Source organism: Misgurnus anguillicaudatus, chromosome 2, assembly GCF_027580225.2.
Source record: "Misgurnus anguillicaudatus chromosome 2, ASM2758022v2, whole genome shotgun sequence".
In the NCBI taxonomy this organism is placed as follows: Eukaryota; Metazoa; Chordata; class Actinopteri; order Cypriniformes; family Cobitidae; genus Misgurnus; species Misgurnus anguillicaudatus.
The window spans coordinates 25,948,453-26,070,443 of NC_073338.2; the positions used below are offsets into that span (position 1 = coordinate 25,948,453).

The 121,991-nt window shown below is 37.8% G+C and overlaps 3 protein-coding genes across 6 annotated transcripts; 1 reads left to right on the forward strand and 2 right to left on the reverse strand.

The window, feature by feature from the left end:
* Window positions 1-1,988: 1,988 nt before the first annotated feature.
* rabggtb (Rab geranylgeranyltransferase subunit beta) lies at window positions 1,989-6,247 on the forward strand. Its single transcript, XM_055202140.2, has 9 exons — window positions 1,989-2,115; window positions 2,439-2,546; window positions 2,638-2,835; window positions 2,930-3,035; window positions 3,135-3,187; window positions 3,264-3,374; window positions 3,612-3,737; window positions 4,026-4,175; window positions 4,850-6,247. The coding sequence occupies exons 1-9, from the start codon at window positions 2,113-2,115 to the stop codon at window positions 4,988-4,990; spliced, it is 996 nt and encodes a 331-aa protein (XP_055058115.1). The 5' UTR covers window positions 1,989-2,112; the 3' UTR covers window positions 4,991-6,247.
* A 6,780-nt stretch (window positions 6,248-13,027) lies between these two features.
* On the reverse strand, window positions 13,028-107,757 carry efna2a (ephrin-A2a). 2 transcript variants are annotated; one of them, XM_055202141.2, is made up of 4 exons: window positions 106,852-107,757; window positions 23,759-24,051; window positions 18,926-18,991; window positions 13,028-14,747 (listed from the first exon to the last, which is right to left on the reverse strand). In XM_055202141.2, exons 1-4 carry the CDS (start codon window positions 106,959-106,961, stop codon window positions 14,623-14,625), a joined length of 594 nt encoding a protein of 197 aa, XP_055058116.1. In that variant the 5' UTR covers window positions 106,962-107,757; the 3' UTR covers window positions 13,028-14,622. The 2 variants fall into 2 exon arrangements, with proteins under 2 accessions (XP_055058116.1, XP_055058117.1); XM_055202142.2 differs by having other exon boundaries at window positions 13,031-14,742; window positions 18,924-18,991; window positions 106,852-107,756.
* Window positions 107,758-108,982: 1,225 nt separating this feature from the next.
* ptbp1a (polypyrimidine tract binding protein 1a) lies at window positions 108,983-119,941 on the reverse strand. 3 transcript variants are annotated; one of them, XM_055202144.2, is made up of 16 exons: window positions 119,822-119,929; window positions 118,971-119,024; window positions 118,507-118,534; window positions 116,049-116,115; window positions 115,793-115,965; window positions 114,426-114,572; window positions 114,170-114,325; window positions 113,980-114,090; window positions 113,721-113,898; window positions 113,565-113,642; window positions 113,330-113,484; window positions 112,136-112,169; window positions 111,408-111,500; window positions 111,105-111,321; window positions 110,942-111,019; window positions 108,983-110,861 (listed from the first exon to the last, which is right to left on the reverse strand). In XM_055202144.2, the coding sequence occupies exons 1-16, from the start codon at window positions 119,827-119,829 to the stop codon at window positions 110,729-110,731; spliced, it is 1,710 nt and encodes a 569-aa protein (XP_055058119.1). In that variant the 5' UTR covers window positions 119,830-119,929; the 3' UTR covers window positions 108,983-110,728. The 3 variants fall into 3 exon arrangements, with proteins under 3 accessions (XP_055058119.1, XP_055058118.1, XP_055058120.1); XM_055202143.2 differs by having other exon boundaries at window positions 118,507-118,537; window positions 119,822-119,927; XM_055202145.2 differs by lacking the exons at window positions 108,983-110,861; window positions 110,942-111,019; window positions 111,105-111,321; window positions 111,408-111,500; window positions 112,136-112,169 and adding an exon at window positions 112,180-112,671 and having other exon boundaries at window positions 118,507-118,537; window positions 119,822-119,941.
* Between the last annotated feature and the right edge of the window lie 2,050 nt (window positions 119,942-121,991).

Here is a 121,991-nt window from a genome sequence, read left to right on the forward strand (position 1 = left end):
AGGCTACGGTGTAGATCCTACACTGAACTATGAGGGCTTAATAAGATGAATAAAATCTCAGGATTAATAAGTATTGCAGATTGTTGGTTCTACACAGAGCTCCAGTTGCCTTGTCATATCAGCATGCCTTGTATTATTGTTTGTAGCATTGAACAATTAATGTGGAAAAATGTTAAATTAATCAAAGTGACATTAGTTACACAGCACTTCCTCATTTTTCTAAATGAACATGCGTCCAAAATAAAATGACTTTTTTGAAAAAAAATACAGGCTTGTTATTTTTGGCTTTGTGTAGTAGTTTTATTTGATTCGATCCCTAATATTGATGGTTGCTTGCAAATGAACAGAAAATGGTGTAAATTGCGCAATTTAGATTACTAGCAAAAATCAATGTCTAAAAAATGTCCATGTAAACTTTATGCATTTAATAAAATGATTCACAGGACAAGACGGGTAAATGGTGAAGCATTTCAGATCAACTTGCACAAAATGTTTTCAAGCGATCACTTTTTCTCTGCTTTGAGATGCTTTAGCTGAATTGACATAGCAAGAATAAATGCTAACATGCATGCATGGGTTAACTCTCTCGAATGCACCATAGGGAGATCGTAGAGTGTGCTGGGTGACAACTCTGAAGTCAGACACACGAGTATTTGGTGCTTTGAGATCAGTCAGGTTTATTTTGAATACAAGGAAAATGCACTACTTTAATGGAGCAGAGATGACTATATAATTCAGAGGTCCAAGGTTTCTATAAATATGACTCTGAAACTGCATTGATTGAAATCTTTTCTAACAGCAACAATGAATATTTCATATATGGAAATTTCTGCCTTAAATATGACTGTGGTCGAAACAAATTCAATATTACCCAATATATAAATTCTTCTATAGCAGTGGTAGCCAACCCTGTTCCTGGAGATCTACTTTCATCTCCAGCCCCACTCAACAAATCTGAACCTGCTAATTAAGCTTTTCACAGCTACCTAAATATTAGAGGCAGGTGTGCTGAAACAGGGTTGGACCTAAGGTATGCAGGATAGTAGATGTCCAGGAAATGGGTTGGTGACCACCGTATTCTTTTATTATAGAAGTCAACAGGGCCTCTGATTAGTTTGGTCACAAACATTTCTTAAAATATCTTTGTGTTCCTCAGAACAAAGACATTTATACAGGTTTGTAACAACATGAAGGTAAGTAAATGATGACAGAATATTGTTTTTGGGTGAACACAATCCCTATTAACTGCAGAGTTTCACGTTTGTGCTTGGGGGACACCTACCGGCTGACAGGGTACTGCAGAAATTTGAAATAAGTGAGAGAGTGAGGCTTCTTGGTTGGTTTAAATTAATAAAAGCTATTTTAGCCTAAAGTTACTCAGTCTGGCTACTAAAATTATAAGAAAACACACATTAAATTAAAAAAAAATTCTATTCGCAAAGCTAAATACTTAAACTAAAAGCAACGTTCTGTGCATTTTAAAATGAGTTTATTTCTTATAAAGCCCTCAATATAATGGAAAATGCATTAAAACGTAAACCATAATAAAATATTGATTTACAACAACAACACACCATTTAAAAATGAAAATATTTGACTTCGCTGTAAAGCCAAGATTGTTGTTGCAATGTTGTTTGTAAATTGTACGTGATAAAAAATATTTATTTTTCATTTTAAAATGTATTTTTATTGCAACTTTGTCAACATACAAACACAATGCCGGGGTAAACAGAGTTTAATTTTACAGCATTTAAGTAATGTCATACTCATACATGACACAATGATACAATTTTAGGGGTTTGTAGTTGCTGGAGTCCTTACAAAAAACTGACAAATATGGCTTGAACCTTGAAATTTACATTTATGTAGAAAACATTTGCTAAGTAAGATAAATACATTTACAAAAAAATACTGATCCTTTAGTTTACATAACTGTCAAAATTATGACAATCAAATAAAATATCCTTGTATGACAAAGACAACGTTTGTAAAATCATAAAAATAGTCCTTCATGAGCGCCAGTAGAAATGACGAGCAATGTAATGACGTAATATGTGCGCGACAGGCAGCTGAGAAGCGTCCTGTAGTCCACCCAGTCGTTTCATCGCCAAAATGGTAAAGTAAAATATACTTATTTATAATCGTTTATAATATTTGCATTCCCGTTGGCAGTTAAATTAAGCGAGTAATTACGATGACTAACAAGACAACAACGCGCACTTAAAGTGGATGACAAAACAACATAAACATGCTTGTCATCCTCTTAGCAATTCAGCACAGCTTACAGTCTCAGATTTAAACTAACGTTAAGGCAAAAATGTTTACTGGCAATCAAACTTTGGCGTCTGCTCAAGCTTTAATCATTACATTAATATGTCAGTCTGGTGTATTTATGTCAACTGACATGAAGTACTCAGAAATCGTGTATTGTCTTGTAGGGGACACAGGTAAAAGACGTGATTATTAAACCTGATGCTCCAAGCACTGTCCTTCTGGACAAGCATGCGGACTATATTGCAGCTTATGGCTCCAAGAAGGACGACTATGTAAGTTTAATGGTTACAAAAATGCAAAATGTCACGTTTCTGGTTGTGTTGATGCTCAAATGGTATACATGTAAATACATATATTCTGAAGGAGTACACACTATCTGAGTACTTAAGAATGAGTGGCATCTACTGGGGCCTGACAGTAATGGACCTGATGGGTCAGCTCTCCCGAATGAATCGTGAGGAGATCATAGAGTTTATCAAGTCATGCCAGCATGACTGTGGAGGCATCAGTGCCAGCATTGGCCATGACCCACATCTCCTCTACACCCTCAGTGCTGTACAGGTCAGTGGGAATTTGCTAAATCTATAATGTAAGCATCCTATGTAAAATTGTGCACAAAATTGGGATTTATAGAAAAACCTACATGATTTTTCAGATCCTCTGCTTGTATGATAGCATTAATGCCATTGATGTCGGCAAAGTGGTGGATTATGTTAAAGGACTGCAGCAAGAGGATGGCTCATTCGCAGGAGATAAATGGGGTACATTTATATTTACAATTATTGAATATTTGAGATAAAGGTCAACCAAATAACGACGTTAGAGTGGTTTAACAGTGTGAATGCTTATTTCTTTTTCAGGAGAAATAGATACACGGTTTTCCTTTTGTGCCGTTGCAACGTTGGCACTACTGGTATGGATTTTTTTTAATGTATATAATGTTTTTCATGATTGTTCCTGCAAGGTTTTAAGTTTATATTTCTCGGCAGGGAAAGTTGGATGCTATCAACGTAGATAAGGCAGTGGAGTTTGTGCTGTCCTGTATGAACTTTGATGGTGGATTTGGTTGTAGGCCTGGCTCAGAGTCACATGCTGGTCAGGTGAGGTTATATATGCAAATAATTGAATAATGCAGAATTGTCTTTAGGGTTGTAACTGAGACGTTATATCCATAGTACTATTAAGCAGATCAGATTTTTAGTAAGTTGTATATTAACAATACTAACTGTAAAAATTGTACACACACTCTCATCTTTAAATGCTTTTATTGTATTTGTAAGTAATACCCTTATATGTTTTTCTGAGCCTGCATGTGCTCCTTTATATTTTTGGTCCAGATTTACTGTTGCACAGGCTTCTTGTCCGTCACTGGACAGCTGCATCAGGTTAATGCAGATCTGTTGGGTTGGTGGCTCTGTGAAAGACAGTTGCCATCAGGAGGCCTAAATGGGAGACCAGAGAAGGTAAGCAGTCCTGTAGTTCAATGTCCTTTACATCCTTATTATTGTTGACCAAAAAGTATCACAGCCTACTCAATAAGAGGAATAAAAACACATAAAAATGCAAAAATAATTATCAAATATGTTCATGCACCATGAAAACTTAAATGAATAATTGGCAAACAGAAATTAAAAGAAAGAAATATAGTTAAGTTCAAATGAAATCTAGTAAGATTGTCAAAACCAAAATAAGGCTGCTGTAGAGAAAACACAACTGTGGTGATAACAGGTTTCTGAATTCTCTGTTTTCAGCTGCCTGATGTCTGCTATTCCTGGTGGGTGCTTGCCTCTCTTAAGATCATTGGCAGAATCCACTGGATTGACAAAACCAAACTGCGCAATTTTATTCTTGCCTGCCAGGATGAAGAGACTGGAGGGTTTGCTGATAGGCCTGGAGACATGGTGAGCTCAAGACTGGATGTTGCTGGATGTTGATTTGAGCATCAAAATGTGGATTACATGCATGCAAATGTTATTTTTTGTGCAAATTCTTTAATTCTGTAATTTGGTTCATGCTCACCTTTACAACTGGCGCATGTTTGTGAAGATGGTCTGTTTGGGTAGAATAAATGTTCAAACCCCGATAAATTGCTTAACTAGTGTTGTTAATATACACTCACCTAAAGGATTATTAGGAACACCTGTTTAATTTCTCATTAATGCAATGGGATAATGGTGTGGGGGATGTTTTCTTGGCACACTTTAGTGCCAATTGGGCATCATTTAAATGCCACGGCCTACCTGAGCATTGTTTCTGACCATATCCATACCTTAATGACCACCATGTACACATCCTCTGATGGCTACATCCAGCAGGATAATGCACCATGTCACAAAGCTCGAATGCAAAACAAGTACTCAACATTTATCAGGCAGATCATACTGTATGTGACCCTGTCTAGAATCCAGGCTATAACCTTATTATGAGATTAGGAGTATCACATTTTTTACATATCCTTCCTTAGATATTTTCACAGAATGTTCTTTACATTATGTAAGATGATTTTATGTAGAAAACAGCAATGACTTATGTCTCAGCTTTTGCCAAATACATTTATTTTTCATCTTCTATCCAGGTGGATCCGTTCCACACTTTGTTTGGTGTGGCTGGACTGTCTTTGCTGGGAGATGAGCAGATCAAACCAGTAAACCCTGTGTTTTGCATGCCTGAAGATGTGCTTCAGAGGATCGGCCTTCAACCAGACTTGCTGAGTTGAAATACGTGGCCGTTTCATTTCCCTCCTACCCGTGTGCAGCCAGCCCTGTTCTGAAATGGGGAAACCAGCAAACCGTTGAGAGCGCCGCATATTGCTGTCATCTTCAACTAATAATAGGTGTACCCTTCAGAAGGACTTGAGAAACTTGGCTGTAAAAAGACTTAACTGTGTCCTTTTGTTTTAAGTATTGTTCTTGTCATTATGTATGCGCAGTATGTGTGATGACCTTTATGTCTGAGATTTGTGGCTTTCACTGTGCGTGTTCAAATATAAGTTTACTTATATTAATAATTCAAGAGGTCATTTTTGTATTAAGCTACATTTAATGAGCGTTTAATATATAAGAAAAGTGTGTTATATGTGATAACTTTTTCAAAATAAGTATGCAAGACCGCACTACTGTAGCATAAAAGCGCAGTATAATCAAAATGTGGATTACATGCATGCAAATGTTATTTTTTTGTGCAAAATCTTTAATTTGGTTCACACTCACCTTTACAACTGGCGCATGTTTGTGAAGATGGTCTGTTTGGGTAGAATAAATGTTCAAACCCTGATAAATTGCTTAACTAGTGTTGTTAATATACACTCACCTAAAGGATTATTAGGAACACCTGTTCAATTTCTCATAAATGCAATGGTGTGATGTTGTTGGGGATGTTTTCTTGGCACACTTTAGGCCCCTTAGTGCCAATTGGGCATCGTTTAAATGCCACGGCCTACCTGAGCATTGTTTCTGACCATGTCCATACCTTAATGATCACCATGTAACCATCCTCTGATGGCTACTTCCAGCAGGATAATGCACCATGTCACAAAGCTCGAATCATTTCAAATTGGTTTCTTGAGTTCACTGTACTAAAATTGTCCCCACAGTCACCAGATTTCAACCCAATAGAGCATCTTTGGGAAGTGGTGGAACGGGAGCTTCGTGCCCTGGATGTGCATCCCACAAATCTCCATCAACTGCAAGATGCTTTCCTATCAATATGGGCCAACATTTCTAAAGAATGCTTTCAGCACCTTGTTGAATCAATGCCATGTAGAATTAAGGCAGTTCTGAAGGTGAAAGGGGGTCAAACACAGTATTAGTATGGTGTTCCTAATAATCCTTTAGGTAAGTGTATTAATGCTTTGAGGCACACTTAAATTAGTTTTTTATTAACATCACTGGCACAAAGTTTTAGTAGTTTGTGTACAAGGTACAAAAATGTCACATTTATATTATGAACAAATTATAGCTGGCTTCTTATGTCAGGTGTGACTTCGTCTTCATTATTGTTGATGTTACCCTTTACGAATTACGTACTTATCACCCTTGAAGCTTCTGACACAGATTGTGATGAGATTCTGATGGCCTGCTGTTTTACACTGTTTCTCAATAGTGCTAAAAGATTTAATTAGCATTAGTTAGAAATGTTGGTGTTAAAATGATTACCATTTAAGGCTTATTTTTAGTCAGTCAGTCTGGCTGTGGTCAACTGAGCATTTCACATGACTTGTCTGAAATTATGCTTGAAAAGGAATTGCATTAAAATTGTAAAAAAAATTGCATTCGTACAAGCTAATAGTGAAAAGATCAACTGTAAAACTAATATGTGTAAAAAAAAGTAATTAATTCAGGGTTTGTGAAGTTCATCAGATCCCTGTCAGATTAGCAGAGATAAACAAGAGGGTTGTTAGGCTACAGTGAAATCCCACTGGCTCTCATTAGTTGTTCAGAGCGTGAGATATGTGACACATGTCACCACAGTCTCCTGGCACTTGTTATTTTGTTGTTAGATCCCACCACACAAACCTATGCAAACCATCTACAACCTTTTAATGAAGACCACAACCGCCATCAAGAAATCTCAATTTAATTATTTTATTTCTTCTTGTTAGTTGCTACTGGTGTTGTACGAGTGTAAAACTTCCACCTAATACTTCGATATTTTTAAATCAAAAACTTTAGCTTGGTGGGGATACCAGGATCCCCTGATGGGGCACAGTAGTGCTGGAGAGCCAATCCCTGACCTTTCAATGATGAAAAATCCTCTCTGAAATGTCAAACAACAAAATGCGCAATGCTCACCTTTATGAAAACAGTCATACTACAAATGTTCTAAATGTATAAAAACTATTAATAATTGGAATAATTGGTATCAGCAGATGAAAGCATTTTATTCCAACTATATCGGACATCAGCCGATTGTTTAAAAACAGATGCAGGCAATTAAAAGGTGGAAAAATGTATGAGAACTTATATTGTGTGATTAATTTGAATTAGGTCACAATGACAACAGAATTGCAAATCAAACCTATCAGTATCTGTATAAGCAGATATCAATCGAATATCGGTGTCACCACAGACATTGTGCATCCATAACATAACATAACATTCAATTATATGATAATTGTAGATATAAATATAATAACTAAATACAATACATTACCCTGCTAAGTAGCAGCATTTGGTTCATGTTGAATTATGGCGAATGTTGCATGCCATTTCAGCACTAGGAGAAACAAACTAGAATGATAAAGCTATTTTCTTCATGAAAACTTTAAAAGTTTAAAGTACAATACAAGAGCATAAAAGGCAATGAGGACAATAAATATTTTTTAAATAACATTATATAAGAGATGGTTAACTATATCACAACAACAAACCATCTAAGTGCTTATTTCTCCAGTTACAAATCAACTATTGCATAATTAGGTCACTTGCTAAAGCACCTACATTATTGAACGTATCGATCCTTTTAATGTTTTAGGGTAAAGTGGTTGCAGTGATGTATATTTAAACTTAAGATGAATACTTAAGAGGTCTAGATAAATATTTAGTAATGGCCTAGAGTACTTAAAGGGGACTGTAATGGTCTTAAAAGGAAAGAAATTCAACAAACAACAACAAAGATTTGTCAAAACGGTGGAAGCTCATAAATGTCTTTTCCATAAGCATCCTAATAGTGTCTGCGCTTTTTCTGTGTGCCGGGAAACATTTCAAAATGGTTTTGATGCTTATATTGAGCAAGTAAATGTAGGATAATAGCCATGCCTTGACAGTATTTGCCAACTGAAATCTAATGGAAAGCAAATTGAATCCCTCAGTGGATGCTGAGTTTCAAATAATGCACAAAGGTTTGCTAATAAATTGCTTATTAAGTTCAAAACCCCATGGTACATTAAAAAGACTCTGTGAGTTTTCATTAAACTCACTATTTGTTGTAATATGATGTCTGCGACCTGATGAAGTGTAACTGATCATTTAATTTTTGATGCAGGTGTTTATCCGACATGTGAATCATCCTCAAAACTGATAAGATTAATATTACAGATCAAGACTTTACTCAGTGTAGTCACATTTAATCTCTAAAAGCTCTGATATAAAATCAGACACCTTGTTATGCAAAACACTCTGTTTCCCACTGTCAGGATTTTGGGAATAATTATATTCTTTGATGAGTAGATCAAGGCCATGCTTTATGGATGCCTTTGATATTTGGCTTCTTGCGATGGCGTCGTTATCTTGGATGTATCTTGACAACGTCTTGCTGCTTTGGTGTGACAGCAGAACATCCCGCTCCCTCGAGGGCTTTACACTTTTCAGCATGGGACGTTTGTGAAGATCCAATTTTTTATGGACTGGTGGTGCTCTGATTTGTTTGGGAAACAAGGAGCTGTTTTTCAAATCTGTCTTTTTGTTACATGACACTTGGAAAGTCTTCTGGGGATGTCCATCCATTTTATCATTTCTGTTGAATTCAATTGAGAATAATTCCAAGTCATCGACATGAGATGATGAGGCTTTGAAATAATCACCCTTTATGTTATTACACAAACCATTTTTTATATTCTTTACGCACATTTTTTTACATGCATTCGTCTCTGGAGTCAGTGTACGCTGGTCGACTTTGGACAAATTGTTCTTGCAGTTACCAATGTCTTCATCAAACAAACATTGTTTCATGCTGTCATGCCTCCGGCCAAACACGAGTTCTGACTTCTCTAAGTCTCCTCTTTCAAGTTTCAAGTCAATATTACCAAGTTTTTTTGCTCTCTTACAATCTTTGAAAGGTGGAAATGCACTACTTACTGATCTCAGATGAGCAGTATAGGATTGATGACAATATCCACTTATCAATTTTATGTCCACCAATGCCTTTTGAACCTCTTGTATATTTTTGTTGATAAGAAACATCGATCTCCTGTTATCTTTGCCAAGAATTTTCTGCGTATTCCCAAATCTTTTCATTTCATAAAGGTTTTTGATGTCAGCTTTCTGTAGGTGTTGTTTAACTCTTGATGTGTTGGCTTTTCTCTCATTCAGACAGCTCATGTCTCAGACAGCATAACACACACTGACTGCTCAGGAGCTTTGAGACGTGTGTTTGTGCTTCTCTACCTTAGGGAGAGAACTGTAGTGGAGGGCAACGTATATACAACAGGCAGGTGCAGGCCGGGAAGAAACTATGGGTTAAATATATAAAATATAAAGTTAAACTTATGTAAGCTGTTGTCTTAAGTAAATGAGCTTGGCAGAATTACCAATATAGGTTTTCAGCTGACTGTCAAATGGCACTTAAAAGCTTCATTCACAAGGGGGCAGCAGAGCTCTATTTTTTTTATCAAACTCAAGAGTTTTAAACATATGGTGTTGCTTACAACAATATAATTTTGTAAGTACAGATTTTCAGATATAATGTATTTAATATAGTATTTAATAAAACTATAAGATAAGGTGTGTGATCTGATACAAAGTCAAGATGTAACCGAAATGGTTTGCATATCATACAGACATTTTATTATCTGTGATAACATTTCTTGTAGATAGCAGATTAGGCACCATTGATCTTTAACTTTTGCAGCTACATGTTTGAATTTCATCCAGCGCTTCAAGTCTGCAGATCTTGCACTGATGCTTTTCCAGCCCATGTATTTTTTATCATTGTCTACATTGCATAAAATATTCAGATAGGACATTCAGTTTTCTGAGCCTTGCCAGGCCACCGATCCCTCACCTAATAGCTGATTGAGCATCCAGGCCAAATTCCAGAGCTGATCTCAGCACAGCCCTGCCAGAACGTCAACACATGTACTGTATGATGACCGTGACATCTGAACACATTGTCAATAGCAATCATATGGTAAATGCCTGTGTACAAATAAGCTAAACAGATGCTGTTTAACCATGAAAGATTTACTGAAAGCTGGGGATATCCTGTGGATGGTACAAAATAATCCAAATTGTGTGCAAGCTACCCCTTTTATTGTTTTAGAGTATGTTTAGTGAAAGCCATTAACATTATAACAACAACGATAAAAATATAGTTTTAAAAATCATTTTATATTTAAAGAGAATGGCGGAGTTCATGCCACTATAACGATAAAGATAAAATGAACGATATCGTTGGGAGCACTTTCGGATCGAGCCAATCAAATCTATTTGAACTTCAAGTGCACGCGCATTTGAAATGACAGAAGCTAATTGCTGAGGTCCATAACGTAAAATTACCTCAGGTATCCAGCGCTGATGCAGTTGCTGTTAAATTGACTACGCTTTTTCCCTACCACATTGACTAAAGGTAAGATATTAACGTTAGATTACACAAACTAGATTCACTGTTTAGAGTTACGCGAAACGCAGCGTTTTGAGGACATCTGTTAGGCCGGTGACACACTGGCTGCGTGGCGTGAGCGTGGCGTTTCTGTTGCGTGGCGGCTGCGTCACGTTTTCTGTGACTTTACACACCAGGGGTCTTATGTATAAAATTGTGCGTAGGATTCTTACTAAAAGTCTGCGTACGCACAAAAGCCAAAAATGGCATACACCAAAAATTATGAAGACTTATAAAACAAAGCAATGTTCCCTTTATAAATCATAGATCACCTGCAAGTGTGCCTACATGAATCATCCTAATATCCCACCCTGCAAGCCCATTCTCCCATCAAGTTTTTTTTTTTTTTATAAATCACAACCTTTGCGTGGGAACTGGCGTATGCACGTTTCCAGCCCTGTTTTGTGCGTACCCATGCGATAAAAATATAGTTTTAAAAATCATTTTATATTTAAAGAGAATGGCGGAGTTCATGCCACTATAACAGTGTGTCACCGGCCTAAATTGCACGTGCGTCGAACTTTTTCCGCCGCGCGGGACTTTTACAGTGCGTCTCATTCAATATCCACTCGTCGCCGCATGGTTGTTGTATGTTTTTACTAAATACGACAATAAATACGTCAACTCTGACCACTGGAAGCGTTTGATATTTTAAGCTTTCAACCCGTGGGTGTTTTTAGTTCACACACTGAAAAAAATGATTCATTGAATTTAATCAATTTTTTAAGGTAAGTGGCTGCAATCAATTCATTTAAGCTACATTCAAACAAAAGTCCCGTATTTTATTTTACGTTACGCAACTTTTTGTTTAAATGTAGCCCAAACAAATTGACTGCAACCACCTACCTCAAAAAACTGATTAAATTCAATGAATATTTTTTTTCAATGCAGCAACTGTTTAAAAATTTGTGTCACTTTCAACTGGTCGGTGTGGGTCCACTAAACTCTGGACACTAATGAAAGGTATAGGTGGACACAAATATTTATCTTTTTTATCTTGGTACTCTAAATCTATGGAGGAGAGGGTATTTAAATAAGTTTGGTAGTCACATTTCTGGTAATAGACTACAGTGAACGTCCTGTCATAATGTCCACTGCATGCATCATTTTAAAAATTATGGTAACCATGGGTCTGAGGCCCATTGGTGCCCAACTAAAACAGTGAGGGGCGGTTTCCCGGACAGGGATTAGACTAGTCCTAGACTAAAATAAATTTAAGAGCTGTCCAAACTGAAAACAACTTGCACAGACATATCTTAAAGTACATCAGTGCCCTTTGTTTTGCCTTAAAATGCATGTAATGTATACTATTTACCAAGGCATGTTTGATAAAACTAGTTATATTTCCTAATCAAACTGAGGCCTAGTCCTGGTTTAAGATAATCTCTGTTTGGGAAACCACCCCTAAATGTTCATGATTTAATGAATAACAAACAGTTCAACCTGGCGCTCAGGTAAAGTATAAAGTTTGTGAAAGGTGCTCTGGGGTAGGGAAAAATCCAAATACAAAAAGCAGGTCCCCGGCACTCAAAGGAGAAGGAATTAATAAAAAGCCTTTATTAAATATGACTTAAGCCATATTTAATAAAGACTTTTTATTAATTCCTTCTCCTTTTTTGTTTGACTGAGTGCCGGGGACCTGCTCTTTTTTTGTTCACGATTTAATTTAAAAGAACTTACAAAATTCTACATTCTGTTCAATTTTCATGCAAATATTAAAAATAAATATATATAAATTGAGCTTTGGGGTTTTTGAAAATTTTGTCATCATACCCGTAAATGCATCAAGAACACATTCAGTGACATGTAAACAGCTGCAAAAGTTTTTAGTACAAGAAATTATTTGCGCAAGTTATCGTTATCGTCTCGTTGAGGATGCATTACAGTTATCGTTATAGTTAACGTTATTGTTATAATGTGAACGGCCATTAATTCTGTACATTTCAAATGTGATTGTAAGAGCTCCAGTATTATTTTGCATTAGGAGTTTTGGTGTACATCTCACCTTATAATGGAGCTATACTTGCAGTATAGCCATATTCACATGCAATTTGGTCTTTACACTCTTTACTTTTTACTTTCAACACAGCTTTAGGTCAAAAAGGGAAGAGCCCAGCCATTGGGGTTAAATTAATCCAGATTATGTTTATATTTAACCAAACAATGTTAAAACAACCCAGCATTTGGAGTTAATACAACCCAGCATAGGTTAAGTTACAACACAAGGGGCTGGGCTGGTCCATTCTTGAACCAATGCTGGGATGAGATTTTTTTAAAGTGTACTTCCTTTAACAAGAGGGCATAAACTAAAATACTATAATTTTACTTAACTGTTATTGAAAATGGTTGCTGACTTATTTACTTTGGGAACATTTATTTTGTTTTAAACCATGCAATAATTTTAGGGATATTCCATAACACTGTTGGCTCAAATAACTTCCTTTATACACTGCACATGACGACCTTACGGATAAGGAAAGGTTTACAGGGCAAAGTGATAAACAGTAAAAAGAAAGGTTGTTTATGTTGGCATTTAGTGTTTTTGGGATATACAAATCCGGGTTTTGGGCTTCACCTTTAATGTAACCTATATGTCAGCAAAGATCCTCACATTACACAATGCTTAATGCGCTCACATGACTCAATATATGCTATTGGTGAAACACACAAATGCCATTAGAAATGTACAAAACCTTCAACTCCAGAAAGCCAAGCTGAGCCAAGATGTCACTTGTCAAGTTCAAACAATGAATTCCCATTTCCATTTTTCCTCATAGCATTGTCTTTGCGTCTTATAGACAAAAGCTCTTTATTTTTTTGTTCTTAGCATGTTTCTTCAGTTTGACAAAACATGTCGTCTGTACAAAACGTCACATGAAAAAGAGGACACAATCAAATCGGATGGAAACAAATGCTTTCTGTCGTTTTAAATACTGAATACAGTTTGACATGATCACAATAACAACAGTAAGAGTGAACGAGTGGGCCCATCTGAACACGTCCCGAGTGCTGACTCACACGCTGTATCGCCACTCAAGACGCTAAAACCATTCCTCATATCACATGAATAATTAATGTCGCTTTTAAATGCTACAAAAATAACATGAAATAGAATACAAAAAAATCCATTTCCTTTTTGTCCGACCCTTTAGTGCTGTCGTATTACACTGGTGATTTAAAAGTGGCTGATCACTGATCATCGGAGATCAGTTTTGAAACAATCATTGCTTGTTCATCCCACAGAGCTGAAAAGAAAACCGATGCTTGTTAAGCGGCATTTGGGTTTCGCACCAAAGCAAATAATCTAATCTAAGAGATTGAGAGTCCTTGTTCCTCTAGTCGACCACACTGCACAGATACACAGTTTTTAGGCCAGCGGTGAACACTGACAGCTGATCCGATCCGCACCATTTGAGAGCCTGTACACCAGAAGAATGTCTGTGAGCCTATTTTCATTTTGTCGCTAATAAAAATATATCATCACTATTGTAACAAGAGATCGGTTTCACAGTGTTTCACATGCATGTGAATGTCTACCACTAATTCCCTAACTGCTGGCTACAACGAAACACGGTTTATCTTTCTCTTCACTCTGAAGAGAGTCCTTTGGTGTTGCTTGTTATTGGGATAAACCCCTTTATTTCTGGGTATTTCTACATTGGGGCTTAAACAATGTAAACAGAAAGATGATACAGGGGTGCATTATAGCTATCCAAATTATTTGATTGAAACCCTAAACGGTGAAAAAATGGCACATTAAGCCTTGATTACATAATCAGCTTATATAAAAGGTCACATTCCACATCCAGGTGTTCAAGTCTCATCAGATGCTAATTTGTACCATAAGCATAAAGCCCCAGAGTCGGCCGAATGTCTCTCTGCTCAGATTAGCCGCGAGGAGCACCGGGCTCAATCGGTAAGGGAGATGCATGACTCAGACTGCGCGTTAGCCCGTGGGCCGGATGAGAGGGCTTCCCTGAGGGAGTACGGATGGAGGGAGAACGGTGGGCAGTCCGGGTTGCCGTGGAGCTTTTAGACGCGGGCCAGCAGTAAGGCTAGCAGCAGGGACAGCAGCACGGTTAGGCACGGGCCGTCTGCCCTGCAGCGATGGCTCCGATCAGTAAGGAAAGGCTCTGGAGATTCATAGCCCGAACCATCTGAAACACATAAACGGAGAGAGACAGCAAACGGGGATGGAAGCTCTAGGAAATGCATACCTGTACTCAAAGCAGCAGGGGTTCACAGCTTGACCTAATTACAGTTTAATTACTGGGATTCAGAGGATCTGTTTTGGGGTTTGTTGTTGCATGCAATCATTTTCATAGATAACAAGAAATTGACATATTTGTGCCAGTGATTGCACCGGATTTGCATTTAGAGGAGCCAAACGGTTCACTGAAAAAAATGATTCATTGAATTTAATCAACTTTTCAAGGCAAGTGGTTGCAATCAATTTATTTAAGCTACATTTAAACAAAAGTTGTATATTTTATTTTACTTTACTAATCTTTTTTGTTTAAATGTAGCTTAAATAAATTCATTGCAACCACTTACCTTAAAAAAATTGAGTAAATTCAATGAATAATTTTTTTTCCAGTGTTGTTGGTTTTCCAAGTGCATTCACAAAACAGTTTGTCAATAAGTTTGCTGGTGTTGTAAGCTAATCATCCTACACTGTCACTGGGGCTGTACGCTTTAAAAAGGTCTTAATATGTACTATTTAGTAGGTTTGTGTAAATCGGACAGTTCATTATGATTCGATACAACAACAAAAAAAGATTTTCTCCACCAGCGATGCGATTTTTGCCAATACATCAAACACATCTTTGATGCGATTATGATTTGATTCGATTCGATCAATTTATTGATATTTTAATATTACATGCCTAGTTAAGCAGTTACAATTTTACTTACAAAGGCAATCAAAATATATAACATGAACATTTAATTAAACTCTTTGAAAATTGCCCAATCTCTGTCCAAATTAGAACATTTACAACAACAAACTAACAAAAATACACTTTTTTAAATAAAGAAAAATAAATAATGAGTCACATTAAAATGTCACATAAAATCAAGCTTATGATGGCAACAGTCAAAGTCTTTCAGTATTTTGTGCCAAAAGTAGTTTTAGAAAAAAAAATATTAAATTGAAAAATAATTTTATATAAAAAAGAAAGCTGTTAAAGGGGTGGTTCAATGGTATTTCAAGCATACTGACTTACTAACACAGTTATAGAGTTGTTTCCTCATGCTAAACGTAGGCAAAGTGTTAAAAAAGCAGTTGTATGTGTTACAGAGTATTTCTGTGCCGAATGCACTTCGCCAGGGTTCGTACAATTTTCGGAAAGTTTTTTTCTATTACGTGTCCAACTGACGTTTCAGGGGTTGTCTATACGTATCACTTCTTTATATGGGCACTTCCCCCGGAAAACCCCGCCCACTCGTCAATCAGCGGGAGACGCTAGAACTTACAAACATTCACATCACGCGACAGCTTTGTTTAATTTCAAAGCTCAACAATGGCATAAATGAAGAAGTGTGTTTTTGGATGTAAGGAGAAGAAAGCCAGCCTTATGAAAACAATGCATATAGTTTGTTTATCCGGGGTAGCAGCGGAGTTTTGCGTGTGTGTTTGATGCACTGGATTTTCCCAACCGGGTCATGAGTTGCATGCGGCTAGTAAGACTTCTGTCTTATGTTGGAAATAGGCGCGTGCATATTATAAATGACACGAACATGTAGTGAATCATAAGTTAAACAGTGTTGTATAGTGTTGCATGACTCGTACTCGCTCCACCCGCGGTAGTAACTCCTCCTTCTTCATTTTTTCGTACGTTATCGGAAAGATTCGGTAAAGCTTCGGAGATATAAAGGATGTCATACTACTCTATAGGGCTTATTCGCAAACACCGGAAGTCGCTAGCCGCGGCCATCTTGTTGACATAACATCTGTCCTGCCCCTAGCCGCACGTAGATTTGAGTCGAGGGGAGCAGTAGCCTAATGGCTTCATCTCGTCTGTATTAAGAGAAGATGAGCTTGATTATTGTGGAACAATATCAAATAGACCCAATAGCCTTAAGTAAAGATCCTTCCTTATTGACAGCCGTAACTTATCCGGATATGTATGTATAACTATATCGTTCATACAGTATCCGCATTCATCATACAAGCACTGAAGGGCCGTTCAATTTATAACGATAACTATAACGATAACTATATCATCGTCCACATCACCAAACAATACGTTTATGCTAATTCGCTCACGGCACTCGCGCAAATCACTTGCCTTTAATATTGCTTGTAATAAAAACTTTTGCAGATGTCCTCAACACGCTGCGTTTCGCGTAACTCTAAACAGTGAATCTAATAGTTTGTGTAATCTCTTACCTTTTGGCATAACAGTTAGTTAATGTAATAGATTAAAAAGCATTACGTAGTCAATTTTCACAGCAACTGGAGGTAATCTAATGTTATAGACCTCAGCAATGAGCTTCACTGTCATTTTAAGTGGCCGTGCACTTGAAGTTCAAATAGATTTTAATGCTATCAATGGTTTATCCTTAATAAGGTGGGAAAAATCGCTCAGAAACTGATCCCAATGATGTCGTTCATTGTATCTGTATCGTTATAGTTTTGGTGTGTGCTCCGCTATTCTGTTTAATATAAAACGATTTTCAAAACTATGTGAACGGCCCTTAATTCCCTATCAATGCCAGACCTATTATTATGTTCATATAGTTATTAATACTAATTTAATATTTATGGCAGCTTATTTGAAAGAGCAGTTTCAGCCACTGCTTACAGCTAACCATATGTGATCAAATTATGGGGACAGACTTTTCTGTGAGCATATATCCCTAACGTTACCTGGGGTAAAATGATGGGGACAGACTTTGCTGTTGGGAGTCTCTCCTTCGCTGGTTCAACTCCTCTGTCTCCTTCCTTTCATGTTTTCTGACAGTCGTTATCGCATAAAAACTAATTCCGGGGTTAATTTTTGGTTTAATTACACAGAATTCATGATAAATTTATGTGTTTTATGAAATGTCATAAAACTGGGGCCCCCCTGGCACCATCTCGCGGCCCCCAGTTTGAGAACCACTGCTTTAAGTGAATGTTATCTTCTGGCAAAAGTCAATATTAAGGGGGACCTCTCTTGGCACTAAGCACATTTTTAAACTCTTTTAAGAAAACTGAAGTCCTTAGATTAGAATTAGAAAGTAGGCTTTCATTTCATTTAGGTTTAAGAGAGCCTGCAGCTGCCTGCTATTGCTCAAGTGTAAGGGGAGGTCACACTAAATACTTGGCACTTTAGCTTATAATTGTATTCTGTTTTTAACACTGCATACAAATTTCCTGCATTTATCTAGTTGTATTTTAATAAAGAGACAGACAAATAATTATATATAGTCACAAACAGAGAGATATTCTTATGACTTTTTATAATTTTTTTGTGGAAAGTATTTTCTCCTTTTCCTTTATCTGTAGGTAAAGGATAGGAATCGCTTGCAAGGTATTGTAAATTTGCAAAAAAATGTAGGTGTTCCTTTGCGAAGTCTCTCATTTTATTATGAACAGCAAATGATGAGGATGGCACACAATATTATTGGTTTAAGATCAATGAGATGTTCCACAAACGAGTACAAATTTACTTTTGTGCCTGAAGCAATATGTAACAAATTTAGTTGATTTAGATGAACATTATTATTTTTTTTTTTATTAATGGATTTTATTTTATTTTAATTTGTTTTTCCATTTAATGTTTATTGTATGTGTGTTTAGAGATGCAAATATTTTTTGGACATTAATGCGAATATGAGGGGGAGAGCTTCGTCAATTTAAGTTCTTTGGCTTCATCCACCTTTTTCATCTTTTTCATTAGAGACAAAGGTCACTTTTCTACTAGTCACATGTCTCCACATGATACGAATTTGCATGTCAGAGTTAACCAGACTTGATCTTTGGTGCGCAGCAAAATGCTAAATATCTTCACACGAGCTTGCGTTTTTGGTCTGCCGCATTCGCGTCCATATGAAGTCAATGGAACAAATAGTGTAGTGTGACCGCCCCTTCAGACTTTTGCACGTACTGTATTTCACAATAATCACTCCCATTAATTCAGCTGTTACTGTGATGGATGCAGATCTCATCTGAACACAATTTCTGCGGCTTAAAATAAATAGGACATCTCATTAACAAAATGTTTCTGGAAGATGTGACTAACACAAATTATTTGCATGCCTGTTATGTCCAACAGCCGGCTGGTGAGCAGACACGACTGGATATAATTTTGGATGGTGGTCAATGCGAGAAACATAAAGCATGACTTACTTGTGGGTTTAACATACACCTTCAACTTTAAACAAGGCTTGCCGGCGTGGTTGGGATGAGGAGAAGCTGTTGACAGGAAATTGGAGAAAAAATAATGAGGTCCACACAATGCAGGAAGTTGACTTCAATCGTGCAAAATGTGCTTAGAGTAAACAGAAACATTTGAATGTTGAATAAATATGTGGCCTATTAATCTGTTTAAGATTCGGTCGTTGTTCTGAGATGACACTAAAACTTTGACCCCACGACAAGCAAATAAAGAACAAAGTCCCATATTTTCTCCATTCAGAGGAGATTGCTCTGACCTTCTCCAGCTTGGTGTCGTCACATACAATAGCCTGTCACACAGAGTGTCTCCATAGCGAATTATACCACAGTGCAGTCTGTGACCTGTGAGTCAGTATTGAGTGAGCCGGCATCACATCTCCAGCACAGTTCATCTCGCCTGTCCAGACGTAATCCGTCTGACAGATGACTTTATTCATCTCTGCTCTGCAGACCCAACAAACATCTCGATTATTTCCTTATAAGGTCCCGACTGTAAGTGAAATATGATTTGAACTTCCAAACATCCAAAAAGTGAAGTCAAAAGGAATGCGCTTGATCGTCCAGCACATCCACTTATTTTGAGCGTCCTGGTCAAGCTGTTGTAGTACGAGTCGCAGGCCGAGTTGTCGAGAGTTTGTCATCTTCAGGCTCGGCATCCCTTCCCCCATCGCGCTTCCCAGGTCATTGTGTATTCCTGTTGCATGTCCACTACACCGGATCTTAGGTTTATTGGAGAGCGCCCAACCTCAACCACCAGCAGCTGTGTAAAAGACGCCTGTCAAGATGTCATCACGGCGATCAATACGGGCGGAGAGATGGAAGTCTGGGGTTAAGTCTGACTAGACCTGATGGACGTGTTCTTTTACCAGCAGACAATCAAGATCGACCCCCACTTCCCCTGATAACCTCCCAAATCTATCTATCATCAGTGACCTTCTCGACCCCGCCTCAAAGCATCAATTCCCAAGGGCCCGGGATGGCCATAGAGATGCCGGTATCCAAACAATCCTCCCTGGGAGTGTCTCTAAAGTTGACTTGGGTGGAGGTGGGGGTGTCCGAAGGCCTTTTCCAGCCCTGCCCCACGGTCGAAAACAAAAGTCTTCACAATGCAGGGCCTGGCTGGGAGCTGGAAGGACGGTGCATTAAAAATCAGTTTGGGGGGATAGGGCTGAAACAGCAGAGTTGAAGGGTATCTTTGAACTCTTCTCTCTCCGTGAAGAGACAACACTGCGGCGTGTATGATAAGCAGCGCTATGCCCCGCTGATTTATGGGGGTTGGTGTGGAGGGGATGTCGACTCACAACACCCCCAATTCAAGCTTCTCGCACTTTCAGTCTGAGCTGTCAATCAGGGAATAATCAACAGTTAAATGGGAGAGACAGAAAGAGAGAGAGGCACGTCTGGCTGTGGTGCGGATGTCTCCTGATGGACAGGGACAAAAAGCTTGCAGAAGCTCAAAGTCATCAGGCTCCATACTGTACACAGTACACATGTGGCTCCTGACCGCACCAAAGCCTCTCATGTTTGGCATTGTAATCACTGTGTACATTACTGATTCGTTCGCTTTGTTTTTCCCGGCAATTTCCTGATAAGTTTACTAAACTTATCTTAATAAAACAGTTAGACGATAAACTAAATAAAGACAAACCATGTCTATTTTTTATCTTGTCCAGCCACAGCGAGCTGTCTTCGGCAGAGGACAGTAAAACAAATAATGAAAGGAGAAATTTCCTGTTTGAACCGAACTGTTTAATGCTTTGGGAGGTTAATGGGAATGAGCTGTTGGATGTTTCTCATTTAGAAAACTCTTAAGCTATTAAGATTAAAGCTTCTCTATTTCTCCATTTCAATTCCTCTCTTAATCTATCCGTGCCTCTCCATATGTGCTGTAACTCAGGGACGTTCTGTCCCAAGATGCAATGAAGCCGGAATCTCATCAAAAAACATTTGTATAAGAAAATAATTGATAGTATAGAAACAAAACAAAACAGATGTGATGAGTTATGAGATCAAACAGCGTGCAAACCACAAGCTGATACGGTTTAAGTGAAGAGTCTTTTGTTTTCCTTCCGGCTTACTGCATTTCTAAAGCGTAGGTTTAATGAGAGTATTAATAAAGTAATAAATAATACAAGGGGTTAGTGGTGATCTGAAGTGAGAAGTCATGTCAGAAGAGACACATTGTTTTTATGCTAATGTTAATCTCTGATAATGTCTGTCTTTCGAATTTCACTCACAACACATTTGTAGTGAACTCGGAAATGATTTTTGGACTCTCTTAAAAACAAATCAGTCTGTTCACGTAAAAATATATTTCACCACAGCTCCCAATCAAAATGTTTGTTTGTATAAATATAATGTTGGAACTTTTTACAAAGTCCCTTACTCGACTTCTCTTCCGTGGGGCGCAAATTTAAAATATGTGTTTGGAGTTTACTCTGTGTTGCTCGTCATTTCAAAACATGTGTTCGTCGCGTCATGCGAACCACGTGCATCATGCGTCCCGTCAAAATCCAGACGCATTGAAAGGGTTCAAGATAAAAGAGATGCTCAATTTCACAAAATACTCGCAAGACACTAAGGGGGCGTGCACACCAAAGCTTTTACGCCCGCGGCCGGCGCATGTTTTCAATTGATTCCAATGGAAACTCTGCGTTTTTTTTTTCAAATAAGCCAACAGCTAGCGTTTTTTCCGGGCTGAAAACCGGCGCTCGGAGTTGAAAGAGATTAAACTTTGAGTGAAAAGCTCCGCTCGTCAATGTGAGTTCTCACACGGCCATCCAATCACAATGGAGGAGGGGCGGGACATTACCACAGCAACCAACCGGCTCACAGCTCAAGTATCAGAGCTACCAAAGCGCTCGGCTGAAAAACGTCTGGCATCGGCGTCCTCAACGCGTTTAAAAGCTTTGGTATGTTTAGCCCCTAACTTAACAATAAACTCTACACATGAGATTAAGCAAGTATCTAGCAAATGCGAGCATCTCTTTTATCATAAACCCTTTAGACGCGTCTGCAGCAGGCACTTATTTTGACAAGATGCATGATGCACATGGTTCACATGACGCGCCGAACACACACTTTGACATGACAAGCCACACATGACGGGCTAAATACATGTTGCGACGATCTTCGCATCGTGCACCCTCGAAAAAGAAGCTACTGGCCGCCAGTGCTGAAATATAAACATTTTACCCATTAAACAGATTTAGGGCCATATTTACTAACAGCTTGCCCCAGCGCAAACCATAATTTTGTTGTTAAATATTGACCGTCATTATTTACTAAAGACGCACAGTGGATCAGTAGCGCTGAACAGATTTGGTCTAGTTATTTTTTGCAACTGCAAAATTTTGGGGAGGAGAATATTAAAATGATTCACGCGTGTACTAATGATGGCAGGTGTGATATTACTGGTAATTGCACTGGACAAAACAAAGCTCGTCTTAAATTAATTGGCGCTTAAAATCCCTGCAATTGTTGCTGATAAGAGAGGCATTGCAGAGATCAGAGACCGTGTAGTTAAAGTCAGACGATTGTTTTAACACGTAACAGTTTATTTGGAATGCCAGAGGAACATATTATTCAAAAATATTGTTTGCCAAGCCATGTTATTTTTTATTTTTGCTGGAGAGTCACTAGGAGAAGGCACACAATACCAGATACACCTTCATTTTTTGTCATCCAGTTCTTTTCAGTGTAGTACTATGGCTTCGTTAGCTGGGATTTCACACCCCAAATTTTCAGCTGAGATGTCGATGGTGCCGAACTCAAGCGCATCAGGCGTTAGTATAAATCACTCGCATCTGAGGACCATCAGCTCTGCTTATTTGTGACCCTGAACTAAGGCCTTGTCCACACGAACATTGTTATTTTTATAACCTTTTTTTTTCGTGGTTCGGCCGTTCGTCACACAAAAACGGAGTATGACGTCATGACGTCACCGGTTGCGGTGTTCTCGTGTATACAGTACAACCGGGGTTTTTGCTTCTGATAAAGGCTTCTGATTGGCCAACGCGACTTTACATTTATGGTTATATCACCGCCTGCTGGTGTGGCATGCTCTTGACAGCATGTGATCGTGTGTTTTTGCGTGTTCATGTATGCAGAGATTTATTTTAAACCAAGCATGTGTGGAGGGGATTTTTTATACCGCAGTAGGAAAAACTCCGGTTATAAAAATACCTGTGTCCGTGTGGACAAGGCCTAATTTGCGCTGCTCTTGGTAGACTGGGTAAGTCATTATGGAAATCAGCTGTTGCGTCTGTGTTATTTAATTTGTGCCTTTTGAGTAAATAACCCACCTATATTACCACTCCCATCTGTGCTTTTTTGTTGGAATTGCCCTTGGGGCTGTTAAAAGATTAATAATGATTAATTGCATAAAAACTGCTGGCTTATTTCAACCTATGGATGGGTAACAAAAAAACAATCCGCCATTGTCATGGTGTGTCGTATGGGTTTAAGAATATGTTGAAATTTTGCTTTAGTCAGTTTTGAGCTCCAATTAATTACACATGCGGCTCTGTGTCTGAACGCATAATTACACCTGCACTGTATACAAAGGATCTGATGACAAATGAACTAAAACCAGGGGAATATGAATAGTAAACAAACCACAGCTGTAGCTGTAACAAATAAACAAATAAATGCAACTGTAAATGTTTAAAAATGCATAAAGAGCTTGTGACATGGTTTTCGATGATTATAATAGATTTTATATGACTATTATAATACTTGTTGCTCGGAAATGGAATTAGTTGTATTGGAAATGCGCACACTTACATATGTAATAGTATTCGTGTCCGGGTCGAAACTCAAAACCAAGTGAGAAAGGGGTGAAGAGCTGAAACTTCTCCGAAAACCGTAGGGGTCCCTCTGGGCTCTGGGGCCGGTTACACTCCCATCGTTTGAAGCCTCTCATGCGGTGCTCACAGGTGAGGTAACCATCATGGTTAACCATGAAAAGGATGTAGCGCTCCATACGACTGTGAGGCTGTGGGGTCTCGTAATACGGACAGTAGACGTCCAGGTAGTCATTGATGCTCACGGCTACCGTATATTCCCCCTGCCAAAACCTGCAACACAGAGTCAGAAAATGAGCTCAATTTACTGTGTCTGAGCAGACAGTATGAGTGACATTACTCCTCACATCACTTCAATATCCTTCAGTTCATATATATTTTTCATTTTGGCTCCATTTAAGCTATACAGCATTACAGACAGGTACACACAAAGGCTAAATCTGTTGGGCAGAAAACCACAGGAAATGCAACAGAATAGGCTGTAATGAAAAGCCACAATGCACGTTTTTATCTAGGTCAACATTATGCAAAGAGAGAGAGAATAGCAAAGCAGAGCATAGGAAAATCTAACACACAAAACTACCAAACTCTCTCTATAATGAGGATGTTTATAATGAAAATAGGGACTAAAATAAAGCCTTTCAAAACAACTCTGAAGGTCAGAAATGACATGTATAAATGAACATGTTGATTATATTCACATAAACCACTGGCAAATTTAGTTAGTGAGTCGATTCCAGTTAGCTTGTCATGTAAATCACAAACTTCATTTAGAAGTAGCACACGTAATCCAAGCTTTGAATTTTACAGGCTCTGTAAAAGTATTTTTTATGCTTCGCATTCGATTTTCTCTATATCATCTGTTTCTTAAGAATGCAGCTTTAGAGCAAGAGAAAGAGAAGAGAGAGAAAGAGAGAGAGGGACAGAGAGAGAAGAGGTGGAGGGGCAAAAGACAGCATTAGTGAATCAGTTTGAAAGTCAGTGTGACCTACAGATGCTGCAAAATGTGTGCGACTGCTGTGTGATGTCCTGTGTATATGTTTCTCACTGTAAAAAAATGCCTACTGACGGAATAAGAAATAGAGGTTTATTCTTAAAACGTGACAAATCTGCCAACCGAAATATATATTTATATATATATATTGCTGAGGAAAAAATATGAATGGCCCCATTCAGTTTTTCTAGATTAACTATTTATAGGTATGTGTTTTAGTAAAATAATCATTTTTGTTTCATTCTGTCAACTACCGACAATATTTCTGCCAAATTCTTTGTAAAAATTGTGTTTTTATTGCATTTATTTAAAATAAATTGAAATGGGGAAAACATAATAAAAAGATGTAGTGTTTTCCGATCTTCAATACTGCAGAGAAAATAAGTTCAAATTCATTTCTCAACAACAAAATACTAATGTTTTAGGACTTTTTTTTGAAGAACCCAGATTTTTAGTTACATCTTTCAACGGTTTTGTCATGCTCTCAGTTTTTTTACATTTGCTGTTGGGTGACTTTGTCACTCCCAATGTTTGCTTTTGTTGAAATTCAACAGACACATATGCTCTAAAAATGCTGGGTTATTTTCAACCCAGCATTGGGTCAAAAATGGATGAGCCCAACCTTCTGGGTTGTAATTAACCCATGCTAGGTTAAATTAAACACTTTCTGGGTTAACTTCAACCCAGCTGCTGGGCTTGTCCCTTTTTGACCCAACGTTCCCAGGTGAAAAAGTAGTAGTGTACTTAAAGTGCTTTATTTTCGCACACTAATTTTGTACTTAAAGGAATATTCCAAAGAAAAATCCAGATAATTTACGTACCACCATGTCATCCAAAATGTTGATGTCTTTCTTTGTTCAGTCGAGAAGAAATTATGTTTTTTGAGGAAAACATTCCAGGATTTTTCTCAGTTTAATGGACTTTAATAGAGCCCAACATTTAATACTTAACTCAACACTTAACAGTTTTTTTCAACGAAGTTTCAAAGGACTATAAACAATCCCAAACGAGGCATAAGGGCCTTATCTAGCGAAACAATTGTCATTTTTGACAAGAAAAATAAAAAATATGCTCTTTTAAACCACAACTGCAGTTTCCTGCTATTGCTCAAGTGGAAGGGGAGTTTACCCTAAACAATCAGTTTATATTTTTATACAGTTTTTAATACTATACACATTTCCTGTATTTTCTGGATGTAAAGAGACTGAGAAACAATTATATATGATCACTATAACATTGCAAAAACAGCAAATCTAATTCTGCATGGTGTCCTAAGACGTTTGCACAGTACTGTACACTGTTAACCCTGATATTGTCTTTACTTAAACAATCAAATAAACATCACTTAATATTATAGCCAAAGCTTAAAAAAGTTTAGTTGATTTAACTTTTAAGCTTACAAAATCCATTAAACTGAAACATTCAAGTAGAATGAATTTAATTAATTTTATTAGTCCATGTTGTGAGGAATACCCATAATCCTTTGCGCCTGAATACTTTGACTATTTTCTGCTTTTTCACAGAATAAAAACTGATAAGAACTTTCACTACTTAAATATTTGTTAATAAAATGTCATATAGGTTTAAGCTCTTATATTATTGATGTTGTTTTTTTGTAAATTATAATTTTGTAAAGTCACCGTTCAGGTGATCAGTGTTTCTGTACATGAACACTGTTCAGAACACTTTATTGTATTTCTCTCCACAGTACTGACAATGCATGTCAAAAACACACACTGTAAAAAAAAACTTTGCTGCCTTAAAATATTTTGTTGAATCAACTCAGATTTACAAGTCATGTCAACAGAAATTAGTTGTCACAACTTATAAAATATAGTTGAGAAAAGTCAACTTAAATTTATAATTTATAACAACTCACCTGTAGTTATAACAACTCATCTCTAGTCAATATAAATAATAGTAAGTTGAAATGACTTGTAAATCCGAGTTGATTCAACAAAAAATTTTAAGGCAGCAAAGTATTTTTTAAAGTGCAGTTTTGTGTGTGTTTCTGTGGAGAATCACGTTTATTCAATGACTGACTTAAAATCAGTCAACAATTCTGTGTTATAATACCATTTATAACATCAAAAGTAATATAAAGTGATAAAAACTAAAGTTATATGCAAGGGGTTTCCTCACAAATTTCTAGTAATGTCAACTAATCTGGGTTAAGAGTGCAGGAATATTGGAAGAAGTCTATTCAACTTAAAATTGTTGTTAGAACAGTTTATATGTTTAAGTAATCATTACTTAAAGTTTTTAGGGCAACAAGTTTGCTTCATTTTTTTTTAAGTATATTCAACTTATCTGGGTTTACAGTGTAGATATTTTCTCTGAGAACAACCATTTAAACACCTCACAGAAATTGTGTAAGGTACATTTGTACAAGGAACATCTAAAACACTTTCGCAATGCATAAAAAACGTTCTTGTTTTGAAGGGGGTTAAAAATGACCCATGCTTCTGGGGGATCCACCCTTCACTAGACAAATAACAAGAAAATAATTTGGAAAACCAAACCAAAATAAATGTCCAAACCAAGCGCACAATACTTTCCAAATACAGTTAAGTCACTCTGCTTGAACTCTATAAACCTGACGTTTTTATAAACCAACATGTATCTAAGCGAGAACAGCAGAAAGCACTCACACATGTGTAAGTGAAGAAGAACTGTCAGGTATTGGTCCATTTCCCTTTATTGCTCAGTATGAGGTCTTGTCCTCTTATCTAGTGGAGATGCCCTCTCCAGCACCCTCTGTCTGTCCTTTAACTAGACAAACTACTGGCAGGGTGATTTCCTCACAGAGCAGCACTTACAGTCCACATCAAGTCCCTTTTAAAGGCTTCTTGTTGTGCCCTCAACTTAATGGCCGTTTCAGATGTAAGCCCACACATGCACACAAATACTTAAAGACTAGTGGTTCCCTCAGATCGGCCCACCATAATTTGTCTTAATTACACCCATATGTAAGCAAAAACAGGGATGAGATCTCTCGCATTGCTATTGTTTTGCCTAGACAGCAATGTGATTGAAAAGCAAATTGTAATTGAAAGCAAATTAATACTTTCGTTTAAGTCTACTTTCTGTGTCTTGTATATTTCTCCTGTGATCTCACGGGAATTCGTATTTTACGGGTTGGCCAATTCGTACAAAGTAATCATACAAATATGTATGACTATTTAAAGGTGCAGTGTGTAATTTTTAAAAGGATCTATTGACAGAAATGCAAAATAATATACAAAACTATATTATCAGGGGTGTATAAAGACCTTTTTTATAATAATGACTAGTTATGTTTTTATTACCTTAGAATGAGAGGTTTTTATCTACATACACAGAGGGTCCCCTTACGTGGAAGTTGCCATTTTGTGCCACCATGTTTTTACAGAAGCTCTTAACGGACAAACGCTTTTTGCTAAGTTGTCTCCGTCAATGACACGTTTTTCCGGTGGCGGCTACCGTAGCTTCTCTATGCATTTCAAAAGCGAGGGGTGAGCAGTGGACTGAGCTGTTGGTTGCAATTCGCAACCTCACCACTAGATGACACTAAAATTGACATACTGCACCTTTAAAAAAACATTATAATAATGCCCATACCCCAACATCACAGGGGCAAAAGTATATCGCAGAAAAAAATGATTTTTTTTGCAGTCAACTTTTTTTATTAATTGAATTTACTCATGACCAAGGTAAAATAAAACAAAAATACAATAAACAGTAAACATAAATAAAGCACAAAGTTGCTTTCTTATTACTTGAGAAAAAATTGTCTTCATATTCATTTTAATTTTAATTTCTTTTTCAAGAACCAAAAACAAAGGTTTATCTTTACAATATTTGCATTTATGAACATACAATTTTGCATAAATTAAAATAAGGTTTATAATAAAATATTCTTTCCTCTTATTGGAGGGAATTTTTTTAAAATCAAATAAAACATTTTCTAAATATAAAGAAACGGTGGGGTCAATATGTACAATTAAAAATCTAGATAAATCTTTCCATAGATTTCTTACATGAGAGCAATGCCAAAATAAATGAAACAAAGTTTCTAATACAAAAAGAACAGTTTAGATCAATATCTTTTTTTTGGTCATTCGAATTAATACGAAGTAGCCGCCTCGCAAAACACGCAAAAATGACATGAGATTGCGTTGTAAAGACCTAGAAATCCCACAAATGTCACTATTTTTGATAAGTTTAAGAAGAGACCTTAACAATGTCAAAATTTGAGTTTAGATTTGCCAAGTATGCAATGAAAAGGCAATATTTTAAAAGATTTTATATTAAAAAAATCGAAACGGTATTATCTGAACTATTAAATCTACATTAATTTAATAGTTACATATATTATTACCTCTAAACAATCACAACTTTCCTCTGGGCAACAAGAAATTTTAATATTTTAATAAGCCTTTGGATGGATGGACGGACGGACGGACGGACGGACAGACAGACATACAGACAGATAGATGTGGCTACCTAATTCAGCAAAGGTCAGTGCTGCCTCTGCACATGCAGGATGCACTGTAAAGTTTTATTGCCATTGCAGTAGCAATATATTAATTTAGAGTTGTAAAATGTATGTAATAAAATATGTTGTAACGCACAGTGTTTTCTCTTATCACACTGAATTCATGCAAGCTCACATCTCTGGAAAAATATAATTTATTTTGCTACGGTACAGTAGACATAGCAGCTCTTGTGAACAGCCGCAGAGTAGCGTTGCATGAAACGCTGACCTATACCATAAAACCTGCGGCAAATGACTTTCCTGCAGCGGAACATCTCTGGATATGTTACTGTAAATCAGCTCTCAAAGTCTTAATCGAGTCCACCTGTTGGAGATTGGCCACATTTCTAAACTGTTACCTCAATACCATCTCTCCACAGTCAAGTTTACATTCAGCTGACAAATGCATTTTAGGTCCTTTCAAACAAGCCCAAGTGACTTGTTTGTCTAATCACTTGTTTATACTATCAGAAGGAATAAATCTCCCAAAAGTTTGGAGCTCCTGACCGTCAATGTAAACGGCGCGAAGATGTATTTTTTAATCATGCATGAACAGATTACAGAGCGGACATATATCAAGGCGAGCCGAACATCCCAGCATATGTTGAGGGATCCCATCCGCGTGTACGTGCGTGCGTGAAGCACATCCTTCCAAGAACACACTGACCCTCTTGAACTCTCCCTGAGGAACGTGTTTATGGTTCATGGTGAAATATTGATTTGGGAATTTACAGTGGCTTCCATAACCTCATTATCTATAACCGCTGATTGGTTCCATCAACCGATTCAATAAATGACTTTTCGCAAAAACAACCTCATATCAGGCTGCGGCTCAGGGCGGTGGGGGTTGCGTTAACAGATGTGATACGGTGACAGTTAAATCATAAAGATGCTTAGAAAAATATCAAAAACATCTCTATTTTTTGTATACATACGCACGCACACACATACCTTGCTGCTTTTACACATAGGTGAAGCATCGTAAACAAACACACTTCAGTTTCTCACAGCATGAGGCTGTTCATTCATCTGCTGTCGGCTCGCTTTTTCTTTTTGCGGTGTCTCTTAAACTTTGATATTTGATAGATCTTCACGCTCAGGCATCAGAAATCTCTTTTAGACAGAGAAGACGCTCATAGGATGAGAACACACTTTGCACTCTCATAACTGGAGAAAATATGAAATGTATCACATTTATTTAAGAGGAGAGTTTGTTCGAAAATGGAAATTAGGTCATCGTTTCTTGTATCCTCATGTTATTCCAAACCTGTGCGAATGTCTTTCTTCCGTTGAACTAATTAGATGTTTTACTTTTAGAAAAATGTTCATGTTTTTCTTTCACGTAATTAAAGTGAATGGGGACCACCAGCTGTGAAGCTGCAAAAAAGACCATCAAATTTGTCTCTTTGACTCGAGCATTACACTCCAAAGGCACATGATAAATTTGTGTGAGGAACAGAGTGAAGTTTAAAGATAATATTCAGTGAAAGTCTTGACAGCTGTGGTCATCATTCACTTGATAAATAACTCCTTTTGTGCTCCAAAGACAAAAGAAAGTCATATGGGGTTTGAAAGACATGAGGGTGAGAAAAGATGACAGATTTGTCATTGTTGGGTGAACTACCCCTTTAAGACATTGTGAAGGACATACTGTAACATGTGCTGGTGGAGAAACTAGCTCTTTTATTGTATAGTTGTAATACACTTTTGATGACTTTTTTAAAATAAACTTTTGCTAAATGTGTTTACTAAAAATAACTCCAAAATTCATAAAAGTTGTGTTTATCTGTGAGGATTTACTTGTTGGACAAAACATGCAAGTGTCATAAACTTTTGTTAAACACAGAGCTTATTTTTTGCCATATCCAAAAGTCTACGGGAAAAATGAAATGGGGTTTTTAACGATGGAAACCAGTGTCTTGCTAACGTACGGGGTTGACCTACAAAAATACGTCATTCCTGCAGTCCTCTATTAACCCTAATAAGACTCTTGGGGTCAATCCTACCCCCAAGCCACTTTTCTTTAGTTTGAAAACATGGTTCCCTTCATCTCAGTGGAATAAGATTTATTGACTTTTCCAGATTATCTGTCAAGATTCATATAAAAAACTGTGCTTGATTCGGTCATTGAAATGAATGGGAAATGCAAAAAAAGTTTTCTTTTTATTTGTTAAACAAAAATCAATGCATCCATAATAAATCTGAACATTTTAACACAGAAAGGTAGGCCTGGTACTAGAGCACAAATGCAACATAGAAAAGACATGCTCAATCACACACGCACGCGCGCGCGTGCACACACACACAAACAAAATAACAAAGGTATGACTGCCACAGAGAGCATTTTTTACAGAATTTGGCAAAAAACAGCCACAGACCCAGGTAAAAAAGTAGTATAGTTTAGTGTATTAGAAATATGATTGAAGTACATGAAGTATAAAACAAGTATGCTTCTACTTGTTGTGCTTTATTTAAAGAGTATTTAATATGTACTTAAAAGTATACTTTTAGTGTACACTGTCAGAAATAAAGGTACAAATCTGTACCCTTTCTGTCACTGAGGCTGTACCCTATGTTTCCGTTTGGTACCTTTACATGACTAAAAAACAGAATACAATTTTGGGTAGATTACCGTACCTTTAGGACCTATATTGTTAGAAAAAAGTCAAAATATGTACACTAGCTGTCAGTGGGTCAGCACCCTTTAAGAAGGTAATTGTATGGACCATTAGGTACAGATATGTAAATATTTAGCACCAATATGTACCTTTGAAATACTAATATGTATTTTTGAAGTACTAATAAACTCTCTTTGGTCCCAGTATGTACCTCAGAGGTACTAAAATGAAATCCTGTACTTTTTGAAAGGGTACAGCCCCAGTGACAGAAAAGGTACAGTTTTGTACAAAATTTTGCACAAAATTGCGCTGCAATGCCTTTTTAAGTGTATTTCCATTAAAATGGCGATACAATGCAATTATACTGTAAGGGTGCTAAATTGCTAATGAATTTTGATTTTCAGTAGTGCATTTTAGTGCACTTAAAGTTTAAAAATAGTTGTTCCATTTTAGTATATCATTTACAATTGAAGTGTAGTCAAATAGATAATTGAAGTTAATACATAATTGAATACACTTGGATTTGACGAAAATAGTACAACATGTAGAAAATATAGTACACTTTTAAAAGTATATTTTTAATAGAATTATTTTTCACCTGGGAAAGATGTAAAATGCTCACACAGGTGTACAAACACACGGACACACACACTTACATTCAGTCAAATTTTTGTGGCATTTTGTAAAAACAGACATTTCAAAATACATCAAAAACTATAAAAAATTCTACTATTTGAAATAATATTTATTTTTAATGTCCTTCACATAAATTCACAAAATGTATCACTAAAGTAGTGATGTTGAGCAGTTGGCCACATCCAGTGAAATGAATGGGTCTCTATGGGCATCTGCTGGTCGAATTTATTCATTTTAGGATAGCCCCTTGAGATGCATCATCTCTTTTTCAAGGGGGTCCTAAAATGATTCATTTCCTAAACTGTAATTTTTTATGTGTTTTTTTTCTAAACACCAAATGGCCAAATTCAACACATAACATCTAGATCAATATCTAAAAACGATTTAAACCAAATTTAGATCATAATTTATTCCGAATTTTTCATAAAAATATTGATATTTTACAGGCAAGCTAATAGTGTAGTTGAGGAATTGAGTGGTAAACAGCTACAAAAGTACTTCATATCTCCAAAAACACAGCATTAATGTATAGATGGGAAGTAAACAAAAAAAATGCTATATTATTTGTATCATTAAAAATGTATATCTTTTTGTAATCACTCTTTTAATTTCTGGGGTAATTTTTACCCCCGCGGAACTATAATGTATACAGGAAAATAGGGGCTTATGAGGGTTAAATGAGAATTTGATTGGTAAAAAATAATACATCATTACCTACTCACACAAACGCATGCACACACATAGACAAACAGACAACAAGGTCAGTCTGTAACTACATTTCTCCTGTGGCAGAGTTCACTGAATTTGCTATTAATAGTAGCTACAGCATAAGTGCATTATCCCCCTAGGAAGTCTTGCTCTCTTACATTTTTCCCAGTCTTTGCATCAAAGGATAACTTTAGGCACAAAATCACACACAAACACACACACATGTACAGCTATCTTTGTGAGGACACTAATACATAATTACGTAATGCAATCCCTAAAACCTTACCCTAACTCCAACCATCACAACAAGTGCATATCCCTAATTTAAACCCAAGTCCTAACCCTCAAACAGCTCTTTAAGGGGTGCCAGAAAGTGAGTAGTGGTCAACACGTTCTCACTTTATTCTCTTTGTCCTCACTCCGATGGAAACTGAAATGTTTCTCATAAAAATTGCTAAAAAGCAAGTACATACACACACAAACTCACCACGGTATAGTACATCTACAATCTACTAACAAAAGGTAGTTAATTACATTGAAACTATTATCCCATAATACAATTGCATTCAATCAGATTTCTATTTTCCTGCACAAAACAATGAAAAAAATGAACAATCATGTTAACAGTATTAGGTGCCAAAATGACAAACTAAACTAATCACAACCAAAAAACTATAATGTAGATAAATCTCAAACATAATCGTTGGAAATATATCTACATTCTGCACTTACAAAAAAGAAGACATAAAGGGCCCTATTTTAACGATCTGAAACGCAAGTGCGACGCGCAAAGCGCAAGTGACTTTGTGGGCGGATCTTGGGCGCTGTTGCTATTTTCCCGGCGGGAGAAATAACTCTTGCGCCAGGCGCAAATCAATAAGGGGTTGGTCTGAAGTAGGTTCATTATTCATAGGTGTGGTTTGGGCGTAACGTCAAATAAACCAATCAGAACGTCATCCAACATTCCCTTTATACGCAAGTGCACAAGTTCCAAGGCGGGTTGCTATTATTATGACGGATTTACCAGGCGCACGCCAGGAGTGGTTCACAGCCGAGACCGACGTTCTTGTAACAGCAGTCAAAGACAGAGACGTTGTTTTGTATGGGGATGGGAGAAACCCGCCCAAATCAGCGTAGGTTAAACAGGCGTGAGAGGAAATAGCCACAATTGTCTCATCAGCTAGCATCCCCAGGACGTTGCGCCGCAAGCGCTACAATGATGTCAGGAGACGGGGGAATCCCAAGCTTGCCAGCATCGGGCACTCCGTGTAACGGGAGGTGGATCTGCCTCTACACATGACCTGACGCCAGCAGAGGACATCGCTGCGTCCACCCTCACCGCTGAAAGGGTTTGGGGGCTTTGAAATCGGACCCAAGAAACGCAAGCAAGGTCCAACTCCGAAGTACACTTACAAATCAAGTTCATATACATTACGGTTTCTTATGAAAACATTTTAATTATTATTTACATAAAATAAACGTAATACAGCCAATCAACAAACTTATGAAAATATTTTAATCGTTATTTGCATGAGAATTTTTTAACGCAGCCACACAATAAATAAAAACTATCACCACAATGCTCACAACAATGATTTCACTTATCTCATGTGTTAATATTTTTTATCGAAACAATTTATGATTTGCAAAAATAACTGTTGCATCTGTGTAGATTAGATAAGCAAAGTGTGTGCGCGTTGTGCACGCTATACATTATGGTCAAGCATGCGCCCTTAAAATAGCATAATGAACCAGGGGCAATTGTTTTTTGAAACTGCAAAAAAGCATCAGGGATAGTTTGCGTCGAAACGCGCCTTCCTTTTTGCGCTGAACTGCCCAGGGAGCACAAGTTCATTCCCTAGTTTGCCGACGTGCGTCTGTGGAGGGAAAAACCCGCTGTGCGCCTGTGCAAAATACGAATGATACATGCGTCACTGACAAAGTCAATTGCGCTGGCTGCAAGATAGGGCCTATTATGTCCTTCAGGGAAAGACACACACACATGCACGCACATACACACACACACACACACACACACACACACACACACACACACACACACACACACACACACACACACACACACACACACATTTTTAGAATAATGATTCATGCACATTTTATATTGGAACAGCAAAATAATACGCTATTTTTATATAGAGCTAATTGTGTAGTATAGCCAAACAAGCAAAAAATATTTTATGAATAAAAAACATTGACTTTATTTATATATAATTCATTTCCAAAAAATAAATCTCCAAAGAAAAATTATGTCAGATTTAGCTCACTTCCCAGGACGATTTTGTTCTCAAACTGTACTGTATTTTTGCACACGCACACACTCTGTTAAGGTAGTAGAAGCAAAACAAACACTTGCGTTACACATTATGGCAAACTGCAGCCGCAGCGGTGTGATTCTGGAGGCTTTCCAGTGCTTCTCATTGTGTTCTTGCCACCAGCAGGCCTTTTGCCATCATGCCAGCCCTTTTAGACACTAAGGGCTTTTAATGATATGGAAAAGCAAAGGGCTGACACAATGTTGTGAATGCAAAGCTCCAAGGCAAAGCTCTTCCATGCAAGATAAAAGAAAGGAGAAAAGCCACTTATCGCTGGGGCTATCTACTGCCCGCATCTGATGCAGGGGCTTGGGAACCGGACCTTGTTATGTCAAGAGGAGCGAGGATGGACCGACAATGCCAAAAGAGAAAGAGAGAGAGAGTGCTGTCACTCGAAACAAGTGTTCCCAAACGACTGCCATGGTGGGCAAATCTAGTCTTGATGATGTCACCAGTGCTGTTGCTTAAAGGGTGCTACATAAAACTGACACACAAGATTAAATGTGATCATCAAATCTGCAGAATTGAAATTCAACCGCGCGTATAATTATTGAAATTATTGGGTCTCATAATGAGCGTGTTTACATGCACACCAAAATGCTGATAACTGTCAAAACAGCTTCTTATACAAACACGTTTACATGATATTTTAAACTCGCCAGTTTTAAAAAAAACAGACGCAGAATGAATAATCCACCACAGTGCTTGTTATTAAAAAGTAAAATCTTTTATATTGGATAATGGTCTTAATCGGTCTTTTACTCAAGGATTATAACTCTATTTGTTTTTGGGTGTAAGATTGCGCATGTAAACACACACATTTTCAAAGTGGTTTGGCTGAATTGAAGCATTCGACAAATCTAATCTATTATGTGAAATTGATGGCGGGTGAAAAAATAAATAAAGCTCTAATATCCACAAGCCTCAATCGCTCCTCCTATAGCAATGCTCGGCTGAGGTGATTAATCAGGCCCATTGACTGCTATAGCAGCCTGCTGTATGATAGATGGCGTCTGAATCGCAACTCTGCCTCGGGTCACAATGGCTGAGAGCTGCTGCCAGGCTCCTGGGCTTTGGTGGAAGCAACCGATCCTATTGATGAAAGATGTCCAAAGCCTCCTCACAGCACACAGCCAGCTTCATTATTTCCCTCTGCCCAAACAAAAAAACAGCAGGAATATCATGGCATCTCCATGGGAAGAAAGAAGACTTTTGGATACGATTACCGGATCGGGAGTGTGGCATCTTACCACAGGCCCTCGTATTTGACTCATTGTCGCAGCTAGCTATAACATTGAAAAGGGAGCGTTGCGCCTTTAGGGAGCCTCTGTGGCCGCGCAGGGGCCGTAATCTTTTTAAAACGTGAAATTATGAGCTTTCACGTACGGGAGATTTCTAAGCTCTTCTGCATGATACTGCAGGCAGGACTGGAGGCTTTGGGTCCTGTGTGACTTATTACAAAGGGCGCAGTGAGCAGGACTAGAAAAATGCTTTATTTTCTAATTCATTTCACGTAAAATGAATTTAGGATCTTTGTGTCACATAGAAGCGGTCGGGAAGTGCCTTATTGTTAGAGTACAATATGGATTACGATATGAAGGGTGACAATTATAGTACTTTTTGTCTGTAAATTGTCAAGAGTCTTGTGAGTTGTTGGTGAGCTATAGCCTATAAATAGATAAGAACATTACAGCTGTTAGTGCAAATTTAATAAAGCCACAAGAGACTGCGCATTACAGTGATTTTATCATGGGTAAAGTATGTAAGGGACAATGCAAATTTAAGCCTCTAGAGATTATACAAGTCTAGTACATGTGGAATAAATTACTGTATGTAGAGTTTCAACTGGCTTTTTACTTTTATAAAACAGAGACAAGAGGGTTATGATTAAAGACAGAAATGTTTAATAAAACATTACATTTATTATTCATATGGGAAAAAAAGATCATTCCTATATTGAGCAATATAGATTTAACTAATAGTAAAACGCAGGCAAATCAACTTGGTGTACTAATAATACAGAACGTTATTATAAAGTGGTTTTAAACAAATCTCATTCAATTCTTGTTTTAAATAATGTATATGTGACCCTGTCTAAGAAATTCAGGCTAAAGTCTCATAGCTGGGTTTCCATCACACTGATTTTATGCGCATTCAGAAGTATCACATAAGAAACGAGTGATGAAAACACCAAATTTCGAATAAAGGGCACCTATTTCATTGCTAAAAACGTTTTTCGTGTATTTGGTATAATACAATGTGTCCACATGGTTTATGGTTAAAAAACACATTATTTTCCACATACTGTATATTTTTCTCTTCCTGAAACACACGGATTTGAAAAGCACTGTGTCCCTGATTGGGCAGCTAATCTGTATGTTGTGATTGGCCTGAATACCTCTGAGGTCAGCCGGAAACGTGACGCTCCTTACCATGTTTGAAAGATTCACTCACAATGGAATGCTAAGAGGAGTTAAATTACAGGCTGTGAATCTGAAATGGGAGGAATTATGATAATGTCGGTCTTGTCTATATCACCAAACCCAGGAAGTAAACTGTTGCAATCTGCGTGTTTGTTGTAGTCCAAGAAAAGAGAAGTACGTTTGAGACGATAACTTGCGTCATCGTTTACATTAGCAGGGCTCAACATATAGGACTGCCTAGTGGCCCGGGGCAAGCGTGAAAGACATTCGAGCCAGTAAAAAGTATTGTCGCTTGCCCGATCGGACCAGTGCTTCACCCTCAGTCACTAAAATATATTTTCATCAATGTATATTATTTAACATTTTGGAAGCATACATTTACTTGGGTAAAACACAACGAAAGAAACAATGCTAAATTTTGCACAATTTGCTGTCAGTTCACAGGTAAAGCAGAAAAGTTGGGAGCCTTCATGTCTGTTGTATATATATACAATTATATTTGACTTTTGAATTATTATTTTTAAATATGTAATAGACACTGAATTTTTTTTATGGGGGCCAGTGAAAATTTTGGAAGGGAAACTGAAAACCTGAACCACTGGCCCCAACGGGCCAGTATAACAAATCATTTGCGTTGAGCCCTGCTTTAGGGTTTGTACCTTTTGCATATCGTTAACATGTACTAATACACACCTACACACCAAAAGAAATGTAACATCGTGAATCGGATAATTGGTGCTCTTTAATTCATAAATAAAGGTTTTACGCTTGCTTGAGGTGGTTTTTGACTTGAAAAAGAGTAAATGCGAATAATGGGAGATGGAAACACATTTGCCGAATAAATTCTGACGTAGCGAACATTATGGGGTTTAATGTTGTCAAAATGTCCTTGCTGCTATGCCTGCATCAATTCTGCATTTCTTCTTCTGTGCACAGCATTCAGTTTCAATTACAAGCTGCACTGCTAGTAATTTATAACTTGCTCAATTGTAACTAAATGCAGTCCTGTCTCTGTTTTCTTAGCATGTCTTGTTTTATTTACTGTTGGTTACTAGGTTATCAATACCGCCGTTATTTGCTCAGACAACTTGATGGAAATGCAACTAATTTGCAATTGTTTTTTTTTGTGAATTCGAAAAGATTCGCTTCACGTTTTGATGGAAACCCCACTATTGATTTCAATCTTTGACATGACCTTACTCAATATAAAAAATGTAAATGAAACACACACACACACACACACACACACACAAATGACTAGCTGGGTTTTCAGAGACTGGGTCACATTTGTTTTAAAATATAGACTTGGGGAACCACTGTCCAGAAGAAAAATATTATTTCCCAAAGGTTCTTTTTCAATGCTAAGACATAAAAACAAAAACAAGTGTTGACATAAGAGCTATACATGTATTGTAGCTCAGAGAATATGGTCACTAAAGATTTTGATGAGACAAATGTAGAAGAGACACAATGGGGTCTCATTACTGGGGTCTTTTTCCCATGAGAAGCTGGATGCCCAAACAAAAGTCTATATTTAATCTCAAGCAACAATTATGATATTAAAAAGATAGTTTTTCTTTATTCTCTGTTGCAAAAAATCTGAAGAAAAATCAAGTCTTTATCAGAGAATGATATTGAGAGGTGTGGAGTCTCATCTGGCTTCACCTGCAGAGGTGAGACACAATAGTCTCGACGCATGTCTCTCTGATCTAGAAAGTCTAATGATGCTGGACAGCTGTCCACAGAGGAGACGCTCAGCTTCTGCGTGATGGTCCTACAGATGAAACCGCCCAAGAAACAGGGCTCAGAGCTGTCGTGCAGTGGATTTTACACAAAAGTAGACAAGAGTCTTTAATTCCCACAGTCTGAAAACTGAGTGAAAGGGTCTCTTCTCTACGCTGACAGGACTCCAATGAGGCCACGGCCCCATATGCAACTCACCCGACAGCCATCATCACCCACTTTACAAGACATGATTGTGACTTTGTGCAGAAGGGGAGAATGAGAATGGACAGAGTATGACTATTCTGATTGCCTCCAGACTCAGAGGACTCACACAGTGAAGGTGAAGCACAGGGTTGAAGCCCTACGTGTACAGTAAATGAGGCCCAGTGATCCCACACAAAATTTTAAGACCAAAACTCTCAACTTTCTTCTCTGAGTGGGGTAGATCGCTGTTTATAGGATATTTTGATTCTAATTCCTAACACCATACACTGTCAAAAATAAAGGTACAAAAGCTGTCACTGGTGCATTACCCTTTAAAAAAGGTCCTAATATGTACCATTTAGGTACAATTATGTATCTTTGAAATTCCAATATGTATATCTAGCAATTATGTTATGTAACAGTATAAGTAATCGAAAAAACCTTTCCGAAACTTGTATGAAAATCCCAGACGAAGTGCATTCGGCACAAAAATACTCAGTTGTATGTCCAAATGGTTTTACGTTCGGCATGAAGAATCCAACTCTTTAACAGTGTTAACTCTTTCCCCATCATTGACGAGTTAAAGGTATAGCGGAAGATTTTCCCGAATTTTTGAAAAGAACCGCCCCTCCACTTTTTTAAAAAAAATGCACATGCGCAACACTCTACCTGCTCCCGAGAGAAAATGCCTATTAAACGTGTGCACTAGAGCATGCACGAGCCTAGTTCTGCTCTTCGCTCTGTTTCCAAGTTGCTGTCGGCTCGGCATGGCTCATACACTGAGATGTTTACCATGTCTGCGCGGTTCGTGACTTGTGCCAGGACTAGCATCGCTAATCATAGCTTACATCAACTTTTACTAGCAGTGATTTAAAAGGATTTCTCCAAATAGTATGCCCAAACTTTACCTGTTGAGTAGAAACTTTGCAACTGAAGCATCAGTGGGAAGCCCAACCTGTGCTTTTAGCACATGCCAGCGTGTGAAATATTCTCCCAAAAATATGTTCTGGTCTTGTTTCTTTCTTTAGAGGCTTTCTCTTCTTGTCATGCAATTCGTAGACACTTTTTCTCTTGCGACCCTCAGACATTTTGAAAAACACTGTGAGAACACAAGCTTCAATGAATGGCTAAAACCGTAGCCCACCACACATATACACCTGAAAGTGAGCATGTACAGAAAGCGAACCTAGGGACGAGCAGCAACAACGGTTTTATGTAAACATATCACCAGAATGATTGACAACTGGGATGACCAATAGTTTTAAATAATCTTAGATAATCCACTCGGAATCTTTTGCTATACCTTTAACTCGTCAATTATGAGAAAATGCTTCCCTGCCGATGACGACTATTCCCGGCTTTCCGCAATATCGCTATTATCCACCAGGTGGTGCTCACTTCCGCAACTAATCCAACCCGGAAGTAACGCCTCACGTGAAAGAGTAAGAACTCTGTGTATGTTTTGAGGATCGCTCTGAACGGGATCTCTATCAAAAGTCCGTCACAAAAATGTAATTATCTCAGCTTTTTGTTCAAAATTTGGTGTTTTTGAAAAAACCTACCCATATTTGAGGGGTGATTACAAGAGAACCAATGAAGGTAGGATGGAACGTTTTTTTGTTTGTTTGTTCGAAAGCAGAGGGTCTGTTATTTTATTTGATATATTGTATGTTTATATATTTAAAGAAGAACATTTTCTGGAAGGCATTCAACTTTTGTAAAAATCATGAAAAATGCTGGCGCTGGCTGGCAACTTTTTTTTTAAACGCTGGTGGGGAAAGAGTTAATAAGTCAAACTGTTGTGAAATAATTAAATATTTTTAGATCCTAAAAAAGTAATAACTGGAAAGAAATAAACTGTAGACAATGGCATGCAAAAAAGCACATCACAGGAAAGCTATGACAAAAACATTTATACGACATAGGAAAGCTTTTGCCATAGAAAAGCATTTTATAAGTGGCTTCTGCTAAATGCATAAATGCAAATGTGAAAGTATAAAAAGATGATTTTACACTGATTTTTAAAATTGTTGTAAACAATTAATTATACATTCAAATGTTGATTGCTTATTCACATGCACAGCTGATAGAAAAAAAAGAAACATGCTGATTTTTGCTAGCTTCAATGCTCATTATATGTCTTAAAAATCTCTATTTTTTATCAGAACCCATTTCCAACTTTATTCACAGTAGTTCTCAGCTTGGTAGGTTAAAAGGAGTGTTTGTTCATGATGCCAGTTTAAATTAAAACATTAACTTTTATATTTAATTTGTGAAATCATTACAAACTGACACACTGAATATATAATGAAAAACATTCTGAATTCAACCCAAATGCTTGAGTTAGGAGTAGACAGAAAGAGCAAGTTTATGTGACTGTATAAACCAAAAAAACACGATTTAGTAAGTTACTTGCACATTAAGTGAAAAACATGAAAATGTATATGGGCAGAAAACCATTTTATAGGCGAGATAATGTAAGACATAAACCAAACTGTGGCTACATTTGCTCCACAACAGACCTTTATCACTCCCATAAAATATTTCTATAAACGAAACAAACTTTAATACGTAGCCCATATGTCACAGATGATAAGTTAATTAACAATATTCGAAGTGAAGGTCGGGCGAAGTTGATCGATTGTATAATTGCACTGACAGCTGGAAAGCGTAACCATCTGTTGCCTTTTTTAAAGAATTAATCAACAAATACACCATGTGTACAGACGCACTGACAGTTAGACACAATTTGCCGCTTTTTTCCACATTTCTCTTTTGTGTTTCATAAACACCAGTGAAAAATCGCTTTCCGATTCTGGCAGACTGACCCGGCCAGCCAGCCCACCCGCCTGCTACGAACGTAAGCGTGCCGAACGCGTCCCAGCTGAGCGAGGAAAAGGGCGACCACATGCCGCGGTCCGAACCGCCTCCGAATATTCCGCATGGCTCCGTGTAGGCTGTAAATAGTCGTGCGCCCTGCTTTCACCCTCCATCGACTCTCCTTTGACTGGATTTAATCAGGGGAGCTCCTGTGGTAAGCTCGCTTCACTGTTGAAATGCATGAGTGCTCTGAGACAGAACGCTCAATTTAACACAGAGGCACATGGCTACAAACTTGAACGCTGGTATAGAAAGTGATTAGAATACTGAGCGCCTAAAGCACCTAAAAACCTAAACTAAACCTATAGACAGATGGACTCGTTCAACAGCTTGGCCAAAAATGAGAAATAAAAAAAAATCTACATGCAGAAACTGTTGTGTTGACAAATGACATATGGTTGTAACTAAAATCAACATTTTAAGGAAAAAAATGTATATTTGTAGATGCTGTTACAGGTTATCATGTATTTGAGGTTGGGAATACGTGCAATGTTGTGAACCTTGTGATAACATTTAAACTTTTTTCTCTGTTTGGTTCACAAACTACACCTATAAACAGTACTGTGGTGTAACACATCTTTAAAAGTACAAATATTCCATGTACTCTGACGTTTAATATGACTCCATAAAACTGCCTAATGACCTATTAATTCAAACAGAATTATAAAAATACAGCACAAAATAGTTTTCGATGAAGTAAAGCACGTCACACTGCAGGATGCCGCAGTAACGTCACATCAACGACCCTATTAAAATGTGAATAATGTGTTTGTTAGCTCTGTTTATTGGAACAGGCCACACTCACCGGCTCTGTGTCTGAAGCGTGAATGCTTTAACTACAACAGTTTGTGGGAGGTTCGGCTAATCTCTCAACTGCAGTACGGTGCTCTAAAGTGGCAGTCGTTCTTGTTTAAAAGAGGACGATGGTTTTCTCCTCCACTGACCAAACCTTGACCCTTGTCGAGCTCTTGAAATAGGGACACACTCGAGGGAAAAACAGGCTTCTGCTGCAGCCTAATTTTAAAGCAAATGAACAAATCTCTGCCTGGAGGCTCCACTTCTAGTTGGTATTTTTCCCCTTTCTACTCTTTATACAATACAGGAAGACGTCACAAAGACAGAATACAAAAACTAGACCAAAGAAATGCTCATCCCACCCCCACCCGCCCCTTAAAAATAGAGTCAACTGAATGGAAATAATCACGGATACCTAACTTTATTTCTTCATCCATGAGATGGCTATTTTATATGCAGACAAATGCTTTGGTGATGAATGTTTCGTTGGCATAATATCAGTTGGCACAAACTCAAAGGGGTTCAATTGGGATAATCTTCACTCCATTGCTTACAATCTGCTTCCTTAACAGAATACATTTTCATTCATTTTTTTTGACTATCACCAACAGATGTTAGATTTGCGTTGGGCCAATTGCTAAGTACAGGTTTAAAAAGGTCATAAATGCTTTTTTGTGATTGGATCACACAAACCATATTCAGCAATAGTTTGAAAACAAGCGTACACCTTTTTTTTTAAGGTATGTGGTTGCAATCAATTTATTCAAGCTACATTTAAACAAAAAACTTGAAAAACAAAACAAAAAACTTTTGTTTAAATGTAGCTTAAATAAATTGATTGCAATCACTTAACTTAAAAAATTGAGTAAATTGAACAAATAATTTTTTTTCAGTGTATTAAGTGTTTAATGTATTTGTGTAAACTTAGTAAAAAAATTCGGCCGAACAAATGAAAAGACCGAATACATTTTACCGAACAATGAGGCCTTTGATGATACAATCGAAAAGCAACCAGCGCAGAGTGAGACCCACGCAAATGCAGCACACATGTTGCTTAGCATTTTAACTCTTTTGCTGCCATTGACGAGATATCTCGTCAATTAAGAGAAAACGCCAATGACGAGATTTTCCGTCTTTCCGCAATACCGCTATTATCCACCACTTCCGCAACTTATACAACCCGGAAGTAGCGCCTCGCGTGAAAGAGAAAGAACTCCGTGTATGTTTTAAAGATCACTCTGCATCTGATCTCTATCAAAAGTCCTTCGCAAAAATTGAATTATCTCAGCTTTTTGCTCAAAATTGGGTGTTTTTGAAGAAACCTACCCATGTTTAAGGGGTGATTACAAGAGAACTAGTGAAGGTAGGATGAAACGTTTTGTTTTTGTTTGAAAGCAGAGGGTCTGTTCTTTCATCTATTATATTGTTTGTTTATATATTTAAAGAAGAACATTTTCTGGAAGGCATTCAACTTTTGTGAAAATAATGAAAAATGCTGGCGCTGGCTGGCAACTTTTTTTAAAAACGCTGGCGGGAAAGAGTTAAAGTGTCCGAGAAAAACGCGAAAACATACAGAACTACAAGTTTCATTTAAAATCGAGACATCCTGAACACCATGCAGCGTATGAGAAAAACACGGCGGCGATCCTGGGTATTTGTCTGGTGAATGCACAAGCACGAAGAACGAGAGACTTTAGCTCTCATCTCGTGTCACAGAATGACGAAGAGTATGTAATAAAAACTTCCTAAAACCAGTAAAGTCCTACAATGAAAAAACATGCTTTTATTAAAGGGACATTCCACTTTTTTGAAAATATACTCATTTTCCAGCTCCCCTAGAGTTAAACATTTGATTTTTACCATTTTGGAATCCATTCAGCTGATCTCCGGGTCTGCCGCTAGCACTTTTAGAATGGCTTAGCATAATCCATTAATCTGATTAGACCATTAGCATCGTGCTAAAAAATAACCAAAGAGTTTCAATATTTTTCCTATTTAAAACTTGACTCGTCTGTAGTTACATCGTGTACTAAGACTGACAGAAAATTAAAAGTTGCGATTTTCTAGGCAGATATGGTTAGGACTATACTCTAATTCTGGCACAATAATGATGGCTGGAATGTAAAAAAAATAAATAAAGTGAAATAAATGTTCTAAAAAGGACATTCTGAAAATGTAACTTGTGCAATGGTAAGAAAATAAGAAAAAAATTGTTTTGTTGTTCGGTATTCATCTGAGTGTTTCATTTTGTTCGGCTTCGGCCAAGAATTTTCCTTTCAGTGTATCCCTTTAGATACAGTAACAACATAAACAAGCTGCTTTCATGGATTCACGTAACTTCCGGTAAAGTCCGCTAAGAATAAATAACAACAAAGTACTTTAAACGTAGTTTATTTATATAACAAGCACATAGATTACATAGAAAACCAAAACATTTGTTTTTTTCGACTAGGTATTTGTTCAAGAGTTCAGTTTAGCAACTAGTCGGACAATTAAAAAACTGGAACCTGAAGTAAAGTTCGGACTAGACGTGTATCGCGTCACCGCACGTGCGTCCGATGAAACCGTCTATAATAGTACTGATAAAATATTGACAACAACTTTAAATCATTTATTGCATTAATACAAGTGTTGTGTCTCAACCAAGCACACATGACCAGACACCATATTTTAATACACTCTAACGCCCCATTCAGACAGCCAGCGACCAGCAGTAGCAGAGCGACGCAATCTCATTCATTTCAATGGAAACCGTGGAGACGAGAAAGTTAAGAAAAGTTTAACTTTATGCAAATGTCGAGAGAATTTCGGGAGCGACTACCAATGAGAACGAAGCAGTGGAGTTCACGTCATCTTTCTCTCTTCAGTTACTGACTGAATGGATGGTATGTTTATGACAAACAAATTTAGAAACACCTCATTGAAAGAGACGGGCGACACACAGCGATAACATCGCTGGCTATCTGAATGCGACGTAAGAAAGGATGTGTTAATTTTAACACATTGTTTTGTGTTATCCTATTTAACACATTATGTGTCATTTCGTGTTGATTTTGAGTTATAAAAAATATAAGGGACAACACAAAGTTAAAACAACACAAAATGTGTTGTTCCAAAAATAACACACTAGATGTGTTGTCCTTAACTAGACACAAGATGTGTTATTTTAACACATTCGTTTTAAAAGTGTAGCAAGGCATTAGACCTCACTTGACTTCACGAGCCTCAACTCGTCGCCCCTTGACTTACATTAAAGGGTCATTGCTTTGTTTCCATTGCCTGTAAATAACAGACATGCTTACTATATTCCAAAGGTACAGAATGAAAGACAGGCTCATAATTGAACTATGTCTTGGGGCATCAACTTAAAATAAAAGAGGCCTTTTACAAACATACATTTTTGATGTTTCCCGTGCAAGCGCAAGGGAATTGCTGTCAAAGAGGTGACTCAACAACAAAAGACCATGCTGACTTTCATATTTAGTTCTATGAAGGTCAACAACAGATGGAGTCATTGAAATAAAAGTTCGACAAACATTTATGATTTCATATTAGTTAGCACACAATAGGTGACTTTCATACAATAGGTGATGTGAATTTAAATATCTTATCTAACAGTTTAGCCAAAGCTACTGTTGAATAGCTACTGAGCCCCTGGGGCTAAAACTGATGCAAACATCAATGCATAAATAAATCATAGTGGTGTACATATTTTGCCTTTTTGTCCCAAATGAAAACTCGGGCACCAGGGTAAGCACTTCTCCTAAATTATTCACTTATATCAAATTGGCGCTCCTGGTCTCGTTCACTTTTTAATATTTCCTTTTGAAGTTCAGTAATTATCTCTGCCAGCATTGCTGCTCGCCTCTTATTTTCCTTCTTTTTGCATCTCGCTCCCTTATTCTGTGCTATTAGCTAATTAGACCCAAAAAGGGGGCGATCCTTCACCTCCTGGTTAACAGCCCGTAAAGAGCAATGTAAGAAGACTGGATGCTTGGCATGCACTCACCGTAGCATTGCAACCGATATGTGCACAAATCTCCTGTTGGCGGGTGTGACGTACAATCTAATCGTATATGTTAAATTTAGTGCCTTACATGGAACACTTCATGTAAATTCTCGTTGTCTTTGTCGTTTTCGATTTGTTTTTGAGCTATCGTATCTGACATTGCATATGTAATGGGTCTTTAATAAACATACCAGACACATTTCAGACGGCAAATATTTGACTCCAGGGATGAGCCGTGATGAGAGCGACAAGAATTATCTAATTCAATGAACCATTCAATCAGTTCAAAGCAACTCATGCCTGACAAACCCTCTCACGCTGCAGGTCTGTGTATGAACTGATATACATTTGAGTCATTCCTAACAGTAACATGATTACATAGAGAGGAAGGGAGATGGAAATCGAAATCTGATTCCACTTAATGCTTCTAAGTACTTTAACAGAAACATCCCTTAACTCCCGATGGATGCTAAATATATACTATAAAAATAATATGTTAAAGCAATGCTATTTATATTCAACAGATTTTAGTGTTTCTATTATTAGTACTAAATGTTTCATGTGTAACTTCATACCACTCTTAATACAACTCAATAATATAAGCAGTCAGCAATTACTCTCATTTATATCCCAAAAGCCTCACAGCAGATCCTAAGCCAATTTTTTTAAACCCAGCCTCACCAGAATGTTTTCGATGTCTCTCTATTTACACTAAGAGACAAACAACCTAGTTTTGAAAATCCGGCCCCTACCCGGGTGTTATGTAAGAAAACAACTAGCAATAAAATCCATCACTTCTGAGTCACTTTTTGTCCTAACCATCCAACACTATGACAAACTATAAGCGACAGGACATTCTGACAGTCACTTGAATTTCACATACTGTGACAATGCACCAGTTAGCACTGCCTACTGTGAACTGTACTATGTTTTAAACATGCTATGCAGTTTAGTGGGGAAAGTCAATGTGCCTCAATTTAAAGGTCACATTCTTCCTGATCCCATTTTTCAAATTTAAGTTGGTGTGTAATGTTGCTGTTAGAGCATAAATAAAACCTGCAAAATGATAAAGCTCAAAGTTCACTGCCAGGCGATATATTTTCTTTAGAGGTATGGAAATTTTGGCCGATACCGATAACTCTTTATATTTGGGGGTTGATAACCGATATATATATATATAGGCCGATAAATATTCTTATTATTTTCACAATGAAAAACTCCCAGACCGCGGACATCTTGTCTTTGCGCTAGACTAGCATACTCTTCTTAAGCCCGCAACACGTGTCATCTTCGTTCTATGTCACAGAAATCACCAATCAAAACTCCACATGGCCAGCAATGAGCAAGTGAAGTGGTTCAACAAACCAAAATAATCCATCATTTATCGGCTTTCATTTATCGGCCTAATTTTGCTATCAGACCGATAACCGATAATATTAAAAATAAGCAGTTATCGGCCGATACGAATTTTCTTTAACAGAATTCGCCTTTCAAAGCCTACAGCGAACGGCCGGTTTGGACTACAGCCCTCTACAGTACTTCCTGCTTTAATGACGTCAATATAATGCTGCATTTACACCAACCGCATTTCAGACGTCAAAATCGCGTCTACTGTACCTAGTATGCAGTTTGAACAGTTTGAATGCATTCGCGCGGAAAAAGCAAGCATTTGACGCGCATCAGAGGCAAAATCCGCTTCTTGTGGGAGGGGCAAGTGCTATGCGGTTGTCTGTTTGCAAGATGACTGATGCTGATTGTGCATTTACCACAAGAGTTACCGGTTTGTATTTGGTAACCTTACTATGGGGGAAAATAAATGGCGCGGGTCGATAAACGTCACGTGACTTAAAAGTGAAATGTGTATTTACAACTGACCAGGTTGCCCGATGTCCTCACTGACACTCTTCCAAGCGAGGTCCTTTTTATTCCTGTCTCTACAGAAATAAGAACTTGTGTCGTATAGCTCCGGGTGACTGCTCACGGACAATATCAAGCGTTCCTTCAGGTTGAATGAGTGACTCCGGGCGCAGGCTCCTTATTGGTTAACACGGCGCAAAATTTTGCCAAAGTTCAAATATTTCAACTCGGGCGTCAGCTGGCAATTTGCGTCAAACGCAAAATGCACAAAAAGCACCATTCGTGCGTACCACACCAGGCGCTAAATGAGGCGGAATCATGTTTTCCGGCCAAACGCCTCATCCGCACCGGGAGATCTCCAGACCAGCGTCAATGCGTCTTCACATTGACATAACATTGAAATCACTCGCACTTCACGCCTCTACCACACTGGTGTAAACGCAGAATAAGAGGGTTTTGACTAAACTCCGCCCACAGGAATATGTCAGCCGTCAGCTTTGGCTCAAACGGCTCTCCTAAGCTAAGCTGCTGTCAAATCACAACACAATAAACAAACTACACAATCATAACTCTTTACGTATTCCAGAAGGAGGGACTTCATAAAACAAGGAAGACATCAGCCTGTTTTTAGGAAAGTAAAAACAGCGCTACTGAGATAAGTAAATTGTGTGAAAAATGCCACGTTTTTTTTAACACATGAAACATGAACACATGTTATATTGCGCACTGTAAACACAATCAAAGCTTCAAAAACACAGGAAAAATGGGACCTTTAAAACCCGCCCTGACCGATTCAGTGAGTGAGAGATAAGTTCTCGGTACCAAACACTTGCGAGGTGTCCGGGATGTTAGCACAGACACGATTTTTCACTTACGGTGGGAATAGATCTCGGATATGGGAGCTCTCTGATTGGCACCTAATGAGTTTGTGGTGTCAGAGGAAAGAATAGACCACCAGGGTCCGGCCTATAAATACCCCTGATAAAAGCAGGACTGTCATGTTGCATTGATCACAGCAAGATAACTGTGAGCGGGAAACACCTGAATTAAGAGGTGTCCTGCTAGCATCAAACACACACCTGTGAAGAAGAAGCGCTGGTGCACTGTGTTTGGAAACAGCACAATGGCAGATTTAAGTGCCCAGCAAAGGAGGAGGGGTAATACTGTAATATGTGTGTATGACTTCTTAAGGGCCTCTGCAGGATCATTTAATAGCATTAGGGAAACACTGATTTAATTATGGTAGACTGTCATTGCCTCCAGATCATGTTTCCTTTTGCTTCATTCTGCATTTCTGCTGACACTCATCGGGTTGATGGATGAGAGACACATTGCGGGGTTGCTTTAAAGGAACAACAAACACTGATGGATTTCATCTTCGTATTAAAAAGTGGAAAATGAGAGACAACAGACATCACATTCAGCAATGTGGAGGGCAGCATTTTAAAGCAGTTGTTTTCGATGGTATTATATACACAATGGCCAAAAGTTTAAAGGCAAACACCATAGTTTTTTCAATATTTTACTATGTTCTTACCCTAACTTGAGGAATTAATACAAACCTATCTTTTATTAATGCATGCTTAATCTTTGTACAGCGCGTCATGAATGTGTTAGTATTAAGCCTAGCCCCATTCATTCCTTAGGATCCAAACAGGGATGAATTTAGAAGCCACCAAACACTTCCATGTTTTTCCTATTTAAAGACTGCTACATGAGTAGTTACACGAGTAAGTATGCTGGCACAAAATAAAATGTGGTGATTGTTTAAGCAGATAAAAAATGAGAACTATATTGTATGGTGGAAGAGCACTTAGTTTGCAGCACTTTGACCTCGGCACACATTAACATCATCACTCCTGACTACTTCCCATCTGGCTCAAACTTCCGTCAATATTACTGCACCCGAGGCCGAAGTGCTCCAACCTAAGTGCTCTTCCTCCATACAATATAGTTCTCATTTATTATCCGCTTCTAAATTCATCTCTGTTTGGATCCTAAGGAATGAATGGGGCTAGGCTAAATGCTAACACATTCACAACGCGCTGTACAAATATTAAGTGTACGCATTGAAAAAAGATAGGTATGTATTAATTAGTCTAAGTTGAGGTAAGAACATAGTAAAATATTGAAAAACAGTGGTGTTTTCCTTTAAAATTAATCTAAAATCTATCTTAGATGTATATTACATTCTTTACTCTAAAAACAAAGTTTTTTTAATAAATGTATCCGTCACCTAATGTCTATTTATAGGATGTTGAGCTCCAAAAAACACATCCATCCATCATAAAAGTCATCATTAAGTAAGGATAATGTTTAGGCAGCAGGTTGTTGTCACAGAAATAAGTCCTGACAGCGTGATCAGGACCTAGCGCGAAACGGAGGGTCTTGTATCACACCGAAGGAGCTTATTTCACAATTACAACCAGCTGCCTGTTATCCTGCTTATTACACGGCTATTTACCTCATAAGTAAGGTAAGGAACATTAAATATTAATTTGAAATATTATAAAACACCTTTATTTTCGAACGAACACGGTAATTTGTTTAATCATTTGTATTCATAATGTCATACATGTTATTAAAAGACATATTTATATTTAATTTTTGTGTAATATTAAACTGTACCTGTCAAAATGATTTGCAGCATAAGGGTTGTGTGTTATAAGATTTGAGCGGTTGTTATCTGAAAATAACAAACCGCAAACATCTTGACTGGCCAATGAGAATCAAGCGTTCCAACGAGCTGTGTAATAAATAACAGCATCACTAGGTTAAATGTCTTGGAAACTAGGTTAAATGGAAATGATTAATCTTTTTAAATTATTTAGCAAACTGGAACCAAAACAAAGGCATACACTCTTAGAACAGATGTGTTAAAAACACACATTAGTGTTGATTCTGGGACAACACACTAATTGCATTGTCATGGAATCCACACATCTCTGTGTGTTACTTTTAACATAACATGTGTTTTATTTTAACACAAAATCATGGATTCTATACATGGACATAAAGTTACAGAAATTATCATAAAAAACTTTGTGTTCAGCTAAAGAAAGGAAGTCGTATACATCTGGAAAGACATTAGGGTGACAAAGTGAGGACTTTCATGTTTGGGTGAACTATTCCTTCACTATATGGGTGATTCTCACGAAACCATTGAAACACCACGGCACTAATGATTTTAGCTTTAAAATGTGTAATATAGTAAGATTAAAAAGCATCAGAATTAACACAATACTGTGTTCTACCTTGCACAATGTGTGATTTCAACATAAGAATTTATAATTGTAAATTTTATCTCATTTTCTGCTGAAATTCTCATTACTGCAATGTGTCCGGCTGTGTTTGAACATGCGTTATGTTGTAATTTAATCAAATTAACACAAAAATATTAAGAAAAAAAATAAATGGATGTTTTGCTAGACTACTTTAGATGACAGAAAAAATATTTACTGAATATTCATGTATAATAATAATGAAGAAAAATTTGGAAAATGATGTGTCCATCCCTGATGTTCTCATCCTCCGCAACACTTTTTGAGAACAGTTTAAGCACACATACAGAATTTTAATAAAGTTTGATTTTGAGTGACCAAGCACATGGACCAGTTACTTCAAGATGGCTACCAGGTAAGATCATTTTTTTACAGTTAATTTGAAATATTGTCTTGTCAAAATGCTTACACGACATTTTGATTATCATTACCGCAACAGATGCTTATTAAATGTTAATTTAATTAATAGAAGCATAATACTTTGATTTTAAATGCATGTGCAGAATCTACAAATTATGTTCTTTCAGGTTTGTCATGTCATTTTGAAAATATGTCAGTGTTGATGTTTTCTGACTGTTGTGGTAATGAGATTTTTTAGGACTAATTTTTTTAATTATGTTACAAAAAGTGTTAAATGATAAGTAAAAGTTTTTAAATTAATGTTCCCATTTACTCCAGACTTTGTTTTTCAATGTCTGGTGGGAAAAAAAGTAAATTTAAGCAATTTTTACATTTTCATGCTTGACATTTTTAAAACCAAGTTTTCGTGAGAATCACCCATATATACAAAAACCTTATATATGGTATATGTAAAGTATATGAACTGTGTGTTACCAACTTTATGGCAACAATTTGAGGAAGTTTCTTATTTATTTCAGCATGACAGTGTCACTGTGCATAAGGTTAAGTTCATAAAGAAATTATTTATCGAATCAATGGAAGAAATTGACTGGGCTGCATAAACCCCATTGATGAATTTTAATGCAGACTGCGAGCCAGATCCAATCACCCAACACAAGCAAGTGACCTCACTGATGCTCTTCTGTCTGTCTAATCACACAGATATTTTTTCAAAATTTAGTGAACGTCCAAACAACCGCTCAAATCTTATGAAAGTAAATGTTCAAAAAGCACATGTTGTCATTTTAACTTGCAACTTCCAGAATCAGGCACTGTAGCTCTAACGAATGCAAATACATACTAATCCGCAAATAATGCTAATGATATCTTTCCTAAAGCTCTGTTGAGATCAATGCCCCCTTGGCAGGTGGTTTCAAAGGGGGGGATGATCTTCCTAAACAGATGGCGAGCAGTTTGTCACATTGACTGACTCCCGGTCCTTGGCACTGTGGTTTGGTCTGTGTCCAGCAAATGATTGAGGTCTGGAATCGGTTTTCCACTTTTAGTGACTTACACTCCACTGTGGCGTTTTTTAATAACACCTCTTTAGTCCAGGGTTCTTAATTTGGTGTGATTTAGGAGGTAAAAGATGAGCATCACACCCAGGTGCAGATTACACCACACATGTGATTTTATTTTATGTATTTTATTCATCAAAAACATCCATGCATTGCCGCAGAGAGACTTTTACTTATTTATTTGCCAAAAAATCTATAAATAATATTTATTTCCATATATAAATCTTCTGACTGGAAAATAGCCTCCTGAAGGTTTTCATCAAAAATGTATGACAACATTTCCACACCCGTAAATATAGCAACTACTAAATTTAAAAAACATTACCCTGGTAAATAAAAAACAGCTCTGCTGCGCCCTGGAACAGGATGTTGGTTTTCTGTAGGTCACTAAGGATCCTGTAGCTCACTTGGTAGTGCACTGCGTTAGCAAAGCAAAGGTACAAACACAGTGGCGTAGCGTCTGGGCATGCAGGGTATGCACGTGCAAATGGGCCCAGGCCAATATGGGGCCCGCCCCAGCTTTTAATTAAAAATTCTTTTTTTTTTCAATTTAATTTTTCTTTTTTGGCTGCAATAAATATATTTTTGTATGCATATCATGTGTAGTGATTTCTTATTTCTCCATAATGTCTAATTTCTCCGTCATTTCTTGTTTGCGCTTATTATTTTTTTTTGCACTCCTCGGCTGCAGTAGACTACTACGCTATAATTTTTTTACATGACGCATCGCCGCGCCAAAAAAAAAGAAAACACAGTGTGAGAGGTTAATATAGCGGCAATCTACATGAACATTAAGGATGGACAAATATAAACATAAAAGTGGGGCCTTAAAGAGAAAAGAGAAGGTGGAGAAGTTAGTCACGAGTCAAAAACTACCTAAAACATTTCGTTTTTCTTTACTTAAATCTACCCTTTAAAGTAAAAAAGTAAAGTAAAAATATTTGACTACTTTATTTAAAGTATATGTTGTTAACAGACCTGTGCGCCACAGTTAACAGTGCCAACGGGCAAGGTTGGGGGGGCTTTGGCTTAAGGGGGCCCGTACATTTTTTTGCATATGGGCCCGGGACTAACTTGCTAGGCCACTGTACAAACACATACAAAATTGACAAAATTTATAGCTGTAAGTTGCTTTGGATAAACCCGTCTGACAAATTCATAAATGTAAATGTATTCCCAAAACTAAACCAGCTATTCCAACATGACTAACACGATCTTCTCCAAACAAGTGTTTCAAGGCTAGACTCAAACCAGAACTAACCGGTTGAAACCAATCTGGTCCAGCGTGGAAATAAATTCTGGTTAAAACATTTTTTCAGCAGTGTAATCACGAGGCAGCCTCTGAAATCCACCAGCACCAGTAATCAAACCATGTGTGTGAAATATTTAAATCAAATTCATTAGATGCAGCGCTAAACTTCAATCAGCTGTGTAAGATGAGAATCCTCCATAACTTTCCAAATCAGCATGCACAACTTGCCACATGGTTCAGTATTCACGTCAGGCGCAAGAAACAAAGAGAATATTTACTGAGGTTACGTAACGCTGCTTAAGTAAGTTTGACCTTGAGCGGACGGTGGCGCTCCTGTTGGGGTAAATAAATAAAGCAAAGCAAACTGCAGAATGAGGACACAAGTACAGTACATCTGTGATCACTTGGCTGGAGCAATTCATAGAGTGGGAAAGAGCGAGGGAAGGAGGGAGGGGTTGGATCCGGCCAAGTAGTCTGTGGGAATCTTACTTATTCAGCCGCAGACCCCCTTTCTCTTCCACCTTTTTCGCCATCTCCCCCTGTTTAAAATTCCCGTAGTGGATAATGTATTCCCGGGATTCTCCCGCTGCCCATGGCTAAGCGGAGATCAGACACTGAGATCTATCGGGTCTCTCCTGGCAGCGCTGGCATGCAGCCTCTCACGGGCTGCCAGTGCTCTGCGTTATGTAAACATACTCTGCGATGGGGAAGGAGAAAAGGACCTCTGCTCATTTGCACATCAAAGCAGCCATAGATGCTAGTCATCATAAATGAAGTGGCACGTTAATTGTTGTGTAGGTTAAACTTGCTGATAAAAGAGATTGAACGGTTGGCCTTACTCAACTCTCAAAACGATACGCCCGACTGCTCCGCTTTTATTCAAAGGATGTTAGGCTAACAGAAGTTGATGTTGAACCGGGCTTTGATTTAATTCCCCTGTGAGACTTGTCAGTTGATCTTAGTCAACCTTCAGGAAGTTCCTCCAGCTTGACAATATTGTACATTTCCCGCTCTGGCAACCTTTAACAACATTACACTCCATCTGTGGCGCATAAATGGTCTTTGAAAAAGAAATCAATTTCGCTGAATATCTCCACAAAATCAATGCTCAAGCATTTTAACTTCTGTTAACTTGCTACAATGCATTCATAACTCGGATACATTACAGAGTATTATGGGAAAAATGTGATGAACTATATGCTCAGGAACAAGATAAGTCAACAATGCAAACTATACACTTGCTGTACAATAAGTACTTTGCATTTCTTTTTAACTACCAGTAATTACACTCTGCTGGGTTCAGTTAATTTCAACCCTTGGGTCAAAAGGGTACAAACCCAGCTTGTTGGGTTTAATTAACCCAGAAAATGTTTATACTGGATACAACAAAGGATAAAAACCAGAGGCGGACACTACTTAAGTATTTTTACTTTCTACACTGTAAAAAATAAATTGTTGGCTCAATGAATTATTTTTTAGTAACTAGTTCCACAGAAATTTTACGTTCACTCAATTTCTGTCTCCAAAGTGTTTCCTGGATTGATGTTTTTTAGTTGGCCCAAATTTGACTCAAATATAAAAAAGTATGTTGGCTCAATTAGCTTTATAGTTCATTCAACTAAAATGTTTTAATCAGTTGAATCTTTAAAAACTTACAGCAAAGACTCTGTCAATTAAAATTTAAGTATTCACTCAATGTTTTATGTGTTACTTCAATTAATATTTATTATTTGGGATTTTTTTAATAACATTTTTAAATTATTAATCAAATAATTTATGCTGGTGTTGTAAACAAAATAATTAACTTCAGTCACATAAAAACAAAAGCTTTTTATTCACTTATCATACAGACTGAACATACAGAATTAAGTCTTTAAATAGAGGGCATAAAACAGTCCAAAAAGCCTCCAAAGTCAGTCAGAACATCTCCAGGGCCATTTAGGAGACTTTCCTCAGCCAGTCCAAGCGGAGACTGTCTCGCCATGTATCCCTCTGAGGAATATAAACACACAAACATACATAAATACATGTTTAATATAATAAAGCTTGACGGTGAAAGACTTTATTCCCTAAATAACGTTAATGTTAGGCCAAATTTCCCTCAGACATCACACATTAAACACTATTGGGCGGTTTTCTCGGACAGGGCTTTTCACTGACTAAAATAACTTACTGACATCTCTTAACATATGAGTGCTATTGTTTTGTCTCAAAATGCACGCCAGTATTGTATTATATAAGGTTTGTTTGTAAAAATGCCCCAATTATAATATAGACCGAGTTCTACACTCCGGTAAACCAACCCTATATCCAGGCTTTTTATCTTAACTAAAATAGCTCCACTTTACTTCGGTCACATAACATAACACACTTCTAATATATCTTTACAAAAATATAATTACAAAAACGTCGAGTATTTGCGTCTTTGCCAATTAATATATTCTAAAATTAACATTTAATTACAAACACTTACCTGACGTAAACTTGAGGAAACGGCTGACTTGTGTGTCCTTCCTTGTGTGAAACAGTAAGTGATTCCAGCCGTTGCGTGCGGATTGATCTCAGATGAAATGACCTGTGAACCAGATCCTTCCGAGTTAAAACATTTTAAATTCAAAATACACAGACGCACGCCCATACATACATACATACATACATACATGCACACGCGCGAGGACGCGCGCGCGCACACACGCACGCACACGGGTACACACACGGGTATATTTAGAAGTTTTAAGATTGTTATGATATTGGGACTATTTCTCCACTCGCACCTTCAGCTCTGAAGTTCAAATTCGCAGGCAGTACGCAGTCCGATTATAACGAATGTGAAAGATATGAAATATCATTCAACAGCGATATCATTTAAGTGCAATCCTAAAATATGATTTAAAACATACCGGTAAACCTTTTATTATTAAGTATAAGAAATTAAAATGAATTAAATCGCATGTTTAAACGCCACAGAGATATCAGAGCCAGCAGTCGATTTCTGATGGGCTTGCCGAGGCGAGGCTGCGCTGGGCGGGGTGTGAGCGCTTAAGTGTCTGTGATTTTCTGGAGCTCTTCTGGAGCTCATCTCCGTCCGAAAGTGTCCGAGCACATTTTTAAATAGACGCTATCTATATTAACCGACCGCATATTTAAACTTAAAGCACATACATTCACGCCTGAACAACTCTTAAAATTACATTTTGTTACCAAATAACAGTAATATTATGAGCATTTTGTTGTCAGGAAACATAGCTGTCATAAGTCCACATATTGACCAGATTTGTCTTAATTAGTTCAGTCAACATAGCCATTCTGAATGTTGACTGAATTTGAAAATAACCATTCACTTAATGTTTTAAACACAGATTTATCTAGACTTAAAATAATATGTCTACTCAACTAAGCCCCAACAAGAAAATTGGTTTAACTTATATATTTTTGCCCTTCCAACATTTCATTAATTGGATTTTTTACAGTGTACATAAAAGTAAATTTTCAAGTATTTGTATTTTATTAGTGTTTTTCTTTGGAAAACATACATTCCAAAGCATATTATCATAATTTTTACTTACTACATTTCATAATTTCAAGTTTTTGGTTTATATTTAATATTTAAGTACATTAAACATCTAGTTTTTTTTTTACTTTTACTTAAGTACTTTTGTACTTTTACTCAAGAAAGTAAAAGTACACAATTTTTTTGTAATTAGGTATTAAATAAATTTTAATATACAATATAAAAGGAGTACACAGTATGATTCTATGCTTTAGAATGTAGTGAAAATTTTTTAGTAAAGTAAATTTTTTTCCAAGACAAACACTTTGATAAAGCACAGATGCTTGGAAAATTTACTCAAAGTACTCAAGTAGTGTCCGCCTCTGAAAAAAACAACCCAGCATAGGTTAAAACTTTTCATTTTGCGACCAACTTGGATAGATATATAGCCTACTATACCGGGACCCACCAACATATTTTTAAATGTAAATATGAGTAAAACACAATTTTTTTATTTTTCTTGTCATTTTTTAAAATAAAAAGTAAGTTTAATTGCAATATCAAAATAACTATCATATCAAAATCATTGTCGCCAAGCATCTTTGTGCCACTCACCTTATCCCACTGTGCGACCAACAAGTGGGTGCCGACCCACATTTCACAAGACTTTTTTAAGATGTCAAATAAATCTTTGGTGTCCCAGAGTACATATATGAAGTTCTAGCTCAAAATATCATATAGATAATTTATTATAACATGTCAAAATTGCCACTCCGTAGGTGTGAGCAAAATGTGCCACTTTGGGTGTGTCCTTTAAAATGCAAATGAGCTGATCTCTGCACTAAATGGCAGTGCCGTTGTTGGATAGTGCAGATTAAGGGGCAGTATTATCCCCTTCAGACATCACAAGGGGAGTGCAACTTCAATTAAATCAACAGATTCAACCAACCCCATACAACTAACTTGTATTTTCAACTAACCCTACCCCTAATACTATAATGCAAGTTAGTTGACAGCTGCAAACAAATGAGAGTTAGCTGACACATAGTTGAAAAGTTACACATAGCAGTTAGTATAATGTCTAAAGTGCAAAATAAAGTGTATCTGAGCTTTCAAGATGTCAAGCCCCAAAACAACATAAGGGCATCATTAAAAATTTTAATATGACTTTTGTGCTATTTTCCAAATAGTGTGCCATATGAGAGGTTTTTGTAACACACAAACAGACAGTAACTGTGGGTTCACACCAGACGCGTTTTGAGGCGTCAAATTCGCTTGAACATTTTGAGTGTACTCGCTTCATTCGCGCGTGAAATTCTAGTCATCGAGACATTCACACGGAAATTCACGCCATGGGAGGGGCTTCTGCGACTCCGCTCCCTTCCTGTAATCACGTCACTACTAGAGCAAGCTCCTGATTCGTTAACGAGGCGAATTTTTTCACCAAAGTTTAGATTTTTCGGCGCGTTTTGTCGCCAAAGTTCAGATTTTTCAACTCTCACGTTTCTCGCGGCAACGCTCAATTTGCGGCATTCACACGAACTAGACGCGCAAATGAGGCAGAATCACGTCTACTGCGCCATGCTAAACGCCTTATTTAACGTCTTTACATTAACTTAACATGTTATATCAAAAGTCTAATGGCTAGACGTCACTTCTAAAAGGATCCATATATAGACTTTAAAAAACTTGTAATATAGTAATAAGCCCTGCAGACTCTTTTACTGAAGTCTATTTTACATTATGGTGCTCAACAGGATCCCAATTCACTTTTATCATATGACAAACATAGCCAGTACAGTCTACATCATTTGTTATTTATGCGTTTCCTGGAAAAAAGCAATGACAAAAACGTGAGTAAATGAGAGAACTGTCTTTTTAGATGGACTACTACCCTTTAACTCAACTTTAACTCGGGGTATGGGTGAATTTGAAATCAGGGATCGATCCCCCGTCTCTTTCGATCACTCCAATCGGTGCACAGCTTCCACAAGTGCCTCTTCATCTCCCACGCTCCTCCACTGCTGACACAACTATTCACCTGGGGCCAATTAAAGTTACCCAGGGTATTTGCAGACAGTGTCCCTCAACAGTTCTCACCCTCCCATACCTGACTGGCCTGTCAACAACATAAAGTAGCACAACACAACTGCAACATTTCTCTACCCAAAACTCAGCCTGTTGTTGCTCAGAGTGGTTACTGAGGCAGCAGAGAGAGGTGAAGTAATCTAAGATGTTGCCTGTGGGTGAATGACTGTAGTCAGTTTGTGTACGAGACGATCTTAAATATCAACTGCCATAGGCCTTCCCCCTTCTCATCACTGCATGATTTTCTCTCTCATTGTTTTCGAAAAACAAAAGTTCGCTCTTGTGTTAATGGAGAATGAATGGATTCATTGTAATTAGCCCTTGAGGCAGCGGCGCATCAAACGGTGCTCGAAAATGAATCGACTCATACGAAATCGATGTGCTTCATGGAGTTGAATAAATGAATTCACAGAAAAATGAGAAAGTGCAATTTGAAACACACAATGCATGTATGATTTCAGTGGAAAATCCAGCTTTATACAGAGAGAAAGTACTTCAAAAACGTATTTTTATACCTGAAAATGAACAGAATCCAAACAAAGAATGTTGTTACATAAAACGCATAAAAATATTTCAAGTTTTGCACTATTGCAAGGTCACTAATCTACAAAGAAAAGCATTTCCATGTTTCCACTGGAGCACTTAACAAAGAAACATGAAAAACAGAAGCACTATTTTATCCATTAAGGACCATCTACACCAGACAATAACGATAACTCTACGTTAATTATATGCACTTCAGTTTTATAGTCAGAAGGATAGATGTAGACGACCTGCTGTTGCTTTATGTTTTGCAAAGAAACAATTGAAAAAAAAAGATGCTTTTGGGTTCATGAAATTCTTCAAAGATGACTCAAGAGTTAGGAGATGCTGTCAATCTGCAGAAAGACTTGTTCTTTGAAGACAAATGTTATTCAAACTTCCCTATGAGTCAGTATCGGTTTCAAAGCATCTTGGACATCAAGAAAGAGGACATCAGTGACCCTTTTGGCAGTATGTACTATTGTTCATCAGCAAGAAAAAAAAATATTTCCGGACTACATGTCTTCTTTAAGGATCGTCTGTGTTTAGTGTGACCTCTCTTGGCACTAAACACATCTTGAGCGTTTTTGAGCAGAATGAAATAAAAATACTAATTTCTTTAAAATGAGTAATTAGGATTTAAAGGTGCAGTATGTCATTTTTAGAAGGATCTCTTGACAGAAATGCAAAATAAAATCAGAGGTGTATAAAGACCTTTCATAATGAACTGTTATGTTTTTATTACCTTACCCTGGATTTCCACCAACTGCGGAGCGGCTGCAGAAAGGCTCCGCTGCGTTACGGCTCCACACTCCGCCGTCCGCCAATACCCACCAGTTCCGTATTTGTTGCAAGTGACGAGGACCCATGAGGTCTCGCAAATTCACGTGATGATCGCGCGATATCTAGTTCTGTCTCCGCCCATTATGACGTTTTGCTGGACCAGCCCAGATCACAACACGAGATCTCGCGAATTCAGCTATGAATTCAGCTACTATCCGGCATCCGTCAAAAATAGAAGCTCTGCGTATTTATGCCGGAGGGCTGCGGATGGCCGGAGCTGTGACGGATTCGGAACGCAGTTGGTGGAAATGCACACATTGACTTGAATGGAAACCGGTTGACTCCGCCGTTCCCCAGTAGGTGGAAATCCGGGGTTAGAATGAGACATTTTTATCTACATTCTGAGTGTCCCCTTACATGGAAGTCGCCATTTTGTACCATGTTTCTAAAGGTCTTGTCCCAAATGGCACACTCTGGACTTGTGGTCCTCCTCAGAGTCCACACTTTGATGACATCACGTATTCCAGACTTTAGGGACCCTTAATGCGAGTCCACGTGGGTGCAACGGAGTCGTATTTTGGGACAGACTCGAGCGTCACACCGGAAATAGGTAGAGAAGTTGCCCGTCAGTGTGAGCTCCTCCCTTCCGTCGTCTGATTGGTCTGATTGCTCTTTCGCAAGGACTTCTGGGTTGGTAAAGTGCGCGAAGCCTGCTGCAGTGCGGGTTTCGCTGAAGACCGCATCAAGGGGGCAAAGGAGGCGCTGATGAGCACACTTCAAAGCGTAAAAATGACAGATGGGACACCCTACGGACTCGTGGACTTAAGCGAGCATGCGCAATTTAAGGCCACGAGACCGAAAGTCAACATGAAGTGCGCCATTTGGGACAGGGCCAAAGAAGCCCTTAACGGACAAACTTTTTTACTAAGTTGTCTCCGAAGATTACATGTTTGTCCGGTGGCAGCAGTTTCAAAAGTGAGGGGTGAGCAGTGGACTGAGCCATTGGTTTCAATTCGCAACCTCACCAATAGATGCCACTAAAATGTACACACTGCACCTTTAATTGTATTTAGGTTTAAGAGATCCTGCAGTTTCCTGCTATTGCTCAAGTAGAAGGGGAGTTTACCCTAAAAACTTGACACATCAGTTTACATTTTTATACAGTTTTTAATACTACATACACATTTCCTGTATTTTCTGGATGTATTCTATTAAAGAGACTTAGAAATAATTACTATATGATCACTATAACATTGCAAAAACAACAAATCTAATTGTGGCATAGCGGCCCAAGACTTTTGCACAGTACTGTTTTTCTACTGTATCTTTATTATTACAGATGTGGGGTGTCCTTTGCTATTTTGTTAAATGTTGAACTTTTATAAAACTTGACCCTGTCTGTAAAATCCAGGGTAAAGTCTCATATTCTAAATATGAGATGAGGGGCATTCATTTTTCAATAACTGATTTCAGTCCTCAATCTGGCCTTACTCAATATTTAATAGATATCAAGGTTATAATGTTCTTTACATTATGTTAGATGATTTCATGTAGAAAAAAATCACAAATGACTTTAGCTGAGTTTTTACAGACTGGGTTACATATAGTTATCATTAGTCGTTATCATTATCATCTATTGTCTGAACAGCTTTACAGACTTCTGGCCCCTACAATATTTGCATAAAATATGTTGTCTATTTTAGCTTCATTATCGTGTTACAACAGTAAAGGATTATCACGTTTAAGCACAATATGTAAAACTCTGATCTTGTTTAACAGTGTAAAGCATAATTCAATATTAACATTCATGTCAACAAACGATTATGCTTTCATTTTACATCCAGTATATAATGCAAACATATCTCCACTTGTTGGCATACCATAGTATTAAGGTTTTTTAAGACCGTATCACATGGCTCTTGGATCAGATGATGAAACTAATTGTTATTGAGAGTCCCTATGGAGCTTATTAGCATTGATGATCGTTATTGTAATATATCTCTACCCCTACAGACTATTACGCTTGGGAGAAATGTCCCGTTACTGTTGTGTAAGTGTGGTGGCAACAGCTGTCACGAGTTCATATTCATGAAATGCTGGGGGCGAAAAGCTGCACATTAGCACCTAGCACGAAATCTGTCATCATGATCTAAGACACTATTTCGTCCCTCACTCCGTAATGGACTACAAGGAAATGGTACTGTTGGGCAAAAGGTACGTTAGCCTACTAGAATATTAATTATAGGCGAAATGTTAAACTATGCGTGACTCGGAAATAAGTCCTTCATTGTGTCCTTACAGTTCTCATTTTTAGAATGTTAATGACAGCAATAAACCAAGAGAGGCCATGCGTTACATTTTATCACAGGTAAAAGGGGTTCGTAACTACCCCCCAATGTAACTACTTGCCACATTAACATTGAATTAAACTAATGTGATATTAACTGATGTGATATATCAATTTAAAGCCCCCCTGACCTAAAAAGTGCACTTTAAATGTGTTTCTTTCAGAAAATGAGTCACTAGTGTGTGTGCAGAAACATGTTTTTATACAAATCCATCTATTCTTCTTTGTGTAATCTCCTTTAAACCGCAACAGTCACACAAAACAGGCTGTTGGGAATCAACTATCAAATAATGTGATGTCACATTGATTATGCCCCACCCATGACCGCTCACAGACTGCGCCTTATGAGCGCGTAGTTCAACCTTCTGTCAGAGTCACATGTTTTGATGTAGTCTAAAGCACGCATGTAAGCGCTCTACCCCCTACTTTACATACGGGGAGGGGATTTTTGATAAAAGCGTCTGCCAGCAAACTAAATAAAAATCTGCAATGTGTGCTATTGTGTGCACTAATGTATGCAAGTGCACCTAACTGAAATTTCGTATCTGGTTAAAATTCATTACACTTTCATGTGGAATGCCGTCCTTAAACAAACATTTACCCCTAAAGTGTGCAATGACTTGGTGGTTCAGTGACTCCTAGTGAGTCTATAGGGACTCGGCTTGCTTACAAAACTGTTGTTGGGCATTTTAGTAACTCTGCTTGACTTTGCGGTAACATTGGTAGGAATCTCACAAATGAAATTCTAGCTTTTTAAATGCCACTAGTAATAAATTGCATGAGGAGAGTCACATTGAATCCCCCACACGATCAAGCCAAACAGATGGACAATTATACTCCAGAACACAGGAGAATATATGAGAGAGACACGAGTGAGAGGGCGAGTGACTCAGAGCGAAATGACCAGGTGGGAAACGTTCTTGGGAATTTCTTCTATTTTATCTCATTTTCCCAAGGAAGTATAACGGTTCAGTTTGGCTTTCAGCCTGTACAGTACATGTCAAGATGTTTTTACCAGAACGAACCATTTTCAAGCTGAAACAAAAAACTTAATATATAGAACTGCTACAGACATATAAAATATACACCCTATATCAGAGGTCTTCAACCTTTTTAGGCTAAGGAACCCTTAAAGAGCACCTATTGTCCGATTCACTTTTTTAAATTTCCTTTGGTGTGTAAGTGTGTATTACAGTATTTTTTGGTCTACAAGCCGCGTTTTTTTCATATCTTGGCTGGTGCTGCGTCTTACAGTCAGGTGCGCCTTGCAAGTCAGTATGAATTATTTTTGACATTTATGAGGCAAGAGATAACATTACCGTCTACAGCCGAGAGAGTCCGCCATATGCTACTTTTGTAATTATGTAATTCAATGGATTCTGCTATGGTTTATCGTTTAAATAACTGATAATATTACTTTTAACGTACAGACATATATTCAGCCTGCTGTTCTGTCTGCTATTGTTTAGTTGAATAACTCACCTTTCCAGAAAAATGTCTTTTCTTCGGCTTGGATTTTGTGAAATAATTTTCTAAATAAACGCGACGTCCACTGTGACTTATATATGTTATTCCGTCTTAATGACGCATTTTTGAATGATGCGGCTTATACTTCGGTGCGTTTTATAGTCCGGAAAGTACGGTAGTACATGTTAACGATATGCAAAAGGTACAAACCCCAAAGTAAACGATGATGCGAAGTATCGTTTTCAAAGTAAATCTCTTTTCTTGGACTACAACAAACAGATGGATTGTAGGCAACAGTTTACTTCCTCCCGCTTCGGACTCAGCCTTTAAGTTAACTCCTGTTTGCATTGCATTATGCAAAAAATCTGTTAAACATGGTAAGAAGCGTCACATTTCCGGCTGACATCAGAGGTCTTCAGGCCAATCACAACGTACAGATTAGCTGGCCAATCAGGGACACAGAGCTTTTCAGATCTATGTGTTTCAGAAAGAGAGTGAAATCTGGAGGTGCAATAATTTTACACATTGTATTATACCAAATACACAAAATAACGTTGTTGTTTTTTTGTTTTTTTGCAATGAAATAGATGCACTTTAAAGGATAAAGAGGAAGAGCAGGGAAATAAAAGAGCACTACAATACGTAAATAATTAAAATATACAGGCTGTGGAAACCCTAGCGCCTTAACTAGGTTGTCCAAAAAAAAAAAATTTGCTGCACAAAATGCCGTCAAGTGCATCTCGGAGAATAGCGTGGACGCGGTTCACACCGCAAGCACGCACACGCGCCACACGGCCAAATGAGAGAAAGACATGATCTGTCACTGTCTGGAGGATAACTAGTAGCCAGTTTATAAAACATCTCAGAGAATAGCACGGACACACTTTACAGCGCAAGCGTGCACGCGCGCCACACGGCCGAAATGGTCCGTCAAAGTCTGTAGGATAGCCAGTTGATTAAACACGTGTCCATGAGAACTGTAAGTGGACTTATGTTTTGGGGGTATTTAAGCCTGTTATTGTATTTGTCTATAGTTCTTGCAAATTTAAGTAAGTTAGCAGGTGATTTTGTTTGAGCAACCTGCTAGCTAGGTTTTCACGTGCCTGTTGAGTAAGGGATAATGTAGAGGCAGCCGGTAGTTATCGGGAAATAAGCCCCGACAGTGTGATCAGGACCCGACGCGAAGCGGAGGGTCTTTTATCACACTGAAGGGGCTTATTTACCCGATAACTACCGGCTGCCTCTACATTATCCCGCTTATTACACGGCTACTTGCCACATAAGAAAAAAAACTGGACATGAATATGAATTTGAAACATTTTATTGGCACATTTGTTTTAAATTAACATTTTTATCCTTCGGCGAAACTTTGCACAGATGCATAAAATGATCGTAATACCTTATTAAGATCCTCTGCTTCATACTTGTCTGTCTCAATTTTTTTCTCTTTTAGCCAGTCTTTGGGAAGTTTTAATGGCCATTCTGTATTTCTTTGTGTGTTGGCTTCGTAGCTGTCATGCTCTATTTTGGCAAGTTCAGTCTCAGTAAGCTCTCTGTGTCTTGTCGTTGTTCTTTCTTCTATCCACTGTTTAAATGTTTTGTTTTTTCCGTACATGTTAAAATGAATGTCAAAATTTTCCATTCTTAATTGTGGTTGTCCAGTGTTTGTCACAAGATGGCGCCAAACAGTAATTTTTGTTGGCGCGGAGGGATTTAAAACATACAAGTAGCACCGGCTATGCGTTATTACTTTGGAGCGGTTATTATTTGAAAAGAACGAACCTGCAAATGTCTCAACTGACCAATCAGAATCAAGCATTCCAGAGAGCCGTGTAATAATTAGATATAACTGTTGAGCGCTCTTGCTCACGTTATTTATGTGCATTATTTACATGCTACAGTAGTTACACTCCTTTAAGATAATGTAATTAATAGTGGGAAATAATCAGTTTTTAAAATTTTCTATCTATCATCGTTCGCCAGACATTCTACAACATCTGCTTCAGTTTGTGTTTATTTACCCTTTAGTTTCACTTCATCACGCAGCTATTCCTGTTAAAGGTAAAAACATTTAATTCATTAATAATCTAGTATGTGTTCCTTTTTTGTCATAGTTTCTTCAAAATTAAGTTTTATTTGAGTGTTTTAAATAAAAATATTTTCATTTTCATCATGATGTCCCCGGCCACGCCCACCCGTCCCACCCTACCACCTTAACTAACAAATTTTCTGTGGGACACCCTGATATAACATATATTTTTATACTAACTATACACTAAATATTATGAATGACAACATCATTAATTCATGACCCAAAAATCAATATAACATCATATCAAATCATCTACTGATTCGTTTTCATACTGTATTGCATACACTGACAATCCCAAAATAGTCACACAGTTTAACTTTAACACAGATGTCAGATACACATCCTTACATTATCCTAATGGAACTGGTTTTATACAACAAACAGATGGATCAAAGCAGTTATTTGATGGTGCTCGGACAGCGTAATGATGTTAACGTAACCAGTGTTCCCGAGAGCTCTACTGTCCTTTATGCACAATAATCTCAGCCCTTTTATGTTTTAGAGCTTTATGCTCTTAATGATGTTTAACAAGATGTCTTTATATTGGAGTTATGTGCCAGATGGTTCTCCCTCTTCTGGCTTTGTACAATTCACAATCTTGCTTCACGCTTTGTCTAAGCACTGCTGTTTTAGTCGACCTCAAAGCTGAAAGACATGGAGTAAAAGCCATAAAACTCCAATTTGGATCCATCAGTAACACCAAATTCTGTGTACTTTAGTTAATAAATGCCGCACTACGTGACTCTGTTACGATGTGACATCATGTTAGCACGATCTTCCCCTGACAAGTACGTTATTTATTATGCATTCATGCCGCGCTCCCGTTTCATCGCCTGACTCTCTGTTGGCGCCCACCTCCACCAGCTCTGTGATCCATCTGCAAGAACGAAGCGACGTGGGCCTAAGCCTTATCTCACCAAGTCCAGCTGCTTCACAAAACCAGAAACTGTCTCGTAAGGCAACATCCCCTCTTCCAAGAATTGCTATGAAACCTGAACAAATTCATCACCTGCATCAACCATGATTTCCCATATGCACAAACGAAGCACGCGTTTACACATTAAACTCAATCACTGACAGCGGGACGCTATCACTAACTGATGATTTACAAGCAGAGCTGTGGTGCGGACTGGAGGGGTCCTAAAGAGCTCTTTGGGCAGACTTACATATGCCAGTTCATTAATCATCTCTCAGATGAGAGACTCTCAGCAGCTGGGGCTTTGAAGACTCGGGGGAAAAAATCACAATGAGAGACAGAATGAAAAACTCCAAACAGGTGTTACTGTACCAACTGTATCTCCTAAGTAGGATGCTGTCAACACCAGAGGCTCAGCTTTGATTGCTGTAGTGTGGCATTCAAAAATAACATATTGAGCATTTGTGGTGGGCACCGGCCTCTTTTCCATTAGCATGTGTATCTGTTGCTGTGTTATTTTTTTCTTTACACTTGAATGAATGAAATAATGGAATAGCAATAAAGTGACACCCCATTCATTTAATGCACTAATGGTATTGGAACAGGAGTGGGTGCAAAATGACAAAGAGGTTAAACAACTCCTTCTCTTTGTTTCAGCATTGAGAGGTTTTTGTATTGACAGAACGTAAAAATCCTGACATTTTGTTCTTTATGTTGGAAAAGGCCTTACGGAAAAGATTGCTGTTTGTCCCCCACACATCTTTATGAGCCTCCTGCCAACTCCTCAACCTTCACCGCAAAAAGATTAACAGCGCAGACACAGGGAGTAACTCATGTGGGGTATTCGGTTTTTCTGTCAGACCTTATGTACAGATGTGAGGTGCCATCAAGCTCCAGCCCTCAAAAGCGGATGTTTGATACATCAAACACTTTGTGGTAAGTTTCCAATATGAAATCAGATCAATCGCACAAGCCCTGATGTGCTACACGGATGTTAACAGTGTCGTAACTGATCAGAAACACATTTGTATAACAGCTGCTGAAACATGTCAGTTTGATTATCCAGTTCAGGGTTTTGACTCAAAGTATCCTATGGTAAAGATGTTTGCATATCCAAAATATCCAAAAAATGACAAGCACAGTATTACAGTATATATTTTGTTGATTTGACTTATATTATCCCTAATGTTTTCAACAATGTTTGAATTCAGAGAATAATATTAAATTATAATCTATTTATAGGGTTGCTTGTTAGTGGCGTTATGTCCGGAGTACCCCCAGTTTCTGCTTTTTCAGCCATAAAAAGCATATGTGTTTGACTTGTGGCTCATGTAGTATCACAAAAGTGATTCAAAAGCAGTACTGTTGCGTCACTCTCAAGATACTTTCATGTCAAACATCAATCGATCTGCGCAGCGCCGTATACGGTAGTAGTAGTTTAGTAACCGTCTAGCACGCCACTCTGTTGTTGCTTCTATCAAGCCACACTGTGGGGTTATGTAACATTTATGAAACTTTAGTTTTTATATCATCCATAAAGAAGATTTGAGATCTATTCCTATCGACTGTGATGGTGAAGACTTCAACTCCCATCATTCCTCTTTCACAGCTTTTTCACAAAAGCCTTTTTAACACAGACATTCCGGAAAATACACGGAAAATGCATCCTGGATTTTTCCGGGATCGTTTGATTTTTTGTTCATTCACACTGCCAATGATTTGCCGGCAACTGCAAGGTCCCGGAAAGAAACATGACCTGTAAAGTCCTGCCCTCTCTTCTAGGCAGCGTCTGAAGTTTGCATGTTATTTATTATTTCTCTCTCCAGAAACCACTCGCATGCATTTTTGTTTATAAGAAGACTATAAAAGAGCACATGACGCGTCATTCTATGCTGGTGAACGATCTCAGCTTCAGAGTGGATATTTGAAGAGCTCCCTGATTTTTGCTTTAACCCCCTGGGGTCCAAAAACGCGGCGCCGCGTTTTGACGTGTTTTCTCCTTATCATGGCAGAATCAACTTAAAATACTCCATCATTAATAATCATACACTTACATGTTTGAAATCATTTAAAACTGTGAAGAGTCCTCTTTAATTTGTTTACATTCACAATAACAGATCTTTGTGTTTTTGTCAAATAAAGAAAATAAACAGGGTGTGCATCCAGAAATTTCTGTCTCCGCCAGCTGTCTCTCAAAACACGTTACAAAAATCAATTGAAACTCCGCGAATACTCGTCACACAAAGATGATACACATATCCAAAGAAAGCCTGAAATGTCTATTTTTAAACAAGCTAATTATAATCGAAAACAAATAATGCCTGTTTATATAATCTGCATTGAAGTAAAGAGAGTACCGTTTTTCCTGGCTGACTTCATTATCTTTAATGCGGTCACGCCCACAGGTGGTACCCGCTGTTGACATGGTAATGAAGACACAAGCTGTTCAAACCATAACAAACAAAGCGTAAAGTGTATCAGATTTAAAGACTTTACCGCATGTCTGGATTATAAACTTAATACACACATGTGAGGAATAGCTTCATTTATGTCTGGACATTGAGGAAGAGAAGCATTATCTTTAACGTTACCTTAGAAGAACAATGGAGGACGCACTGGGGTGGGTATTTGAAGTAAGTAACAGTTAATTTATACCATTGATATTTGCTATCATGTAATGCTTATGGCTTGTGCAGTTCAGCTTACATACAGTAAGCAACCTCAGCAGACTGCACGCTTCGTATTGGAAAACGTTCGCATTGTTTACAAACGATGACGCGTGATCTTGCGTAATGGCGGATTTCACTGTTGCATGCTGTAACAGTGTTAAACATAGTTATTCACTTATATCCTTCATGGCAACGTTCAGTAAGTCTGCACTGCTGTATCATTTAAGTGTGTGCTGTAATATGATTCCATGTTTACATGCTTATTTACAAACAAGTACGCGTGACCTCCTGTAATGGCAGATGTCTGTTACATGTTGTACAGTGTTAGAGACAGTATTCACTTTCGTATCCTTCATAGCAACGAGTAATGCTGCACTGCGGGATTTTGCTGTAATATGATTCCATATTGTTTACATGCAAGGCAATTTCATACATTGCGCTTTACACGCGACACCGTTTTTATGAGCGCCACGTTGTTTACACAGAGACGCGAGCTCGCGCACATGGACGCCATATGCGATGTGTTTTTAAAGCTCATGCGCGCTTACAGAAACGCGTTTAAAAAAGAAGCTAGAAAACAGCTTTTTATAAAACTAATCACTGCAGATCTTTATCTGAGATGTTCTGAATTTAGTTTATGTACATGATAGTTTATGAATGTAGTGCTATCAGTGATTACCCATCAGTTATATATGTAAGGGTATTTCTGTGGACAATTTATGCTAACAGCTGTTCATAACTCTCTTACAGGTCTGCATCCCTCTCATCAGTACAAAACTATGAAGTGGAAAAACACCTTTTGGACATAAAGTTATATGGAAACATAAGCCACATGAAGTTTACAGCTCTGTTGTTTATCAGTTTCTTATACAAGTTAAGTTTTTGAATAGAGTTTGTTTCCAAATAAACTGAAAATGTCCTACTGACCTTCATTTCTATTTTGATTATATTGTTAACTTCTTAATAAACCTCAAACAAACATGTATACATTTGTCCTCACATTCTTTACTATAGTTCCCAACATTCCTGCCTCATTATGCAGCTCATTATGCGAGCCTTTGTTTGCTAGCTGTCAATCAATCCTTCTCGCATACGGCCCCTGTAAACAAAAAGTGTCTTACAATTTCTAAATCAATATATTGTTTTATGTGAATAAGTAGACAGGGTGATTTTCACATCATTTTAAAGAAAAAACTCTAGACTGTTAGATTCTGTTTAGAAAAGTCTTGTTAAAACATGTTTAGTATGGGTTTTGTGAACTTATATCAGTGACTTAAAAATGTTGCTTTTTTAAAAACCACGCATAAACATTTTTCTCTCAAAAATACAAACATGTACATACATGTAGCTCATATAATATTTGAGCCCAGTTTGTGCTGAACGCAGTGGTATGAGACACTTGCCATTAACATGTTTAAAGCAACTGAAAAAAGACCAAATGTAAGAGCATGTCAGAACCTCTGACAGTGTCCCAAAATGGTCGGACCCCAGAGGGTTAATCCAGTTTGCAGACATTTCTCATTGTGATTATTAATATGCATTTAAACCCCCGTTTTAAGGAGCTGAATGATATATCTTGTTGGGACAACGCGCGGGCATTTTTGTTTATTATAAGCTCAAATGAGCATGTGACGCGATATTCTTTTATGCTGCCGAATGATCTCTGTTTCAACGCAGTAAGTAACGAGCTAACTTACCTAATCTCTGCATCAGTCCAGTTTGCTTACATTTCTTGTTGTGAATGTTGTAAAAAATGTTGCCATGACACATGCGTCCTCACTATGGCATGCGCGTCATTGGTAATGCGTCTCATTTATCATTTCCTGATACTGCTTTAATCTAGTTTGCAACATTTCTCCTGGTGAATGTTGATATGTATGTAAATCTTTCGTTTTGAATAGCTGAACCATAACTTTTGTTGTGATGAAGCGTGCGTCCTCACTACGACACTGCCATTACGACATTTTTTCGGCTTCTTGTTCACACAGAGGGTTTTCCGTGTATCTTACTAGGTTCTCTTTCCGGCAACGATCCCAGAAGACTTACGGGACATGTTTGCATTCACACAGAAGCTTGTCTGGCATTTTTACGGGGACCAAAGGTCTGTGTGAATGGGGTTAAAGCTTCACCTTTGTTGCGGTTTAGCAACCTCTAGCGGCAAAAATAGCCTATTGTGCATTAACTCATTCCCCACCATTGACACGTTATCTCGTCAATTAAGAGAAAACGTTTGCATGAAAAAAAAACATGTTCCTGATGAGTTTTAAGGGTGGTCTGTAAAACCGCAATTATCCACTTGATTACCCAATTTATAAAAAAACTGAAGCAAACATTATTTATTTATTTTTTCACTCCATTTATGTTTCAGCTTTTTGCTCAAAATGTTGTATTTGTAAAGAAAAATACCCATATTTATGAGTTTATAAACTGATAAAAAATCAAGATAGGATGAAACTTTTTTCCCCGTTTTGTTTGTTTATTTGTTTGTTTGTTTGAAAGCAGAGGGTCTGTTCTTTCATTTTATATATTTGCATGTTTATATATTTTAGAAGAATTTCGGAAAGGCATTTTGTGAAACTTTTGTGAAAATTACCAAAAAGCTGGTGGGCAAGGCTGGCAGGGAATTAATTAATATAACATACATTGTATTCATCAAACAACTGCTTGTTACCAAATATTATACTACGGGTCTGATGAATGCTTTATTCTGATTGGTTGAGAAATGTTCCATGGGTGCTGATTATTTTTCAATCACCACACACCTTACATTTAAAATGTCTTACAAATAGCAGGGTTCCCACACCTTAGTTAACTTCAAATTCAAGGACCTTTCAAGGACTTTCCAGGTCCAATACAATCACATGCAAGGACTAAATGTGGGGACACATTTCAAGGAAGAGCAAGGTTACATTGTGTTACCTTTTAAGATATATTGTTACAAATCACGCTGAGTCACTGCGGTGACATTTTGGGGATGCCTCCAGTGATAAGTGCATCTGAATGTGTATATCAAATTCAACCAATGGTGAGGCTTAACGATACAGACAGTGTGACGCAGGAGCCAGGAAGTATATCGCTATCTGAAATATTACATTACAAACAACAGTACATGCGTAACCCGAGACGTTTTCATGTGTCAAACACAACTATGCAAAATAGCATTTTGGTATGAATCAACATTTGCATACAGAAGATATAAGCATTTAAGCGAACAGTGTAGCAAGTGTCTTTAAAAAGTCTAGAATTTTTATGATATTATCCTACACCACACAGGGAATAATATGGATTTTTTCCAGAAAACTTCTTGCATAAAATAGATTCAAGCACTTTCAATGACCTGTATCTATGTTTGTATTTTTTAAAAACTTCCCAGGGCCTTGAATTTTTTTCCTCAGATTCACAAACTTTCAAGGATTTCATGGACCCGTGGGAACCCTGAAACAGGCACCAGAGCAATATTTTTGGTAACCGTGGTATAAGCGGAATAATTGACTGGGTACGTGCATTATTTTTGTATAATTCAACGGCCCGTCGTCAATTACTCCTTACATATTATACATAGTATTTTAATATTCAAAGCTAGCAACACGTACAGGGTGTGTATACCAAGGTGTTAACACCTGTGGCCGGTGTATGTTTTCAATTGTTTCCAATGAAACCACTGCGCTATTCAAAAACGGCAGCAGCTGGTGTATTTTGTCCGTGCTGAGTGCTGGCATACTGCATTTTTCCGTGTTCAGTGCTGAGTGCCCAGCTCGTCAATGTCACTTTTGACTTAGCTGTCCAATCACTGTGTAGGATGAGTGGGACAAACAAGCAACTGGCGCATCATACAACGACTGATAAACAGAAGTATCATAGCAACGAAAGCGCATAGCTGAAGAAACGTTGGCAGGTGCCCACAGTTGGCGTCCGCCTGGATTTTTCAGCTGCGTTTGTTTGTTGTACACGCCCCCTTAAACAAAATAATGTACAACAACAAAGAACTATACTTAGATAAACTCAGTTATCATTGAGGAGTTGTGTGTGGTTACTCGCATAATAGCGAAAGTTAGTAGTGTCTTTACAACAAAAGCTGGTTGTAAAAATGTTAATAAGACATTGCCAAGTTCTATTTTTGTGGCAGAGAATGTACAGTACAGGGAATCCAGTTATAGTACTCTCTACTGGCACGTTTTAAGCAAAGGTAAGTAAGCGTTTATAATTCACTTGAAACCCGTGCTTTTGAGGTGGATTGTGGGATTGAGGGCGCAAAGAAAGCATACTTATACTGTACTCCCCAAAGCTCCAGCACTCTGGCATTTTAAATCTCATTTGATGGATTTCTTCCACTGCACTAGATGGTAAGAGTCTCTCACATTCCAGACACCAGTACAGTACACTTGCTCACAAAAGGCATACTGACCGGCTATGGCTAGTATTAAAATGCACCTATTTCATTAATCAAAACAAAGTTATTTTGTGTATAATACAATGTGTTTATGGTTTATGATTAAAAAACTTTTTTCTACATTCTGTACATTTTTGTGGCTCCAGATATCCTGTCTGCCTCAAATGCATTGATTTTGTACAAAACTCATTGATTTGAAAAGCGCCTGTACATTGTGATTGGCCTAAATACCTCTGATGTCAGCCGGAAATGTGACGCTCCTTACCATGTTTGAAAGATTCGCTCACAATGCAATGCTAACAGGAGTTCATTTAAAGGCCGTGAGTCCGAAGCGGGAGGAATTTTGATAATGTCGGTCTTCTCTACATCACCAATCCCAGGAAGTAAACTTTTGCCTACAATCCGTATGTTTGTTGTAGTCCAAATGTTGGAAATGATAACTCGTGTCATCGTTTACTTTGGGGTTTGTACCTTTTGCATATCATTAACATGTACTAATACACACTTACACACCAAAAAAAAATGTTAAATCGTGAATGGACCATACGGACTACCGGCACATCCGGGAACTTGACTGTAAATTTCGTCACCGCCCCTTTTTGGGGGATAAAAAACAGACCTTCCATTGACTTCCATTCAAAATAGCGGAACAAAGCAACGTTTTTACACAGCCGGCAAGCGTAAATGACTTATGAAATCACTCAGATTAAACATGTTGAGTAATTATCTGTCCACCCGGCCTGCCATAGAGCGTGAAAGATACATTAACATATTTAATTTGGTCAATATAAAAACATGTCCCTTTCATTCTCACAGCGTCAAATTTGTGTAACAACGCCATCCAGTGATTGCTGGAAATATCACTAAGCCAGTTAGTTGAATGACTCGACAGAAAAGTGCACTCATTACTCTAAATATAAAGACATAATTTATGAATACAAAGTAACTTTCAAATACGAAGTAAAATCATTCACTTGCTTCCCTGTTGACTCGATGAGGTACGAGTAAATGTCCGGGTAAGACACCTCTGGCCAATAGGGAGCGTTGTTACACAAATTTGACGCTGGGAGAATGAAAGGGACATGTTTTTATTATTACCAAATTAAATATGTTAATGTATCTTTCGCGCTCTATGGCAGGCAGGGTGGATAATTACTCAACATGTTTAATCTGAGTGATTTCATAAGTTATTTACGCCTGCCGGCTGTGTACGAACGTTGCTTTGTTCCGCTATTTTGAATGGAAGTCAATGGAAGGTCCAGTCGGAATTCCCCCACAAGTGGGCGTGAACCTGTTCAGAGACATTCTATGACGTTGCGCCCGTTGTGCGTATAGTTGCTCTTTAATAGGACCATTTACATTGAAACTGGCATTGTACTGTTTGTACACTAGAGGGGTGTACGTAGGGTTGCCAACTGTCCCGTATTAGCTGGGACGTCCCGTATTTTGAGCCTAATTTATTAGTCCCATACGGAATGTCTCGCATCCCGTTTTTTGACTGCTACGCTGATCACAAGCAGCTACAGCAGTAGTAGTGCTGATCATTACACTTGATAATGATCTCCAACACCTTTCATCCAATCACAGACCCCCACAAACACATTCAGTATACGTTTAAGAAGGTCAAATAATAAGATTTCATATTTGCTTTTTTATATAGTAAGTTATTTAGCTGTTTGTGCATGTATAAGATCTGCAAGTTCGGTCTCAATTCTGAAGAGATTGCTGATCCAGACCTGCCTAATAAAACACCTCAATCTGAAATGCCCCAAGGCATTTCCAACTTTGCTAGGAAATTCTCATGCTTCTAATTCACAGACTGTAAGTGTGTTTTAATTAAAGTTTTTGATGTTGACTTAAAAAAACTACATCTTACAGAATCTATGTTAGTATTAGTTTGTCACACGTAAAGTTAAAATAAAGGGGATAACGTTTTTTACCCTTTGTCACAAGTGTTTCATTTTAGACAGATATTAAAGGTAATGATTCAATTAAAGGACTGTGTTAAAAGTACCTGCTGTAAATGAACAAACTATTAATAAACCAACCGTTGCCAAGGCATAAGAGTTATAAATTAATATTTAATTAGGAGATTAGGTATCATTTTAACAAAATGCTTAAAACACAATATATACACAAAACCATATCCGCACTGCTGCGGCAGGCCATCTTTTGTCTCGTATTTCAGAGTGAGAAAGTTGGCAACCCGAGGTGTACGTTACTATTTTTGTAAGAATTGTATAACCTCGCTTTAAATGTCAAAGTCTTTAAGGAAAACGGGTAAAAAAACTGTGAAAATTAATACAGATAGATTCTGTAATCAGAATGTACTGCATATATTTATACATGTACTATGTAGCTGTTCAATTATCTGCCGCAAGATAAACTCTTTTAAAAAATATGATGGCAAGTCCAGTAATGATTACAGACACAAATTTGATTCCTGGCAAACTGATATAAAAACTCTGCCTTTACTCCTGGAAGCTGCATAACGTCATCCAATCAGATTAACGCTTGTCAGATAGACAAAATGCTTTTTATTTTTGCCTGCAATATGCATCAGATGAATACACTGTGGGTAGTCTGTGGGTGTATACCATCTGATGCTAAACTATATCTCAACTGGAACTATACAAGGGTTACTTTTTGCTGCCATGTGAATATTACAGTTTTGGGTGTAGGTTGAACTAAGTATTTAAGAATTAAACGTTAAAAGTAACTGATTATTTATATATATATATATATATATATATATATATATATAACTATTGTACACTACATTATACAATATCGTTGAAAAATCAAACTATATCATCCTATCTTGTCACTCAAGAGATTTTCCCAGATTTTGAATATAGGATTATATTGAATATGTTTTCATCCTTTTTCGTCTTATGTTGCTAGATGTGCCATTTAATCCTAAATACCAGCTTATTAACCCTTTTTGTCAATTGATATTCTTTTGAGTATAATTTTAAGCCTATCACAACTGTATTCATTTTCTGATTATGGTCAAAGTCAAAAAGCTTTATTGTCATTTCAACCATATATAGCAGTGCAGTAGAGAAGAACCGGGGCAAAAGTACTGTAACATGGGATGAAAGTAACAAAGCGATTTTCTCCGAGCCCTGATAACATTTGCATCCCAAACTATGACAGCATATTTAGCACACAAACCCTTGACAGAGCTGACAAATATTGCCTTATTTTGTCACAGTTTTTTGCGCATAGATCCAGAAAGGTGTTTATAACCATGATAAGTAAATGCCAAAAGCGGTAATTTTCTTATAACCATTGTGTTTTTCGTTTCATGTGTTATAGTACTGATCAATCTACAGGTTATTTAGTGCTCTAACACATCCTGAAGTTTAACTTCTCTGAGTTTTTCCAAAACAAAAGTAAATCGAGTTTAAATGTAAAAATATATCTCTGTCTATAACATTATCTTGATGTTTATTGCATGATTTTTCAAAAACACTTTGGAAACGGGAGTCAGGCTGAGTACCAAAACACACTGGAAGCCAATCAGCAATAAGGGGCGTGTCTACTAACCGACATCATTGCCTGTGAGTATGTGTGGGGCGGGTCTAGCAAAAGAAGGTCCAGATTTTATTCGGGTAGGGGTGTGTTTGTTAAGGTGATTTCAAATGTCAACATTGGCTTTCAGAGATCATGCACCCCGCCTTTAAGGAGGACTAAAAAGTACATTTCAACCTAGCCACATAAAGTGCATGTGTGCAACCAGTGTCTGACAAAAGACAAAGACAGAAAAAGACAAAAGACAAGTGCAAGACAGATGCATATCAATAATAATAATTGTGTTGACTTGAATCTTATAACTTTACTCTCACAAAATATTCACATTACATCAGTTAACACAATGCAGAGGAAATACTATACTTTTAAGTCTTATTCTGTTTTGTTGTTGTTTTAAATAGCATTTTGTGGTTCAACAAGCAATGACTTTATAAAGAGATACAACTTAATAAATAATAGATCATCTACAAAAGTCAGCTAAATTATTGCCCACTAAAGACAATTTTTCAGTCTAATCTCCCAGTAGGCATCACATTTCATTTAACCTCCTCTCGTGACATCAGCAGAATTAATCAGATTAATCAATCAATAGGATTAAATCTAAACCACTTATTCTTGTTTAGCCCAGAGCTTTTTTAACAGAATTTAACACAGATCACAAATTCTGGTTTGATAGTAAAAGTAATGATGATAATTTATTTATTACCAATCTATTGAACTGCGAATGCTGGTTACAAAAATGTGTAGTACCTAAAGGCATGTGATTTTTAACGTACAAATCAGACAATACGAATAAATCTCAGCAAAGCAGCAAAATATTTTGTTGTTTATGTAACTGGTTTGTCAGGCAGAATTATCCTATTTTTCTTTAAAGCAGCTCATGTCATTTGAGATCACCCCGTGGGATTGAAATACAGCAATGTGATATCAGAAATTTATAAACACATCTATCCCCAGTGAGTTAAAAAATCATTGCTCTTACAATGAATGTAAGTGTTTCAAATAGGCACACTGATATGCATGTTTGTCTCTCATTCTCCAGAGGGGCTCGTATAAACAGGAACACAAAATAGTGACTTTACGTCTCATGAATTATTCATTGACGACTTCCATTGCTGTTTCGATTTTTAGCGTTAGCTTTTGTATTACAGCACCTTGACAGAGGCACAAGATTGTCATTTATTTGCTCTTACCACATCAGCAGCCACCCTGCGTGTTGTCGAATAGGAAACAGTTAAGGCTCAAAAGATCATTTGTATTTTTCCACCAAACAAATTTCTGTTTTGCTACAATGTTTCGAGAGGAACTACGAATTGGAGTTTCGCAAACTGCTGTGATTTTCGTCAATACATACAAAAGTGCTGTTCTCTTCCTATTTCTGTTTCTTTGTTACTGAAATAAGAGGATTGAAATAAGTGAGAACAGAAGCATCTCACTCGCTTTCCACACTTAAAAGCTCATAGAATTGGTGGAGGTCCATACTCAGCGGGGAGCGAGAAGGTGGAAACAAAAAGTGCAGATCCACTACGTTTTCTCTCAGCGAGCTTCCCCCGAGCTGATCTAACACACATTACAAGAGGAAAGAGGGAGAGAGGGAAGAATTGTCCACTGTAATCCCTGCTCCACTTTTCTTTCAGATGCTGAAAGAAATAACCATCAGTACTGAACCCCAAAGCCTCTTTTCCTCAGCCCTTTGTGACCTTCTGGATTGTAATGTTGCCAAGGGAAACAAGGCCTTCTCAGTGAGGAAAGCTGTCTCTGTTGAGACATGACCCGCCAATCGCCAGGAGGGACCCTTCATTCCATACTTGAATATACTTCCCAGACAATGTACCAATGGGGAATCGGCTTGCTCTTTGATCCCCTCCACGTGCCTGCTTCAAAGATGTGTATTTACTATTGCTGCCCCCTGCTTTGGAGGAAAGTACAGGCTTTTTCAAAAATAATATTTGATATGTGCCAAGCTTCGGCTTACGTCAAACAACATGTTGCTGTATAGCTATTCAACAGTGTTGAGGATGTTATTTTGAGGCTCTTTAGGTCACAAGCTGCTCATTAAACTACAATCAAGCTAGTTAGCTACACTTAAAAACAAAACATGCAACAATCAAAGCAATATTTATGTTGCATTAAAACTCACATTAAGAGGCAGGCAGTAAATGATAGATTGGGGTGATTCTCACGAAATTCAGACTTAAAAGGTGTCCAGAATCAGATTTTTTTTGCACATATAAGATTAAGGTATGAACTTACTATAAGCATTATTTTTAGAGGATTTAAAACATATTTCCTGTAGAATTATTTACATTTTTAAGATTATCATTATAAAAAATTATCATTACCGCAACATGATATTACATTAACTATATGCATTTACAAACGTATGTTTCGGTAATGAAAACTAAAAAGTTGTCTAGGAACTATGACAAACAAAATTTCAACTTTAAATGGAGAGAAAAAATATGAACTGCTTACCTGGTAGCCATCTTGAGTGTCACAGTCAATTATGTCTCTTCCAACAAATTTTTTTTAAATGTTAGTTAATTGAGGGCTTAAACAATGATTAGAAATTGTTGCAGACTCAGAGGATGAGAAATTTTTTCTTGGACATATTTATATTGCTTGTTATTGTCTCTACATTTACCAATGATCACCAAATACCACATGTTTATTTACCGTAAATGTTTATAGTATAACATGCACTGAAGCTTTTTATTTTTTAGATTTTTTAATTATAAAAATTTCCATGTCAAAGAACCTAAATCCAGTCATGGACACATTGCGGTAATGAAAATTTTCCCCTTAAATGTGGAAAAAACAACAAAATTGGTTTGTATGATGTCATTTGAAATCATGTGTAAAAAAGTACGTGAAGAGATGTTTGTAACTGTATGCTTATTATTTTGATACTCTTACTTTGTATTTACTTTTTTATCAAAATGTTTCATGACACCTCATAAATCTAATTTCGCGAGAATCACCCATTTGGGTTTTTGTATCTGTTTTGCTTTTCCAGTCAAGTCAATGGGTCTCATTCACTAAGCATGTGTACGCTGTGTGTGAGATGTGCATAGGGATGTTTTCATGAACAAATCATGATTCAACATAAACTTTCATATCAAAATGTCTTCTTAAATGTATGCAAAAATTCATGAAAACCTAAAACCACTCGTACGCAATAATCACGTACACTATAATCAAATACTAGGCTATAATTATAATGTGTATGATAATGTTGATATATAAAATTTACATAATTATATTTTATATTATAATATTTTCTGTATTATATATTATTATACATGATCTATATTATTATTATATACATTATATTATACATTTATATAGCCTACTCATTTTTTCAACACATATAAAGAAGATGCATGTAATGGCAAATCGCTTTCCTTCCTTACTTTTTAAATCTCTATATGAAAGCGTCTGCTTAATGCCTAATGTAAACGTCATGTAAATGTAAGGAGAAGTCCAAACGTCAATCACTTGATGTCCTGTCTGTTTTATTTTAGATATAGATGCAAATATGTGTCCTGCGTGTCGAGAGATCTGCTGTATAAATAAGTGCCTGCTGCACACGCGTCAAAACCGTTTATGATAAAAGAGACGCTCACGTTCACAAAATACACCCAAGACGCTCCCTTAACAGTAAACTTCGATTACGCATGAGATTATGTGAGTATCTGACAAAAGCAAGCGTCTCTTTTGTCATGAACCCTTTGGACGCGTCTGCAGCAGACACTTGTTTTGACGGGACACGTGATGGACACAGGATCTCTCGACGCGCAGAACACATGTTTTGAAATTACGAGCCACACACATGACGGGCTACATACATGTTGTGACAAACTTCGCATCGTGCACCCTAAAAAAACATCATTATGTGTAATGAGTTTCTTCTCCTGGAGTGTACTTATTAGTGATACTTTTTTGCTTGATTTGTCTATTGGCAATACATAAACCGTTAATAATAATATATAATAATATACAGTATATGGTCTGTACTGCGCGTGCGCACATGACGTTAGTAGTGGGGCGTGGCCAAAGGAGCAGCAGCTCATTAATATGTAATGACCACCTCAAAACGGCACAATCTGAAATGCAGAGGCTAGTAGAGATGGGTAACAATCTTTTCCTACAAGCTATTTCGAGCAAACAACTTTTGAAACATGTTTTATGGAACTCATACATCTATTTAACTTGTGGAAAAGCAGTCATAATATAGGCACTTTAAATTGTACAATATTAAGCTTTAAAGGTCAAATTTTAATACTAATTTTATGGGGCCTACCACAGACCTGCGCAATGCGGCACAAGACGAGACACACACGTTTTTTGCTATTTTGAGGCAACTGGCTGTGCCATTGACCAACTAAAACTTTGTCTAAAGTTAAAGCCTTGCATAATATAAATAAGTAAATAAAAAAATGTGAATAACTCACAAAAATGTCAGATAGGTGACGATTTAATAAAACGGTCCTATATGTAACTACAGTATATTTTAACACTAAACTGCTTTCCCTGCTAAAACAACCAATGAAACAGCTTCTTCACTGCTGTGTCAGAAAAGCAATACCATCAGGCGTTTGCAAATTATTCAAGTTCAGCCCTTTAATCAATACGTTTACGGTTCTACTAATAATAACAAAGTATTGCGTTTCTCTGTCAGCATTTTGCTACACAGCCCAGGGCAAGAAAAATAGATATTTGTTAGTTTGTTTACAAATCATTTTCTATATATTGTGGTGATGGTGGTGTGTATTTCATCTATAATTAAAGGGCCGTAGGATATTTTTCTTAAGCAAACACACCTTTTTATATGTATGAGATCTGAGAGTGCTTAACTGAAGATGAAGAACAATCAATCTTTTAAACTTTATCTTAGGAAGACAAACGATAGTCAGTTAAGCGTGGTGTCATTGTTACACTAAACTGTGATGGACAGTTCATCCCTGAACAAAATGTTAAAAGTGCAGATTGACAGCGATGGGAAGGCAGAAGGCGGCGTTAAAGCGGCCATTCTCATCCTCATCACATTTCTCATCCTCCGCTTATTGATATTGATTCAAGAAGCTCATTACTGCGGCAGACTGATGAATGCCATGAATCAGCACAAACACTGTGGTCTGAAATCTTCTCAGATCATTTTGACAAACTCCTCACACGTGCTCCGCCTGCTAAGGAAGCGGGGAGATTTAATGAAGTTCACGACAAACAGCCTTTCCGTTAAAATAGGCTACATAAAAATAAATCCAGATCGTCTGAAATGACAGATGTTGTGAGACTGTTCATGTTTAATCAGGCTGGCTGAATGCACGGCAAATACAGAGCGATGGCTTGTTTCTTCACAAACAAAAGAGATCGGGAAAGTAACTTATCAAGCTTATCTGCTATTGAAATACTCCTTAAAGGTACTTCTCAACCCCGCTTGACCATACCTGATTCCTGTAATTTGCTGACTAGAGCGTTTTCTTCAGTTCAGAAGAGTCAATAGTTATTTTCAGGAGAAATGGCAATGGATTGATTTTGTTAAGGTGATGCAAAAAACCTTTACAGCCTTGAAGACGAGATGGTTAGTCCACAAGCACCTAGCCTAAATGCCCAGAAGCACCATCAATCACAGTATTTCAGTAGCAAACACCTCTGATAGTCTCAGACTGCAAAACCATGAAACTTTTCTTTTCAATGAAGTAGGGATGGATGATATACTTAAAATGTTATATTTTATTTCCATGTTTTGACAATACTTAATATATAAATCTACTTTGTTGCTTGCTCCAAAAAAGTATTTATTTTGCCCCATTTAAATCAAAGCATGATTTGGATAGAACCATTAAATTGTCAAAGCGATACTTCTGCGAATAATGAAAATTACCCCATGATTTACTCACACTCATTTTCTAATATAACTCTGATTGTATTCGTCTGAAAAAGATAATCATGTACATCGAGGATGGCTTGAGGGTGAGTAAATCATGGGGCAGTTTTCATTATTTGCCGGAGTAAGTGCAAAAACAGTAAAAAAATGTAGATTTTGTGACCATTTCCTACTTATTTATTACATGAACACATATATATGCTGCTTGAGATAATAAATAGATTGGTTGTGCTATACTCCTTGTCGTGACTGTCTTTTTGCAAACATTGCAAATAATGGAATTTCTTTTTGCATGTTTTCTAGAAACCAAACCATCCATATATGACAGATTGTGTATGCTTTTAAAGCTAATTCATCATCCACTTCCGTGTCTCCTTCTACAGTGCCATTTTGATAATGATGAGGTACAATTTTGCCCTACTTGTAAGACGTAAAGAGGGAGTGAATTTGCCTATTAGTGCCGTCTATGCCACATTAATCTTATATTTCAACAATACTTATGATATTTATGATATTCTGTAATATTATATTTTCTGCACAATTGTTTTCATAATATCTAATGTTGAATATATCACCTAGTCCCACTATGAAGTTGAATTTGAATGTATTGTAACCAGTGTGGTTTTTGGCAGCCCTTTTAGTCTTTTGGACGAAAATGCTTTTTAGTTTTAGTCACATTTTAGTCACTTATAAACTTGATAGTTTTAGTCAAGTTTTAGTCGACGAAAACACAAGAGGGTTTAGTCAAGTTTTAGTCGACGAAAACGCAAAAAGGTTTTAGTCAAGTTTAAGTCAATTTTAGTAAATAAAAAGGAGTCTTTAACAAATTAATTTAGGTTAAAATGTATTGGAAATGGGCTTAGGTTTGACAAGTAGATACATGTAAAACCTTAAGCTTACCATGAAATGTGTCACAAGCCGATTGTCGAGTAAAATTGAATGTAAATGGTATGTTAACTGCGTGACTTGTTAGTTAACTTTAAAAAAAATATCAGCGTGATGAGCCTTCAGGTGCCGCTTGAGTTTGGTGGTATTCTTCCCACCTAGTTTGTGGCCACATTTACCGTCGTCTCCCACTATGCATTCCGTTTTTCTTTCTGATGGATTACACTGAAAGTATGGCCATAAATCATCTCGTCGTTTCCGTTTTTTGGCATCACCGCCACGGTCCTTCGAGCTTGCCACAGCCGAAGGTGTGTTATTGTTGAATGAAATCTGGTGCGCGTGCGCGACATGGCGGCAGCCGGGTGGTGGGCGTACCCAAAACAAGGGTAGAAAGCGGCAGCATTGCTAATATGTTTTAGCTAAAAACAGACAGATTTCATGCCAAATAGGCAGAAATGACATGCATTGTGAACGTTAGACTCGAAAGCATCTTGTCATGTTTTCGTCACCTTAGAGCCATTTTTAGCTAGTCATCGTCGCGTTATCGTCATAAAAAAAGGTGAGTCAACGAAATAATTTTGTTATCGTCATCGTCATCAACACTGCTTGTAACTAGGGGTGTGACGGATCACAAAACTTGATTACGGTTTTTGGGGCACGGATCGAATAGATTTTCGGATCAGCAAAAACAAGTGGTGGGCAAAATCTAACAAATAAAGAAATTACAAACATTTATAAAAAAAAGAACAAAGTTGTACATTAAGTAAGTAACTGCGATCCGCCACAGCACTAATTGTAACAAAATATAAACAATATAATAAAATATATGCTATATAAAACCATGACTGTGAAAATTAGCATTAGGTAGACAATCATAAGGTAGACAAACATAAACAAATGTTTAAAAATAACAAGAATACTGTGGAGATAATTTTGTTTGTATGTGCCCAGTCAATAACAGAAAGATTTTATGTTCACTTGCTTTTTAAAACGCGTCTCTCCGTGTGTGCACTTTTGAGTGCACTTAAACATGTGCACACACAGACGGATGGCAAATTCCAAGCAACGCAGCTTCATTGCTCTATTCGCCAAATGTATGTTAACGGACTACAGTATGAGACACCGTAGAGAAACTTTACAAATCAAGAGTTCTGATCTTTGAAGGGCATAAGGATCATGTCTGACTGGAGCTGGACCGGACACATTCAACCGCATGTGCGTACAGAAAGCTGCTCACTTTAGCGCCTTTTTTGCTGTTAAATTGTTTAAAATTACTTGAATGTTAACATTTGACATTTGAAACGTGCAAATGATAACGCATGCGAGCCGAACAGTCGGTCGTGATCAGTATGGATCACGGATCAACTGTGATCCGCCACAGCACTAATTGTAACAAAATATAAACAATATAATAAAATATATGCTATATAAAACCATGACTGTGAAATCTAGGCTAAAGTCCATCTAATTTTGAGATTTGGAGCATTAAAGTTTGATTTCAATCTTTGACATGACCTCACTCACTCAGTATTAAAGATATCAAGGTTATATTTCACAGAATGTTCTTTTCATTATGAAGGATGATTTTATGTAAAAGGTCAATCACAAAAAAATGGCTTTACAGACTGGATTACAAATATAATTCATAATAAATGTTTTATGAACTTAAGCTTTGTAAAACTTTAATATGCCAAAATTCTATATGGTCATGAGCTTCTATGTTCGTACATTAACCTGTGTATTAGATTACACACAGATATACTGAGACCACCGGTAATACTATTTGAAAACAGTGCCATGGCATGTAAAAGCTTCCAAATCTGAATTGTGAAATGTGAGCTTGAGCAGTCATGGAAACCGAATCCTGCAGCCCAGCGGTCCACCTACAGACTGAAAGATGGACCTGAGAAAATCTACGCTTGCTCTCTCTCTCTCTTTCTCTCCTTTCTTTAAGGCTCTATTTACCGGCAGAAGTTTTTGCAAGTCACCTCTAAGCCTGCATAATAACCCACATCAGAAATGGGCCTGAAATTGCAGGGCGAAGCATTGTGCGCATGAGAGAGGCTTTTATAATTGTACGGAGGGACATTAAACTGGAGGAGGGGGGAAGTGAAATATCCCTCTAAGGAGATGTAGGTGGTGTAGGATTGGGTTTGCCCCACAATGCATTGCTATCACCGTGCTGCATCGATGTCCTCCGTTGCAGAGATTAGCAGCGAGGAAATCTATCCAACACAAATAGACCATAACGAGACAGTAATTTTGTGGGTTCATGGGGAAGAAAACCCTTTTCTTCGAGTCTCACAGACTACTGGCTCTGTTTAAAGGGCTGTTCAGGGAAGGGGTTTGGTTTAGAAAGTGACAAGCTGTAAACCACACACTGTTCCTTTCATACAATGCACTGCATTTTTAGAAGCTCACTGCCTGTGCCAAAACCATTTTTTTGGGGTAAGTGCCTTTTCAATGACACTTATCATTTAAAAGCAATCACTGCTAATGTGAGCAGGGCCATTGTAGGAGCCATCTGTGTGCATTGAGAAAACTGGGCAAGTAGTACTACATTTCGAAATGGTGAATATAAAGTCTCGTGTCTATATCTGTCACCTATGGTCTGTAGACGAGTATAGGAAAAGCTACCGAACAGGACTATTTAGACCGACAGGCGGTTGGAACCCTTACATTATGTTATCTGTTCCACAAAAAATGTAAATTAAAAAGCAAAATAAAATACAACGTCTATTTACATACACATTGAAAGAACATACAAAAAGAAAACAATTATCCAATCACAAACAAAAGACTGATCATCTGAAATTCAGGGTCCTCTATTGCTGCGAGCAGATTTTAACCGGACGCACTTTTGTTTTTTTAAAGCAGAACTCTTTCAATCCCATGAGGAGAGAATGCATTTACAGTAGGTAGTATGCAATACTTCTGGAGGGAGGGTACTAGGTTTTTATATTTGTCATATGTGACCCTGTCTGGGTGATTCTCGCGAAATTAGACTTATGAGGTGTAATGAAACATTTTGATAAAAAAAAGTAAATGCAAAGTAAGAGTATTAAAATAAGAAGCATACAGTTACAAACATCTCTTCACGTACTAGTTTGCACATGATTTCAAATGACATCATACAAACCAATTTTGTGGTTTTTCCACATTTAAGGGGAAATTGTCATTACCGCAATGTGTCCATGACTAGATTTGGGTTCTTTGACATGGAAATATTTATAATTAAAAAATCTAAACAATAAAAAGCTTCAGTGCATGTTATACTATAAACATTTACAGTAAAAAAACATGTTGGATTTGATGATCATTGGTAAATGTAGAGATAATAATAAGGAATATAAATGTGTCCAATAAATTTTCTCATCCTCCACAACAATTTTCAATCATTGTTTAAGCCCTCAGGGAACTAACATTTTCAAAAAAAAAAATTGTTGTAAGGGACATAATTAACTGTGACACTCAAGATGGCTACCAGGTAAGCAGTTCTTATTTTTTCTCTCCAGATAAAAGTTAAAATTTTGTTTGTAGACAACCTTTTAGTTCTCATTCCCGAAACATGAGTTTGTAAATGCATATATTTAAAGGAACAGTATGTAAGAAATTTATATAAATTAATCATAAAATGGGCCTGATATGTCACTAGACATTAAGAAATAATTTTCATTTTAAATACTTATATCACTGACAACAGTGGTCTGGCCAGGATATTGTCATTTAAAAAGTGGAGTTGCAGCCCTCAACTGATGTTTGTGTTGTCATTTTGTGTATTGGCCACCAGTTGTGTAATTGCAGTACCAGTTTTAGCCACAAGTTTTGTGATTGCAATACCAGTTTTGGCCACAATCCTACATACTGTTCCTTTAATGTAATATTATAAAACGGCTCGTTCTGGTTCTTCATTCTGATTGGTTGAAACGCGTTCTAAGCCGTGATAAAATACCCTGGTAAACCATTGGTTCAGACCGCATCACAAGTATCACTGCGCCACTGTTGCTGCGTACTGATTTATGAAAATAAACACCACAGTCTTTAATCATTTTTTAATTTTTCTACCTTTGCACAATTATGGCGATATCCAGATAAATGTCGATAAATAAAACATTTCATCAATGAAGAGAAAACGTTCTCGTTCTCTGAGGTATTTTTTGTCTTATTGATATTTCCCCTATTATCCACTAGATGGCAATCTTACCCAACTTAAACACTGACGCATTCACTCAACACAACAGCGCTGTGGTGGATTTAGTGCGACGTGTAGTTTTGATCAGGCTTTGAATCTAATCTCTTACAAAAGTTCTTCACAAAAATGGAATTATCTCCGCTTTTAGCTGAAAATTTGAGAGGTGATAACTGATAAGAGAACAAATGAAGGTAGGATGAAACGTTTTTTGATGTTGTTGGAAAGCGGATGGACTGTTCTTTCATTTGATATTTTATGTTTATTTAAAGAAGATAATTTTTCTGTAAGGCATTAAACTAAAACTGGGTGGCAACTTAAAAAAAGACGGGGAAAGAGTTAAGCATGCTTCCAAGCATATTTGATCATCACTTCAACAGCACAATATAAATGTTAATGTATAAATTAGATGAATGTTGATACATAAAAATAAACACCACAGTCTTTATCATATTTTCATTGTGTCTTTGCTGCGTCTGTGTTGGTTGGGAACTGCGCTCTGTTGCAGCCACACTTGATTCTGAGGAACTACTTTGTTTGGCGGAAGAGTAATATTTGTACTAATATAATTTAGGGCTGTCAAAAGATTAATCGCGATTAATCGCATCCAAAACAAAAGTTTGTGTTCACATAACACATGTGTGTGTACTGTGTCCAAACATTATGTATATATAAATACCGACCCATTCAGGTATATATTTAAGAAATATTTGCATTTAAATACTGTATATACATTTATATAATTTATATTATATATGAATATAAATATTTTATATATAAATATAATAAATTTTTCTTAAATATATACATAATTGGGTGTGTTTTTATATATGAATAATAATCACACACCATACACACACATTTGCTATGTCAACACAAACTTTTATTTTGGATGCGATTAATCGCGATTAATCTTTTGACAGCCCTAATATAATTACAACTTATTTGTTTTATTTTGTGAAACCCTGCTATGCATATGATGTAACGGTTTTATAAACGCCATAAACCCCGCAAAGCAGTGGGTTACCACCAGTGCATTTTATAACAGCTAAGGGCGTCGTGCCTAACAACGCCCCTTAGCTGTTATGAAATGCACTGGTAACCCACTGCTTCTTGGGGTTTATTGCTTTATCATGTTGCGGTAATTATAATTTTGATAACGATAATCTAAAAAAATTAAATAATTCTATAGGATATTTTTTTTAAATCATCTAAAAATAAATGTTATTGTAAGTTCAGACCTTAATCTTATATGTGCCAAAAAAATTGTCTTCAAGGGCTTTTAAAAAAAATCTGATGCTGGACACCTTCTAAGTCTGGATTTCGTGAGAATCACCCATCTGTGAAATCTAGGCAAATAATGATATTATGAGCATAAAACTTTGATTTCACTTTATGATTTTACATTTCAATCTTTTATATGGTCTTACTCAGTCAATATTAAAGATATCAAGATTACATTTTCAAAAAAAAATTCTTTACATTATATAAGATGCTTTTATGTAAAAAAACATTAAATCGCAAAAAATGGCATAAGCTGTGCTTTCATACAGGTAGGCAGGGTAACATATGTATCAATCATCTAAACAAAAATGTTTTTTGTAACTTTTTATAACTTATATTTTACTGGGTATATTCTTGCATTACTATTCAAATGATTAAAATGAGATTAAAAGAACAGTCTGCACTTTATGTGAAGATTTGACCTTGCTTGAGTTTGATTTATCTTGTTTTGACGGTAGATTTTGTCTGTTATTTGTTGTTGTTAAGAATAGAGACGTGTGAGTAAACATCTCTGCTGCAGAAAAACACCTCACTTACTTTTTTTTAAGTATTCCCTGATGTAGCTGTGGTTGGGAATCACTGCATTACCTCAGTGTGATTTCAGGTTAAGGTACAAGACGGATGAACTAAACCTTGCAAGCTGGTGTGTAAGATACTGTAGACAAACATTTACTGGGGCTGCAACAGTGGTGCACTCATTTGGTTAAAAACAAATAGAGGAAAACTATTGTTACAGTATAATTACATTGATTAATATATGTAAAACAAGAGCCATCCCTACATTTTATAAGATAAATCTTATTTCTGGTTGAAGAAGATAATTTGAATATGTGTTGCAGACAAAAGCTAACACTATACTACACTACACTTAATATTATTTTGTCACTTGTTAAATTTGCTTATTACAGTCAACTAATGCAAAACAATTTGGCCACACTTTAATGTCACTCCATGCAATTCAAATCATTTTAACTTGTAAATTGAAGTTTACTTAATTGATCCATACAGTACATTTATGCTAAATGGGCAGTGCATATCATGCTTTGCATGGGGCTGGATAGAAAGTGTAAATGCTTAAAGTGCACCTATTTCATTGCTAAAAAAATTATTTTGTGTATTTGGTATATTACAATGTGTTCGCGTAGTTTAGTTTATGGTTAAAAAACACATTTTTGTAGCTCCAGATTTCACTCTTTTCCTGAAACGCACGGATTTGAAAAGCGCTGTGTTCCTGATTGGCCAGCTACTCTGTACATTGTGATTGGCAGGAATGCCTCTGACGTCAGCCGGAAAGGTGACACTCCTTACCATGTTTGAAAGATTTTTTGCGCAATGCTAACAGGAGTTAACTTACAGGCTGTGAGTCCGAAGCGGGAGGAATTATGATTATGTCGGTCTTTACTACATCACCAATCCCAGGAAGTAAACTGTTGCATACAATCCATGTGTTTGTAGTCCAAGAAAAGAGATTTTCATTGGAGACGATAACCCGCGTCATCGTTTACTTTGGGGTTTGTATCTGTTGCATATCGTTAACATGTACTAATACACACTTACACACCAAAGGAAATGTAAAAACGTGAATCTGACAATATGTGCTCTTTAAGTATGGATATACCGGTAGTTACATTTAGCATGCATTTGAGAGTAGTTAACTGCAAGATATTTGGTTGACCTACATTTTGCTGTGTTTACTTCATTCGCTTTCCACTACATTAGGAATCTAAGTAGAGTTCACAGTCTAATTTAATGCTAAGAAAACTCATTTCCGAAGTTTGGAAGCACTGTCCACAATTGAATTAGGTTCAGGCAAAGAAGGATTTTTTTGGAACATATGCCTGGAAACAACAGCAAACACTGTAAAAGCTTTCCTAGAGAAAATTGACGTTTTTACCAGAAACACAAATTAAACTATCGACTTCAGTGACACCGCATTTTCTTCGATACATGACTCTGTTGTACAACCGTTTCCTTAAGTATTTCTATGTGGTGATTATGAGGTTATCCATTAAACTAACGCTTGTCCTTGATGTTCATGCCCTAGAGAAACCAAACTTTCTCTGATAAACAAGCAAACAAAGGTAAGTGTGATCTCTGTTTCTGACAACATTAATTTGATGGCTTCTTAAAGGCCAACATGACATTTCACATTCTTTAAAACCAGCCACATTTCTAAAACATTTACTGGTGACCCGCACAAGCGTTTGTAAGGCTCCGATGATTTCATTCATCAAAGTATTGGATTGTTTGATTGCTTCTGGCTCCGGAAAAACAATCTGCGAAATGGTGATATGTGGAACAAAGATGTTGCGTGAAACAAAAAATAGAGAGAGGGTTGAAGAAATGAACGATGGAAAAAAAGGATGGACTGATAGCCCAGTTTTTACTATCTTTGTAGCTTTCCTGAATTTTCCCAGTAGACTAGCAATAACACTTGTACCACATGCAGAAATAAGGCTAGCAAAGAAGAAATGAATTATTTATACAAGCCTGCCTTTCGGAATTAAAGTGAGGACCGTGGGATTCCCAGCAGTGTGAGCGAAAAAGGCCCGGGCAGCTCAGAACTAAAACACTGTCGGCAACAAACATAGGTAAACACACAAAAATGGGATAGGGAACATGATTCAGACCATTGGAGGTATCTCTAAAGAACTCTATCTCTAACAACAAAAAATAAAGAAAGTTTTGTGTCAAAAATTCCACTGGATTTTCTTGGTTACGCATTTCCAAATTTTTTATTCCAATTCTCTTGCAATCTTTTTAATAAGTAAAAAAATATCTCCAATGCACATCCTTTCTCCTGCACCAAATATGTGGCTACACCCCTCAAATTAAAAAAGAGCACAGAAATAAGCAAGATTTCTGAAACTTAATTAGTTCTCAGGGGATTTACATACAAGTAGAGCAACATTAAAAAAACGACCACAGAGTTGTTGCCATGTTGAAAACACTGCTTGGCAAAAGGTGAATAAATTATTACTTGGTCACTGAGTGCATAACAGGAACCAGCTCTTATGGTCCATTAGAGAACATCTCTGCCATTAATCTGAGCGGGCAAAAACGTCCCACGGGCGAGTGTGTCTGGCACTCTCATATATGGCATCAGAGCTCTCCGCCTGCAGTCCAGACAATATTTTAGTCCTGAATCCAGACGCTTTACAGATCAAAATGCTTCAAGTCTGGCCACAACCTATCACTGTCATGGAGATGTCAGAATACAAACAATGACTGGTTAACATTTAACCGCTAAGATAAATAACCAAGCTTAGCAAAACACGAACATGAAACGTGAAAATGCAGTTCATATGAAAAATCTTCAAACTTTTTATAAACATTCAAACAAATCCACCAACACAAGCTCTCCACACTGTCAGTTTGCCTTGTTTGAAGTGCAGCCAATCAATCAAATGCTATGCAAATGCTATTTATTATATAATGCATAAAATATTCTCGAGAGTGTTAGAAATTAGCAATGCCTTCCCCCTCTCTCTCTCTCTCTCTCTCTATGGCATCCACTTCATTGATATTCTTTGCAGAGTGCTTGGCATTAAAACCAAAAAGAGCATGACATAGTAAATAGATGCGATAAGGGGCCAAGAACTGTCCTTTTTCATCGCTCACTGTAACTGTTTAGTTTCTCCTCACAGAAACATGCCGTACAAAGTTTACTTGTGTAACAACAGGTTTTTAAAATCTTAGTCATTGAGGTTAATTCCACTTTCTAATGGAGTTTTGAGGCATGTTAAACAACAAAGTTTACACAGATTTGTGAAAACGACTAAAACACTGTATTATGCATGACAGGCCAATAGGTGGTGATGTTACATGGTAAAGAAACACTTTGCACCTATGCACATAAGCATACTTAAGCCCTTTTCACACACAAATTCCGTAAAATACACGGCATATGAATCCTGGATTTTTCCTAAATAGTTAGATTTTTTTTCATTCACACAGCCAGGTTTATCCGGCATGTGTCGGTCCCGGAAAGACACGTGACCTATTGAAAGTCCCGCCCTCTCTTCTACGCAGCGTCTGAAGTTTGCATATTATATATTATTTCTCTCTCCAAGAACTACTCGCGTGCACTTTTGTTTATGATAAGATTATTAAGGAGCGCGTGACGCATCGTTCTAATGCTGGTGAATGATCTCAGCTTCTGAGTGGATATTTGACGAGCTCCCTGATCTCTGCTTTAATACAGTTTTCAGACATTTCTCATCGTGATTGTTTATATGCATTTAAACCCCGCATTTTGAGGAGCTGAACGACTTGTTGGGATGACGCGCGGGTATTTTCGTTTATTATAGCTCAAATGAGCACGTGACGCGATATTCTTTTATGCTGCTGAATGATTTCCATTTCAACGCAGTAAGTAATGAGCTAACTTACCTGATATCTGCTTTAGTCCAGTTTGCTGACATTTCTCGTTGTGAATGTTGTAAATCCCTCATTTTAAAGAGTTGAACCAACTTCATGTTGCCATGACACGCGCGTCCTAACTACGGCACGTGCGTCATTGTTTATGCGTCTCATTTATCATTTCCTGATTACTGCGTCAATCTAGTTCGCAACATTTCTCGTGATGAATGTTTATATGCATGTTATCTCGTTGTAAGGAGCTGAACCATAACTTGTGTTGTGATGATGACGCGCGCGTCCTCACTTCGTCATGCCCATTACGGCATTCTTGCGGCTTCTTGTTCAGACAGAGGGTTACCCGCGTATCTTACTAGGTCCTCTTTCCGGCAACGATCCCAGAAGATTAACGGAACGAGTTTTTGTTCACACAGACGCTTGTCTGGCAATTTTAAGGGTATTTTCTGGGACCAGAGGTCTGTGTGAATGAGGTTTTAGTGATAAATGTGAACAATCAAGACTGAAAAAGCAGAAAAAATTTTGCTTGGGTGAACAGTTTTTACTTTAAGTGACCCTGGACTATAGCGACAACATTTAAAAAACGTTGTAAATGCATTAATAAACTCAGTATAACCTCATTCACACACCACTTTGGTCCCAGAAAATATCCGTAAAACTGGAAGACAGTCTTTAGTGTGAACACAAACACGCCTCGTAAATGTTCTGGGATCGCTCCCAGAAAGAGGACCTAGTAACATTGCCGTAAGATACATGGAAAGTGTTGTGTGTGAGCAAGATGCAGAAACAATGCTGTAAAGGGCGTACCAGAGTAAGGACATGCTTGTAATTGCAACTAAAGATGGTTTAGCTGTTTAAAACGAGGGATTTACATGAAGATTAACATTCACAACGAGATATGTCTGCAAACTGGACTGAAAGAACTGTGGCTGAGAAACACGGAATTTGAGCTCCCTCCAAAGATTCTCTATTGGGTTTAGGTCTGGAGACTGGCTATGCCATGCCAGAACCTTGATATGCTTCTCACAGAGCCACTCCTTGGTTATCCTGGTTGTGTGCTTCGGGTCATTGTCATGTTGGAAGACCCAGCCTTGACCCATCTTCAATGCTGTAACTGAGGGAAGGAGGATGTTCCCCAAAATGTCGCAATACATTGCCCCGATCATCCTCTCCTTAATACAGTGCAGTCACCCTGTCCCATGTGCAGAAAAACACCCCCAAAGCATGATGCTACCACCCCCATGCTTCACAGTAGGGATGGTGTTATTGGGATGGTACTCATCATTCTTCTTCCTCCAAGCACGTTTAGTGGAATTATGACCAAAAAGTTATATTTTGGTCTCATCTGACCACATGACCCACCCATGACTCCTCTGGATCATTAAAATGAGCATTGGCAAACTTAAGACGGGCCTGGACATGTGCTGGTTTAGACAGGGGTACCTTCCATGCCATGCATGATTTCAAACCATGATGTATTACCAAGAGTAACCTTGGAAACGGTGGTCCCAGCTCTTTTCAGGTCATTGACCAGCTCCTCCCGTGTAGTTCTGGGCTGATTTCTCACCTTTCTTAGGATCATTGAGACCCCACGAGGTGAGATCTTGCATGGCGCCCTAGTCCGAGGGAGATTGACAGTCATGTTTAACTTCTTCCATTTTCGAATGATTGCTCCAACAGTGGACATTTTTTCACCAAGCTTCTTGGCAATTTCCCCGTAGCCCTTTCCAGCCTTGTAGAGGTGTACGATTTTGTCTCTAGTGTCTTTGGACAGCTCTTTGGTCTTGGTCATGTTAGTAGTTGGATTCTTACTGATTGTATGGGGTGGACAGGTGTCTTTATGCAGCTAACGACCTCAAAAAGTTGCATCTAATTTAGGATAATAAATGGAGTGGAGGTGGACATTTTAAAGGCAGACTAACAGGTCTTTGAGGGTCAGAATTCTAGCTGATAGACAGGTGTTCAAATACTTATTTGCAGCTATATCATACAAATAAATAGTTAAAAAAATCATACATTGTGATTTTTCAGATTATGTCTCTCACATTGGACATGCACCTACGATGACAATTTCAGACCCCTCCATGATTTCTAAGTGGGAGAACTTGCAAAATAGCATGGTGTTTAAATACTTATTTTCCTCACTGTATATAAATGAAACATTTCTGAAATTAGTATATGTATGTGTGTTTGGTTAAATATACATAATAATTACACATAGTACACAATGTCTGTGTGAAAAGGGCTTGTCTTGAGTAGCACAGTCCCCTAGGCTGCCATTGTGGTTGTGGTAGTCAAGTATTCAAGCATACCTGTAGACCAGGGGTCTCCAACACGTCGCTCGCGAGCTACTGGTACATGAAAAAAAAAACAGCCAAAACATAAAAAAGCTTCCCATTTTTGGTTGAACAAGTCACGCAAATGGCCCCTATATAGGAGTTCCCAGATCTGTCAAGAAAATATAACATTGTTCAAAAATGTTTGAAAGCGTTAATCAATAGAGGTGATCTGGGGTTAGCTGAGGTCTCACAAACAAACGCTGAATGATATCTTATCTCACAATGAGATAACCGTATGTGAGAACAAGCCTCAGGGAAGGATTTAATCCCACATCCTGGAATCTATGCCCAAAGACTGCAAACAAGGTGAGTAGTTTGCATTAATCTCAATATCCTAAATTGCCTTTAAAGCACACAGGCCAAGGCGTGGGGTAGTTTATTTAGGAATTATGCTACAGCCTGTTTTAATCTTGAGGCAGGAGACGCTGATAAATTAGCAAACTAAACAAATATACAGCGCACAAAATGGCTTTGGAGAATAATGGAGCAGTTAAACATGCAGTACCTATTGCTTGCCCGTAATAGCCGCCTCTGGCAAAAGTCATGGGGGATTCGGAGACTGTTGCCAAGAATGGAGTTTCAATCAATAACCAATCTGTTGAAGTTTTATTCTGTGACAACATTCTTAATTAAGAGCCACAGTGGGAATGTCTGTAAGGGGATGGGAAACATAGACAGCAATGGGCTTGATATAAGACAACCACTTTCCGGTGCTGAGCACAATAGAGAGTTATAGCTTGGTTTAAGGCGATAGAAATGAGAATGATTCCTGCTCTACACTGTAAAAAATCTAATTTTATGTACAACCAGCAAAGGAAATAAAGCAACTTGAAAAAAGACTTTTTAGCAGGAGTCAATTTATTATTTGTGCATACGATTAGTTTGAACATGTTAACAATATTATTTGTGCACTTGACCTACATACTCAAGTGTTTGTTCAAGTGTTTGAAATGTGTTCAAACTGTTTCACCAATATTCCAAACTTTGTTATATGAAGAAAAATTTTACATTAAGCAAGGGTTTGAAAGTTTCCAGCATGCACTGGAGCAGTGGTTCTCAAATTGGGGGGCCGGTGCAAGTTGGGCCGGGGGGACATTTTTTAAAACAAATTAAAATCAGGGCTACTAAGCAACAGCACTACATGGTATACATTCATACATTTAGTTTAATTCAAATTCCAAGTTGAGGATTGTTTTATATCATGAATTTTCTTTGGGGGGGGGGGCGCAAAGTGATGCAGGGGGCGCAGTACATGTAGTTCTAAACGTAAGTTTGAGAGGAGCCTAAACATTCACGCCTGTCAATCATCATTATGAGCGTATAAGGCAGCCTCCAGGCCTCTGAGTCTAGCTGCAACCATTAACCATTAAAGAGCACCTATCGTCCTAATCACGTTTTTTCATTTCATTTTGTGTGTAAGTGTGTATTAGTACATGTTAACGATATGCAAAAGGTACAAATCCCAAAGTAAACCATGGCGCAAGTTATCGTCTCCAACGTAAATCTCTTTTCTTGGACTACAACAAACACACGGATTGTAGGTTTACTTCCTGGGCCTGTTGACGTAGACAAGACCGACATTATCATAATTCCTCCCACTTTGGACTCACAGCCTGCAAGTTAACTCCTGTCAGCATTGCATTGTGAGTGAATCTTTCAAACATGGTAAGGAGCTTCACATTTCCGGCTGATTTCACATGTAAGCTGGCCAATCAGCGACACAGCGCTTTTCAGATTGATGAGCTTTGTACAAAATCAGTGCGTTTCAGGAAGACCGGGATATCTGGAGCTACAAAAATGTACGGTATGTGGAAAATAATGTGATTTTTGATTCATAAACCACGCAAAGACATCGTATTATACCAAATACACAAAAAACATATTTTTTTAGCAATGAAATAGGTGCCCTTTAAGACTGAATGCGCAGGCGAACTAGTGAAACCTCTGATAAAAATATAGACTTTAGTTGGCCAAATCATTTGCAGAGATAACACAAAAATGTTACTGCATTAGGTTATTAATATTTCACATTTTGTCAACTATTAATTTTTTACAGTGTTTCAGGAAACTCGAAAATCGTACTTCGAGATGTTCCCTGGTTAAAACCGCGCCAGAACTATTAATTTGCATAGTACTACATGCAAATGAACACAATTATCAGATGAAAGAACGAATCCCGTGTAGTGTGCAGATTTGGATGAGGAGATCTAGGGAGATAAACGCGCTCTTCATTATATTGAGGCGATAACACAAAGTGCAGTGGAGAGATGTTATTAATCAGTGAAGCCTGATGAGCTACAAACACTCAGTGTCTTGAATCATTCACTGATTCAATCCTTTATCACCACTCCCACTCTTCACCTAATAAAGTTGAAGGACATTATCACAATTTACTGAGTCTGCTCAATTAGTCCAGAATGTAACTGGAGACTGTAACTGTCAGCATTAAGCGAAATGCGTTTGTCTCGCACAGCCAGGTTAAGGCTGCTTTGTGCCATGCCACATAAAAGGGTGGTGTACTAAAATATATGCCAGCACTAAACCAGCTCAGTCTCTAGCATCAGGTGCTGCACTGCTTCTGTGTAAATGCAGCATCAGTGGAGACTTAAAGGTGCAGTGTGTAATTTTTAGAAGGATCTCTTGACAGAAATGCTAAATAATATACAAAACTATATTATCAGGGGTGTTAAAAGACCTTTCATAATGAACAATTATGTTTTTATTAGCTTAGAATTAGATGTTTTTATCTAAACTACTTATCTACTTACGTGGAAGTCGCCATTTTGTGCCGCCATGTTTTCTACAGAAGCCCTTAATGGACAAACTTTTCTCCGTCAATTACATGTTTTTCCAGTGGCGGCTACCATAGCTTCTCTGTGCGTTTCGAAACGAGGGATGAGCAGTGAACTGAGCCGTTGGTTGCAGTTCGTAACCTCACCACTGGATGCCGGTAAAATTTACACACTGCACCTTTAACTTGGTCATTGTGATATACATTTCATTTATTCATAATTGTTTTTAAGCTCAATATACACTCACCTAAAGGATTATTAGGAACACCTGCAATGGTGTAATGGTGTGGGGATGTTTTCTTGGCACACTTTAGGCCCCTAAGTGCCAATTGGGCATCCTTTATATGCCTTGACCTACCTGAGCATTGTTTCTGACCATGCCCATCCCTTTATGACCACCATGTACCCATCTTCTGATGGCTACTTCCAGCAGGATAATGCACCATGTCAAATCATTTCAAATTGGTTTCTTGAACATGACAATGAGTTCACTGTACTAAAATGGCCCCCACAGTCACCAGATCTAAACCCAATAGAGCATCTTTGGGATGTGGTGGAACGGGAGCTTCGTGCCCTGGATGTGCAACCCACAACTGCAAGATGCTATCCTATCAATATGGGCCAACATTTCTAAAGAATGCATTCAGTACCTTGTTGAATCAACGCCACATAGAATTAAAGCACAATATTAGTCCTAATAATCCTTTAGGTGAATGTAAATGATTCTGTATTAATATTAAAAACGTATAATTCACTATTATTTATACAATCATTTCTATGCATCTTTTCTTGGTACTGTATATTGCCAAGTGCAGCATCTGTGACACCTTTGCATGGTAAAGATGCTACAATAATATTATAAATTAATCATTACAATGAAGAAATCTCTTTCTCCCAGAACCTGAATGTGTACACCTGACTAAAATATTTTAAATACCGTTGGTCCATTCAATGGCTGCTGAACAAGCATGTGTCTGGTCTGAAACGCATGCCCTAAAACAATGCCTAGCTTTTATTCCACAGTGCTGCAAATGTTCAGACAGCTTGAAAGAATCTGAATTATACTCCCTGGAGACAGACACACCAAACCCTGCAAGCAGTAAAAGCAAAACATACAGAAATAGGAGCATCCAAAAAGCATTCACAATGAAGAAAACGTATAAAAGTCCATGTAAAAAGACAGTCTTTCGTGCATTCTCAGATTGCTTGTGGAAAGTGAAAAACATGCATTTATACAGCGGTTTTCTATGGGCATTACTGTAGCCCCAGGACTAACGCTGCACCTTGTGCTATTTTTAAACGTTTAAGAGCATCACTTTTACTGCTACCTTTTGTGTCAGGTCTGTCTCTGTACATGTTTTGTTCTGTTTCCTGAGATAAACATCTACTGCCGCTTCACATGCTGAAATGTTTAGGGATTGAGAAACCATAAAACTACTTTAATACATAGCAGATCCAGAGCCGAAATTAGGCTTGAAAACATAAGCTCTAAAACACGTATACGGTGCAAAAATAAGGTATATGCTGACTTATTTAGATTATGAAAACAATGAGGTTTTAAACTAAAAACAGAACAGACCGAATGATAAAATCTCTAAGCAGTAAACCCACATCTTTTAGGACTGATTTCCATATGATGATGAGTCACTGGTGAATAACATCTGAGCTTTCAATCAGATCACAAAAAATATATTAACATCTAGTCATGTTTTCAAAAGCCTCCTGTTTCTAAGAACCACTTTGTTGTTTTAATGCATTTCATCTGAAGAAAGATTCAGCACAGTGGCCCCTGAAGGGCACTGTGTCTCTAGAGATGGTCGGGTGAAAACATCTTGAGGTTTTTTCTTTCGGTGGCTTAAGATAGATAGGAATGTCAAATCAGAACATGAGTACCAAACCTCTTACTGTGCAAACAGCTACTTGAGCTTCTACCTGCTTTGTCTAACAAAAGGAAATTTGATAGCGCTCTGCTACTCGGAAAGCGAGCTGGGAAAATAGTCTCTTTTTTGCGGTGGAGTCTAAGGAAAAATGAGCACGAAGAGACAAACGATTTTGTTTTTTAAAAAATTTAATAAAAACTTAAAATGTCAGCAAATATAAATTACTGAATGATAATCTTAAATAACGTTTATGCATTTCGCAGACTTCCATTGCATTTTATCAGTATGTGTTTTCTAGGAATCAAACCCAAAACCTTCGCGCTAACGCAATGCTTTGCCAACTGAGCTCCAGAAACACATGTCTCACTTGTTAAGAGCTCAAAGGCACAAAACAAGTATTTCAAAGGCATTACATCATCACCACAGCTGTGGATCGTCCAAATCATTAAACACGAACGCTTGTGCAACTTCATCCGAAAGCAAACAATCAGACGGGAGGTTATGTTTAATTAAATTCAAATCGAATAACAATAAGAGCATATAATAACTTGCCAAGCGGGCTCACCGATGCATCTCTTTCCGAAGGCGGTTTTGCTTTAGATATTCATAATCTTTATTTCAGGGCCTGGGCTATCCGTGGCTTCCATCTAGACCTTTTCACATATTCATTGTTTCCATAATAGTAACAATTTAGAGAGCGGCATGCAAATAACCTTTAGATGCTTGGCTGTGACAGAACCTCAACAGCGAGCGCTACCGCGGCCTCAAAAGACAGCAGCGGCGTCTTAGAAAAGGCTGTGTGAGCTGTCAAGGGAATAATGACAGCGCCCATCTATGAATCATTGTGAGTACTGGATTCCTCGGCTCGGCTTGTTTTTTTATTTTATTTTTTCGCAAAGGCAAAAACAACACCGAGCACTGAGCTGTCCCCGGCCAACTGCGGCACAACTTGAGCGAGAGGCTATGAGCCGGGACTTCTGCTAAGAACCTCAAAGCTTTCAAGAAAAGAGGGCCTTTTGAAGGATAAACCACAGGATTAGATTAGTCCATCCTCTTGGGTTACGGAGCTGGGCATCTTCCTTTTTTTCATGTCGACCCCCAAGAGACCAGCCATATTGGCATTGAGGGGATGTCCATCTTCTTTTCCGTGCACGCTTCAATAGAGAAACCCCTGACAGGGAGCTTAGGAGAAGGAAAATATGATTCATGGCAAGCTTTTAATGCTCAAGGTGAACTGGCCTGCGAAGGCTCACCGAGATTGTGACTATAATACTGCTAGAGAACCAGTAGCTAGGGCAAGATGATCTGGTTTAAAAAATAAAGCTGACTGCTTCGTGCTCTTTTTTTGTATTGTTTCTTATACAATACCTAGTGGGGTGCAAATGATGTTCTTTTTGGTAGGGTGATAGAAAAGCATTTCATGAGCATCACCTTCCCTGCTGAAAAAAACAGCATCAAACCAGCATGGGAATTATGCTGGTCTATGCTGGTTTAGCTGGTGGTCACCAGCATACCAGCACCAAAACGCAACATATGCTGGTATGACCAGCATGGGATGCTGGTGCTAATGCTTGTTTGGTGCTTGTTTAGCTGGTTCTAATGCTGGTGCTGATGCTGGTTTAGCTGGTGTTCACTAGCAAATAGGGCTGCACGATTTGGGTAATTTTTCTCATTGCAGTTATTGACGCTAATATTGCGATGTGCGATTGTACTAAATGGTATCATGAGTCAACTTGATGGGTTTTAAAGAAAATCCACACACAGTTTAATGATAATGCTAAAATGTGTATTTGTAAAACTATAAATGTTTTCGTATTGCCACATGATGTAGCAACTGCTCAGTGTCAGTAATCCTAAATCCAAAAATCCTAAATCCAAAATATTTATCTAATATAATTGCAACATTTTGCTGGCACTACTAGCAAACCAGCACCAAAACACAACATATGCTGGTCTTGCTGGTATGCTGTTTTTTTCAGCAGGGTTATGCTAAATGCTGGGTTATTGTTGTTTTAACCCATTGTTGGGGCGAATATAATTATTTTCTGGGTTAATTGAACCCAATGGCTAGTTCATCCCTTTTTGCATTTTTACAATACAAAGGGTTTACTCACTTTTGAGAATTATCTATGGGAACTATTGCAGCACATAACAATATTTAAAATCCAATTTAAGCATGGCAAAATGAGGCATGCAAATTCATCACTGGAGTCTAAAGAAATTACCTGTCATGAATAAGGGAAAATGGATTTGGGATTTGCACACTTCACTTTTATATCATTTATCTAAACACAGCAAAGCCTGTATGATCAAGAGGAACGAGTAAAGCATCCCGCTAAATAAGGATTAATGGATATTGAATGCGTCTCTGTGGCTTATTTAATGGTAAAAAATTCAAATCTTGTGTTCAATTGAGGTGGAAGAGTGTGCACCCGGCTTGCAAAGAAATCTTCCTCAGAGCCTCTTTAATATTTTAAACCGCAGCAGACTACTGATGTAGTGCAAGACAGCCACTCTTAACTTTGTTAATTCAGCCGTAAGAGCACCTTCGCCATGTTTATTTATCTAGCCAAGCTCTACCTGAGGAGCTGCATGTCAAAAGCCATTAGGCTGACATCCCCGGAGCAAAACCCTCAAGGCCAGTGAGAGACGCCTGGCATCAGAGATACCCTTGAAATAAGAAGAAATGTCATAGAACTTCACTGACAACTCTGATTTCAAACTCTGTCCGCCTGCGAACGTCTTTGAAGTTGCATCTCATTATGAATCTGTTACACATCCAAGTAAGGTGACTTTTGATTTATTAGATTTACTTAAACTACACAGGGGTTTCTCATAAATAAATCAGTAGCTGGATGGTTTAATTGATGAATAGATGATTGGATGTGCCAATCGGTTGCATGAGTTTGTAGAGCAGCAGACAAATATTTTGGTTGGGGCTGATGCGCAACTGCATGCACTTGGTAGACTACCCCATCACTAATACTATACACACAGATATAAGCATCATGAAAAATGAAAGTAACACTCACTGTACATTTATATTCGAAACTTTACGCTTAATACACTTTTTTATATTTCTATGCTTTGTAATTTTTAGCATTTGCCAAAAATTGCATGAAACAAATGATTAATGGTTAAATGTTTCTTTAGGCCTTCTATGAGCATATAACCCTAAAATTGGTCAGTAGTATCAGACAGATCTGCTATGTGTGTTACTTCAAAAGGTTGCAAGTGACAAACTTCAGCATGAGCACTAATGCACTTTCTTCTCAACCTTTACATTCTTAAACGATCATATAATTTACGTAATCATATCATCTATATACAATATGTGTTAAGCAGATGAAGCCCATGCAACAAATGTGTGGACAGGAAATCCATAACACAACACAGAAGGCTTAACTTAAACCTTTGAAAACTTGATGAAATGAGATGCGCGTTCATCTTGTGAGAGCGACAGGTACGCGCACTGGACACTCACCTGGAGTTCGAGCTGTTCCAGTACACTGCATGCCTATCGGAGATGATCCTGTCATCCGACCATACGGACACCCAACACAATAGCGTAAAAAGCACCACGGGCAACTCCATTTGAGTTATTGGTCCTCTTCTTCACCACAAAACGAATATTCACAATCGTTTATTTCAGACGAAACTTTCCAAAGAACTGTACGCTCGAGTGAAATCTACCTGCGAAATGTGCAACATTATAAAACCGCACGTAATCCAGACCGACTTTCATTCCTTGCGACCGCAGGAGCAGCATCACTTTCTGAAGCTTACTTCATATACACTGAAGTTTTTAGGGAAAATCCATTGCAATAAATTCTTTTGCTGGAACAGGGGTCGTCCTATGTGGTCCACGGTAGAGTCAAGTGAGAGCTGACTGGATTTCCTATGGCAGCATCAGACACCCGTCCATCATCTGAATGCGTGATGCGCGTGTCGAGACTCCCACAGTGATGCTTGTCGTTACAACGCAGCAACTTCCAGATAACGTTACCTCAAGCCCAATGAAACACAACATCTGTTACATACGCCTTTTAGTTTCGTGTTTTTTTAGTTGACCACCTTTTCTGTGAGTTATCTGGTAGATGCAGCAGGAATCGTGTTGTTTCTAACGCGCTACAATGGAGAAGAACAAGCGCCACGCGCACATCGACTCGACTCCTCTCTGTCCTACAGGAACAAAGGCAGTTTTGTCATATACTGCCCTGCACATCTCCGTCTTTTGTTACTGTTTGTGTCAGTTTTTTTATCTGAGTTTAGAAATTAATAATCTAGTGCAAAGTGCAGTTTAATTCACGGACTTTTTTATAATTGATCGGATCGTCGTTAATTCTGATGCGTGTCGGACAGTTATCACGAGCGCGCGGTGTATCTTCAAAAAGGGGCGGGGCTTAGGGATGCGCTCGCTTCAAACTCACAAGATCCCTCATGCGGTGTAAAACTGCTCTCCTGAGCCTTTCATCCATGTGTGTCGTATTTATTTTACCAGTTATTCATAGTGCTTTTCATTTCAAGCGCCCCAACAGGTTGAATAGACATTCTTCTTATTATATTCGCCATTTACTGAAACGTCAAGCAGCAAATAGCGTGCGCGAGGCAAACGTTGTTTTGAAAACTTAAATGACTGCTCTAGTGTGGGGCTATCAGATAACTTTCTCAATCATATGGCCTGTCGCATCTTTAAAGGAGCCGTTTTATCGGAGCTCTGTCACCCTTTGCCTGATCCAATAATTCAACGCTCTCAGCCGTGAAAAGAGATCTGCCTGTCTATTTTATGAATGCGCCAAAAACACTTTCGAGTCTTAATAAAGTGCGCCACCTGCTGTATGACAAGCGACATCTTACTAATAATAAATGTACGTCAACAGCACAATATTATCCAAACTACTGCTTAAAGTGTTGAGATATTTTGACAATTTAAACAATCAAAAATGTATCATTAAATGTCCCTTATTTTCTGTATACACCACATTATTTTGAACATTTGCTTATACAAACGTAAATTATTTTGAATACCACAAAGGAACCAATGCGTTTTAATGCACCAAATCTTATTTCCATCTAGTATAGCGGTTCTCAAAGTTGGGGCCCTGAGATGGTGCCGGGGCCCCAGTTTTAATTATATTTCATAAAATACATTAATTTATCTTAAAATTATCTTTAAACCTCAGAAAAATATGGCTACTAACCAAGATAACTAAATTGTATAATTTAATAAGTTTTGACTAATTAAAATGTTAAGATTTGTAATGTTTTGTCATAAATTTTCTTTGGGGGGCCACGAAAGGAAGCACCGTACACAAGTTTTTTGAACGCCGAGAACCCCTGATCTAATGTACTGATTTACAACAATTTTAACAACATAGTAATGCATTTCAAAACAGCAAAATCTAGATGTTGAAAAAGAAATTATGAGAATTAAGTCATGAGAAGTCTAAGTTAAAAGATTGTTAACTAGATGTGGAACGGGAAAATGTCAAGACAATTTCTGAAATTTAAAGACAAAAAGGTGAAAGTCAGAAACAAAGATTTATTGAAGTAACAAAAGTAAGATCAAAAGGGAATTTATACTATCAAGTGGGCAATTACATTTTGAGACAGAGCGTGTTGAAATCTCTTTAATATCATGTAATAAAAAAGAAAGGCTCTTCAGAGAGCCCAATATCTGTTATTACTTATCAAAATATACATGAGAGACAGAACTGATGTAGATTTCAATTACTTGTACAAAAAACCCCTATATACAGTAGCCGTCACCTACTCAACATTTCCTTAACATACAGGAAAAACTAAATATAATAGAAGCCACATCTCTACTTAAGACTTTAGTTTGGTTCTGTTCCTACCAACAGAAATAATCATTTATTATTCATTTAAGCTATAACGGTCATATTTTCTTTTAAGGTGTTTGTAAACAAAATGGTAATATACACATAAGCCCTATAAACTTTGCTTAACTCCAGCCCACTGGATCAAAGCAGCTGGTCAAGAAAACCGAATATTGCCACCCAGAAAACTGGCAAAACAGAAAAGATGCTTTGGTCCATCACGGCCCACTTAAAACAAACTCAACACCTGTCAGGAATGCCAATGTTCTGCTTGAATAACAAAAGGCTCAAAGAAAAGGAAAGAACACGTTTTCTTCTATACAAGTACAAGCTGGAAGGTATAATGGAATGTCATACCACAAACAAAATAAATGCATTGTAAAGACCATGGCCTTAACATGGACCTCCCCCCACTTTAAATACAAAAGTGCCAAAACAGTCAAAAGTCATGTCACAGGCGTCGCGGTTCAGGCAAACATCAGCTTTTGGAAAAAATGTAATTAACTTAAATGACATGTTAAAAGGCGACTCACAGCACTATGACAAACATGAAAATGTTAAAAAATTAATTTGATAGATTTTTGCCACATGCACCATGACAAAGTATGATGCAAATATCAAAGGCTACGAACTCTGTGTGTGATTTGGTTCCAAGCTGAGTCATAATTAACAAAACACCATAACCAGCAAGTCAATAGGAAGGAGTGGAAAAATAAGCAGACTTAAACTGAGAATAAGAAGATCTAAACAAAGAGCATGGTGAGCCAATGCCCATATAGATATAATACAGTATAGAAATATGCATGAATACAAAAAAAGGAATGAAACTTTAGCATACAGTAGTAAGGAGGAGTAAAACCACATACATGGGTTAACTATATGAACGAGTATACCGTGATAATCAAGTACAAAACCAAAGCCTTTAAAGAACTTTGCTCGCTGCCTTTTACTATGGGGAAAGCAGGAAGCAAATATTTAAGTTTGAGGATACTGGCTCCAGTAACGGAGCCAATAACATCAAAGACACCAAGAAGGTCATTGTGTAGATGGATACTTAAAGCACAATGTAAGGCACAGCTTGTTTGAAAGGCATAAAGAAGGTAAGCTTAAAAATATTAATTATAGGTTCAACAAAAGAAGAAAGGCTTTGTGTGTGCAACCTGAAAGTGTGCGGGTTTCCGCAGAGGCACAAGTGTAAACTATGCAGCATCTATGATCTCAACTGATGTGTGCCTATAAGAAACTAAATTAGGTCTGTGTCACAAACCGTCTGTGAAAAGTACTATTAAAACCCAACAATTATTTTGGGTTGAAGTACTCTTCTGGTCTACTGGTTCAAAGTAGAAATACAAATAGATATATGTGTGTATGTGTGAATATTGGTATAATAAAAAGGAATGATTAAGTGTGTGTTGTGGAAAACAATTATCCACAGTGATATAAACTGTTGAAGGTCTAAAGTGACAGTCATTTTCCCCTCTCTCTATAAAACAAAACATCCTCCCGATCCAACCAACTCTATCAGATGGTGGATTTGGAGAAAGACACTCTGAGATGATGGTTTTCTCCCAGGTCGTGATTGTGAAATTTGATCAGGGACTCAATCGCCTCCTCCACTGAGCCCAACTGGATGAGAGCCATCTTACGGTCTTTCCTAAAGAGATTAACAACATATTTGAGGCCTCCCATAATGGATTGCGACTACATCTGTAGGAATCATTTTCAAACACTTACTGGAAAAATTTGAAGGCCTTAACCACATCTCCTGAACTTAGAAACAACCCTCTGAGATCATCCTCAGTAACCGAAGGCCTGGAGAGAAAAAATAAATGACACCTGCATGAGAAATTTGAAAAAATATCCTCTTAACAGATTAAAGTAAGGGTACTGTACTCACGGGATGTTGGAGAGGTGCAGAGTAGAGGAAGGAGGAAAGATGTTGGAGTAGTTTTTGGAGCCTGGCTTTTTGAAGCGATGCAATGGAGAGTTGCTGTAATCCTTGGTCAGCCCCTGATCCTCATGGCCTTCCCGTGGCAGCTGCACCGTGGTGTGTTTGGAAAGAGTCACCCGCAGAGCTTTCCCATACAGTTTCTGCCCATTCAAGTGGCTCATGGCTGAAAAAAAACCCACACAACAGCAGGTTGGTGTTGTACAATCACAAACTTCATTACTGGCCTTTTTCTAAAGATGTGAATGCTACCTAGCTGGGCTTGCGTCCCATCAGACATCTGCACCAATGCATTCTCTTTCTTGTTGAAGAGGATCTTCACCCTCATGACATCACCATACACACCTACCAAAAAATAAAACGCGCCACATGAAGAAAAGGTCATGGCATGAAAGCATAATTAATTTTAAATCAAACACTACAATAAATTAATTTCATGTGTAGATACTTCAGTAGAACAAATTTAAAGGCATGCATATTTAGACCCGCTCTACTGGGTCTTGCTTGTACATTCATTAACTTGTAAATACTCAAGATTATGTTGCTTTTGGAAATCTGGATTCATAAAAATAGAAAAATTTTGTTCTACGTCTTTTGATTGAAAAAACATGCAAGGAATTAAACATACGGTTTCTACTGAAAGCAGCATTTAAAAGATGGCTCCCTTTAGGGGGTATGACGTTTTAAATTAAGCAAAAAGCTGCAACATTCAGGTTGTAAGTAACCATTTAACGCTCTCAAATCGGACTGAAAAGTCTTAAGAAAACGTCAGGATTAGTCAAATTTAGTAACTGACAGGGCCACAGTCGGAAAGGTTTTGTTAATTATTGCTACTGCCAAATTAAACTAACAAGCCCCAAACGGTGCAGCTGAATGCCAGTTCTTTAAAACCCCCCACATACATAAACACATTTTAGATGAAGTTAAAATATGAAACAAACAAAAAAAGGTAATAAAAGAAGATGCCAATGATAACATACCGAAAAGAATAAAGAGGCATTGGGGCGTTACGCTCTTAAGACAGCAGAGGAAGGCAGCGTAGGGAGGAAGGGACAGGAAAAGATCGGAGGCAGGACAGTGGAGGTTGAACATGTCCACAGCGAGGCAGTTCCACAGGAATGGCGAAAAACGGTGGTAGGATCATGAAGGTGGGTGATATTGTTCATGATGAAAAGGTGGGTAAAGGGCAGAGGGAGAGGTGGATATCCGACAATGTAGTGGTGGTGGAAGGGATTGTTGTGTGTTTGTACATTGAAAAAGGGCATCAAATTTTGGGGTAAATATGGAACCGTGTTTGTTGGGTAGGTATGGGAGTAAACAAAATAAAAGTGGTGCAGTCAGTCGGCAAAAGATTCCAGGTCAAGGCATTAAAACAATAAAAATGGGGGAAAGGGGAATTGGGGAGGGAGAGAAACAAGAAAAAGGAAGTAAAAAACAAGGTCAGTATACACAAAGAAAATGTAGTGTTCCAGTCAGCAGAACTTGCTAAATTAAAATGCCTTTCACTATAGGAACACTAAAGGAAAAAAGAGAGAAGATTAACAATGAAATACAGAAAAGGTAGAGACAATATATTCTCACAGATCTAAAGAAATACTAGAAATGAAATGTTTTAGATGGTTTTAGACAAGAGTCAACAAATATTAAATAAAAAATACAAATAAAAAAGCTGACATGCATGTCAAATGATTTATGTGCAAAGCACAACAGTACATCTGGGCCTCGACAATAATAAATGCCCGTCAAAGTTTCTCAAATATAGCACATTATTTAAACTGCCCATAGATAAGCAAATTTTAAGTTGGCAGCTGATTAATTACTTTACGTTTGTAATAGTAGTTGCTTTTTAAAGACCCCATAAAAATCAATAATCAGAAGTTCTAGTATATAAATTGCTTATTATTAAAATGGCTACCGTTTTATGAAACCTGACCAAAATATTGACTCGACTTGCACTACAAAATGAACCTACCCTTTAATACCACCTGTCACCAATTAGAAATGCAAGACGTATTGGCAAATTAAAACTATTTTTGATATCCCTCACCCAAAAAACTGTCAACCAATCAATTTTATGGAGCATTACAAATAGCTAGAAACTATATAATCCAAACCTCTTAGGCTTCATAGACAAGAAATCAGCAAAGTGAATATAAACAACTCCGAGCACTAACCTCCGGGTTAAGGTTGCTGATCAGCAGAACGCTATGTCCTCCAGCAGTAAGACCACCGAGACTCAGACGACCAGCAGCTGCTGCTGCAGCCGCGGAGGCTCCGGGGATGCCGAGCGCTGCGAGAGCCCCTGCATGCATGCCAGGCAGGGAGAGACCTGTGAGAAGAACAGCCATCAGTACACAGAACTGATGATTTGCAATCCACAGAGAGCCATTATGAGCATTGCGCACTGACCTGCCTGCTGAAAGGCAAATGTTGGTGGGAAACCGTGCGCCCCAGAATAGGGTGATGCGGAGATTAAACCAGGAGCACCTGACGGAGAAACACATTTAGTTCCTGACTTGACACGTGCAGTGTGAACATCATTAAAGCAACCAATGAAAGTATTACTTAAGGCAGCGGCCATAGTCTGTTGGTCAATGGATGGCTGGCTGTCTCCTGTAGGAAGGTCAGGGCGAGTGTAGTCTCTGCTCTTGTCATTGTTGTACTTAACATTAAGGCTGGTGAGCTTGGAGAAACTGACGCGAAGGGTACAGCAGGCATTGTAGATGTTCTGTCCATCTAAAGACTGTGGATGGTTAAATCATCAAATGATTAGAGTTGTGAAGGGATTTAGCAGCCCATTAAAGTGATCTACTGCGTCACTCACCAGCTTTGCATGCTGAGCTGTCATTCCATCGGAGTACTGGATAAGTGCTTGAAACTGGTTGTTTTTGGTAAAGGTTATAATCTTCAAAACCGTTCCAAACTTGGAGAAAATCTATGGCAAGACAGAAAACATAAGGGGTGGCATCCCCGGCAGTGGGTACGAAAACATTTTCTTGTTTGAATGCAAGTACCTGATGAAGGACATCAAGAGTAACCGGGTAGAAGAGGTTTTCAACAATGACTCTTAGCACAGGACAATGGCTTCCAATGCTGGCTCCCTCAACACTGGCCAAAGACATGCCTCCTGTCTGAACTGCATTCACAGCCTGAAGTGCTGCTTGCGCTCTCTGAGGACAGGACATAAATATACATCATCATGCATTAAGAAATAATTATACTGAAAAATTGCCCTTGATTTAATGCCCAAGGCAAATCTTTTGTACTTACAACTTGATTGGGTGAATTGTCGGTCTTCAGCTCCTTGTGATTGGAATACTGCATGAAGATTGGGTGATTCCGGATAACAGGGGTAACTGAGGAGTAATAGCTGACCATGGTCTGGGCTGATTCCTCCGTGTTCATCTCCAGGAAGGCCTGTGAGGACAAAAAACAACATAAGTGAAAACGAAAAGAGAAATGCCTCTTGGAGAGCTGCATTCATGATATTTTTTAAAGACACTATGGGGGTCTTTGTGCATTCTTTTGGAGCATTCGCACCAGCCATGGTAGAGGCGGCAAAAATGCACTGTTTGCGTGTAGTTGGACGCTTGAACATTTGAGTTTACTCGCTTTATTCGCGCGTGAAACTCTAGTCATTTGAGACATTTACGCGGAAATTTGCTTCATGGGAGTGGCTTCTGCGACTCAGCTGAGACTCCGCTAGTTTCCTGTAATCATGTCACTACTACAGCAAGGTCCTGATTGGTTAACTCAATGCTGAAATCCGCCGAAGTTCAGATTTGTCAACTTGCGCAGTTCCTGCAGGATGCCCAATCGCGTCTTTGCATTGACAATACATGTAAATCACTCGCGCTTGCCGCCTCTACCGCATCTGGTGTGAATCCTGCATTAGGGTTTTTTCACACATGTTGGTGCGCACCAAATTACATTGTATAATTTTCAGTTAGTGCGATTAGTGCTCACCATGAGAAAACTGTCAGCGCTGTCATTGGTCTCTGACAGCTCTGAGCCCCATGACCACCCCCCCACATTTCCTTGACAACCAACCTTAAAAAACAGAGCGAAGCTAGCAAGATATGGAGATAAACGATGCCTGTCTTTGCGAAGTTTCTTTGCTTTAATGCGAAATTGCGCAACTGTTCTAATAAAGCCCTTCTCATGGAGCCATTTGCTAAAAATCTCAAATGTCACTATTTTTGTGCGGAGAACAGCTATACATTTATGAAATCATCAGCTCAAACTTCCAGGAGACAGCGAATCTCTGCAAAGGACCAAGATTGCCCTGTTTGTTGTTAACCCACAGTATAACACCTGGCTCACATCACGACGGAAGCCCAGTGGCTCAAACATGGAGAACTTCCTGTATTTGGTCCGGCCCGAGGTCGAGCTGCATTCACACCACAGATGGGTCGCACGAGAGTTCGGCGACAGCCGCTCCAAGACCACCCATTTAGAGCGGTCTCAGAGCGGCCGTCTAGTGCACACCAGGGTGCGGCTTTTGTGTTCACGCTGACCCCAACAAACCATACTCTGACCAAAAGCTCATTTGGGCTGACCCGAACAGTGTCAGTGTAAAAACTCCCTTAAAATGAAGCTGCTCAATAAGGAACAGGAATGCAAGACATTGATCTTACCTGGTTCTTGCCTTTTAACATCAAAAGGTTGGTTACTTTGCCAAACGGAAGCCCCAGTGCGATGACTTCGGCTTCATTTATGTCGTTGGGAAGCTTGCGTACATGAATGACTCTTGAAGGAATGCCCGGGCTCCTGATGTCCCCTTTGAACTTCTTACTGTCATTACCATTTGCTAATACAAAAAATAAGCACTGTCAATAGATTCCATTTTACTCAACAAAAACACTTAAACTCCTTTAAATAAAAAGTCCTTACCTGCTCCAGAGGTCATTATATAAGGCCCGTTTGATATGCAGGAGGAAAAGAGTTCGTCAGATCCCCTCTGAAATAAGACACATGGTTCATGAAGCAAACTGTATATACACCAGTTTTGGAATATACACCATCAGCCTTTAACCCATCAGCTACTTTACACAGTTCAAAGGTTTAAATGTTGTAAGGCCAATATGGCTTTTATGGGATGACAATCAAAGAATCAAAACACACAATCAAGATTACGCTGTAACCAAACATTATTTAATAACTAAGAGAAAAATTTATAACATGCATATATCCTGTATAGCAGGGGTAAGCAACGTCGTTCCTGGAGTGCTGATGTCCTGCAGATTTTAGCACCAATTCTAATAAAACCTCAGATAAAAGTGCCAAATGTAGAAAATGTACATAACCTTTGGAATTAAAGTAAAAATAAAAAGTTACCTTAAACCTACAACTATTCTTGGCCCAGGCCTCAGCGCGCAAGAGATCACTCTATGGTTTACAGCTGGTCAATTTCAGAACAAAGAAAAAGGGAAATGCAAACAAAGACCAGCTGTGTCCTGCCATTGCCATAACACAAAGCCCCTCACTCAAGGCCAAGTTGGAGCTACTTGGCAGCTCAATGGAGAAATAAGCAAATCATTCAGCGTCACTCTCTTAATAAACCACTTCAACATGGTAAGGCTCTAAAGTAGTCACATGCCCCGGATAAGTCTTTACACTTTATTACCACACTGTGTGTTCTGTTACAGCCGTAAAGTAAAGTAGTGTTACCAAATCTGTACAGCCAAACCTCAAACTGATTTTGCCCAATAGTTAACTGCAAACAGGGACGCATTACCACACCCTGCTTACTCTTCTCCAATCTCTTGGTCCTGCATGTGGATTAGGGTGACCATACGTGCCATTCTTCCCGGACGCATCCCGTCCAGGATTTCGGTGCGTCTTCCGGAAGTTGTATTTGTTGACAGCATACGCCATTCAGTTAAAAACATAAGATATACAATCGTAGTTTCATTCTTACCTTAAAATGTAACGGTTGCTTTTCTGTAATAATAATAATAATAATAATAATAATAATAATAATAATAATAATAATAATAATAATAATAATAATAATAATAATAATAAATCCTCTATGACGTATGCGGTCGACAAATACGACTTCCGGAAGACGAACACAAAATCCTGGGCGGGATGCGTCCGGGAGGAATGGCACGTATGGTCACCCTAGTGTGGATGTATAACACAAGCAAACCCCAAAAAAGGCTTGAGCAGTGAAGAGCATGCCCACGGTTGGAAATATATTGGAGAAGGGAAAATGTGAATGAATATGGTTTGCAAAGCACTGTTTTTCCTGCATGAGAGCAGCCCGCCACATTCCTCCCAGCCAAATTCTGCAGGAGTCAGGTTTCAACATCACTTTCACAAAAAAGTTATGACAGGCAAGCATTCTCCGGGTGAACCAGCTATTGTTTTGAGCGAGACACCCACCCAACTCCAGCATTTCCTTCCTCTATTTTTAACCGCTGGGCATTGTAGCTTGACTGCTTGCACAAGGCAGAGAACTAAGACTCCCACATGTGTCTCTAGGAGCTGAAGACTTGCAGGTACCAACATGTTTATGTTCATTGACACCGTGCAAGGCTCCTGGGTGAGAGCACTGTCTGTGTTAAATAAGGGGTCAGGAAGACAGGAATGCAACCGCAGCATTCCTGCCACAGTAATTAGTGATCGGTCTCATAGAGGACTGCAAGTCTACTTTCCTACAAACATGCGTCAAAAGACACCAGGGGTAAACCACATAAGCATCCTCTATGCACGGTTACACAAACAAATAGAAAAACAACTACATTGTGACCACAACCCTTGATTGAACCATCAGAGTTAACATTTAACCAACACTTGAAACGAAGAGAGGCTAAACTGACCAATGTATAACAACATTTATACTACGGGGCTGTTAAATGCATTATTCTGATTGGTTGAGAAATGTTTCATGGGTGTTGATTATTTTTCAATAACCGCACACCTAACCTTTAAAATGTCTTAAAGTAGACACCAGAGCGATATTTTTGGTAACCGTGGTACAAGCGGAATAATTGACTCCAGTTCTTTGAATTATTCAAAAATAATGCATATCAGCGATGTAACGACATAACCACCTTGGGTGTGCATTATTTTCTTATAATTCAACGGCCCGCCGTCAATTATTCCTTACAATAACGTACATGTCATTTACCATAGTGATTGTTTAAACAGCAGATGCCCTTTGACCAGAATAATTACACAGGATTACCTTTATCTTGGCTATTTATACTCCCCCCCCAAAAAGTAAAAAGAGAAACCAATGCGCAGCCTGAAAAACGTGACGTAACCAAAGTAATATTGTTGCGTGCCAAAGGTGCCTCTACACAAAGGTAATGAAAAAGTAGGTAAATAAAATGTGACATACCTTTGTGCCGACAGCTATATCATGGACACTGCTGAAAGTGTGGGGGGGAAACAGGAAACACAATACATTAGTTCAGATGTCACATTATGTGACTAATAAACAGCAACATATTAAAATCCCAAGAGGGATAAAGGGGGCAATATTTAAGTTGCTTCAATACTGTAATCCCGAAAAAGCTGCTAATAACCCAAATTTTGCAAAGCATTAACTACACAAGTACAAAAGAGTCACTGCACCTTCTAAGTGGCAACCAGATACATGAAGCATGCAGTACAACAAATCATGCCTGTTAAACCAATAATTCCTGCTACAGGGCCTTGAATCAAAGCCAAAAGAGAAATGCTTGACATTTCTCTTGAAAATACAACTGCGTGTGTGCATGTGTGTGCAACAAGTACACATTTATATACAACAATATATTAGATTATACACCAACGTAAGAAAAAAAGAGACGCAAAACTTACTCTATTTCAGTGACGTAACTCGATCCCAGAGGATACAAATCAGTCTCTAAGCGTCTGCAAAGGCAAAAAACACAACATTTAATAAGGAAATCATTAATAAAGTTCACCTTTAATATTCCACATACGCATGTACACGCCTTTTAAACTATGAAACACCGATCAAAGCATCATACCTTACAGGTAACAACACGTCTGTTTCCTAAAACATTTACGTTAGATAAGACGTTAAATAATTAAACCTTTACAGTAGACAGACAGTTCTGTTCTTAACGCTGAGTCAACGTCTTCACCGCGTGATTTTTGCGAAACAGTTACTAACGTATAAACCGGACCATCGTAAATTAGCAAAGCTTACTTAATAAATAATTTAACATACACCGACTAAACAGGCGAATAAAACTCGTTTAAAAGTTGACCTGCCATTTGTTTAGCAGGCTAGCAGGTAATTAGCTAGCCACCCAACAACAATGCGGAAATTGAGACACGTTGGTTGCCAAATAGTGACTGTTTCTATACGTTACTAGGATTGTTGGATATTTCCGCTTGCGAAAGTTAACAAACAATCGAAGCTCAAGTTCGCTTGTACTTCACGATGGTGTCTCAATCAGATTACTTGCAACAGGTTGTTTGTCAGTTAAGTCCAACTTTTGGACTCAGTATGGCTCTTCCGGCACGGGAGACATTAAGAGCCGTGTGAGAGACGTGTCAAAAATCACCATTTCCACTTTACTTCAAGTCTTTTAACACACTTTAAACACGCATGTAATGTTAAGTCGCCATCACGAACATAACATCCTACGAAAAACGTTTCATGGGTTATCATACAGGGAATGAATGTGTTTTCAACTTACCCGTCCATGGCACTACACAAAACTACAGGTTGTCGTAGACGGGAGGTAGACCTGCTAGAATTTCTTATATCCTTACAAAATGGCGGAGGGGGGACTGGCGCCTTCTGATTAGTCCATCAATCCTGGAACGCCGAGTGTAGGCGGGACCTTAAATGTTCTTGAGCACCGGGATTGGACAAAAAGCTTGTCAATCTTGAAAGGCGGTCGAAAAAAGTTTGCGAAAACTTTTCCCTGTCGTCGCTATGAGAAATGAGTTGAAACAAAACTGTGGCTGAACCCACCACTGGCCATAGAAAGGACAAAGTATAACTGAGAAATTGCTTTGCATTACTGTATTGCTTACCTAATTAAAATCAATAAGTGAAATTGCATAAAATAAATGTATCATTTGTAATACATTAACCAGAATAAAGCGTTTTATATCGTTTTATATATTAATCGGTCGTTTCTACACGCTTGGGAGGCTATCCATATGACTCAACAATCACATCTTTGCCATCTTTTATATCACTTATTTCTGGCTTGAACACTTTTGGACAGTAGGCAAGGATGGATTATGGACTGGGCCAATGGGGCTAGTGCCAAGGGGCCCTTGACTACCATGAACCCGGGAAGGGTTTTTATGTCATTCATGTTACTTTAACTTATTAAAATAGGTTAAACATATTTCAACTTCATTTTTTAAGTTATACAAGATATAACTTTTGTTTTAAGTTAAAATTAGTTGTTATTTTAATTCAATTTATAAATGTACAGCAGCAACTCATATTTTACAGTGAAAGCCTTCAAACCTCTTATTTATTTATTTATTTATTGCCATGTATATTTGCACACACATGGAATTTGTTTTGGTGAGGGAAGAAGATTCCAGTGCACAGATATAGACAAATTTGCAAGTGTACATAAAATTATTAACTATCTTCCCTTAAAGTTAAAATCATGCATGCCTGAAAAAAGAAAGAATAAAAGAAAAAGGAATGGAAAGATGGTTGGAATGCATTCCCACAATCACTTTTTCTTTTTTGCCTAAATTGATTCTTTTTAGATAAAACAAAAATGGCATATGGAGATCAACAGAGTATGTTCAGCATGGTTAAAGGTGCAGTGTGTAACTTTTAAAAGAATCTCTTGACAGAAATGCAATATAATATACATAACTATATTATCAGGGCTGTATAAAGACTTCAAATAATGAACAATTATGTTTTAACTACCTTAGCATAATACATTTTTATCTACATACACTGGGGGTCCCCTTACCTGGAAGCCACCATTTTGTGTCACCACGTTTCTACAGAAGCCCTTAACGGACAAACTTTGTTTAATAAGTTGCCTCTGATGTAGACATGTTTGTCCTGTAGCATCTACCGTAGCTTCTCTATGTGTTCAAAAGCGAGGGGTCAGCTGTGGACGAGCCGTTGGTTGCAATTTGCAACCTCACCACTAGATGCCGCTAAAATTTACACACTACACCTTTAAGATGATTTTTAAAGGTATATAATAAGGCGTATACGCACTATGGTCCAATCAGATGGTAATATGTATTACCGCCAGACTAGTGACGTTGAAATGGTAGTCACGTCTGTTTGCTAATTAATTCATAAATATGGATTTAAAGAAAACAAGTGGTGCTAGAGATAATAATTTTTTTTATTCCTATACCTTGATTTAAGCCCTGTACAGATTATTTTTAGCGTATCGTGCAAGCACTTGAGAGAGAGTAAGGATGGTTTGAATATTTTGAATATTCATGAACATCTTAACTTTCACTTTCTATAACTGTGAATGCGCATTATGCACAGCTCAGGGAAAAACACGAAAAATTGTGGGAGGGGGGCCCTTAAAGGTAACTGGCCTCGGCCCATTTGAAGTCATAATCCCCTGCCAGTATGGTTAAATTCAGGTAAAAAAGGCCCCATTTTGTCATAGAGATAAATCTGAGGTCTCTGACCTTTATTCGCTTAATTACGAGTTATGTTTTAGTAATATAAAGAGTCAACGAAACATGTCTTCATTTTATAACAGATGCCCCACTACTAACTTGATGCAAAACTGTACTCCTGTTTCACGGGTAACTCAATCTGCTACACAATTTCAGCCTGCAGATGGCAACCTCAACATAAGTTTTGAGTCCCATATGGGGATCATCATCTTTGAAGTGGTTTTTGGT

Bases quoted from the DNA above. Each gene is read 5' to 3' on its own strand.
- efna2a (XM_055202141.2), bottom strand. From the start codon at position 106,961: ATGGAGTTGCCCGTGGTGCTTTTTACGCTATTGTGTTGGGTGTCCGTA. The intron at 24,052-106,851 runs GTGAGTGTCCAG...TCTGTGTTGCAG, and splicing joins TGGAACAGCTCGAACTCCAG to GTTTTGGCAGGGGGAATATA. The intron at 14,748-18,925 runs GTAAGTCATGCT...TATGTGTTTCAG, and splicing joins GGTGTATGTTAAACCCACAA to ATGGTTCGGGCTATGAATCT.
- rabggtb (XM_055202140.2), top strand. The intron at 2,547-2,637 runs GTAAGTTTAATG...TATATTCTGAAG, and splicing joins GCTCCAAGAAGGACGACTAT to GAGTACACACTATCTGAGTA. The intron at 3,375-3,611 runs GTGAGGTTATAT...TTTTTGGTCCAG, and splicing joins CAGAGTCACATGCTGGTCAG to ATTTACTGTTGCACAGGCTT.
- ptbp1a (XM_055202143.2), bottom strand. The intron at 116,116-118,506 runs GTATGTCACATT...GTCTTATTTCAG, and splicing joins ATATAGCTGTCGGCACAAAG to AGGGGATCTGACGAACTCTT. The intron at 111,322-111,407 runs GTAGCATTCACA...GTTTTTTTTCAG, and splicing joins TGGGACGCAAGCCCAGCTAG to CCATGAGCCACTTGAATGGG.